This window comes from Chiloscyllium punctatum, chromosome 47, assembly GCF_047496795.1.
Source record: "Chiloscyllium punctatum isolate Juve2018m chromosome 47, sChiPun1.3, whole genome shotgun sequence".
NCBI lineage: Eukaryota > Metazoa > Chordata > Chondrichthyes > Orectolobiformes > Hemiscylliidae > Chiloscyllium > Chiloscyllium punctatum.
Window position 1 is genome coordinate 28,217,910 of NC_092785.1, and position 139,132 is coordinate 28,357,041.

Genomic DNA, 139,132 nt, shown 5'->3' on the forward strand with positions numbered 1-139,132 from the left:
GGGCGAGAGAGAGAGATAGAGAGAGAGAGAGAGGGGGCGAGAGAGAGGGCGAGAGAAGGGGAGAGAGGGGGGCGAGAGAGAGAGAGGGGGGGCGAGTGAGAGAGAGAGGGGGCGAGAGAGAGAGAGATAGAGGGGGCGAGAGAGAGAGGGGGGCGACAGAGGGCGAGTGAAAGAGAGAGAGAGGGAAAGGGCGAGGGAGGGCGAGAGAGAGAGAGAGAGGGGGCGAAGGGGGGGCGAGAGAGAGAGAGAGGGGGCGAGAGAGAGAGAGAGAGGGGGCGAGAGAGAGAAAGGCAGCGAGAGAGAGGAGAGAGTGAGAGAAAAAGAGGGAGAGAGAGAGGGCGAGAGAGAGAGAGGGCAAGAGAGAGAGAGGGCGAGAGAGAGAGAGGGGGGCGAGAGAGAGAGAGAGAGAGAGGGTGCGAGAGAGAGGGAGGGGGTGAGAAAGAGAGAGGGGGCGAGAGAGAGAGAGGGGGGGAAAGAGAGAGATCGAGAGGGGGCGAGAGAGAGAGAGGGGGTGCGAGAGAAAGAGAGGGGGCGAGAGTTAGAGAGAAGGGGCGAGAGAGAGAGAGAGAGAGAGAGAGAGGGCGAGAGAGAGAGGGTGATAGAGAGAAAGAGAGGGCGAGAGAGAGATGGGGCGAGAGAGAGAAAGGGGCGAGAGAGAGAAAGGGGGCGAGAGAGCGGTAGAGAGGACGAGAGAGAGAAAGAGAGAGAGAGAGAGAGGGGGCGAGAGAGAGAGTGGGCGAGAGAGAGAGAGAGAGAGAGAGAGGGGGCAAGTGGGAGAGAGAGCGAGGGGGGCGAGAGAGAGAGAGGGGGCGAGAGAGAGGGGGGGCGAGAGCGAGAGGGGGCGAGAGACAGAGAGAGGGGGGGCGAGTGGGAGAGGGGGCGAGAGAGAGAGAGAGGGGGGGGGGCGAGAGAGAGTGAGGGGGGAGAGAGAGAGAGAGGGCGAGAAAGAGTGAGAGGCGGCGAGAGAGAGAGAGCGAGAGAGAGAGAGAGAGGGGGGGCGAGAGAGAGTGAGGGGGGAGAGAGAGACAGGGGGCGAGAGAGAGTGAGAGCCGGCGAGAGAGAGAGAGGCGGAGAGAGAGAGAGCGAGAGAGAGGGGGGCGAGAGAGAGAGAGAGGGGGGGCGAGAGAGAGAGGGAAAGAGAGAGAGAGAGGGGTGTGAGTGAGAGAGACAGGGCGAGAGAGAGAGAGAGGGTGAGAGACAGAGAGAGAGAGAGATGGGGCGAGAGAGAGAGAGAGGGGGCGAGAGAGAGAGCGGGGGCGAGAGAGAGAGAGGGGGCGAGAGAGAGAGAGAAGGGGCGAGAGAGAGAGCGAGAGAGAGAGAGAGAGAGGGGGGGGCAAGAGAGAGAGAGCGAGAGGGGGCGAGAGAGAGAGAGAGAGGGCCGAGAGAGAGAGGGAGAGAGAGGGCGAGAGGGAGAGCGAGAGAGCGAGGGGGGCGAGAGAGAGAGAGGGTGCGAGGTTGGGTGAGAGAGAGAGAGAGGGGGGTGAGAGAAAGAGAGAGAGTGGGTGAAAGAGAGAGAGGGGGCGAGAGAGAGAGATGGGGCGATAGAGATAACGAGAGAGAGAGAGAGATGGGGCGAGAGGGAGAGAGCGAGAGGGGGCGAGATAGAGAGAGAGTGAGGGGGCGAGAGAGAGAGAGAGCGAGAGAGAGAGAGAGCGCGTGAAGAGAGAGAGAGCGAGAGAGAGAGAGAGCGCGTGAAAGAGAGAGTGCGAGAGAGATAGAGAGAGGGGGCGAGAGAGAGAGAGAGAGGGGGGCGTAGAGAGAGGGTGAGAGAGAGGGGGGGCGAGAGAGAGAGTGCGAGAGAGAGAGAGAGAGACAGAGGCGCCAGTGAGAGAGCGGGCGAGAGAGAGATAGCGAGAGGGGGCGAGAGAGAGAGGGGGCGAGAGAGAGAGAGTGGGGGCGAGAGAGGGAGTGAGAGAGAGAGCGAGAGAGAGAGAGAGGGGGCGACAGAAAGAGAGGGGGAGAGAGAGAGAGCGGGCGAGAGAGAGAGAGAGGGGGCGACAGAAAGAGAGGGGGAGAGAGAGAGAGCGGGCGAGAGAGAGAGAGCGAGAGAGAGAGGGCGAGAGAGAGAGTGTGAGTGAGAGAGAGATGGGCGGGACAGAGAGAGGGGGCGAGAAAGAGAGAGGGGGCGAGAGAGGGGGGGAGAGAGAGAGGGAGTGGGTGAGAGGGGGGTGAGAGAGAGAGAGTGGGGTGTGGGAGAGAGAGGGAGTGGGGTGGGACAGAGAGAGGGAGAGGCAAGAGAGAGAGAAGGAGGGGGTGAGAGAGAGGGAGGAGGTGAGAGAGAGGGGAATTGGGCGAAAGAGAGAGGGACGGGGCAACAGATAGAGAGGGAGCATGCCTAAGAGAGGAAGGGGGTGAGAGAGAGAGAGGGAGGGGGAGACAGAGAGGGAGAAAGGGCCGAGAGATAGAGAGAGAGAGAGAGAGAGAGAGAAAGGGTCGAAAGAGGGCCGAGAGAGAGCTGAGAGACGGCCAAAAGAGGGCCGAGAGAGGGCCGAGAGAGGGAGGGGAGAGGTGAGAGAGAGGAGGAGGGAGAGGGCTGAGGAAGAGAAGGAGGGAGGGGCTGAGAGAGAGAGAGAGACGTAAAAAGAGAGAGGGCGAGAGAGGCGAGAGAGAGAGAGAGGGTGAGAGAGAGAGAGAGAGCGCGAAAGAGAGAGGGGGTGAAAGATAGAGAAGGAGGGGGTGAGAGAGAAAGAGGGAGGGCGTCAAGAGAGAGAGAGGGGGCGAGAGAGAGGGAGGCGGTGAGAGTAGGGGTGAGAGAGAGAGAGAGGGGGGTGTGGGAAAGAGAGAGAGTGGGGCGGGAGAGAGAGAGGGAGAGTCAAGAGAGAGAAAAGGAGGGGGCGAGAGGGGGAGGGGGTGATCGAGAGAGAGGGGTGAGAGAGAGGGAAATGGGGCAAGAGAGAGAGGGAGGGGGCAAGAGATAGAGAGGGAGGGGGAGACAGAGAGGGAGAGAGGGCCGAGAGAGAGAGAGAGAGAGGGGGCCGAAAGAGGGCCGAGAGAGGGCTGAGAGAGGGCTGAGAGAGGGCCGAGAGAGGGGTGGAGGGAGGGGGCTGAGAGAGAGAAGAAGGGAGGGGGCTGAGAGAAAGAGAGAGAGAGAGAGGGCGAGAGAGAGAGAGAGAGAGCGAGGGCGAGAGAGAGAGAGAGGGCGAGAGAGAGAGAGAGGGTGAGAGAGAGAGAGGGGGAGGGCGAGAGAGAGAGGAGAGGGGGCGAGAGAGGGCGAGAGCGAGCGAGAGAGGGGGCGAGAGAGAGAGAGAGAGAGCAAGAGAGAGAGGGCGAGAGAGAGAGAGAGGGCAAGAGAGAGAGGGGGCGAGAGAGAGAGAGAGAGAGGGCAAGAGAGAGAGAGAGGGCGAGGGAAAGTGAGAGAGAGAGAAAGAGAGAGAATGAAAGAGAGAGAGAGAGGGGAAAAGAGTGACAGAGAGAGAGAGAGAGAGGGGGGGCGCGCGAGAGAAGGAGGGGGCGAGAGAGGACGAGAGAATGGGCGAGAGAGAGAGAGAGAGGGGGCGAGAGAGAGAGAGAGAGTGGGGGCGAGAGAGGATGAGAGGGGAGAGAGAGGGCGAGAGAGGGGGCGAGAGAGAGAGAGAGGGCAACAGAGAGAGAGAGGGGGCGAGAGAGAGAGAAAGAGAGAGAGAGGGGGGCGAGAGAGAGGGCGAGAGAGGGGGTGAGAGAGGGGGCGAGAGAGAGAGAGAGAAGGGGCGAGGGGGGCCGAGTGAGAGAGAGAGACGGGGCGAGAGAGGGCGAGAGAGAGAGAGAGAGGGAGCGAGAGAGGTCGAGAGAGGCAGAGAGGGGGCGAGAGAGGGCGAGAGAGAGGGCGAGAGAGAGAGAGAGAGACTTGGCGAGAGAGAGAGAGGGGGCGAGAGAGAGAGATAGAGAGAGAGAGAAAGGGGTGAGAGAGAGAGGGTGCGAGAGAGGGCGAGAGAGAGAGAGAGTGGGCGAGAGAGAGAGGGGGCGACAGAGGGCGAGTGAAAGAGAGAGAGAGAGAGAAAGGGCGAGGGAGGGCGAGAGAGAGAGAGAGGGGGGCGAGAGGGGGAGGCGAGAGAGATAGAGGGCGAGAGAGATAGAGGGCGAGAGAGAGAGAAGGGGCGAGAGAGGGGGGGCGAGAGAGATAGAGAGATGGTGCGAGGGAGAGAGGGGGTGAGACAGAGAGAGAGGGCGAGAGAGAGGGAGGGGCGAGAGAGAGAGGGTGAGAGAGAGAGAGGGGGCGAGAGAGAGAGAGAGAGAGAGCGCGAGAGAGAGAGGGGGCGAGAGAGTGAGTAGGCGAGAGAGAGAGAGAGAGGGGGCGAGAGAGAGCGATCGAGAGGGGGCGAGAGAGAGAGGGGGTGCGAGAGAAAGCGAGGGGGTGAGAGAGAGAGAGGGGCGAGAGAGAGAGAGTGAGAGAGAGAGAGGGCGAGAGAGAAAGAGAGTGAGCGAGAGAGAGATGGGGCGAGAGAGAGAGAGGGGACGAGAGAGAGAGGGCGATAGACAGAGAGAAAGAGAGGGCGAGAGAGAAAGGGGGCGAGAGAGCGGTAGAGGGGACGAGAGAGAGAAAGAGAGAGAGAGAGAGGGGGCGAGAGAGAGAGTGGGCGAGAGAGAGAGAGGGGCGAGAGCGAGAGGGGGAGAGAGACAGAGGGGGGGCAAGTGGGAGAGGGGGTGAGAGAGAGAGAGAGGGGCGAGTGAGAGAGAGAGGCGGCGAGTGAGAGAGAGAGGCGGCGAGAGAGAGAGAGCGAGAGAAAGAGAGAGCGAGAGAGGGGGGTCGAGAGAGAGAGAGAGGGGCGAGAGCGAGAGAGAGAGGGGGCGAGAGCGAGAGGGGGCGAGAGACAGAGAGAGAGAGACGGGGGGGCGAGACAGAGAGGGGGCGAGAGAGAAAGAGGGGGCGAGAGAGAGAGAGGGGCGAGAGAGAGAGAGGTGGCGAGAGAGAGAGAGGGGCGAGAGAGAGAGAGCGAGAGAGAGACAGAGAGAGACGGGGCGTGAGAGAGAGAGAGTGGGCGAGTGAGAGAGAGAGGCGGCGAGAGAGAGAGAGAGGGGCGAGAGAGAGAGAGGGGGCGAGAGAGAGAGAGAAAGAGAGAGAGGGGGGTGAGAGAGAGAGAGAGGCGGCGAGAGAGAGGGGGGGCGAGAGAGAGAGCGAGAGAGAGAGAGAGAGAGAGAGAGAGACGGGGCGAGAGAGAGAGAGGGGGCGAGTGAGAGAGAGAGGTGGCGAGAGAGAGAGAGGGGCGAGAGAGAGAGAGGGGGGCGAGAGAGAAAGAGAGAGAGAGGGGTGAGAGAAAGAGAGAGCGAGAGGGCGAGAGAGAGAGAGGGTGAGAGAGAGAGAGAGGGCGAGAGAGAGAGAGGGAGAGAGAGGGTGAGAGAGAGAGAGAGGGTGAGAGACAGAGAGAGAGAGAGATGGGGCGAGAGAGAGTGAGGGGGGGCTAGAGCGAGAGGGGGCGAGAGACAGAGGGGGGGCAAGTGGGAGAGGGGGTGAGAGAGAGAGAGAGGCGGCGAGTGAGAGAGAGAGGCGGCAAGTGAGAGAGAGGCGGCGAGAGAGAGAGCGAGAGAGGAGAGAGAGAGTGGGGGCGAGAGAGGATGAGAGGGGAGAGAGAGGGCGAGAGAGGGGCGAGAGAGAGAGAGAGGGCAACAGAGAGAGAGAGGGGGCGAGAGAGAGAGAAAGAGAGAGAGAGGGGGGCGAGAGAGAGGGCGAGAGAGGGGGTGAGAGAGGGGGCGAGAGAGAGAGAGAGAAGGGGCGAGGGGGGCCGAGTGAGAGAGAGAGACGGGGCGAGAGAGGGCGAGAGAGAGAGAGAGAGGGAGCGAGAGAGGTCGAGAGAGGCAGAGAGGGGGCGAGAGAGGGCGAGAGAGAGGGCGAGAGAGAGAGAGAGAGAGACTTGGCGAGAGAGAGAGAGGGGCGAGAGAGAGAGATAGAGAGAGAGAGAAAGGGGTGAGAGAGAGAGGGTGCGAGAGAGGGCGAGAGAGAGAGAGAGTGGGCGAGAGAGAGAGGGGGCGACAGAGGGCGAGTGAAAGAGAGAGACAGAGAGAAAGGGCGAGGGAGGGCGAGAGAGAGAGAGAGGGGGGCGAGAGGGGGAGGCGAGAGAGATAGAGGGCGAGAGAGATAGAGGGCGAGAGAGAGAGAAGGGGCGAGAGAGGGGGGGGCGAGAGAGATAGAGAGACGGTGCGAGGGAGAGAGGGGGTGAGACAGAGAGAGAGGGCGAGAGAGAGGGAGGGGCGAGAGAGAGAGAGGGGTGAGAGAGAGAGAGGGGGCGAGAGAGAGAGAGAGAGAGAGCGCGAGAGAGAGAGGGGGCGAGAGAGTGAGTAGGCGAGAGAGAGAGAGAGAGGGGCGAGAGAGAGCGATCGAGAGGGGGCGAGAGAGAGAGGGGGTGCGAGAGAAAGCGAGGGGGTGAGAGAGAGAGAGGGGCGAGAGAGAGAGAGTGAGAGAGAGAGAGGGCGAGAGAGAAAGAGAGTGAGCGAGAGAGAGATGGGCGAGAGAGAGAGAGGGGACGAGAGAGAGAGGGCGATAGACAGAGAGAAAGAGAGGCGAGAGAGAAAGGGGGCGAGAGAGCGGTAGAGGGGACGAGAGAGAGAAAGAGAGAGAGAGAGAGGGGGCGAGAGAGAGAGTGGGCGAGAGAGAGAGAGGGGGCGAGAGCGAGAGGGGGAGAGAGACAGAGGGGGGGCCAAGTGGGAGAGGGGGTGAGAGAGAGAGAGAGGGGCGAGTGAGAGAGAGAGGCGGCGAGTGAGAGAGAGAGCGGCGAGAGAGAGAGAGCGAGAGAAAGAGAGAGCGAGAGAGGGGGGTCGAGAGAGAGAGAGAGAGAGGGGCGAGAGCGAGAGAGAGAGGGGGCGAGAGCGAGAGGGGGCGAGAGACAGAGAGAGAGAGACGGGGGGGGCGAGACAGAGAGGGGGCGAGAGAGAAAGAGGGGGCGAGAGAGAGAGAGGGGCGAGAGAGAGAGAGGTGGCGAGAGAGAGAGAGGGGCGAGAGAGAGAGAGCGAGAGAGAGACAGAGAGAGACGGGGCGTGAGAGAGAGAGAGTGGGCGAGTGAGAGAGAGAGGCGGCGAGAGAGAGAGAGAGGGGCGAGAGAGAGAGAGGGGGCGAGAGAGAGAGAGAAAGAGAGAGAGGGGGGTGAGAGAGAGAGAGAGGCGGCGAGAGAGAGGGGGGGCGAGAGAGAGAGCGAGAGAGAGAGAGAGAGAGAGAGAGAGACGGGGCGAGAGAGAGAGAGGGGGCGAGTGAGAGAGAGAGGTGGCGAGAGAGAGAGAGGGGCGAGAGAGAGAGAGGGGGGCGAGAGAGAAAGAGAGAGAGAGGGGTGAGAGAAAGAGAGAGAGAGAGGGTGAGAGAGAGAGAGAGGGCGAGAGAGAGAGAGGGAGAGAGAGGGTGAGAGAGAGAGAGAGGGTGAGAGACAGAGAGAGAGAGAGATGGGGCGAGAGAGAGTGAGGGGGGGCTAGAGCGAGAGGGGGCGAGAGACAGAGGGGGGGCAAGTGGGAGAGGGGGTGAGAGAGAGAGAGAGGCGGCGAGTGAGAGAGAGAGGCGGCAAGTGAGAGAGAGGCGGCGAGAGAGAGAGCGAGAGAGAGAGAGAGCGAGAGAGGGGGGTCAAGAGAGAGAGAGAGAGAGGGGGGCGAGAGCGAGAGGGGGCGAGAGACAGAGAGAGAGAGACGGGGGGGCGAGACAGAGAGGGGGCGAGAGAGAGAGAGGGGGCGAGAGAGAGAGAGGGGGCGAGAGAGAGAGAGAGAGGTGGCGAGAGACAGAGAGAGGGGCGAGAGAGAGAGCAAGAGAGAGACAGAGAGAGACGGGGCATGAGAGAGAGAGAGAGTGGGCGAGTGAGAGAGAGAGGCGGCGAGAGAGAGAGAGGGGCGAGAGAGAGAGAGAGAGAGAGAGGTGGCAAGAGAGGGGGGGGGAGAGAGAGAGCGAGAGAGAGAGAGAGAGAGACGGGGCGAGAGAGAGAGAGGGGGCGAGTGAGAGAGATAGGTGGCGAGAGAGAGGGAGGGGCGAGAGAGAGAGGGGGAGCGAGAGAGAGCAGAAAGAGAGAGAGAGGGGTGAGAGAAAGAGAGAGCGAGAGGGCGAGAGAGAGAGAGGGTGAGAGAGAGAGAGGGCGAGAGAGAGAGAGAGGGTGAGAGAGAGTGAGAGGGGGAGAGATAGAGGGGTTGAGAGATAGAGAGAGAGAAGGATGGAGGGGGCTGAGAGAGAGAAGGAGGGAGGGGTCTGACAGACAGAGAGAGAGAGAGAGAGTGGGCGAGAGATGGCGAAGAGAGAGAGGGAGAGAGAGAGAGGGGTGAGAGAGAGAGAGAGGGGGAGAGAGAGAGAGAGAGAGGGAGAGGGGCGAGAGAGAGAGAGGGTGCGAGAGAGAGGGAGGGATGAGAGAGGTGGTGAGAGAGAGAGAGAGGGGGGTGTGGGAGAGAGAGAGAGTGGGGCGGGAGAGAGAGAGGGTGATGCAAGAGAGGGAGGAGGGGGGCGAGAGGGGTGAGGGGGTGAGAGAGAGAAGGTGGGGGCGAGAGAGAGAGCAAGAGAGTGAGGGGTGAGAGAGAGGGAGGGGTGGAGAGAGGGGGATGGGGCGAGGAGAGAGGGAGGGGGCAAGAGATAGAGAGGGAGGGGGAGAGAGAGAGGGAGAGAGGGCCGAGAGACAGGGAGAGGGGCCGAAAGAGGGCCGAGAGAGGTCCTGACAGAGGGCCGAGAGAGGGAGGGGAGAACAGAGGGCCTGAAACAGAGGGCGAGAAACAGAGGGGCTGAATCAGAGGGGCTAAATCAGAGTGGCTGAATCAGACGGGCGGAAACACAGGGGCTGAATCAGATGGGCTGAAACAGAGGGCGAGAAACAGAGGGGCTGAAACAGAGGCGAGAAACAGAGGGGCTGAAACAGAGGGCTGAAGCAGAGGGCTGAACAGAGGGGCTGAATCAGAGGTGCTGATTCAGATTGGCTGAAACAGAGGGGCTGAATGAAACAGAGGGCGAGAAACAGAGGGGCAGAAACAGAGGGCGAGAAACAGAGAGGCTGAAAAAGAGGGCAAAAAACAGAGGGGCTGAAACAGAGGGCGAGAAACAGAGGGGCTGAAACAGAGGGGCTGAAACAGAGGAGCTGAAACAGCGGGGCTGGAACAGAGGGGGAGAAACAGAGGGGCTGACACAGAGGGGCTGAATCAGAGGGGCTGAAACAGAGGGGCTGAAAAACAGGGCGAGAAACAGAGGGGCTAAAACAGAGGGCGAGAAACAGAGAGGCTGAAACAGAGGGCGAGAAACAGAGGGGCTGAAACAGAGGGCGAGAAACAGAGGGGGGGGGGCGAGAAACAGAGCGGCTGAATCAGAGGGGCTAAATCAGAGGGGCTGAATCAGAGGGGCTGAAACAGAGTGGCTGAATCAATGGAGCTGAAACAGAGGGCGAGAAACAGAGGGGCTGAAACAGAGTGCGAGAAACAGAGGGGCTGAAACAGAGGGCGAGAAACAGAGGGGCTGAAACAGAGGGGCTGAAACAGAGGGGCTGAAACAGAGGGCGAGAAACAGAGGGCGAGAAACAGAGCGGCTGAATCAGAGGGGCTAAATCAGAGGGGCTGAAACAGAGGGGCTGAATCAGAGGAGCTGAAACAGAGGGTGAGAAACAGAGGGGCTGAAACAGAGGGCGAGAAACAGAGGGGCTGAAACAGAGGGCGAGAAACAGAGGGGCTGAAACAGAGGGGCTGAAACAGAGGGGCTAAAACAGAGGGCGAGAAACAGAGAGGCTGAAACAGAGGGCGAGAAACAGAGGGGCTGAAACAGAGGGCGAGAAACAGAGGGGCGGAAACAGAGGGCGAGAAACAGAGGGTCTGAAACAGAGGGGCTGAAACAGAGGGGCTGAAACAGAGGGCGCGGAACAGAGGGGCTGGAACAGAGGTCAAGAAACAGAGGGGCTGAAACAGAGGGCGAGAAACAGTGGGCCAGAAACAGAGGGACTGAAACATAGGGGCTGAAACAGAGGGGCTGAAAGAGAGGGCGAGAAACAGAGGGGCTGAAACAGAGGGCGAGAAGCAGAGGGGCTGAAACAGAGGGCGAGAAACAGAGGGGCTGAAACAGAGGGGCTGAAACAGAGGGGCTGAAACAGAGGGCGAGAAATAGAGGGTCTGAAACAGAGGGCGAGAAACAGAGGGGCTGAAACAGTGGGCGAGAAATAGAGGGGCTGAAACAGAGGGCGAGAAACAGAGGGGCTGAAACAGAGGGCGAGAAACAGAGGGGCTGAAACAGAGGGGCTGAAACAGATGTCGAGAAACAGAGGGGCTGAAACAGAGGGGCTGAAACAGAGGGGCTGAAACAGTGGGCGAGAAACAGAGGGGCTGAAACAGAGGGCGAGAAACAGAGGGGCTGAAACAGAGAGCGAGAAACAGAGGGGCTGAAACAGAGGGGCTGAATGAGTGGGGCTGAATCAGAGGGGCTGAATCAGAGGGGCTGAAACAGAGGGTGAGAAACAGAGGGGCGGAAACAGAGGGCGAGAAACAGAGGGTCTGAAACAGAGGGCGAGAAACAGAGGGGCGGAAACAGAGGGCGAGAAACAGAGGGTCTGAAACAGAGGGGCTGAAACAGAGGGGCTGAAACAGAGGGGGCGGAACAGAGGGGCTGGAACAGAGGTCAAGAAACAGAGGGGCTGAAACAGAGGGCGAGAAACAGTGGGCCAGAAACAGAGGGACTGAAACATAGGGGCTGAAACAGAGGGGCTGAAAGAGAGGGCGAGAAACAGAGGGGCTGAAACAGAGGGCGAGAAGCAGAGGGGCTGAAACAGAGGGCGAGAAACAGAGGGGCTGAAACAGAGGGGCTGAAACAGAGGGGCTGAAACAGAGGGCGAGAAATAGAGGGTCTGAAACAGAGGGCGATAAACAGAGGGGCTGAAACAGTGGGCGAGAAATAGAGGGGCTGAAACAGAGGGCGAGAAACAGAGGGGCTGAAACAGAGGGCGAGAAACAGAGGGGCTGAAACAGAGGGGCTGAAACAGATGTCGAGAAACAGAGGGGCTGAAACAGAGGGGCTGAAACAGAGGGGCTGAAACAGAGGGCGAGAAACAGAGGGGCTGAAACAGAGGGCGAGAAACAGAGGGGCTGAAACAGAGAGCGAGAAACAGAGGGGCTGAAACAGAGGGCGAGAAACAGAGGGGCTGAAACAGATGGGCTGAAACAGATGGCGAGAAACAGAGGGGCTGAAACAGAGGGGCTGAAACAGAGGGCGAGAAACTGAGGGGCTGAAACAGAGGGCGAGAAACAGAGGGGCTGAAACAGAGGGGCTGAATGAGTGGGGCTGAATCAGAGGGGCTGAATCAGAGGGGCTTAAACAGAGGGTGAGAAACAGAGGGGCTGAAACAGAGGGTCTGAAACAGATGGGCTGAAACAGAGGGCGAGAAACAGAGGGGCTGAAACAGAGGGGCTGAAACAGAGGGCAAGAAACAGAGGGGCTGAAACAGAGGGCGAGAAACAGAGGGGCTGAAACAGAGAGCGAGAAACAGAGGGGCTGAAACAGAGGGGCTGAATGAGTGGGGTTGAATCAGAGGGGCTGAATCAGAGGGGCTGAAACAGAGGGTGAGAAACAGAGGGGCTGAAACAGAGGGGCTGAAACAGAGGGGCTGAAACAGAGGGCGAGAAACAGAGGGGCTGAATCAGAGGGGCTAAATCAGAGTGGCTGAATCAGAGGGGCGGAAACAGCGGGCTGAATCAGAGGGGCTGAAACAGAGAGTGAGAAATAGAGGGTCTGAAACAGAGGGCGAGAAACAGAGGGGCTGAAACAGTGGGCGAGAAATAGAGGGGCTGAAACAGAGGGCGATAAACAGAGGGGCTGAAACAGAGGGCGAGAAACAGAGGGGCTGAAACAGAGGGGCTGAAACAGATGGCGAGAAACAGAGGGGCTGAAACAGAGGGGCTGAAACAGAGGGGCTGAAACAGAGGGCGAGAAACAGAGGGGCTGAAACAGAGGGCGAGAAACAGAGGGGCTGAAACAGAGAGCGAGAAACAGAGGGGCTGAAACAGAGGGGCTGAATGAGTGGGGCTGAATCAGAGGGGCTGAATCAGAGGGGCTGAAACAGAGGGTGAGAAACAGAGGGGCTGAAACAGAGGGGCTGAAACAGATGGGCTGAAACAGAGGGCGAGAAACAGAGGGGCTGAATCAGAGGGGCTAAATCAGAGTGGCTGAATCAGAGGGGCGGAAACAGCGGGCTGAATCAGAGGGGCTGAAACAGAGGTCGAGAAACAGAGGGACTGAAACAGAGGGGCTGAAACAGAGGGGCTGAAACAGAGGGGCTGAAACAGAGGGGCTGAATCAGTGTGGCTGATTCAGAGTGGCTGAAACAGAGGGGCCGAATCAGCGGGGCTGAAACAGTGGGCGAGAAACAGAGCGGCTGAAACAGCGGGTGAGAAACAGAGGGGCAGAAACAGAGTGCGAGAAACAGAGGGTCTGAAACAGAGGGCGAGAAACAGAGGGGCTGAAACAGAGGACGAGAAACAGAGGGGCTGAAACAGAGGGGCTGAAACAGATGGCGAGAAACAGAGGGGCTGAAACAGAGGGGCTGAAACAGAGGGGCTGAAACAGAGGACGCGAAACAGAGGGACTGAAACAGAGGGCAAGAAACAGAGGGGCTGAAACAGAGGGCGAGAAACAGAGTGCGAGAAACAGAGGGACTGAAACATAGGGGCTGAAACAGAGGGGCTGAAAGAGAGGGCGAGAAACAGAGGGGCTGAAACAGTCGGGCTGAAACAGAGGGTCTGAAACAGAGGGCGAGAAATAGAGGGGGTGAAACAGTGGGCGAGAAACAGAGGGGCTGAAACAGTGGGCGAGAAATAGAGGGGCTGAAACAGAGGGCGAGAAACAGAGGGGCTGAAACAGAGGGCGAGAAACAGAGGGGCTGAAACAGATGGGCTGAAACAGATGGCGAGAAACAGAGGGGCTGAAACAGAGGGGCTGAAACAGAGGGGCTGAAACAGAGGGCGAGAAACAGAGGGGCTGAAACAGAGGGCAAGAAACAGAGGGGCTGAAACAGAGGGGCTGACTAAGTGGGGCTGAATCAGAGGGGCTGAATCAGAGTGGCTTAAACAGAGGGTGAGAAACAGAGGAGCTGAAACAGAGGGGCTGAAACAGATGGGCTGAAACAGAGGGCGAGAAACAGAGGGGCTCAAACAGAGGGGCTGAAACAGAGGGCGAGAAACAGAGGGGCTGAAACAGAGGGCGAGAAACAGAGGGGCTGAAACAGAGAGCGAGAAACAGAGGGGCTGAAACAGAGGGGCTGAATGAGTGGGGCTGAATCAGAGGGGCTGAATCAGAGGGGCTGAAACAGAGGGTGAGAAACAGTGGGGCTGAAACAGAGGGGCTGAAACAGAGGGGCTGAAACAGAGGGCGAGAAACAGAGGGGCTGAATCAGAGGGGCTAAATCAGAGTGGCTGAATCAGAGGGGCGGAAACAGCGGGCTGAATCAGAGGGGCTGAAACAGAGGGCGAGAAACAGAGGGTCTGAAACAGAGGACGAGAAACACAGGGGCTGAAACAGAGGGGCTGAAACAGAGGGGCTGAAACAGAGGGGCTGAATCAGTGTGGCTGATTCAGAGTGGCTGAAACAGAGGGGCTGAATCAGCGGGGCTGAAACAGTAGGCGAGAAACAGAGGGGCTGAAACAGAGGGTGAGAAACAGAGGGGCTGAAACAGAGGGGCTGTATCAGAGGGGCTAAAACAGAGGGCGAGAAAAAGAGAGGCTGAAACAGAGGGCGAGAAACAGAGGGGCTGGAACAGAGGGCGAGAAAAAGAGAGGCTGAAACAGAGGGCGAGAAACAGAGGGGCTGGAACAGAGGGCGAGAAACAGAGGGGCTGAAACAGAGGGCAAGAAAAAGAGGGGCTGAATCAGAGGGCGAGAAACAGAGGGTGAGAAACAGAGGGAATGAAACATAGCGGCTGAAACAGAGGGGCTGAAAGAGAGGGCGAGAAACAGAGGGGCTGAAACAGTCGGGCTGAAACAGAGGGGCTGAAACAGAGGGCGAGAAACAGAGGGGCTGAAACAGAAGGCGAGAAACAGAGGGGCTGAAACAGTGGGCGAGAAATAGAGGGGCTGAAACAGAGGGCGAGAAACAGAGGGGCTGAAACAGAGGGCGAGAAACAGAGGGGCTGAAACAGATGGGCTGAAACAGATGGCGAGAAACAGAGGGGCTGAAATAGAGGGGCTGAAACAGAGGGGCTGAAACAGAGGGCGAGAAACAGAAAGGCTGAAAAAGAGGGTGAAAAACAGAGGGGCTGCAACAGAGGGCGAGAAACAGAGGGGCTGAAACAGAGGGCGAGAAACAGAGGGGCTGAAACAGAGGGCGAGAAACAGAGGGGCTGAAACAGAGGGGCTGAAACAGAGGGGCTGAAACAGAGGACGCGAAACAGAGGGGCTGAAACAGAGTTCAAGAAACAGAGGGGCTGAAACAGAGGGCCAGAAACAGAGGGCGAGAAACAGAGGGACTGAAACATAGGGGCTGAAACAGAGGGGCTGAAAGAGAGGGCGAGAAACAGAGGGGCTGAAACAGTCGGGCTGAAACAGAGGGGCTGAAACAGAGGGCGAGAAATAGAGGGGGTGAAACAGAAGGCGAGAAACAGAGGGGCTGAAACAGTGGGCGAGAAATAGAGGGGCTGAAACAGAGGGCGAGAAACAGAGGGGCTGAAACAGAGGGCGAGAAACAGAGGGGCTGAAACAGATGGGCTGAAACAGATGGCGAGAAACAGAGGGGCTGAAACAGAGGGGCTGAAACAGAGGGGCGGAAACAGAGGGCGAGAAACAGAGGGGCTGAAACAGAGGGGCTGAATGAGTGGGGCTGAATCAGAGGGGCTGAATCAGAGGGGCTTAAACAGAGGGTGAGAAACAGAGGGGCTGAAACAGAGGGGCTGAAACAGATGGGCTGAAACAGAGGGCGAGAAACAGAGGGGCTGAATCAGAGGGGCTAAATCAGAGTGGCTGAATCAGAGGGGCGGAAACAGAGGGGCTGAATCAGAGGGGCTGAAACAGAGGGCGAGAAACAGAGGGGCTGAAACAGAGGGGCTGAAACAGAGGGGCTGAATCAGTGTGGCTGATTCAGAGTGGCTGAATCAGAGGGGCTGAATCAGCGGGGCTGAAACAGAGGGCGAGAAACAGAGCGGCTGAAACAGCGGGTGAGAAACAGAGGGGCAGAAACAGAGTGCGAGAAACAGAGGGTCTGAAACAGAGGGCGAGAAACAGAGGGGCTGAAACAGAGCGCGAGAAACAGAGGGGCTGAAACAGAGGGGCTGAAACAGAGGGGCTGAAACGGAGGGGCTGAAACAGAGGGGCTGAAACAGAGGGGCTGATATAGAGGGCGAGAAACAAAGGGGCTGAAACAGAGGGCGAGAAACAGAGGGGCTGAAACAGAGGGCCTGAAATAGAGGGGCTGAAACAGAGGGGCTGGAAGAGATGGCGAGAAACAGAGGGGCTGAAACAGAGGGCGAGAAAAAGTGGGGCTGAAACAGAGGGGCTGGAACAGAGGGGGAGAAACAGAGGGGCTGACACAGAGGGGCTGAATCAGAGGGGCTGAAACACAGGGCGAGAAACAGAGGGGCTGAAACAGAGGTCGAGAAACAGAGGGGCGGAAACAGAGGGCGAGAAACAGAGGGGCTGAAACAGAGGTGCTGAAACAGAGGGGCTGAATCAGAGGGGCTGAATCAGAGGGGCTGAAATAGATGGCGAGAAACAGAGGGGCTGAAACAGTGGGCGAGAAACAGAGGGGCTGAAACAGAGGGCGAGAAACAGAGGGGCCGAAACAGAGGGGCTGAAACAGAGGGGCTGAAACAGAGGGGCTGAAACAGAGGGGGAGAAACAGAGGGGCTGAAACAGAGGGGCTGAATGAGTGGGGCTGAAAAAGGGGGCGAGAATCAGAGGGGCTGAATCAGAGGCGCTAAATCAGAGGGGCTGAAACAGAGGGGCTGAAACAGAGGGGCTGAATCAGAGGAGCTGAAACAGAGGGCGAGAAACAGAGGGGCTGAAACAGAGGGCGAGAAACAGAGGGGCTGAAACAGAGGGTGAGAAACAGAGGGGCTGAAACAGAGGGGCTGAATCAGAGGGGCTAAAACAGAGGGCGAGAAACAGAGAGGCTGAAACAGAGGGCGAGAAACAGAGGGGCTGGAACAGAGGGCGAGAAACAGAGGGGCTGAAACAGAGGGGCTGAAACAGAGGGGCTGAAACAGAGGACGCGAAACAGAGGGGCTGAAACAGAGGGCAAGAAACAGAGGGGCTGAATCAGAGGGCGAGAAACAGAGGGCGAGAAACAGAGGGAATGAAACATAGCGGCTGAAACAGAGGGGCTGAAAGAGAGGGCGAGAAAAGAAGGGGCTGAAACAGTCGGGCTGAAACAGAGGGGCTGAAACAGAGGGCGAGAAACAGAGGGGCTGAAACAGAAGGCGATAAACAGAGGGGCTGAAACAGTGGGCGAGAAATAGAGGGGCTGAAACAGAGGGCGAGAAACAGAGGGGCTGAAACAGAGGGCGAGAAACAGAGGGGCTGAAACAGATGGGCTGAAACAGATGGCCAGAAACAGAGGGGCTGAAACAGAGGGGCTGAAACAGAGGGGCTGAAACAGAGGGCGAGAAACAGAGGGGCTGAAACAGAGGGCGAGAAACAGAGCGGCTGAAACAGAGGGGCTGAATGAGTGGGGCTGAATCAGAGGGGCTGAATCAGAGGGGCTTAAACAGAGGGTGAGAAACAGAGGGGCTGAAACAGAGGGTCTGAAACAGATGGGCTGAAACAGAGGGCGAGAAACAGAGGGGCTGAATCAGAGGGGCTAAATCAGAGTGGCTGAATCAGAGGGGCAGAAACAGAGGGGCTGAATCAGAGGGGCTGAAACAGAGGGCGAGAAACAGAGGGGCTGAAACAGAGGGGCTGAATCAGTGTGGCTGATTCAGAGTGGCTGAATCAGAGGGGCTGAATCAGCGGGGCTGAAACAGAGGGCGAGAAACAGAGCGGCTGAAACAGCGGGTGAGAAACAGAGGGGCAGAAACAGAGTGCGAGAAACAGAGGGTCTGAAACAGAGGGCGAGAAACAGAGGGGCTGAAACAGAGGGCGAGAAACAGAGGGGCTGAAACAGAGGGGCTGAAACAGATGGAGAGAAACAGTGGGACTGAAACAGAGGGCGAGAAACAGAGGGGCTGAAACAGAGGGGCTGAAACAGAGGGGCTGATATAGAGGGCGAGAAACAAAGGGGCTGAAACAGAGGGCGAGAAACAGAGGGGCTGAAACAGAGGGCGAGAAACAGAGGGGCTGAAACAGAGGGCCTGAAATAGAGGGGCTGAAACAGAGGGGCTGAAAGAGAGGGCGAGAAACAAAAAGGCTGAAAAAGAGGGCGAAAAACAGAGGGGCTGAAACAGAGGGCGAGAAAAAGAGGGGCTGAAACAGAGGGGCTGGAACAGAGGGGGAGAAACAGAGGGGCTGACACAGAGGGGCTGAATCAGAGGGGCTGAAACACAGGGCGAGAAACAGAGGGGCTGAAACAGAGGTCGAGAAACAGAGGGGCTGAAACAGAGGGCGAGAAACAGAGGGGCTGAAACAGAGGGGCTGTAACAGAGGGGCTGAATCAGAGGGGCTGAATCAGAGGGGCTGAAATAGAGGGCGAGAAACAGAGGGGCTGAAACAGTGGGCGAGAAACAGAGGGGCTGAAACAGAGGGCGAGAAACAGAGGGGCTGAAACAGAGGGGCTGAAACAGAGGGGCTAAAACAGAGGGGCTGAAACAGAGGGCGAGAAACAGAGGGGCTGAAACAGAGGGGCGGGAAACAGAGGGGCTGAATCAGAGGGGCTGAATGAGTGGGGCTGAATCAGAGGTGCTGAATAAGAGGGGCTGAAACAGAGGGTGGGAAACAGAGGGGCTGAAACAGAGGGGCTGAAAAAGGGGGCGAGAATCAGAGGGGCTGAATCAGAGGCGCTAAATCAGAGGGGCTGAATCAGAGGGGCTGAAACAGAGGGGCTGAATCAGAGGAGCTGAAACAGAGGGCGAGAAACAGAGGGGCTGAAACAGAGTGCGAGAAACAGAGGGGCTGAAACAGAGGGCGAGAAACAGAGGGGCTGAAACAGAGGGGCTGAATCAGAGGGGCTAAAACAGAGGGCGAGAAACAGAGAGGCTGAAACAGAGGGCGAGAAACAGAGGGGCTGAAACAGAGGGCGAGAAACAGAGGGGCTGAAACAGAGGGCGAGAAACAGAGGGGCTGAAACAGAGGGGCTGAAACAGAGGGGCTGAAACAGAGGGCGCGAAACAGAGGGGCTGAAACAGAGGGCAAGAAAGAGAGGGGCTGAAACATGGGTGAGAAACAGAGGGGCTGGAACAGAGGGCTAGAAACAGAGGGGCTGAAACAGAGGGGCTGAAACAGAAGGCGAGAAACAGAGTGGCTGAAACAGAGGGCGAGAAACAGAGGGGCTGAAACAGAGGGGCTGAAACAGAGGGGCTGAAACAGAGGGGCGGAAACAGAGGGCGAGAAACAGAGGGGCTGAAACAGAGGACGAGAAACAGAAAGGCTGAAACAGAGGGGCTGAATCAGAGGGGCTGAATCAGAGGGGCTGAAACAGAGGGGCTGAAACAGAGGGCGAGAAACAAAGGGGCTGAAACAGCGGGCGAGAAACAGAGGGCGAGAAACAGAGGGGCTGAAACAGAGGGGCTGAAACAGAAGGGCTGAAACAGAGGGCCTGAAACAGAGGGCGAGAAACAGAGGGGCTGAAACAGAGGGCGCAAAACAGAGGGGCTGAAACAGAGGGCGAGAAACAGAGGGTGAGAAACAGAGGGCGAGAAACAGAGGGGATGAAACAGAGGGGTTGAAACAGAGGGGCTGAAACAGAGGGGCTGAAACTGAGGGGCTGAATCCGGGGGGCTGAAACAGATGGGCTGAAACAGAGGGCGAGAAACAGAGGGGCTGAAACTGAGGGCGAGAAACAGAGGGGCTGTGACAGAGGGGCTGAAACAGAGGGGCTGATACAGAGGGCGAGAAAGAGTGGGGCTGAAACAGAGGGGCTGAAACAGAGGGGCTGAAACAGAGGGGCTGGTCAGAGGTGGAGAAACAGAGGTGCTGATACAGAGGGGCTGAATCAGAGGGGCTGAAACAGAGGGCGAGAAACAGAGGGGCTGAAACAGAGGGGCTGAAACAGAGGGGCTGAAACAGAGGGCGAGAAACAGAGGGGCTGAAACAGAGGGGCTGAAACAGAGGGGCTGAAACAGAGGGCGAGAAACAGAGCGGCTGAATCAGAGGGGCTAAATCAGAGGGGCTGAATCAGAGGGGCTGAAACAGAGGGGCTGAATCAGAGGAGCAGAAACAGAGGGCGAGAAACAGAGGGGCTGAAACAGAGGGCGAGAAACAGAGGGGCTGAAACAGAGGGCGAGAAACAGAGGGGCTGAAACAGAGGGGCTGACACAAGGGGCTGAAACAGAGGGCGCGAAACAGAGGGGCTGAAACAGAGGGCAAGAAACAGAGTGGCCGAAACAGAGGGCGAGAAACAGAGGGCGAGAAACAGAGGGACTGAAACATAGGGGCTGAAACAGAGGGGCTGAAACAGAGGGCGAGAAACAGAGGGGCTGAAACAGAGGGCTAAAAACAGAGGGGCTGAAACAGAGGGCGAGAAACAGAGGGGCTGAAACAGAGGGGCTGAAACAGAGGGGCTGAAACAGAGGGGGAGAAATAGAGGGGCTGAAACAGAGGGCGAGAAACAGAGGGGCTGAAACAGTGGGCGAGAAATAGAGGGGCTGAAACAGAGGGCGAGAAACAGAGGGGTTGAAACAGAGGGGCTGGAACAGAGGGGGAGAAACAGAGGGGCTGACACAGAGGGGCTGAATCAGAGCGGCTGAAACAGAGGGCGAGAAACAGCGGGGCTGAAACAGAGGGCGAGAAACAGAGGGGCTGAAACAGAGGGCGAGAAACAGAGGGGCTGAAACAGAGGGGCTGAAACAGAGGGGCTGGAACAGAGGTGGAGAAACAGAGGTGCTGATACAGAGGGGCTGAATCAGAGGGGCTGAAACAGAGGGCGAGAAACAGTGGGGCTGAAACAGAGGGGCTGAAACAGAGGGGCTGAAACAGAGGGCAAGAAACAGAGGGGCTGAAACAGAGGGTCTGAAACAGAGGGGCTGAAACAGAGGGCGAGAAACAGAGCGGCTGAATCAGAGGGGCTAAATCAGAGGGGCTGAATCAGAGGGGCTGAAACAGAGGGGCTGAATCAGAGGAGCTGAAACAGAGGGCGAGAAACAGATGGGCTGAAACAGAGGGCGAGAAACAGAGGGGCTGAAACAGAGGGCGAGAAACAGAGGGGCTGAAACAGAGGGGCTGAAACAGAGGGGCTGAAACAGAGGGCGCGAAACAGAGGGGCTGAAACAGAGGGCAAGAAACAGAGTGGCCGAAACAGAGGGCGAGAAACAGAGGGCGAGAAACAGAGGGACTGAAACAGAGGGGCTGAAACAGAGGGGCTGAAACAGAGGGCGAGAAACAGAGGGGCTGAAACAGAGGGCTAAAAACAAAGGGGCTGAAACAGAGAGCGAGAAACAGAGGGGCTGAAACAGAGGGGATGAAACAGAGGGCGAGAAACAGAGGGGCTGAAACAGAGGGGCTGAAACAGAGGGGCTGAAACAGAGGGGCTGAATCAGAGGGGCTGAATCAGAGGGGCTGAAATAGAGGGCGAGAACCAGAGGGGCTGAAATAGTGGGCGAGAAACAGAGGGGCTGAAACAGAGGGCGAGAAACAGAGGGGCTGAAACAGAGGGGCTGAAACAGAGGGGCTGAAACAGAGGGGCTGAAATAGAGGGCGAGAAACAGAGGGGCTGAAACAGAGGGGCGGGAAACAGAGGGGCTGAATCAGAGGGGCTGAATGAGTGGGGCTGAATCAGAGGTGCTGAATCAGATGGGCTGAAACAGAGGGTGGGAAACAGAGGGGCTGAAACAGAGGGGCTGAAACAGAGGGCGAGAAACAGAGGGGCTGAAACAGAGGGGCTGAAACAGAGGGGCTGAAACAGAGGGGCTGAATCAGAGGGGCTGAATCAGAGGGGCTGAAATAGAGGGCGAGAACCAGAGGGGCTGAAATAGTGGGCGAGAAACAGAGGGGCTGAAACAGAGGGCGAGAAACAGAGGGGCTGAAACAGAGGGGCTGAAACAGAGGGGCTGAAACAGAGGGGCTGAAACAGAGGGCGAGAAACAGAGGGGCTGAAACAGAGGGGCGGGAAACAGAGGGGCTGAATCAGAGGGGCTGAATGAGTGGGGCTGAATCAGAGGTGCTGAATCAGATGGGCTGAAACAGAGGGTGGGAAACAGAGGGGCTGAAACAGAGGGGCTGAAGCAGAGGGGCTGAAACAGAGGGCGAGAAACAGAGGGGCTGAATCAGAGGGGCTAAATCAGAGGGGCTGAATCAGAGGGGCTGAAACAGAGGGGCTGAATCAGAGGAGCTGAAACAGAGGGCGAGAAACAGAGGGGCTGAAACAGAGTGCGAGAAACAGAGGGGCTGAAACAGAGGGCGAGAACCAGAGGGGCTGAAACAGAGGGGCTGAAACAGAGGGGCTAAAACAGAGGGCGAGAAACAGAGAGGCTGAAACAGAGGGCGTGAAACAGAGGGGCTGAAACAGAGGGCGAGAAACAGAGGGGCTGAAACAGAGGGGCTGAAACAGAGGGGCTGAAACAGAGGGCGCGAAACAGAGGGGCTGAAACATAGGGCAAGAAACAGAGGGGCTGAGACAGTCGGGCTGAAACAGAGGGGCTGAAACAGAGGGCGAGAAATAGAGGGGGTGAAACAGAGGGCGAGAAACAGAGGGGCTGAAACAGTGGGCGAGAAACAGAGGGGCTGAAACAGTGGGCGAGAAATAGAGGGGCTGAAACAGAGGGGCTGAAACAGAGGGGCTGAAACAGAGGGGCTGGAACAGAGGTGGAGAAACAGAGGTGCTGATACAGAGGGGCTGAATCACAGGGGCTGAAACAGAGGGCGAGAAACAGTGGGGCTGAAACAGAGGGGCTGAAACAGAGGGGATGAAACAGAGAGTGAGAAACAGAGGGGCTGAAACAGAGGGGCTAAATCAGAGGGGCTGAATCAGAGGGGCTGAAACAGAGGGGCTGAATCAGAGGAGCTGAAACAGAGGGCGAGAAACAGAGGGGCTGAAACATAGGGCGAGAAACAGAGGGGCTGAAACAGAGGGCGAGAAACAGAGGGGCTGAAACAGAGGGGCTGACACAGAGGGGCTGAATCAGAGGGGCTGAAACAGAGGGGCTGAATCAGAGGAGCTGAAACAGAGGGCGAGAAACAGAGGGGCTGAAACATAGGGCGAGAAACAGAGGGGCTGAAACAGAGGGCGAGAAACAGAGGGGCTGAAACAGAGGGGCTGACACAGAGGGGCTGAAACAGAGGGCGCGAAACAGAGGGGCTGAAACAGAGGGCAAGAAACAGAGTGGCCGAAACAGAGGGCGAGAAACAGAGGGCGAGAAACAGAGGGACTGAAACAGAGGGGCTGAAACAGAGGGGCTGAAACAGAGGGCGAGAAACAGAGGGGCTGAAACAGAGGGCTAAAAACAGAGGGGCTGAAACAGAGGGCGAGAAACAGAGGGGCTGAAACAGAGGGGCTGAAACAGAGGGCGAGAAATAGAGGGGCTGAAACAGAGGGCGAGAATCAGAGGAGCTGAAACAGAGGGCGAGAAACAGAGGGGCTGAAACAGAGTGCGAGAAACAGAGGGGCTGAAACAGAGGGCGAGAACCAGAGGGGCTGAAACAGAGGGGCTGAAACAGAGGGGCTAAAACAGAGGGCGAGAAACAGAGAGGCTGAAACAGAGGGCGCGAAACAGAGGGGCTGAAACAGAGGGCGAGAAACAGAGGGGCTGAAACAGAGGGGCTGAAACAGAGGGGCTGAAACAGAGGGCGCGAAACAGAGGGGCTGAAACATAGGGCAAGAAACAGAGGGGCTGAGACAGTCGGGCTGAAACAGAGGGGCTGAAACAGAGGGCGAGAAATAGAGGGGGTGAAACAGAGGGCGAGAAACAGAGGGGCTGAAACAGTGGGCGAGAAACAGAGGGGCTGAAACAGTGGGCGAGAAATAGAGGGGCTGAAACAGAGGGGCTGAAACAGAGGGGCTGAAACAGAGGGGCTGGAACAGAGGTGGAGAAACAGAGGTGCTGATACAGCGGGGCTGAATCACAGGGGCTGAAACAGAGGGCGAGAAACAGTGGGGCTGAAACAGAGGGGCTGAAACAGAGGGGCTGAAACAGAGAGCGAGAAACAGAGGGGCTGAAACAGAGGGTCTGAAACAGAGGGGCTGAAACAGAGGGCGAGAAACAGAGCGGCTGAATCAGAGGGGCTAAATCAGAGGGGCTGAATCAGAGGGGCTGAAACAGAGGGGCTGAATCAGAGGAGCTGAAACAGAGGGCGAGAAACAGAGGGGCTGAAACATAGGGCGAGAAACAGAGGGGCTGAAACAGAGGGCGAGAAACAGAGGGGCTGAAACAGAGGGGCTGACACAGAGGGGCTGAAACAGAGGGCGCGAAACAGAGGGGCTGAAACAGAGGGCAAGAAACAGAGTGGCCGAAACAGAGGGCGAGAAACAGAGGGCGAGAAACAGAGGGACTGAAACAGAGGGGCTGAAACAGAGGGGCTGAAACAGAGGGCGAGAAACAGAGGGGCTGAAACAGAGGGCTAAAAACAGAGGGGCTGAAACAGAGGGCGAGAAACAGAGGGGCTGAAACAGAGGGGCTGAAACAGAGGGCGAGAAATAGAGGGGCTGAAACAGAGGGCGAGAATCAGAGGGGCTGAAACAGAGGGCGAGAAACAGAGGGGCTGAAACAGAGGGGCTGAAACAGAGGGGCTGAAAAAGAGGGGCTGAATCAGAGGGGCTGAATCACAGGGGCAAAAATAGAGGGCGAGAACCAGAGGGGCTGAAACAGTGGGCGAGAAACAGAGGGGCTGAAACAGAGGGCGAGAAACAGAGGGGCTGAAACAGAGGGGCTGAAACAGAGGGCGAGAAACAGAGGGGCTGAAACAGAGGGGCGGGAAACAGAGGGGCTGAATCAGAGGGGCTGAATGAGTGGGGCTGAATCAGAGGTGCTGAATCAGAGGGGCTGAAACAGAGGGTGGGAAACAGACGGGCTGAAACAGAGGGGCTGAAACAGAGGGGCTGAAACAGAGGGCGAGAAACAGAGGGGCTGAATCAGAGGGGCTAAATCAGAGGGGCTGAATCAGAGTGGCTGAAACAGAGTGGCTGAATCAATGGAGCTGAAACAGAGGGCGAGAAACAGAGGGGCTGAAACAGAGTGCGAGAAACAGAGGGGCTGAAACAGAGGGCGAGAAACAGAGGGGCTGAAACAGAGGGGCTGAAACAGAGGGGCTAAAACAGAGGGCGAGAAACAGAGAGGCTGAAACAGAGGGCGAGAAACAGAGGGGCTGAAACAGAGGGCGAGAAACAGAGGGGCTGAAAGAGAGGGGCTGAAACAGAGGGCGCGAAACAGAGGGGCTGAAACAGAGGGGCTGAAACAGAGGGGCTGAAACAGAGGGCGAGAAATAGAGGGGCTGAAACAGAGGGCGAGAAACAGAGGGGTTGAAACAGTGGGCGAGAAATAGAGGGGCTGAAACAGAGGGCGAGAAACAGTGGGGTTGAAACAGAGGGGCTGGAACAGAGGGGGAGAAACAGAGGGGCTGACACAGAGTGGCTGAATCAGAGGGGCTGAAACAGAGGGCAAGAAACAGCGGGGCTGAAACAGAGGGCGAGAAACAGAGGGGCTGAAACAGAGGGCGAGAAACAGAGGGGCTGAAACAGAGGGGCTGAAACAGAGGGGCTGAAACAGAGGGGCTGGAACAGAGGTGGAGAAACAGAGGTGCTGATACAGAGGGGCTGAATCAGAGGGGCTGAAACAGAGGGCGAGAAACAGTGGGGCTGAAACAGAGGGGCTGAAACAGAGGGGCTGAAACAGAGGGCAAGAAACAGAGGGGCTGAAACAGAGGGTCTGAAACAGAGGGGCTGAAACAGAGGGCGAGAAACAGAGCGGCTGAATCAGAGGGGCTAAATCAGAGGGGCTGAATCAGAGGGGCTGAAACAGAGGGGCTGAATCAGAGGAGCTGAAACAGAGGGCGAGAAACAGATGGGCTGAAACAGAGGGCGAGAAACAGAGGGGCTGAAACAGAGGGCGAGAAACAGAGGGGCTGAAACAGAGGGGCTGAAACAGAGGGGCTGAAACAGAGGGCGCGAAACAGAGGGGCTGAAACAGAGGGCAAGAAACAGAGTGGCCGAAACAGAGGGCGAGAAACAGAGGGCGAGAAACAGAGGGACTGAAACAGAGGGTCTGAAACAGAGAGGCTGAAACAGAGGGCGAGAAACAGAGGGGCTGAAACAGAGGGCTAAAAACAGAGGGGCTGAAACAGAGAGCGAGAAACAGAGGGGCTGAAACAGAGGGGATGAAACAGAGGGCGAGAAACAGAGGGGCTGAAACAGAGGGGCTGAAACAGAGGGGCTGAATCAGAGGGGCTGAATCAGAGGAGCTGAAATAGAGGGCGAGAACCAGAGGGGATGAAATAGTGGGCGAGAAACAGAAGGGCTGAAACAGAGGGCGAGAAACAGAGGGGCTGAAACAGAGGGGCTGAAACAGAGGGGCTGAAACAGAGGGGCTGAAACAGAGGGCGAGAAACAGAGGGGCTGAAACAGAGGGGCGGGAAACAGAGGGGCTGAATCAGAGGGGCTGAATGAGTGGGGCTGAATCAGAGGTGCTGAATCAGATGGGCTGAAACAGAGGGTGGGAAACAGAGGGGCTGAAACAGAGGGGCTGAAACAGAGGGCGAGAAACAGAGGGGCTGAAACAGAGGGGCTGAAACAGAGGGGCTGAAACAGAGGGGCTGAATCAGAGGGGCTGAATCAGAGGGGCTGAAATAGAGGGCGAGAACCAGAGGGGCTGAAATAGTGGGCGAGAAACAGAGGGGCTGAAACAGAGGGCGAGAAACAGAGGGGCTGAAACAGAGGGGCTGAAACAGAGGGGCTGAAACAGAGGGGCTGAAACAGAGGGCGAGAAACAGAGGGGCTGAAACAGAGGGGCGGGAAACAGAGGGGCTGAATCAGAGGGGCTGAATGAGTGGGGCTGAATCAGAGGTGCTGAATCAGATGGGCTGAAACAGAGGGTGGGAAACAGAGGGGCTGAAACAAAGGGGCTGAAACAGAGGGGCTGAAACAGAGGGCGAGAAACTGAGGGGCTGAATCAGAGGGGCTAAATCAGAGGGGCTGAATCAGAGGGGCTGAAACAGAGGGGCTGAATCAGAGGGCGAGAAACAGAGAGGCTGAAACAGAGGGCGAGAAACAGAGGGTCTGAAACAGAGGGTGAGAAACAGAGGGGCTGAAACAGAAGGCGAGAAACAGAGGGTCTGAAGCAGAGGGGCTAAAACAGAGGGGCTGAAACAGAGGGGCTGAATCAGAGAAGCTGATTCAGAGGGGCTGAAACAGAGGGGCTGAATCAGCGGGGCTGAAACAGTGGGCGAGAAACAGAGGGGCTGAAACAGAGGGCGAGAAACAGAGTGGCAGAAACAGAGGGCGAGAAACAGAGGGGCTGAAACAGAGGGGCTGAAACAGAGGGCGAGAAACAGAGGGGCTGAAACAGAGGGCGAGAAACAGAGGGGCTGAAACAGAGGGGATGACACAGAGGGGCTGAAACCAAGGGGCTGAAACAGAGGGCGAGAAACAGAGGGGCTGAAACAGAGGGGCTGAAACAGTGGGGCTGATACAGAGGGCGAGAAACAGAGGGGCTGAAACAGAGGGGCTGAAACAGAGGGGCTGAAACAGAGGGGCTGAAACAGAGGGCGAGAAGCAGAGGGGCTGAATCAGAGGGGCTGAATCAGAGGGAAAGAAACAGAGGGGCTGAAACAGAGGGCGAGAAACAAAGGGGCTGAAACAGCGTGCGAGAAACAGAGGGGCTGAAACAGAGGGGCTGAAACAGAGGGGCTGAAACAGAGGGCGAGAAACAGAGGGGTTAAATCAGAGGGGCTGAATCAGAGGGGCTAAAATAGAGGGGCTGAAACAGAGAGGCTGGAACAAGGGGGGAGAAACAGAGGGGCTGAAACAGATGGGCTGAATCAGAGGGGCTAAAACAGAGGGCGAGAAACAAAGGGGCTGAAACAGAGGGCGAGAAACAGAGGGGCTGAAACAGAGGGCGAGATACAGAGGGGCTGAAACAGAGGGGCTGAAACAGTGGGGCTGAAACAGAGGGCTAGAAACAGAGGGGCTGAAACAGAGGGCGAGAAACAGAGGGTCTGAAACAGAGGGCGAGAAACAGAGGGGCTGATACAGAGGGCGAGAAACAGAGGGGCTGAAACATAGGGCGAGAAACAGAGGGGCTGAAACAGAGGGGCTGAAACAGAGGGGCTGAAACAGAGGGCCTGAATCAGAGGGGCTGATTCAGAGGGGCTGAAACAGAGGGGCTGAATCAGCGGGGCTGAAACAGTGGGCGAGAAACAGAGGGGCTGAAACAGAGGGCGAGAAACAGAGGGGCTGAAACAGAGGGGCTGAAACAGAGGGCGAGAAACAGAGGGGCTGAAAGAGAGGGCGAGAAACAGAGGGGCTGAAACAGAGGGGCTGACACAGAGGGGCTGAAACAAAGGGGCTGAAACAGAGGGCGAGAAACAGAGGGGCTGAAACAGAGGGCGAGAAACAGAGTGGCTGAAACAGAGGGCGAGAAACAGAGGGGCTGAAATAGAGGGGTTGAAGCAGAGGGGCTGAAAGAGTGGGGCTGAAACAGAGGGCGAGAAACAGAGGGGCTGAAACAGAGGGCGAGAAACAGAGGGGCTGAAACACAGGGCGAGAAACAGAGGGGCTGAAACAGAGGGGCTGAAACAGAGGGGCTGAAACAGAAGGGCTGAAACAGAGGGGCTAAATCAGAGGGGATGAATCAGAGGGGCTGAAACAGAGGGGCTGAAACAGAGAGCGAGAAACAAAGGGGCTGAAAGAGCGGGCGAGAAACAGAGGGGCTGAAACAGAGGGGCTGAAACAGACGGGCTGAAACAGAGAGCCTGAAACAGAGGGCGAAAAACAGAGGGGCTGAAAAAGAGGGCGCAAAACAGAGGGGCTGAAACAGAGGGCGTGAAACAGAGGGTGACAAACAGAGGGCGAGAAACAGAGGGGATGAAACACAGGGGCTGAAACAGAGGGGCTGAAACAGAGGGGCTGAAACTGAGGGGCTGAATCAGAGGGGCTGAAACAGAGGGGCTGAATCAGAGGGGTTGAACCAGATGGCGAGAAACAGAGGGGCTGAAACAGAGGGCGAGAAACAGAGGGGCAGAAGCAGAGGGCGAGAAACAGAGGGCCTGAAACAGAGGGGCTGAAACAGAGGGCGAGAAACAGAGGGGCTGAAACAGAGGGCGAGAAACAGAGGGGCTGAAACAGAGGGGCTGAAACAGAGGGGCTGAAACAGAGGGCGAGAAACAGAGGGGCTGAAACAGAGGGCGAGAACCAGAGGGGCTGTAACAGAGGGCGAGAAACAGAGGGGCTGAAACAGAGGGGCTGAAACAGAGGGGCTGAAACAGAGGGCGAGAAACAGAGGGGCTGAAACAGAGGGGCTGAAACAGAGAGGCTGAAAAAGATGGTGAAAAACAGCGGGGCTGAAACAGAGGGCGAGAAACAGAGGGGCTGAAACAGAGGGGCTGAAACAGAGGGGCTGAAACAGAGGGGCTGAAACAGAGGGGCTGAAACAGAGGGGGAGAAACAGAGCGGCTGAAACAGAGGGGCTGAATCAGAGGGGCTAAAACAGAGGGGCTGAAACCGAGGGCGAGAAACAGAGGGGCTGAAACAGAGGGCGAGAAACAGAGGGCATGAAACAGTGGGGCTGAAACAGAGTTGCTGAAACAGAGGGCGAGAAACTGAGGGGCTGAAACAGAGGGCGAGAAACAGAGGGGCGGAAACAGAGGGGCTGAAACAGTGGGGCTGAAACAGAGGGGGAGAAACAGAGGGGCTGAAACAGAGGGCGAGAAACAGAGGGGCTGAAACAGAGGGGCTGAAACAGAGGGCGAGAAACAGAGGGGCTGAAACAGGGGCCGAGAAACAGAGGGGCTGAAACAGAGGGGCTAAATCAGTGGTGCTGAAACAGAGGGGCTAAATCAGAGGGGCTGATTCAGAGGGGCTGAAACAGAGGGCTGAATCAGAGGGGCTGAAACAGAGGGCGAGAAACAGAGGGTCTGAAACAGAGGGTGAGAAACAGAGGGGCTGAAACAGAAGGCGAGAAACAGAGGGTCTGAAGCAGATGGGCTAAAACAGAGGGGCTGAGACAGAGGGGCTGAATCAGAGAAGCTGATTCAGAGGGGCTGAAACAGAGGGGCTGAATCAGCGGGGCTGAAACAGTGGGCGAGAAACAGAGGGGCTGAAACAGAGGGCGAGAAACAGAGTGGCAGAAACAGAGGGCGAGAAACAGAGGGGCTGAAACAGATGGGCTGAAACAGATCGCGAGAAACAGAGGGGCTGAAACAGAGGGCGAGAAACAGAGGGGCTGAAACAGAGGGGACGACACAGAGCGGCTGAAACCTAGGGGCTGAAACAGAGGGCTAGAAACAGAGGGGCTGAAACAGAGGGGCTGAAACAGTGGGGCTGAAACAGAGGGCGAGAAACAGAGGGGCTGAAACAGAGGGGCTGAAACAGAGGGGCTCTAACAGAGGGGCTGAAACAGAGGGCGAGAAACAGAGGGGCTGAATCAGAGGGGCTGAATCAGAGGGGCTGAAACAGAGGTGCTGAAACAGAGGGCGAGAAAGAAAGGGGCTGAAACAGCGGGCGAGAAACAGAGGGGCTGAAACAGAGGGGCTGAAACAGAGGGGCTGAAACAGAGGGCGAGAAACAGAGGGGCTAAATCAGAGGGGCTGAATCAGAGGGGCTGAAACAGATGGGCTGAATCAGAGGGGCTAAAACAGAGGGCGAGAAACAAAGGGGCTGAAACAGAGGGCGAGAAACAGAGGGGCTGAAACAGAGGGCGAGATACAGAGGGGCTGAAACAGAGGGGCTGAAACAGTGGGGCTGAAACAGGGGGGTAGAAACAGAGGGGCTGAAACAGAGGGCGAGAAACAGAGGGTCTGAAACAGAGGGCGAGAAACAGAGGGGCTGATACAGAGGGCGAGAAACAGAGGTGCTGAAACATAGGGCGAGAAACAGAGGGGCTGAAACAGAGGGGCTGAAACAGAGGGGCTGAAACAGAGGGCCTGAATCAGAGGGGCTGATTCAGAGGGGCTGAAACAGAGGGGCTGAATCAGCGGGGCTGAAACAGTGGGCGAGAAACAGAGGGGCTGAAACAGAGGGCGAGAAACAGAGGGGCTGAAACAGAGGGGCTGAAACAGAGGGCGAGAAACAGAGGGGCTGAAACAGAGGGCGAGAAACAGAGGGGCTGAAACAGAGGGGCTGACACAGAGGGGCTGAAACAAAGGGGCTGAAACAGAGGGCGAGAAACATAGGGGCTGAAACAGAGGGCGAGAAACAGAGTGGCTGAAACAGAGGGCGAGAAACAGAGGGGCTGAAATAGAGGGGTTGAAGCAGAGGGGCTGAAAGAGTGGGGCTGAAACAGAGGGCGAGAAACAGAGGGGCTGAAACAGAGGGCGAGAAACAGAGGGGCTGAAACACAGGGCGAGAAACAGAGGGGCTGAAACAGAGGGGCTGAAACAGAGGGGCTGAAACAGAGGGGCTGAAACAGAGGGGCTAAATCAGAGGGGCTGAATCAGAGGGGCTGAAACAGAGGGGCTGAAACAGAGAGCGAGAAACAGAGGGCGAAAAACAGAGGGGCTGAAAAAGAGGGCGCAAAACAGAGGGGCTGAAACAGAGGGCGTGAAACAGAGGGTGACAAACAGAGGGCGAGAAACAGAGGGGATGAAACACAGGGGCTGAAACAGAGGGGCTGAAACAGAGGGGCTGAAACTGAGGGACTGAATCAGAGGGGCTGAAACAGAGGGGCTGAATCAGAGGGGCTGAACCAGATGGCGAGAAACAGAGGGGCTGAAACAGAGGGCGAGAAACAGAGGGGCAGAAGCAGAGGGCGAGAAACAGAGGGCCTGAAACAGAGGGGCTGAAACAGAGGGCGAGAAACAGAGGGGCTGAAACAGAGGGCGAGAAACAGAGGGGCTGTAACAGAGGGCGAGAAACAGAGGGGCTGAAACAGAGGGGCTGAAACAGAGGGGCTGAAACAGAGGGCGAGAAACAGAGGGGCTGAAACAGAGGGGCTGAAACAGAGAGGCTGAAAAAGATGGTGAAAAACAGCGGGGCTGAAACAGAGGGCGAGAAACAGTGGGGCTGAAACAGAGGGGCTGAAACAGAGGGGCTGAAACAGAGGGGCTGAAACAGAGGGGGAGAAACAGAGCGGCTGAAACAGAGGGGCTAAAACAGAGGGCGAGAAACAGAGGGGCTGAAACCGAGGGCGAGAAACAGAGGGGCTGAAACAGAGGGCGAGAAACAGAGGGGCTGAAACAGTGGGGCTGAAACAGAGTTGCTGAAACAGAGGGCGAGAAACAGAGGGGCTGAAACAGAGTGCGAGAAACAGAGGGGCGGAAACAGAGGGGCTGAAACAGTGGGGCTGAAACAGAGGGGGAGAAACAGAGGGGCTGAAACAGAGGGCGAGAAACAGAGGGGCTGAAACAGAGGGCGAGAAACAGAGATGCTGAAACAGATGGCGAGAAACAGAGGGGCTGAAACAGAGGGGCGGGAAACAGAGGGGCTGAATCAGAGGGGCTGACTGAGTGGGGCTGAATCAGAGGTGCTGAATCAGAGGCGCTGAAACAGAGGGTGAGAAACAGAGGGGCTGAAACAGAGGGGCTGAAACAGAGGGGCTGAAACAGAGGGCGAGAAACAGAGGGGCTGAAACCGAGTGCGAGAAACAGAGGGGCTGAAACATAGGGCGAGAAACAGAGGGGCTGAAACAGAGGGGCTGAAACAGAGGGGCTGAAACAGAGGGCCTGAATCAGAGGGGCTGATTCAGAGGGGCTGAAACAGAGGGGCTGAATCAGCGGGGCTGAAACAGTGGGCGAGAAACAGAGGGGCTGAAACAGAGGGCGAGAAACAGAGGGGCTGAAACAGAGGGGCTGAAACAGAGGGCGAGAAATAGAGGGGCTGAAACAGAGGGCGAGAAACAGAGGGGCTGAAACAGAGGGGCTGACACAGAGGGGCTGAAACAAAGGGGCTGAAACAGAGGGCGAGAAAAAGAGGGGCTGAAACAGAGGGCGAGAAACAGAGTGGCTGAAACACAGGGCGAGAAACAGAGGGGCTGAAATAGAGGGGTTGAAGCAGAGGGGCTGAAAGAGTGGGGCTGAAACAGAGGGCGAGAAACAGAGGGTCTGAAACAGAGGGTGAGAAACAGAGGGCGAAAAACAGAGGGGCTGAAAAAGAGGGCGCAAAACAGAGGGGCTGAAACAGAGGGCGTGAAACAGAGGGTGACAAACAGAGGGCGAGAAACAGAGGGGATGAAACACAGGGGCTGAAACAGAGGGGCTGAAACAGAGGGGCTGAAACTGAGGGGCTGAATCAGAGGGGCTGAAACAGAGGGGCTGAATCAGAGGGGCTGAACCAGATGGCGAGAAACAGAGGGGCTGAAACAGAGGGCGAGAAACAGAGGGGCAGAAGCAGAGGGCGAGAAACAGAGGGCCTGAAACAGAGGGGCTGAAACAGAGGGCGAGAAACAGAGGGGCTGAAACAGAGGGCGAGAAACAGAGGGGCTGAAACAGAGGGGCTGAAACAGAGGGGCTGAAACAGAGGGCGAGAAACAGAGGGGCTGAAACAGAGGGCGAGAAACAGAGGGGCTGTAACAGAGGGCGAGAAACAGAGGGGCTGAAACAGAGGGGCTGAAACAGAGGGGCTGAAACAGAGGGCGAGAAACAGAGGGGCTGAAACAGAGGGGCTGAAACAGAGAGGCTGAAAAAGATGGTGAAAAACAGCGGGGCTGAAACAGCGGGCGAGAAACAGTGGGGCTGAAACAGAGGGGATGAAACAGAGGGGCTCTAACAGAGGGGCTGAAACAGAGGGCGAGAAACAGAGGGGCTGAATCAGAGGGGCTGAATCAGAGGGGCTGAAACAGAGGGGCTGAAACAGAGGGCGAGAAAGAAAGGGGCTGAAACAGCGGGCGAGAAACAGAGGGGCTGAAACAGAGGGGCTGAAACAGAGGGGCTGAAACAGAGGGGCTGAAACAGAGGGCGAGAAACAGAGGGGCTAAATCAGAGGGGCTGAATCAGAGGGGCTGAAACAGATGGGCTGAATCAGAGGGGCTAAAACAGAGGGCGAGAAACAAAGGGGCTGAAACAGAGGGCGAGAAACAGAGGGGCTGAAACAGAGGGCGAGATACAGAGGGGCTGAAACAGAGGGGCTGAAACAGTGGGGCTGAAACAGGGGGGTAGAAACAGAGGGGCTGAAACAGAGGGCGAGAAACAGAGGGTCTGAAACAGAGGGCGAGAAACAGAGGGGCTGATACAGAGGGCGAGAAACAGAGGTGCTGAAACATAGGGCGAGAAACAGAGGGGCTGAAACAGAGGGGCTGAAACAGAGGGGCTGAAACAGAGGGCCTGAATCAGAGGGGCTGATTCAGAGGGGCTGAAACAGAGGGGCTGAATCAGCGGGGCTGAAACAGTGGGCGAGAAACAGAGGGGCTGAAACAGAGGGCGAGAAACAGAGGGGCTGAAACAGAGGGGCTGAAACAGAGGGCGAGAAACAGAGGGGCTGAAACAGAGGGCGAGAAACAGAGGGGCTGAAACAGAGGGGCTGACACAGAGGGGCTGAAACAAAGGGGCTGAAACAGAGGGCGAGAAACATAGGGGCTGAAACAGAGGGCGAGAAACAGAGTGGCTGAAACAGAGGGCGAGAAACAGAGGGGCTGAAATAGAGGGGTTGAAGCAGAGGGGCTGAAAGAGTGGGGCTGAAACAGAGGGCGAGAAACAGAGGGGCTGAAACAGAGGGCGAGAAACAGAGGGGCTGAAACACAGGGCGAGAAACAGAGGGGCTGAAACAGAGGGGCTGAAACAGAGGGGCTGAAACAGAGGGGCTGAAACAGAGGGGCTAAATCAGAGGGGCTGAATCAGAGGGGCTGAAACAGAGGGGCTGAAACAGAGAGCGAGAAACAGAGGGCGAAAAACAGAGGGGCTGAAAAAGAGGGCGCAAAACAGAGGGGCTGAAACAGAGGGCGTGAAACAGAGGGTGACAAACAGAGGGCGAGAAACAGAGGGGATGAAACACAGGGGCTGAAACAGAGGGGCTGAAACAGAGGGGCTGAAACTGAGGGACTGAATCAGAGGGGCTGAAACAGAGGGGCTGAATCAGAGGGGCTGAACCAGATGGCGAGAAACAGAGGGGCTGAAACAGAGGGCGAGAAACAGAGGGGCAGAAGCAGAGGGCGAGAAACAGAGGGCCTGAAACAGAGGGGCTGAAACAGAGGGCGAGAAACAGAGGGGCTGAAACAGAGGGCGAGAAACAGAGGGGCTGTAACAGAGGGCGAGAAACAGAGGGGCTGAAACAGAGGGGCTGAAACAGAGGGGCTGAAACAGAGGGCGAGAAACAGAGGGGCTGAAACAGAGGGGCTGAAACAGAGAGGCTGAAAAAGATGGTGAAAAACAGCGGGGCTGAAACAGAGGGCGAGAAACAGTGGGGCTGAAACAGAGGGGCTGAAACAGAGGGGCTGAAACAGAGGGGCTGAAACAGAGGGGGAGAAACAGAGCGGCTGAAACAGAGGGGCTAAAACAGAGGGCGAGAAACAGAGGGGCTGAAACCGAGGGCGAGAAACAGAGGGGCTGAAACAGAGGGCGAGAAACAGAGGGGCTGAAACAGTGGGGCTGAAACAGAGTTGCTGAAACAGAGGGCGAGAAACAGAGGGGCTGAAACAGAGGGCGAGAAACAGAGGGGCGGAAACAGAGGGGCTGAAACAGTGGGGCTGAAACAGAGGGGGAGAAACAGAGGGGCTGAAACAGAGGGCGAGAAACAGAGGGGCTGAAACAGAGGGCGAGAAACAGAGATGCTGAAACAGATGGCGAGAAACAGAGGGGCTGAAACAGAGGGGCGGGAAACAGAGGGGCTGAATCAGAGGGGCTGACTGAGTGGGGCTGAATCAGAGGTGCTGAATCAGAGGCGCTGAAACAGAGGGTGAGAAACAGAGGGGCTGAAACAGAGGGGCTGAAACAGAGGGGCTGAAACAGAGGGCGAGAAACAGAGGGGCTGAAACCGAGTGCGAGAAACAGAGGGGCTGAAACATAGGGCGAGAAACAGAGGGGCTGAAACAGAGGGGCTGAAACAGAGGGGCTGAAACAGAGGGCCTGAATCAGAGGGGCTGATTCAGAGGGGCTGAAACAGAGGGGCTGAATCAGCGGGGCTGAAACAGTGGGCGAGAAACAGAGGGGCTGAAACAGAGGGCGAGAAACAGAGGGGCTGAAACAGAGGGGCTGAAACAGAGGGCGAGAAATAGAGGGGCTGAAACAGAGGGCGAGAAACAGAGGGGCTGAAACAGAGGGGCTGACACAGAGGGGCTGAAACAAAGGGGCTGAAACAGAGGGCGAGAAAAAGAGGGGCTGAAACAGAGGGCGAGAAACAGTGTGGCTGAAACAGAGGGCGAGAAACAGAGGGGCTGAAATAGAGGGGTTGAAGCAGAGGGGCTGAAAGAGTGGGGCTGAAACAGAGGGCGAGAAACAGAGGGTCTGAAACAGAGGGTGAGAAACAGAGGGCGAAAAACAGATGGGCTGAAAAAGAGGGCGCAAAACAGAGGGGCTGAAACAGAGGGCGTGAAACAGAGGGTGACAAACAGAGGGCGAGAAACAGAGGGCATGAAACACAGGGGCTGAAACAGAGGGGCTGAAACAGAGGGGCTGAAACTGAGGGGCTGAATCAGAGGGGCTGAAACAGAGGGGCTGAATCAGAGGGGCTGAACCAGATGGCGAGAAACAGAGGGGCTGAAACAGAGGGCGAGAAACAGAGGGGCAGAAGCAGAGGGCGAGAAACAGAGGGCCTGAAACAGAGGGGCTGAAACAGAGGGCGAGAAACAGAGGGGCTGAAACAGAGGGCGAGAAACAGAGGGGCTGAAACAGAGGGGCTGAAACAGAGGGGCTGAAACAGAGGGCGAGAAACAGAGGGGCTGAAACAGAGGGCGAGAAACAGAGGGGCTGTAACAGAGGGCGAGAAACAGAGGGGCTGAAACAGAGGGGCTGAAACAGAGGGGCTGAAACAGAGGGCGAGAAACAGAGGGGCTGAAACAGAGGGGCTGAAACAGAGAGGCTGAAAAAGATGGTGAAAAACAGCGGGGCTGAAACAGAGGGCGAGAAACAGTGGGGCTGAAACAGAGGGGATGAAACAGAGGGGCTGAAACAGAGGGGCTGAAACAGAGGGGCTGAAACAGAGGGGGAGAAACAGAGCGGCTGAAACAGAGGGGCTGAAACAGAGGGCGAGAAACAGAGGGGCTGAAACAGAGGGGCTGAAACAGAGAGGCTGAAAAAGATGGTGAAAAACAGCGGGGCTGAAACAGAGGGCGAGAAACAGTGGGGCTGAAACAGAGGGGATGAAACAGAGGGGCTGAAACAGAGGGGCTGAAACAGAGGGGCTGAAACAGAGGGGGAGAAACAGAGCGGCTGAAACAGAGTTGCTGAAACAGAGGGCGAGAAACAGAGGGGCTGAAACAGAGGGCGAGAAACAGAGGGGCGGAAACAGAGGGGCTGAAACAGTGGGGCTGAAACAGAGGGGGAGAAACAGAGGGGCTGAAACAGAGGGCGAGAAACAGAGGGGCTGAAACAGAGGGCGAGAAACAGAGATGCTGAAACAGATGGCGAGAAACAGAGGGGCTGAATTAGAGGGGCTGACTGAGTGGGGCTGAATCAGAGGTGCTGAATCAGAGGCGCTGAAACAGAGGGTGAGAAACAGAGGGGCTGAAACAGAGGGGCTGAAACAGAGGGGCTGAAACAGAGGGGCTAAATCAGAGGGGCTGCATCAGAGAGGCTGAAACAGTGGGGCTGAATCAGAGGGGCTGAAACAGAGGGGCTGAAACAGAGGGCGAGAAATAGAGGGGCTGAAACAGGGGCCGAGAAACAGAGGGGCTGAAACAGAGGGGCTAAATCAGTGGGGCTGAAACAGAGGGGCTGAATCAGAGGAGCTGATTCAGAGGGGCTGAAACAGAGGGGCTGAAACAGAGGGCGGGAAACAGAGGGGCTGAATCAGAGGGGCTGAATCAGAGGGGCTGAAACAGAGGGGCTGAAACAGTGGGCGAGAAACAAAGGGGCTGAAACAGCAGGCGAGAAACAGAGGGGCTGAAACAGAGGGGCTGAAACAGAGATGCTGAAACAGAGGGGATGAAACAGAGGGCGAAAAACCGAGGGGCTAAATCAGAGGGGCTGAATCAGAGGGGCTAAAATAGAGGGGCTGAAACAGAGAGGCTGGAACAAAGGGGGAGAAACAGAGGGGCTGAAACAGATGGGGTGAATCAGAGGGGCTAAAACAGAGGGCGAGAAACAAAGGGGCTGAAACAGAGGGCGAGAAACAGAGGGGCTGAAACAGAGGGCGAGATACAGAGGGGCTGAAACAGAGGGGCTGGAACGGAGGGGCTGAAACAGAGGGCTAGAAACAGAGGGGCTGAAACAGAGGGGCTGGAACAGAGGGGCTGAAACAGAGGGCTAGAAACAGAGGGGCTGAAACAGAGGGCGAGATACAGAGGGGCTGAAACAGAGGGGCTGGAACAGAGGGGCTGAAACAGAGGGCTAGAAACAGAGGGGCTGAAACAGAGGGCGAAAAACAGAGGGACAGAAGCAGAGGGCGAGAAACAGAGGGCCTGAAACAGAGGGGCTGAAACAGAGGGCGAGAAACAGAGGGGCTGAAACAGAGGGCGAGAAACAGAGGGGCTGAAACAGAGGGGCTGAAACAGAGGGGCTGAAACAGAGGGCGAGAAACAGAGGGGCTGAAACAGAGGGCAAGAAACAGAGGGGCTGTAACAGAGGGCGAGAAACAGAGGGGCTGAACAGAGGGGCTGAAACAGAGGGGCTGAAACAGAGGGGCTGAAACACAGGGCGAGAAACAGAGGGGCTGAAACAGAGGGGCTGAAACAGAGGGGCTGAAACAGTGGGCATGAAACAGAGGGCGAGAAACAGAGGGGCTGAAACAGAGGGCGAGAAACATAGGACGAGAAACAGAGGGGTTGAATCAGAGGGGCTGAAACAAAGGTCGAGAAACAGAGGGGCTGAAACAGAGGGCGAGAAACAGAGGGGCTGAAACAGAGGGGCTGAAACAGAGGGGCTGAAACAGAGGGGCTGAAACAGAGGGCGAGAAACAGAGGGGCTGAAACAGAGGGCGAGAAACAGAGTGGCTGAAACAGAGGGGCGGGAAACAGAGGGGCTGAATCAGAGGGGCTGAATCAGAGGGGCTGAATCAGAGGGGCTGAAACAGAGGGTGCGAAACAGAGGGGCTGAAACAGAGGGGCTGAAACAGAGGGGCTGAAACAGAGGGCGAGAAACAGAGGGGCTGAAACAGAGGGCGAGAAACAGAGGGGCTGAAACAGGCGGCGAGAAACAGAGGGGCTGAATCAGAGGGGCTAAATCAGAGGGGCTGAAACAGAGGGGCTGAATCAGAGGGGCTGATTCAGAGGGGCTGAAACAGAGGGCTGAATCAGAGGGGCTGAAACAGAGGGCGAGAAACAGAGGGGCTGAAACAGAGGGCGAGAAACAGAGGGGCTGAAACATAGGGCGAGAAACAGAGGGGCTGAAACAGAGGGGCTGAAACAGAGGGGCTGAATCAGAGGGGCTGATTCAGAGTGGCTGAAACAGAGGGGCTGAATCAGCGGGGCTGAAACAGAGGGCGAGAAACTGAGGGTCTGAAACAGAGGGGCTAAAACAGAGGGGCTGAAACAGAGGGGCTGAATCAGAGGAGTTGATTCAGAGGGGCTGAAACAGAGGGGGTGAATCAGCGGGGCTGAAACAGTGGGCGAGAAACAGAGGGGCTGAAACAGAGGGCGAGAAACAGAGGGGCTGAAACAGAGGGCGAGAAACAGAGGGGCTGAAACAGAGGGGCTGACACAGAGGGGCTGAAACAAAGGGGCTGAAACAGAGTGCGAGAAACAGAGGGGCTGAAACAGAGGGCGAGAAACAGAGTGGCTGAAACAGTGGGCGAGAAACAGAGGGGCTGAAATAGAGTGGTTGAAACAGAGGGGCTGAAACAGTGGTCTGAAACAGAGGGCGAGAAACAGAGGGGCTGAAACAGAGGGCGAGAAACAGAGGGGCTGAAACAGAGGGCGAGAAACAGAGGGGATGAAACAGAGGGGCTGAAACAGAGGGGCTGAAACAGAGGGCGAGAAACAGAGGGGCTGAATCAGAGGGGGTGAATCAGAGGGGCTGAAACAGAGGGGCTGAAATAGAGGGCGAGAAACAAAGGAGCTGAAACAGCGGGCGAGAAACAGAGGGGCTGAAACAGAGGGGCTGAAACAGACGGGCTGAAACAGAGAGCCTGAAACAGAGGGCGAGAAACAGCGGGGCTGAAACAGAGGGCGCAAAACAGAGGGGCTGAAACAGAGGGCGTGAAACAGAGGTTGACAAACAGAGGGCGAGAAACAGAGGGGATGAAACAGAGGGGCTGAAACAGAGGGGCTGAAACAGAGGGGCTGAAACTGAGGGGCTGAATCAGAGGGGCTGAAACAGAGGGGCTGAATCAGAGGGGCTGAACCAGATGGCGAGAAGCAGAGGGACTGAAACAGAGGGCGAGAAACAGAGGGACAGAAGCAGAGTGCGAGAAACAGAGGGCCTGAAACAGAGGGGCTGAAACAGAGGGCGAGAAACAGAGGGGCTGAAACAGAGGGTGAGAAACAGAGGGGCTGAAACAGAGGGGCTGAAACAGAGGGGCTGAAACAGAGGGCGAGAAACAGAGTGGCTGAAACAGAGGGCAAGAAACAGAGGGGCTGTAACAGAGGGCGAGAAACAGAGGGGCTGAAACAGAGGGGCTGAAACAGAGGGGCTGAAACAGAGAGGCTGAAACACAGGGCGAGAAACAGAGGGGCTGAAACAGAGGGGCTGAAACAGAGGGGCTGAAACAGTGGGCATAAAACAGAGGGCGAGAAACAGAGGGGCTGAAACAGAGGGCGTGAAACATAGGGCGAGAAACAGAGGGGCTGAATCAGAGGGGCTGAAACAGAGGGCGAGAAACAGAGGGGCTGAAACAGAGGGCGAGAAACAGAGGGGCTGAAACAGAGGGCGAGAAACAGAGGGGCTGAAACAGAGGGGCTGACACAGAGGGGCTGAAACAAAGGGGCTGAAACAGAGTGCGAGAAACAGAGGGGCTGAAACAGAGGGCGAGAAACAGAGTGGCTGAAACAGAGGGCGAGAAACAGTGGGGCTGAAATAGAGGGGTTGAAACAGAGGGGCTGAAACAGTGGTCTGAAACAGAGGGCGAGAAACAGAGGGGCTGAAACAGAGGGCGAGAAACAGAGGTGATGAAACAGAGGGGCTGAAACAGAGGGGCTGAAACAGAGGGCGAGAAACAGAGGGGCTGAATCAGAGGGGGTGAATCAGAGGGGCTGAAACAGAGGGGCTGAAATAGAGGGCGAGAAACAAAGGGGCAGAAACAGCGGGCGAGAAACAGAGGGGCTGAAACAGAGGGGCTGAAACAGACGGGCTGAAACAGAGAGCCTGAAACAGAGGGCGAGAAACAGCGGGGCTGAAACAGAGGGCGCAAAACAGAGGGGCTGAAACAGAGGGGCTGAAACAGAGGGGCTGAAACAGAGGGGCTGAGACTGAGGGGCTGAATCAGAGGGGCTGAAACAGAGGGGCTGAATCAGAGGGGCTGAACCAGATGGCGAGAAGCAGAGGGGCTGAAACAGAGGGCGAGAAACAGAGGGGCTGAAACAGAGGGGCTGAAACAGAGGGGCTGAAACTGAGGGGCTGAATCAGAGGGGCTGAAACAGAGGGGCTGAATCAGAGGGGCTGAACCAGATGGCGAGAAGCAGAGGGGCTGAAACAGAGGGCGAGAAACAGAGGGACAGAAGCAGAGGGCGAGAAACAGAGGGCCTGAAACAGAGGGGCTGAAACAGAGGGCGAGAAACAGAGGGGCTGAAACAGAGGGCGAGAAACAGAGGGGCTGAAACAGAGGGGCTGAAACAGAGGGCGAGAAACAGAGGGGCTGAAACAGAGGGCAAGAAACAGAGGGGCTGAAACAGAGGGCGAGAAACAGAGGGGCTGAAACAGTGGGGCTGAAACAGAGTTGCTGAAACAGAGGGCGAGAAACAGAGGGGCTGAAACAGAGTGCGAGAAACAGAGGGGCGGAAACAGAGGGGCTGAAACAGTGGGGCTGAAACAGAGGGGGAGAAACAGAGGGGCTGAAACAGAGGGCGAGAAACAGAGGGGCTGAAACAGAGGGCGAGAAACAGAGATGCTGAAACAGATGGCGAGAAACAGAGGGGCTGAAACAGAGGGGCGGGAAACAGAGGGGCTGAATCAGAGGGGCTGACTGAGTGGGGCTGAATCAGAGGTGCTGAATCAGAGGCGCTGAAACAGAGGGTGAGAAACAGAGGGGCTGAAACAGAGGGGCTGAAACAGAGGGGCTGAAACAGAGGGCGAGAAACAGAGGGGCTGAAACCGAGTGCGAGAAACAGAGGGGCTGAAACATAGGGCGAGAAACAGAGGGGCTGAAACAGAGGGGCTGAAACAGAGGGGCTGAAACAGAGGGCCTGAATCAGAGGGGCTGATTCAGAGGGGCTGAAACAGAGGGGCTGAATCAGCGGGGCTGAAACAGTGGGCGAGAAACAGAGGGGCTGAAACAGAGGGCGAGAAACAGAGGGGCTGAAACAGAGGGGCTGAAACAGAGGGCGAGAAATAGAGGGGCTGAAACAGAGGGCGAGAAACAGAGGGGCTGAAACAGAGGGGCTGACACAGAGGGGCTGAAACAAAGGGGCTGAAACAGAGGGCGAGAAAAAGAGGGGCTGAAACAGAGGGCGAGAAACAGAGTGGCTGAAACACAGGGCGAGAAACAGAGGGGCTGAAATAGAGGGGTTGAAGCAGAGGGGCTGAAAGAGTGGGGCTGAAACAGAGGGCGAGAAACAGAGGGTCTGAAACAGAGGGTGAGAAACAGAGGGCGAAAAACAGAGGGGCTGAAAAAGAGGGCGCAAAACAGAGGGGCTAAAACAGAGGGCGTGAAACAGAGGGTGACAAACAGAGGGCGAGAAACAGAGGGGATGAAACACAGGGGCTGAAACAGAGGGGCTGAAACAGAGGGGCTGAAACTGAGGGGCTGAATCAGAGGGGCTGAAACAGAGGGGCTGAATCAGAGGGGCTGAACCAGATGGCGAGAAACAGAGGGGCTGAAACAGAGGGCGAGAAACAGAGGGGCAGAAGCAGAGGGCGAGAAACAGAGGGCCTGAAACAGAGGGGCTGAAACAGAGGGCGAGAAACAGAGGGGCTGAAACAGAGGGCGAGAAACAGAGGGGCTGAAACAGAGGGGCTGAAACAGAGGGGCTGAAACAGAGGGCGAGAAACAGAGGGGCTGAAACAGAGGGCGAGAAACAGAGGGGCTGTAACAGAGGGCGAGAAACAGAGGGGCTGAAACAGAGGGGCTGAAACAGAGGGGCTGAAACAGAGGGCGAGAAACAGAGGGGCTGAAACAGAGGGGCTGAAACAGAGAGGCTGAAAAAGATGGTGAAAAACAGCGGGGCTGAAACAGCGGGCGAGAAACAGTGGGGCTGAAACAGAGGGGATGAAACAGAGGGGCTCTAACAGAGGGGCTGAAACAGAGGGCGAGAAACAGAGGGGCTGAATCAGAGGGGCTGAATCAGAGGGGCTGAAACAGAGGGGCTGAAACAGAGGGCGAGAAAGAAAGGGGCTGAAACAGCGGGCGAGAAACAGAGGGGCTGAAACAGAGGGGCTGAAACAGAGGGGCTGAAACAGAGGGGCTGAAACAGAGGGCGAGAAACAGAGGGGCTAAATCAGAGGGGCTGAATCAGAGGGGCTGAAACAGATGGGCTGAATCAGAGGGGCTAAAACAGAGGGCGAGAAACAAAGGGGCTGAAACAGAGGGCGAGAAACAGAGGGGCTGAAACAGAGGGCGAGATACAGAGGGGCTGAAACAGAGGGGCTGAAACAGTGGGGCTGAAACAGGGGGGTAGAAACAGAGGGGCTGAAACAGAGGGCGAGAAACAGAGGGTCTGAAACAGAGGGCGAGAAACAGAGGGGCTGATACAGAGGGCGAGAAACAGAGGTGCTGAAACATAGGGCGAGAAACAGAGGGGCTGAAACAGAGGGGCTGAAACAGAGGGGCTGAAACAGAGGGCCTGAATCAGAGGGGCTGATTCAGAGGGGCTGAAACAGAGGGGCTGAATCAGCGGGGCTGAAACAGTGGGCGAGAAACAGAGGGGCTGAAACAGAGGGCGAGAAACAGAGGGGCTGAAACAGAGGGGCTGAAACAGAGGGCGAGAAACAGAGGGGCTGAAACAGAGGGCGAGAAACAGAGGGGCTGAAACAGAGGGGCTGACACAGAGGGGCTGAAACAAAGGGGCTGAAACAGAGGGCGAGAAACATAGGGGCTGAAACAGAGGGCGAGAAACAGAGTGGCTGAAACAGAGGGCGAGAAACAGAGGGGCTGAAATAGAGGGGTTGAAGCAGAGGGGCTGAAAGAGTGGGGCTGAAACAGAGGGCGAGAAACAGAGGGGCTGAAACAGAGGGCGAGAAACAGAGGGGCTGAAACACAGGGCGAGAAACAGAGGGGCTGAAACAGAGGGGCTGAAACAGAGGGGCTGAAACAGAGGGGCTGAAACAGAGGGGCTAAATCAGAGGGGCTGAATCAGAGGGGCTGAAACAGAGGGGCTGAAACAGAGAGCGAGAAACAGAGGGCGAAAAACAGAGGGGCTGAAAAAGAGGGCGCAAAACAGAGGGGCTGAAACAGAGGGCGTGAAACAGAGGGTGACAAACAGAGGGCGAGAAACAGAGGGGATGAAACACAGGGGCTGAAACAGAGGGGCTGAAACAGAGGGGCTGAAACTGAGGGACTGAATCAGAGGGGCTGAAACAGAGGGGCTGAATCAGAGGGGCTGAACCAGATGGCGAGAAACAGAGGGGCTGAAACAGAGGGCGAGAAACAGAGGGGCAGAAGCAGAGGGCGAGAAACAGAGGGCCTGAAACAGAGGGGCTGAAACAGAGGGCGAGAAACAGAGGGGCTGAAACAGAGGGCGAGAAACAGAGGGGCTGTAACAGAGGGCGAGAAACAGAGGGGCTGAAACAGAGGGGCTGAAACAGAGGGGCTGAAACAGAGGGCGAGAAACAGAGGGGCTGAAACAGAGGGGCTGAAACAGAGAGGCTGAAAAAGATGGTGAAAAACAGCGGGGCTGAAACAGAGGGCGAGAAACAGTGGGGCTGAAACAGAGGGGCTGAAACAGAGGGGCTGAAACAGAGGGGCTGAAACAGAGGGGGAGAAACAGAGCGGCTGAAACAGAGGGGCTAAAACAGAGGGCGAGAAACAGAGGGGCTGAAACCGAGGGCGAGAAACAGAGGGGCTGAAACAGAGGGCGAGAAACAGAGGGGCTGAAACAGTGGGGCTGAAACAGAGTTGCTGAAACAGAGGGCGAGAAACAGAGGGGCTGAAACAGAGGGCGAGAAACAGAGGGGCGGAAACAGAGGGGCTGAAACAGTGGGGCTGAAACAGAGGGGGAGAAACAGAGGGGCTGAAACAGAGGGCGAGAAACAGAGGGGCTGAAACAGAGGGCGAGAAACAGAGATGCTGAAACAGATGGCGAGAAACAGAGGGGCTGAAACAGAGGGGCGGGAAACAGAGGGGCTGAATCAGAGGGGCTGACTGAGTGGGGCTGAATCAGAGGTGCTGAATCAGAGGCGCTGAAACAGAGGGTGAGAAACAGAGGGGCTGAAACAGAGGGGCTGAAACAGAGGGGCTGAAACAGAGGGCGAGAAACAGAGGGGCTGAAACCGAGTGCGAGAAACAGAGGGGCTGAAACATAGGGCGAGAAACAGAGGGGCTGAAACAGAGGGGCTGAAACAGAGGGGCTGAAACAGAGGGCCTGAATCAGAGGGGCTGATTCAGAGGGGCTGAAACAGAGGGGCTGAATCAGCGGGGCTGAAACAGTGGGCGAGAAACAGAGGGGCTGAAACAGAGGGCGAGAAAGAGAGGGGCTGAAACAGAGGGGCTGAAACAGAGGGCGAGAAATAGAGGGGCTGAAACAGAGGGCGAGAAACAGAGGGGCTGAAACAGAGGGGCTGACACAGAGGGGCTGAAACAAAGGGGCTGAAACAGAGGGCGAGAAAAAGAGGGGCTGAAACAGAGGGCGAGAAACAGAGTGGCTGAAACAGAGGGCGAGAAACAGAGGGGCTGAAATAGAGGGGTTGAAGCAGAGGGGCTGAAAGAGTGGGGCTGAAACAGAGGGCGAGAAACAGAGGGTCTGAAACAGAGGGTGAGAAACAGAGGGCGAAAAACAGATGGGCTGAAAAAGAGGGCGCAAAACAGAGGGGCTGAAACAGAGGGCGTGAAACAGAGGGTGACAAACAGAGGGCGAGAAACAGAGGGCATGAAACACAGGGGCTGAAACAGAGGGGCTGAAACAGAGGGGCTGAAACTGAGGGGCTGAATCAGAGGGGCTGAAACAGAGGGGCTGAATCAGAGGGGCTGAACCAGATGGCGAGAAACAGAGGGGCTGAAACAGAGGGCGAGAAACAGAGGGGCAGAAGCAGAGGGCGAGAAACAGAGGGCCTGAAACAGAGGGGCTGAAACAGAGGGCGAGAAACAGAGGGGCTGAAACAGAGGGCGAGAAACAGAGGGGCTGAAACAGAGGGGCTGAAACAGAGGGGCTGAAACAGAGGGCGAGAAACAGAGGGGCTGAAACAGAGGGCGAGAAACAGAGGGGCTGTAACAGAGGGCGAGAAACAGAGGGGCTGAAACAGAGGGGCTGAAACAGAGGGGCTGAAACAGAGGGCGAGAAACAGAGGGGCTGAAACAGAGGGGCTGAAACAGAGAGGCTGAAAAAGATGGTGAAAAACAGCGGGGCTGAAACAGAGGGCGAGAAACAGTGGGGCTGAAACAGAGGGGATGAAACAGAGGGGCTGAAACAGAGGGGCTGAAACAGAGGGGCTGAAACAGAGGGGGAGAAACAGAGCGGCTGAAACAGAGGGGCTGAATCAGAGGGGCTAAAACAGAGGGCGAGAAACAGAGGGGCTGAGACCGAGGGCGAGAAACAGAGGGGCTGAAACAGAGGGCGAGAAACAGAGGGGCTGAAACAGTGGGGCTGAAACAGAGTTGCTGAAACAGAGGGCGAGAAACAGAGGGGCTGAAACAGAGGGCGAGAAACAGAGGGGCGGAAACAGAGGGGCTGAAACAGTGGGGCTGAAACAGAGGGGGAGAAACAGAGGGGCTGAAACAGAGGGCGAGAAACAGAGGGGCTGAAACAGAGGGCGAGAAACAGAGATGCTGAAACAGATGGCGAGAAACAGAGGGGCTGAATTAGAGGGGCTGACTGAGTGGGGCTGAATCAGAGGTGCTGAATCAGAGGCGCTGAAACAGAGGGTGAGAAACAGAGGGGCTGAAACAGAGGGGCTGAAACAGAGGGGCTGAAACAGAGGGGCTAAATCAGAGGGGCTGCATCAGAGAGGCTGAAACAGTGGGGCTGAATCAGAGGGGCTGAAACAGAGGGGCTGAAACAGAGGGCGAGAAATAGAGGGGCTGAAACAGGGGCCGAGAAACAGAGGGGCTGAAACAGAGGGGCTAAATCAGTGGGGCTGAAACAGAGGGGCTGAATCAGAGGGGCTGATTCAGAGGGGCTGAAACAGAGGTCGAGAAACAGAGGGTCTGAAACAGAGGGTGAGAAACAGAGGGGCTGAAACAGAGGGCGAGAAACAGAGGGGCTGAAGCAGAGGGGCTAAAACAGAGGGGCTGAAACAGAGGGGCTGAATCAGAGGAGCTGATTCAGAGGGGCTGAAACAGAGGGGCTGAAACAGAGGGCGGGAAACAGAGGGGCTGAATCAGAGGGGCTGAATCAGAGGGGCTGAAACAGAGGGGCTGAAACAGTGGGCGAGAAACAAAGGGGCTGAAACAGCAGGCGAGAAACAGAGGGGCTGAAACAGAGGGGCTGAAACAGAGATGCTGAAACAGAGGGGATGAAACAGAGGGCGAAAAACCGAGGGGCTAAATCAGAGGGGCTGAATCAGAGGGGCTAAAATAGAGGGGCTGAAACAGAGAGGCTGGAACAAAGGGGGAGAAACAGAGGGGCTGAAACAGATGGGGTGAATCAGAGGGGCTAAAACAGAGGGCGAGAAACAAAGGGGCTGAAACAGAGGGCGAGAAACAGAGGGGCTGAAACAGAGGGCGAGATACAGAGGGGCTGAAACAGAGGGGCTGGAACGGAGGGGCTGAAACAGAGGGCTAGAAACAGAGGGGCTGAAACAGAGGGGCTGGAACAGAGGGGCTGAAACAGAGGGCTAGAAACAGAGGGGCTGAAACAGAGGGCGAGATACAGAGGGGCTGAAACAGAGGGGCTGGAACAGAGGGGCTGAAACAGAGGGCTAGAAACAGAGGGGCTGAAACAGAGGGCGAAAAACAGAGGGACAGAAGCAGAGGGCGAGAAACAGAGGGCCTGAAACAGAGGGGCTGAAACAGAGGGCGAGAAACAGAGGGGCTGAAACAGAGGGCGAGAAACAGAGGGGCTGAAACAGAGGGGCTGAAACAGAGGGGCTGAAACAGAGGGCGAGAAACAGAGGGGCTGAAACAGAGGGCAAGAAACAGAGGGGCTGTAACAGAGGGCGAGAAACAGAGGGGCTGAAACAGAGGGGCTGAAACAGAGGGGCTGAAACAGAGGGGCTGAAACACAGGGCGAGAAACAGAGGGGCTGAAACAGAGGGGCTGAAACAGAGGGGCTGAAACAGTGGGCATGAAACAGAGGGCGAGAAACAGAGGGGCTGAAACAGAGGGCGAGAAACATAGGACGAGAAACAGAGGGGTTGAATCAGAGGGGCTGAAACAAAGGTCGAGAAACAGAGGGGCTGAAACAGAGGGCGAGAAACAGAGGGGCTGAAACAGAGGGGCTGAAACAGAGGGGCTGAAACAGAGGGGCTGAAACAGAGGGCGAGAAACAGAGGGGCTGAAACAGAGGGCGAGAAACAGAGTGGCTGAAACAGAGGGGCGGGAAACAGAGGGGCTGAATCAGAGGGGCTGAATCAGAGGGGCTGAATCAGAGGGGCTGAAACAGAGGGTGCGAAACAGAGGGGCTGAAACAGAGGGGCTGAAACAGAGGGGCTGAAACAGAGGGCGAGAAACAGAGGGGCTGAAACAGAGGGCGAGAAACAGAGGGGCTGAAACAGGCGGCGAGAAACAGAGGGGCTGAATCAGAGGGGCTAAATCAGAGGGGCTGAAACAGAGGGGCTGAATCAGAGGGGCTGATTCAGAGGGGCTGAAACAGAGGGCTGAATCAGAGGGGCTGAAACAGAGGGCGAGAAACAGAGGGGCTGAAACAGAGGGCGAGAAACAGAGGGGCTGAAACATAGGGCGAGAAACAGAGGGGCTGAAACAGAGGGGCTGAAACAGAGGGGCTGAATCAGAGGGGCTGATTCAGAGTGGCTGAAACAGAGGGGCTGAATCAGCGGGGCTGAAACAGAGGGCGAGAAACTGAGGGTCTGAAACAGAGGGGCTAAAACAGAGGGGCTGAAACAGAGGGGCTGAATCAGAGGAGTTGATTCAGAGGGGCTGAAACAGAGGGGGTGAATCAGCGGGGCTGAAACAGTGGGCGAGAAACAGAGGGGCTGAAACAGAGGGCGAGAAACAGAGGGGCTGAAACAGAGGGCGAGAAACAGAGGGGCTGAAACAGAGGGGCTGACACAGAGGGGCTGAAACAAAGGGGCTGAAACAGAGTGCGAGAAACAGAGGGGCTGAAACAGAGGGCGAGAAACAGAGTGGCTGAAACAGTGGGCGAGAAACAGAGGGGCTGAAATAGAGTGGTTGAAACAGAGGGGCTGAAACAGTGGTCTGAAACAGAGGGCGAGAAACAGAGGGGCTGAAACAGAGGGCGAGAAACAGAGGGGCTGAAACAGAGGGCGAGAAACAGAGGGGATGAAACAGAGGGGCTGAAACAGAGGGGCTGAAACAGAGGGCGAGAAACAGAGGGGCTGAATCAGAGGGGGTGAATCAGAGGGGCTGAAACAGAGGGGCTGAAATAGAGGGCGAGAAACAAAGGAGCTGAAACAGCGGGCGAGAAACAGAGGGGCTGAAACAGAGGGGCTGAAACAGACGGGCTGAAACAGAGAGCCTGAAACAGAGGGCGAGAAACAGAGGTTGACAAACAGAGGGCGAGAAACAGAGGGGATGAAACAGAGGGGCTGAAACAGAGGGGCTGAAACAGAGGGGCTGAAACTGAGGGGCTGAATCAGAGGGGCTGAAACAGAGGGGCTGAATCAGAGGGGCTGAACCAGATGGCGAGAAGCAGAGGGACTGAAACAGAGGGCGAGAAACAGAGGGACAGAAGCAGAGTGCGAGAAACAGAGGGCCTGAAACAGAGGGGCTGAAACAGAGGGCGAGAAACAGAGGGGCTGAAACAGAGGGTGAGAAACAGAGGGGCTGAAACAGAGGGGCTGAAACAGAGGGGCTGAAACAGAGGGCGAGAAACAGAGTGGCTGAAACAGAGGGCAAGAAACAGAGGGGCTGTAACAGAGGGCGAGAAACAGAGGGGCTGAAACAGAGGGGCTGAAACAGAGGGGCTGAAACAGAGAGGCTGAAACACAGGGCGAGAAACAGAGGGGCTGAAACAGAGGGGCTGAAACAGAGGGGCTGAAACAGTGGGCATAAAACAGAGGGCGAGAAACAGAGGGGCTGAAACAGAGGGCGTGAAACATAGGGCGAGAAACAGAGGGGCTGAATCAGAGGGGCTGAAACAGAGGGCGAGAAACAGAGGGGCTGAAACAGAGGGCGAGAAACAGAGGGGCTGAAACAGAGGGCGAGAAACAGAGGGGCTGAAACAGAGGGGCTGACACAGAGGGGCTGAAACAAAGGGGCTGAAACAGAGTGCGAGAAACAGAGGGGCTGAAACAGAGGGCGAGAAACAGAGTGGCTGAAACAGAGGGCGAGAAACAGTGGGGCTGAAATAGAGGGGTTGAAACAGAGGGGCTGAAACAGTGGTCTGAAACAGAGGGCGAGAAACAGAGGGGCTGAAACAGAGGGCGAGAAACAGAGGTGATGAAACAGAGGGGCTGAAACAGAGGGGCTGAAACAGAGGGCGAGAAACAGAGGGGCTGAATCAGAGGGGGTGAATCAGAGGGGCTGAAACAGAGGGGCTGAAATAGAGGGCGAGAAACAAAGGGGCAGAAACAGCGGGCGAGAAACAGAGGGGCTGAAACAGAGGGGCTGAAACAGACGGGCTGAAACAGAGAGCCTGAAACAGAGGGCGAGAAACAGCGGGGCTGAAACAGAGGGCGCAAAACAGAGGGGCTGAAACAGAGGGGCTGAAACAGAGGGGCTGAAACAGAGGGGCTGAGACTGAGGGGCTGAATCAGAGGGGCTGAAACAGAGGGGCTGAATCAGAGGGGCTGAACCAGATGGCGAGAAGCAGAGGGGCTGAAACAGAGGGCGAGAAACAGAGGGGCTGAAACAGAGGGGCTGAAACAGAGGGGCTGAAACTGAGGGGCTGAATCAGAGGGGCTGAAACAGAGGGGCTGAATCAGAGGGGCTGAACCAGATGGCGAGAAGCAGAGGGGCTGAAACAGAGGGCGAGAAACAGAGGGACAGAAGCAGAGGGCGAGAAACAGAGGGCCTGAAACAGAGGGGCTGAAACAGAGGGCGAGAAACAGAGGGGCTGAAACAGAGGGCGAGAAACAGAGGGGCTGAAACAGAGGGGCTGAAACAGAGGGCGAGAAACAGAGGGGCTGAAACAGAGGGCAAGAAACAGAGGGGCTGTAACAGAGGGCGAGAAACAGATGGCGAGAAGCAGAGGGGCTGAAACAGAGGGCGAGAAACAGAGGGACAGAAGCAGAGGGCGAGAAACAGAGGGCCTGAAACAGAGGGGCTGAAACAGAGGGCGAGAAACAGAGGGGCTGAAACAGAGGGCGAGAAACAGAGGGGCTGAAACAGAGGGGCTGAAACAGAGGGCGAGAAACAGAGGGGCTGAAACAGAGGGCAAGAAACAGAGGGGCTGTAACAGAGGGCGAGAAACAGAGGGGCTGAAACAGAGGGGCTGAAACAGAGGGGCTGAAACAGAGGGGCTGAAACACAGGGCGAGAAACAGAGGGGCTGAAACAGAGGGGCTGAAACAGAGGGGCTGAAACAGTGGGCATGAAACAGAGGGCGAGAAACAGAGGGGCTGAAACAGAGGGCGAGAAACATAGGGCGAGAAACAGAGGGGCTGAATCAGAGGGGCTGAAACAGAGGGCGAGAAACAGAGGGGCTGAAACAGAGGGCGAGAAACAGAGGGGCTGAAACAGAGGGGCTGAAACAGAAGGGCTGAAACAGAGCGGCTGAAACAGAGGGCGAGAAACAGAGGGGCTGAAACAGAGGGGGAGAAACAGAGTGGCTGAAACAGAGGGGCGGGAAACAGAGGGGCTGAATCAGAGGGGCTGAATCAGAGGGGCTGAATCAGAGGGGCTGAAACAGAGGGTGCGAAACAGAGGGGCTGAAACAGAGGGGCTGAAACAGAGGGCGAGAAACAGAGGGGCTGAAACAGAGGGCGAGAAACAGAGGGGCTGAAACAGGCGGCGAGTAACAGAGGGGCTGAAACAGAGGGGCTAAATCAGAGGGGCTGAAACAGAGGGGCTGAATCAGAGGGGCTGATTCAGAGGGGCTGAAACAGAGGGCTGAATCAGAGGGGCTGAAACAGAGGGCGAGAAACAGAGGGGCTGAAACAGAGGGCGAGAAACAGAGGGGCTGAAACATAGGGCGAGAAACAGAGGGGCTGAAACAGAGGGGCTGAAACAGAGGGGCTGAATCAGAGGGGCTGATTCAGAGTGGCTGAAACAGAGGGGCTGAAACAGAAGGGCTGAAACAGAGCGGCTGAAACAGAGGGCGAGAAACAGAGGGGCTGAAACAGAGGGGGAGAAACAGAGTGGCTGAAACAGAGGGGCGGGAAACAGAGGGGCTGAATCAGAGGGGCTGAATCAGAGGGGCTGAATCAGAGGGGCTGAAACAGAGGGTGCGAAACAGAGGGGCTGAAACAGAGGGGCTGAAACAGAGGGCGAGAAACAGAGGGGCTGAAACAGAGGGCGAGAAACAGAGGGGCTGAAACAGGCGGCGAGTAACAGAGGGGCTGAAACAGAGGGGCTAAATCAGAGGGGCTGAAACAGAGGGGCTGAATCAGAGGGGCTGATTCAGAGGGGCTGAAACAGAGGGCTGAATCAGAGGGGCTGAAACAGAGGGCGAGAAACAGAGGGGCTGAAACAGAGGGCGAGAAACAGAGGGGCTGAAACATAGGGCGAGAAACAGAGGGGCTGAAACAGAGGGGCTGAAACAGAGGGGCTGAATCAGAGGGGCTGATTCAGAGTGGCTGAAACAGAGGGGCTGAATCAGCGGGGCTGAAACAGAGGGCGAGAAACTGAGGGTCTGAAACAGAGGGGCTAAAACAGAGGGGCTGAAACAGAGGGGCTGAATCAGAGGAGCTGATTCAGAGGGGCTGAAACAGAGGGGCTGAATCAGCGGGGCTGAAACAGTGGGCGAGAAACAGAGGGGCTGAAACAGAGGGCGAGAAACAGAGGGGCAGAAACAGAGGGCGAGAAACAGAGGGGATGAAACAGAGGGGCTGAAACAGAGGGCGAGAAACAGAGGGGCTGAAACAGAGGGCGAGAAACAGAGGGGCTGAAACAGAGGGGCTGACACAGAGGGGCTGAAACAAATGGGCTGAAACAGAGTGCGAGAAACAGAGGGGCTGAAACAGAGGGCGAGAAACAGAGTGGCTGAAACAGAGGGCGAGAAACAGAGGGGCTGAAATAGAGGGGTTGAAACAGAGGGTCTGAAACAGTGGTCTGAAACAGAGGGCGAGAAACAGAGGGGCTGAAACAGAGGGCGAGAAACAGAGGGGCTGAAACAGAGGGCGAGAAACAGAGGGGATGAAACAGAGGGGCTGAAACAGAGGGGCTGAAACAGAGGGCGAGAAACAGAGGGGCTGAATCAGAGGGGGTGAATCAGAGGGGCTGAAACAGAGGGGCTGAAATAGAGGGCGAGAAACAAAGTGGCTGAAGCAGCGGGCGAGAAACAGAGGGGCTGAAACAGAGGGGCTGAAACAGACGGGCTGAAACCGAGAGCCTGAAACAGAGGGCGAGAAACAGCGGGGCTGAAACAGAGGGCGCAAAACAGAGGGGCTGAAACAGAGGGCGTGAAACAGAGGTTGACAAACAGAGGGCGAGAAACAGAGGGGATGAAACAGAGGGGCTGAAACAGAGGGGCTGAAACAGAGGGGCTGAAACTGAGGGGCTGAATCAGAGGGGCTGAAACAGATGGGCTGAATCAGAGGGGCTGAACCAGATGGCGAGAAGCAGAGGGGCTGAAACAGAGGGCGAGAAACAGAGGGACAGAAGCAGAGGGCGAGAAACAGAGGGCCTGAAACAGAGGGGCTGAAACAGAGGGCGAGAAACAGAGGGGCTGAAACAGAGGGCGAGAAACAGAGGGGCTGAAACAGAGGGGCTGAAACAGAGGGCGAGAAACAGAGGGGCTGAAACAGAGGGCAAGAAACAGAGGGGCTGTAACAGAGGGCGAGAAACAGAGGGGCTGAAACAGAGGGGCTGAAACAGAGGGGCTGAAACAGAGGGGCTGAAACTCAGGGCGAGAAACAGAGGGGCTGAAACAGAGGGGCTGAAATAGAGGGGCTGAAACAGTGGGCATGAAACAGAGGGCGAGAAACAGAGGGGCTGAAACAGAGGGCGAGAAACATAGGGCGAGAAACAGAGGGGCTGAATCAGAGGGGCTGAAACAGAGGGCGAGAAACAGAGGGGCTGAAACAGAGGGCGAGAAACAGAGGGGCTGAAACAGAGGGGCTGAAACAGAGGGGCTGAAATAGAGGGGCTGAAACAGAGGGCGAGAAACAGAGGGGCTGAAACAGAGGGCGAGAAACAGAGCGGATGAAACAGAGGGGCGGGAAACAGAGGGGCTGAATCAGAGGGGCTGAATCAGAGGGGCTGAATCAGAGGGGCTGAAACAGAGGGTGCGAAACAGAGGGGCTGGAACAGAGGGGCTGAAACAGAGGGGCTGAAACAGAGGGCGAGAAACAGAGGGGCTGAAACAGAGGGCGAGAAACAGAGGGGCTGAAACAGGCGGCGAGAAACAGAGGGGCTGAAACAGAGGGGCTAAATCAGAGGGGCTGAAACAGAGGGGCTGAATCAGAGGGGCTGATTCAGAGGGGCTGAAACAGAGGGCTGAATCAGAGGGGCTGAAACAGAGGGCGAGAAACAGAGGGTCTGAAACAGAGTGTGAGAAACTGAGGGGCTGAAACAGAGGGCGAGAAACAGAGGGGCTGAAACAGAGGGGCTGGCACAGAGGGGCTGAAACAAAGGGGTTAAACAGAGGGCGAGAAACAGAGGGGCTGAAACAGAGGGCGAGAAACAGAGGGGCTGAAACAGAGGGGCTGAAACAGAGGGGCTGAAACAGAGGGGTTGAAACAGAGGGGCTGAAACAGTGGGGCTGAAACAGAGGGCGAGAAACAGAGGGGCTGAAACAGAGGGCGAGAAACAGAGGGGCTGAAACAGAGGGCGAGAAACAGAGGGGCTGAAACAGAGGGGCTGAAACAGAGGGGCTTAAACAGAGGGGGTGAAACAGAGGGCGAGAAAAAGAGGGGCTAAATCAGAGGAGCTGAATCAGAGTGGCTGAAACAGAGGGGCTGAAACAGAGGGCGAGAAACAAAGGGGCTGAAACAGCGGCCGAGAAGCAGATGGGCTGAAACAGAGTGGCTAAATCAGAGGGGCTGATTCAGAGCGGCTGAAACAGAGGGCTGTTTCAGAGGGGCTGAAACAGAGGGCGAGAAACAGAGGGTCTGAAACAGAGTGTGAGAAACAGAGGGGCTGAAACAGAGGGCGAGAAACAGAGGGGCTGAAACAGAGGGGCTAAAACAGAGGGGCTGAAACAGAGGGGCTGAATCAGAGGGGCTGATTCAGAGGGGCTGAAACAGAGGGGCTGAATCAGCGGGGCTGAAACAGTGGGCGAGAAACAGAGGGGCTGAAACAGAGGGCGAGAAACAGAGGGGCTGAAACAGAGGGGCCGAAACAGAGGGCGAGAAACAGAGGGGCTGAAACAGATGGCGAGAAACAGAGTGGCTGAAACAGAGGGGCTGACACAGAGGGGCTGAAACAAAGGGGCTGAAACAGAGGGCGAGAAACAGAGGGGCTGAAATAGAGGGGTTGAAACAGAGGGGCTGAAACAGTGGGGCTGAAACAGAGGGCGAGAAACAGAGGGGCTGAAACAGAGGGCGAGAAACAGAGGGGCTGAAACAGAGGGCAAGAAACAGAGGGGCTGAAACAGAGGGGCTGAAACAGAGGGGCTGAAACAGAGGGTGAGAAACAGAGGGGCTAAATCAGAGGGGCTGAATCAGAGGGGCTGAAACAGAGGGTCTGAAACAGAGAGCGAGAAACAAAGGGGCTGAAAGAGCGGGCGAGAAACAGAGGGGCTGAAACAGAGGGGCTGAAACAGACGGGCTGAAACAGAGAGCCTGAAACAGAGGGCGAGAAACAGAGGGGCTGAAACAGAGGGCGCAAAACAGAGGGGCTGAAACAGAGGGCGTGAAACAGAGGGCGAGAAACAGAGGGCGAGAAACAGAGGGGATGAAACACAGGGGCTGAAACAGAGGGGCAGAAACAGAGGGGCTGAAACTGAGGGGCTGAATCAGAGGGGCTGAAACAGAGGGGCTGAATCAGAGGGGCTGAACCAGATGGCGAGAAACAGAGGCGCTGAAACAGAGGGCGAGAAACACAGGGGCAGAAGCAGAGGGCGATAAACAGAGGGCCTGAAACAGAGGGGCTGAAACAGAGGGCGAGAAACAGAGGGGCTGAAACAGAGGGCGAGAAACAGAGGGGCTGAAACAGAGGGGCTGAAACAGAGGGGCTGAAACAGAGGGCGAGAAACAGAGGGGCTGAAACAGAGGGCGAGAAACAGAGCGGCTGTAACAGAGGGCGAGAAACAGAGGGGCTGAAACAGAGGGGCTGAAACAGTGGGGCTGAAACAGAGGGGCTGAAACGGAGGGGCTGAAAAAGATGGTGAAAAACAGCGGGGATGAAACAGAGGGCGAGAAACAGTGGGGCTGAAACAGAGGGGCTGAAACAGTGGGGCTGAAACAGAGGGGCTGAAACAGAGGGGCTGGAACAGAGGGGGAGAAACAGAGGGGCTGAAACAGAGGGGCTGAATCAGAGGGGCTAAAACAGAGGGCGAGAAACAGAGGGGCTGAAACCGAGGGCGAGAAACAGAGGGGCTGAAACAGAGGGCGAGAAACAGAGGGGCTAAAACAGAGGGGCTGACTGAGTGGGGCTGAATCAGAGGGGCTGAATCAGAGGCGCTGAAACAGAGGGTGAGAAACAGAGGGGCTGAAACAGAGGGGCTGAAACAGAGGGGCTCAAACAGAGGGCGAGAAACAGAGGGGCTGAATCAGAGGGGCTAAATCAGAGGGGCTGCATCAGAGGGGCTGAAACAGTGGGGCTGAATCAGAGGTGCTGAAACAGAGGGCGAGAAACAGCGGGGCTGAAACAGAGGGCGAGAAACAGAGGGGCTGAAACATAGGGCGAGAAACAGAGGGGCTGAAACAGAGGGGCTGAAACAGAGGGGCTGAAACAGAGGGCGAGAAACAGAGGGGCTGAAACAGGGGCCGAGAAACAGAGGGTCTGAAACAGAGGGGCTAAATCAGAGGGGCTGAAACAGAGGGGCTGAATCAGAGGGGCTGATTCAGAGGGGCTGAAAGAGAGGGCTGAATCAGAGGGGCTGAAACAGAGGGCGAGAAACAGAGGGTCTGAAACAGAGGGTGAGAAACAGAGGGGCTGAAACAGAGGGCGAGAAACAGAGGGGCTGAAACAGAGGGGCTAAAAAAAAAGGGGCTGAAACAGAGGGGCTGAATCAGAGGAGCTGATTCAGAGGGGCTGAAACAGAGGGGCTGAATCAGCGGGGCTGAAACAGTGGGCGAGAAACAGAGGGGCAGAAATAGAGGGCGAGAAACAGAGGGGCTGAAACAGAGGGGCTAAATCAGAGGGGCTGAAACAGAGGGGCTGAATCAGAGGGGCTGATTCAGAGGGGCTGAAACAGAGGGCTGAATCAGAGGGGCTGAAACAGAGGGCGAGAAACAGAGGGGCTGAAACAGAGGGCGAGAAACAGAGGGGCTGAAACATAGGGCGAGAAACAGAGGGGCTGAAACAGAGGGGCTGAAACAGAGGGGCTGAATCAGAGGGGCTGATTCAGAGTGGCTGAAACAGAGGGGCTGAATCAGCGGGGCTGAAACAGAGGGCGAGAAACTGAGGGTCTGAAACAGAGGGGCTAAAACAGAGGGGCTGAAACAGAGGGGCTGAATCAGAGGAGTTGATTCAGAGGGGCTGAAACAGAGGGGGTGAATCAGCGGGGCTGAAACAGTGGGCGAGAAACAGAGGGGCTGAAACAGAGGGCGAGAAACAGAGGGGCTGAAACAGAGGGCGAGAAACAGAGGGGCTGAAACAGAGGGGCTGACACAGAGGGGCTGAAACAAAGGGGCTGAAACAGAGTGCGAGAAACAGAGGGGCTGAAACAGAGGGCGAGAAACAGAGTGGCTGAAACAGTGGGCGAGAAACAGAGGGGCTGAAATAGAGTGGTTGAAACAGAGGGGCTGAAACAGTGGTCTGAAACAGAGGGCGAGAAACAGAGGGGCTGAAACAGAGGGCGAGAAACAGAGGGGCTGAAACAGAGGGCGAGAAACAGAGGGGATGAAACAGAGGGGCTGAAACAGAGGGGCTGAAACAGAGGGCGAGAAACAGAGGGGCTGAATCAGAGGGGGTGAATCAGAGGGGCTGAAACAGAGGGGCTGAAATAGAGGGCGAGAAACAAAGGGGCTGAAACAGCGGGCGAGAAACAGAGGGGCTGAAACAGAGGGGCTGAAACAGACGGGCTGAAACAGAGAGCCTGAAACAGAGGGCGAGAAACAGCGGGGCTGAAACAGAGGGCGCAAAACAGAGGGGCTGAAACAGAGGGCGTGAAACAGAGGTTGACAAACAGAGGGCGAGAAACAGAGGGGATGAAACAGAGGGGCTGAAACAGAGGGGCTGAAACAGAGGGGCTGAAACTGAGGGGCTGAATCAGAGGGGCTGAAACAGAGGGGCTGAATCAGAGGGGCTGAACCAGATGGCGAGAAGCAGAGGGACTGAAACAGAGGGCGAGAAACAGAGGGACAGAAGCAGAGTGCGAGAAACAGAGGGCATGAAACAGAGGGGCTGAAACAGAGGGCGAGAAACAGAGGGGCTGAAACAGAGGGTGAGAAACAGAGGGGCTGAAACAGAGGGGCTGAAACAGAGGGGCTGAAACAGAGGGCGAGAAACAGAGTGGCTGAAACAGAGGGCAAGAAACAGAGGGGCTGTAACAGAGGGCGAGAAACAGAGGGGCTGAAACAGAGGGGCTGAAACAGAGGGGCTGAAACAGAGAGGCTGAAACACAGGGCGAGAAACAGAGGGGCTGAAACAGAGGGGCTGAAACAGAGGGGCTGAAACAGTGGGCATGAAACAGAGGGCGAGAAACAGAGGGGCTGAAACAGAGGGCGTGAAACATAGGGCGAGAAACAGAGGGGCTGAATCAGAGGGGCTGAAACAGAGGGCGAGAAACAGAGGGGCTGAAACAGAGGGCGAGAAACAGAGGGGCTGAAACAGAGGGCGAGAAACAGAGGGGCTGAAACAGAGGGGCTGACACAGAGGGGCTGAAACAAAGGGGCTGAAACAGAGTGCGAGAAACAGAGGGGCTGAAACAGAGGGCGAGAAACAGAGTGGCTGAAACAGAGGGCGAGAAACAGTGGGGCTGAAATAGAGGGGTTGAAACAGAGGGGCTGAAACAGTGGTCTGAAACAGAGGGCGAGAAACAGAGGGGCTGAAACAGAGGGCGAGAAACAGAGGTGATGAAACAGAGGGGCTGAAACAGAGGGGCTGAAACAGAGGGCGAGAAACAGAGGGGCTGAATCAGAGGGGGTGAATCAGAGGGGCTGAAACAGAGGGGCTGAAATAGAGGGCGAGAAACAAAGGGGCAGAAACAGCGGGCGAGAAACAGAGGGGCTGAAACAGAGGGGCTGAAACAGACGGGCTGAAACAGAGAGCCTGAAACAGAGGGCGAGAAACAGCGGGGCTGAAACAGAGGGCGCAAAACAGAGGGGCTGAAACAGAGGGGCTGAAACAGAGGGGCTGAAACAGAGGGGCTGAGACTGAGGGGCTGAATCAGAGGGGCTGAAACAGAGGGGCTGAATCAGAGGGGCTGAACCAGATGGCGAGAAGCAGAGGGGCTGAAACAGAGGGCGAGAAACAGAGGGGCTGAAACAGAGGGGCTGAAACAGAGGGGCTGAAACTGAGGGGCTGAATCAGAGGGGCTGAAACAGAGGGGCTGAAACAGAGGGGCTGAAACTGAGGGGCTGAATCAGAGGGGCTGAAACAGAGGGGCTGAATCAGAGGGGCTGAACCAGATGGCGAGAAGCAGAGGGGCTGAAACAGAGGGCGAGAAACAGAGGGACAGAAACAGAGGGCGAGAAACAGAGGGCCTGAAACAGAGGGGCTGAAACAGAGGGCGAGAAACAGAGGGGCTGAAACAGAGGGCGAGAAACAGAGGGGCTGAAACAGAGGGGCTGAAACAGAGGGCGAGAAACAGAGGGGCTGAAACAGAGGGCAAGAAACAGAGGGGCTGTAACAGAGGGCGAGAAACAGATGGCGAGAAGCAGAGGGGCTGAAACAGAGGGCGAGAAACAGAGGGACAGAAGCAGAGGGCGAGAAACAGAGGGCCTGAAACAGAGGGGCTGAAACAGAGGGCGAGAAACAGAGGGGCTGAAACAGAGGGCGAGAAACAGAGGGGCTGAAACAGAGGGGCTGAAACAGAGGGCGAGAAACAGAGGGGCTGAAACAGAGGGCAAGAAACAGAGGGGCTGTAACAGAGGGCGAGAAACAGAGGGGCTGAAACAGAGGGGCTGAAACAGAGGGGCTGAAACAGAGGGGCTGAAACACAGGGCGAGAAACAGAGGGGCTGAAACAGAGGGGCTGAAACAGAGGGGCTGAAACAGTGGGCATGAAACATAGGGCGAGAAACAGAGGGGCTGAATCAGAGGGGCTGAAACAGAGGGCGAGAAACAGAGGGGCTGAAACAGAGGGCGAGAAACAGAGGGGCTGAAACAGAGGGGCTGAAACAGAAGGGCTGAAACAGAGCGGCTGAAACAGAGGGGCTGAAACAGAGGGCGAGAAACAGAGGGGCTGAAACAGAGGGGCTGAAACAGAAGGGCTGAAACAGAGCGGCTGAAACAGAGGGCGAGAAACAGAGGGGCTGAAACAGAGGGGGAGAAACAGAGTGGCTGAAACAGAGGGGCGGGAAACAGAGGGGCTGAATCAGAGGGGCTGAATCAGAGGGGCTGAATCAGAGGGGCTGAAACAGAGGGTGCGAAACAGAGGGGCTGAAACAGAGGGGCTGAAACAGTGGGCGAGAAACAGAGGGGCTGAAACAGAGGGCGAGAAACAGAGGGGCTGAAACAGGCGGCGAGTAACAGAGGGGCTGAAACAGAGGGGCTAAATCAGAGGGGCTGAAACAGAGGGGCTGAATCAGAGGGGCTGATTCAGAGGGGCTGAAACAGACGGCTGAATCAGAGGGGCTGAAACAGAGGGCGAGAAACAGAGGGGCTGAAACAGAGGGCGAGAAACAGAGGGGCTGAAACATAGGGCGAGAAACAGAGGGGCTGAAACAGAGGGGCTGAAACAGAGGGGCTGAATCAGAGGGGCTGATTCAGAGTGGCTGAAACAGAGGGGCTGAAACAGAAGGGCTGAAACAGAGCGGCTGAAACAGAGGGCGAGAAACAGAGGGGCTGAAACAGAGGGGGAGAAACAGAGTGGCTGAAACAGAGGGGCGGGAAACAGAGGGGCTGAATCAGAGGGGCTGAATCAGAGGGGCTGAATCAGAGGGGCTGAAACAGAGGGTGCGAAACAGAGGGGCTGAAACAGAGGGGCTGAAACAGAGGGCGAGAAACAGAGGGGCTGAAACAGAGGGCGAGAAACAGAGGGGCTGAAACAGGCGGCGAGTAACAGAGGGGCTGAAACAGAGGGGCTAAATCAGAGGGGCTGAAACAGAGGGGCTGAATCAGAGGGGCTGATTCAGAGGGGCTGAAACAGAGGGCTGAATCAGAGGGGCTGAAACAGAGGGCGAGAAACAGAGGGGCTGAAACAGAGGGCGAGAAACAGAGGGGCTGAAACATAGGGCGAGAAACAGAGGGGCTGAAACAGAGGGGCTGAAACAGAGGGGCTGAATCAGAGGGGCTGATTCAGAGTGGCTGAAACAGAGGGGCTGAATCAGCGGGGCTGAAACAGAGGGCGAGAAACTGAGGGTCTGAAACAGAGGGGCTAAAACAGAGGGGCTGAAACAGAGGGGCTGAATCAGAGGAGCTGATTCAGAGGGGCTGAAACAGAGGGGCTGAATCAGCGGGGCTGAAACAGTGGGCGAGAAACAGAGGGGCTGAAACAGAGGGCGAGAAACAGAGGGGCAGAAACAGAGGGCGAGAAACAGAGGGGCTGAAACAGAGGGGCTGAAACAGAGGGCGAGAAACAGAGGGGCTGAAACAGAGGGCGAGAAACAGAGGGGCTGAAACAGAGGGGCTGACACAGAGGGGCTGAAACAAATGGGCTGAAACAGAGTGCGAGAAACAGAGGGGCTGAAACAGAGGGCGAAAAACAGAGTGGCTGAAACAGAGGGCGAGAAACAGAGGGGCTGAAATAGAGGGGTTGAAACAGAGGGTCTGAAACAGTGGGGCTGAAACAGAGGGCGAGAAACAGAGGGGCTGAAACAGAGGGCGAGAAACAGAGGGGCTGAAACAGAGGGCGAGAAACAGAGGGGATGAAACAGAGGGGCTGAAACAGAGGGGCTGAAACAGAGGGCGAGAAACAGAGGGGCTGAATCAGAGGGGGTGAATCAGAGGGGCTGAAACAGAGGGGCTGAAATAGAGGGCGAGAAACAAAGTGGCTGAAGCAGCGGGCGAGAAACAGAGGGGCTGAAACAGAGGGGCTGAAACAGACGGGCTGAAACCGAGAGCCTGAAACAGAGGGCGAGAAACAGCGGGGCTGAAACAGAGGGCGCAAAACAGAGGGGCTGAAACAGAGGGCGTGAAACAGAGGTTGACAAACAGAGGGCGAGAAACAGAGGGGATGAAACAGAGGGGCTGAAACAGAGGGGCTGAAACAGAGGGGCTGAAACTGAGGGGCTGAATCAGAGGGGCTGAAACAGAGGGGCTGAATCAGAGGGGCTGAACCAGATGGCGAGAAGCAGAGGGGCTGAAACAGAGGGCGAGAAACAGAGGGACAGAAGCAGAGGGCGAGAAACAGAGGGCCTGAAACAGAGGGGCTGAAACAGAGGGCGAGAAACAGAGGGGCTGAAACAGAGGGCGAGAAACAGAGGGGCTGAAACAGAGGGGCTGAAACAGAGGGCGAGAAACAGAGGGGCTGAAACAGAGGGCAAGAAACAGAGGGGCTGTAACAGAGGGCGAGAAACAGAGGGGCTGAAACAGAGGGGCTGAAACAGAGGGGCTGAAACAGAGGGGCTGAAACTCAGGGCGAGAAACAGAGGGGCTGAAACAGAGGGGCTGAAACAGAGGGGCTGAAACAGTGGGCATGAAACAGAGGGCGAGAAACAGAGGGGCTGAAACAGAGGGCGAGAAACATAGGGCGAGAAACAGAGGGGCTGAATCAGAGGGGCTGAAACAGAGGGCGAGAAACAGAGGGGCTGAAACAGAGGGCGAGAAACAGAGGGGCTGAAACAGAGGGGCTGAAACAGAGGGGCTGAAATAGAGGGGCTGAAACAGAGGGCGAGAAACAGAGGGGCTGAAACAGAGGGCGAGAAACAGAGCGGATGAAACAGAGGGGCGGGAAACAGAGGGGCTGAATCAGAGGGGCTGAATCAGAGGGGCTGAATCAGAGGGGCTGAAACAGAGGGTGCGAAACAGAGGGGCTGAAACAGAGGGGCTGAAACAGAGGGGCTGAAACAGAGGGCGAGAAACAGAGGGGCTGAAACAGAGGGCGAGAAACAGAGGGGCTGAAACAGGCGGCGAGAAACAGAGGGGCTGAAACAGAGGGGCTAAATCAGAGGGGCTGAAACAGAGGGGCTGAATCAGAGGGGCTGATTCAGAGGGGCTGAAACAGAGGGCTGAATCAGAGGGGCTGAAACAGAGGGCGAGAAACAGAGGGTCTGAAACAGAGTGTGAGAAACAGAGGGGCTGAAACAGAGGGCGAGAAACAGAGGGGCTGAAACAGAGGGGCTGGCACAGAGGGGCTGAAACAAAGGGGCTGAAACAGAGGGCGAGAAACAGAGGGGCTGAAACAGAGGGCGAGAAACAGAGGGGCTGAAATAGAGGGGCTGAAACAGAGGGGCTGAAACAGAGGGGTTGAAACAGAGGGGCTGAAACAGTGGGGCTGAAACAGAGGGCGAGAAACAGAGGGGCTGAAACAGAGGGCGAGAAACAGAGGGGCTGAAACAGAGGGCGAGAAACAGAGGGGCTGAAACAGAGGGGCTGAAACAGAGGGGCTTAAACAGAGGGGGTGAAACAGAGGGCGAGAAAAAGAGGGGCTAAATCAGAGGAGCTGAATCAGAGTGGCTGAAACAGAGGGGCTGAAACAGAGGGCGAGAAACAAAGGGGCTGAAACAGCGGCCGAGAAGCAGATGGGCTGAAACAGAGTGGCTAAATCAGAGGGGCTGATTCAGAGCGGCTGAAACAGAGGGCTGAATCAGAGGGGCTGAAACAGAGGGCGAGAAACAGAGGGTCTGAAACAGAGTGTGAGAAACAGAGGGGCTGAAACAGAGGGCGAGAAACAGAGGGGCTGAAACAGAGGGGCTAAAACAGAGGGGCTGAAACAGAGGGGCTGAATCAGAGGGGCTGATTCAGAGGGGCTGAAACAGAGGGGCTGAATCAGCGGGGCTGAAACAGTGGGCGAGAAACAGAGGGGCTGAAACAGAGGGCGAGAAACAGAGGGGCTGAAACAGAGGGGCCGAAACAGAGGGCGGGAAACAGAGGGGCTGAAACAGATGGCGAGAAACAGAGTGGCTGAAACAGAGGGGCTGACACAGAGGGGCTGAAACAAAGGGGCTGAAACAGAGGGCGAGAAACAGAGGGGCTGAAATAGAGGGGTTGAAACAGAGGGGCTGAAACAGTGGGGCTGAAACAGAGGGCGAGAAACAGAGGGGCTGAAACAGAGGGCGAGAAACAGAGGGGCTGAAACAGAGGGCAAGAAACAGAGGGGCTGAAACAGAGGGGCTGAAACAGAGGGGCTGAAACAGAGGGTGAGAAACAGAGGGGCTAAATCAGAGGGGCTGAATCAGAGGGGCTGAAACAGAGGGTCTGAAACAGAGAGCGAGAAACAAAGGGGCTGAAAGAGCGGGCGAGAAACAGAGGGGCTGAAACAGAGGGGCTGAAACAGACGGGCTGAAACAGAGAGCCTGAAACAGAGGGCGAGAAACAGAGGGGCTGAAACAGAGGGCGCAAAACAGAGGGGCTGAAACAGAGGGCGTGAAACAGAGGGCGAGAAACAGAGGGCGAGAAACAGAGGGGATGAAACACAGGGGCTGAAACAGAGGGGCAGAAACAGAGGGGCTGAAACTGAGGGGCTGAATCAGAGGGGCTGAAACAGAGGGGCTGAATCAGAGGGGCTGAACCAGATGGCGAGAAACAGAGGCGCTGAAACAGAGGGCGAGAAACAGAGGGGCAGAAGCAGAGGGCGATAAACAGAGGGCCTGAAACAGAGGGGCTGAAACAGAGGGCGAGAAACAGAGGGGCTGAAACAGAGGGCGAGAAACAGAGGGGCTGAAACAGAGGGGCTGAAACAGAGGGGCTGAAACAGAGGGCGAGAAACAGAGGGGCTGAAACAGAGGGCGAGAAACAGAGCGGCTGTAACAGAGGGCGAGAAACAGAGGGGCTGAAACAGAGGGGCTGAAACAGTGGGGCTGAAACAGAGGGGCTGAAACAGAGGGGCTGGAACAGAGGGGGAGAAACAGAGGGGCTGAAACAGAGGGGCTGAATCAGAGGGGCTAAAACAGAGGGCGAGAAACAGAGGGGCTGAAACCGAGGGCGAGAAACAGAGGGGCTGAAACAGAGGGCGAGAAACAGAGGGGCTGAAACAGAGGGGCTGACTGAGTGGGGCTGAATCAGAGGGGCTGAATCAGAGGCGCTGAAACAGAGGGTGAGAAACAGAGGGGCTGAAACAGAGGGGCTGAAACAGAGGGGCTCAAACAGAGGGCGAGAAACAGAGGGGCTGAATCAGAGGGGCTAAATCAGAGGGGCTGCATCAGAGGGGCTGAAACAGTGGGGCTGAATCAGAGGTGCTGAAACAGAGGGCGAGAAACAGCGGGGCTGAAACAGAGGGCGAGAAACAGAGGGGCTGAAACATAGGGCGAGAAACAGAGGGGCTGAAACAGAGGGGCTGAAACAGAGGGGCTGAAACAGAGGGCGAGAAACAGAGGGGCTGAAACAGGGGCCGAGAAACAGAGGGTCTGAAACAGAGGGGCTAAATCAGAGGGTCTGAAACAGAGGGGCTGAATCAGAGGGGCTGATTCAGAGGGTCTGAAACAGAGGGCTGAATCAGAGGGGCTGAAACAGAGGGCGAGAAACAGAGGGTCTGAAACAGAGGGTGAGAAACAGAGGGGCTGAAACAGAGGGCGAGAAACAGAGGGGCTGAAACAGAGGGGCTAAAAAAAAAGGGGCTGAAACAGAGGGGCTGAATCAGAGGAGCTGATTCAGAGGGGCTGAAACAGAGGGGCTGAATCAGCGGGGCTGAAACAGTGGGCGAGAAACAGAGGGGCAGAAATAGAGGGCGAGAAACAGAGGGGCTGAAACAGAGGGCGAGAAACAGAGGGGCTGAAACAGAGGGGCTGACACAGAGGGGCTGAAACAAAGCGGCTGAAACAGAGGGCGAGAAACAGAGGGGCTGAAACAGAGGGGCTGAAACAGTGGGGCTGAAACAGAGGGCGAGAAACAGAGGGGCTGAAACAGAGGGGCTAAAACAGAGGGGCTGAAACAGAGGGGCTGTAACAGAGGGCGAGAAACAGAGGGGCTGAATCAGAGGGGCTGAATCAGAGGGGCTGAAACAGAGGGGCTGAAACAGAGGGCGAGAAACAAAGGGGCTGAAACAGAGTGCGAGAAACAGAGGGGCTGAAACAGAGGGGCTGAAACAGAGGGGCTGAAACAGAGGGGCTGAAACAGAGGGGGAGAAACAGAGGGGCTGAAACAGAGGGGCTGAATCAGAGGGGCTAAAACAGAGGGCGAGAAACAGAGGGGCTGAAACAGAGGGCGAGAAACAGAGGGGCTGAAACAGAGGGCGAGAAACAGAGGGGCTGAAACAGAGGGGCTGAAACAGAGGGGCTAAAACAGAGGGGCTGAAACAGAGGGTGAGAAACAGAGGGGCTAAATCAGAGGGGCTGAATCAGAGGGGCTGAAACAGAGGGTCTGAAACAGAGAGCGAGAAACAAAGGGGCTGAGAGAGCGGGCGAGAAACAGAGGGGCTGAAACAGAGGGGCTGAAACAGACGGGCTGAAACAGAGAGCCTGAAACAGAGGGCGAGAAACAGAGGGGCTGAAACAGAGGGCGCAAAACAGAGGGGCTGAAACAGAGGGCGTGAAACAGAGGGCGAGAAACAGAGGGCGAGAAACAGAGGGGATGAAACACAGGGGCTGAAACAGAGGGGCAGAAACAGAGGGGCTGAAACTGAGGGGCTGAATCAGAGGGGCTGAAACAGAGGGGCTGAATCAGAGGGGCTGAACCAGATGGCGAGAAACAGAGGCGCTGAAACAGAGGGCGAGAGACAGAGGGGCAGAAGCAGAGGGCGATAAACAGAGGGCCTGAAACAGAGGGGCTGAAACAGAGGGCGAGAAACAGAGGGGCTGAAACAGAGGGCGAGAAACAGAGGGGCTGAAACAGAGGGGCTGAAACAGAGGGGCTGAAACAGAGGGCGAGAAACAGAGGGGCTGAAACAGAGGGTGAGAAACAGAGCGGCTGTAACAGAGGGCGAGAAACAGAGGGGCTGAAACAGAGGGGCTGAAACAGAGGGGCTGAAACAGAGGGGCTGAAACAGAGGGGCTGAAAAAGATGGTGAAAAACAGCGGGGATGAAACAGAGGGCGAGAAACAGTGGGGCTGAAACAGAGGGGCTGAAACAGTGGGGCTGAAACAGAGGGGCTGAAACAGAGGGGCTGGAACAGAGGGGGAGAAACAGAAGGGCTGAAACAGAGGGGCTGAATCAGAGGGCTAAAACAGAGGGCGAGAAACAGAGGGGCTGAAACCGAGTGCGAGAAACAGAGGGGCTGAAACAGAGGGCGAGAAACAGAGGGGCTGAAACAGAGGGGCTGAAACAGAGGGGCTGAAACAGAGGGCGAGAAACAGAGGGGCTGAAACAGAGGGCGAGAAACAGAGGGGCGGAAACAGAGGGGCTGAAACAGTGGGGCTGAAACAGAGGGGGAAAAACAGAGGGGCTGAAACAGAGGGCGAGAAACAGAGGGGCTGAAACAGAGGGCGAGAAACAGAGATGCTGAAACAGATGGCGAGAAACAGAGGGGCTGAAACAGAGGGGCGGGAAACAGAGGGGCTGAATCAGAGGGGCTGACTGAGTGGGGCTGAATCAGAGGGGCTGAATCAGAGGCGCTGAAACAGAGGGTGAGAAACAGAGGGGCTGAAACAGAGGGGCTGAAACAGAGGGGCTCAAACAGAGGGCGAGAAACAGAGGGGCTGAATCAGAGGGGCTAAATCAGAGGGGCTGCATCAGAGGGGCTGAAACAGTGGGGCTGAATCAGAGGTGCTGAAACAGAGGGCGAGAAACAGCGGGGCTGAAACAGAGGGCGAGAAACAGAGGGGCTGAAACATAGGGCGAGAAACAGAGGGGCTGAAACAGAGGGGCTGAAACAGAGAGGCTGAAAGAGAGGGCGAGAAACAGAGGGGCTGAAACAGGGGCCGAGAAACAGAGGGTCTGAAACAGAGGGGCTAAATCAGAGGGGCTGAAACAGAGGGGGCTGAATCAGAGGGGCTGATTCAGAGGGGCTGAAACAGAGGGCTGAATCAGAGGGGCTGAAACAGAGGGCGAGAAACAGAGGGTCTGAAACAGAGGGTGAGAAACAGAGGGGCTGAAACAGAGGGCGAGAAACAGAGGGGCTGAAACAGAGGGGCTAAAAAAAAAGGGTCTGAAACAGAGGGGCTGAATCAGAGGAGCTGATTCAGAGGGGCTGAAACAGAGGGGCTGAATCAGCGGGGCTGAAACAGTGGGCGAGAAACAGAGGGGCTGAAACAGAGGGCGAGAAACAGAGGGGCAGAAACAGAGGGCGAGAAACAGAGAGGCTGAAACAGAGGGGCTGAAACAGAGGGCGAGAAACAGAGGGGCTGAAACAGAGAGCGAGAAACAGAGGGGCTGAAACAGAGGGGCTGACACAGAGGGGCTGAAACAAAGGGGCTGAAACAGAGGGCGAGAAACAGAGGGGCTGAAACAGAGGGGCTGAAACAGTGGGGCTGAAACAGAGGGCGAGAAACAGAGGGGCTGAAACAGAGGGGCTGAAACAGAGGGGCTGAAACAGAGGGGCTGAAACAGAGGGCGAGAAACAGAGGGGCTGAATCAGAGGGTCTGAATCAGAGGGGTTGAAACAGAGGGGCTGAAACAGAGGGGCTGAAACAGAGGGCGAGAAACAGAGGGGCTAAATCAGAGGGGCTGAATCAGAGAGGCTAAAATAGAGGGGCTGAAACAGAGGGGCTGAAACAGAGGGGCTGAAACAGAGGGCGAGAAACAGAGGGGCTAAATCAGAGGGGCTGAATCAGAGAGGCTAAAATAGAGGGGCTGAAACAGAGGGGCTGAAACAGAGGGCGAGAAACAGAGGGGCTGAAACAGAGGGCGAGAAACAGAGCGGCTGTAACAGAGGGCGAGAAACAGAGGGGCTGAAACAGAGGGGCTGAAACAGAGGGGCTGAAACAGAGGGGCTGAAAAAGATGGTGAAAAACAGCGGGGATGAAACAGAGGGCGAGAAACAGTGGGGCTGAAACAGAGGGGCTGAAACAGTGGGGCTGAAACAGAGGGGCTGAAACAGAGGGGCTGGAACAGAGGGGGAGAAACAGAGGGGCTGAAACAGAGGGGCTGAATCAGAGGGGCTAAAACAGAGGGCGAGAAACAGAGGGGCTGAAAGCGAGGGCGAGAAACAGAGGGGCTGAAACAGAGGGCGAGAAACAGAGGGGCTGAAACAGAGGGGCTGAAACAGAGGGGCTGAAACAGAGGGCGAGAAACAGAGGGGCTGAAACAGAGGGCGAGAAACAGAGGGGCGGAAACAGAGGGGATGAAACAGTGGGGCTGAAACAGAGGGCGAAAAACAGAGGGACTGAAACAGAGGGCGAGAAACAGAGGGGCTGAAACAGAGGGCGAGAAACAGAGATGCTGAAACAATTGGCGAGAAACAGAGGGGCTGAAACAGAGGGGCGGGAAACAGAGGGGCTGAATCAGAGGGGCTGACTGAGTGGGGTTAATCAGAGGGGCTGAATCAGAGGCGCTGAAACAGAGGGCGAGAAACAGAGGGGCTGAAACAGAGGGGCTGAAACAGAGGGGCTCAAACAGAGGGCGAGAAACAGAGGGGCTGAATCAGAGGGGCTAAATCAGAGGGGCTGCATCAGAGGGGCTGAAACAGTGGGGCTGAATCAGAGGTGCTGAAACAGAGGGCGAGAAACAGCGGGGCTGAAACAGAGGGCGAGAAACAGAGGGGCTGAAACATAGGGCGAGAAACAGAGGGGCTGAAACAGAGGGGCTTAAACAGAGGGGCTGAAACAGAGGGCGAGAAACAGAGGGGCTGAAACAGGGGCCGAGAAACAGAGGGTCTGAAACAGAGGGGCTAAATCAGAGGAGCTGAAACAGAGGGGCTGAATCAGAGGGGCTGATTCAGAGGGGCTGAAACAGAGGGCTGAATCAGAGGGGCTGAAACAGAGGGCGAGAAACAGAGGGTCTGAAACAGAGGGTGAGAAACAGAGGGGCTGAAACAGAGGGCGAGAAACAGAGGGGCTGAAACAGAGGGGCTAAAAAAAAAGGGGCTGAAACAGAGGGGCTGAATCAGAGGAGCTGATTCAGAGGGGCTGAAACAGAGGGGCTGAATCAGCGGGGCTGAAACAGTGGGCGAGAAACAGAGGGGCTGAAATAGAGGGCGAGAAACAGAGGGGCAGAAACAGAGGGCGAGAAACAGAGGGGCTGAAACAGAGGTGCTAAAACAGAGGGCGAGAAACAGAGGGGCTGAAACAGTGGGCGAGAAACAGAGGGGCTGAAACAGAGGGGCTGACACAGAGGGGCTGAAACAAAGCGGCTGAAACAGAGGGCGAGAAACAGAGGGGCTGAAACAGAGGGGCTGAAACAGTGGGGCTGAAACAGAGGGCGAGAAACAGAGGGGCTGAAACAGAGGGGCTGAAACAGAGGGGCTGAAACAGAGGGGCTGAAACAGAGGGCGAGAAACAGAGGGGCTGAATCAGAGGGGCTGAATCAGAGGGGCTGAAACAGAGGGGCTGAAACAGAGGGCGAGAAACAAAGGGGCTGAAACAGAGTGCGAGAAACAGAGGGGCTGAAACAGAGGGGCTGAAACAGAGGGGCTGAAACAGAGGGGGAGAAACAGAGGGGCTGAAACAGAGGGGCTGAATCAGAGGGGCTAAAACAGAGGGCGAGAAACAGAGGGGCTGAAAGCGAGGGCGAGAAACAGAGGGGCCGAAACAGAGGGCGAGAAACAGAGGGGCTGAAACAGAGGGGCTGAAACAGAGGGGCTGAAACAGAGGGCGAGAAACAGAGGGGCTGAAACAGAGGGCGAGAAACAGAGGGGCGGAAACAGAGGGGATGAAACAGTGGGGCTGAAACAGAGGGCGAAAAACAGAGGGACTGAAACAGAGGGCGAGAAACAGAGGGGCTGAAACAGAGGGCGAGAAACAGAGATGCTGAAACAATTGGCGAGAAACAGAGGGGCTGAAACAGAGGGGCGGGAAACAGAGGGGCTGAATCAGAGGGGCTGACTGAGTGGGGTTAATCAGAGGGGCTGAATCAGAGGCGCTGAAACAGAGGGCGAGAAACAGAGGGGCTGAAACAGAGGGGCTGAAACAGAGGGGCTCAAACAGAGGGCGAGAAACAGAGGGGCTGAATCAGAGGGGCTAAATCAGAGGGGCTGCATCAGAGGGGCTGAAACAGTGGGGCTGAATCAGAGGTGCTGAAACAGAGGGCGAGAAACAGCGGGGCTGAAACAGAGGGCGAGAAACAGAGGGGCTGAAACATAGGGCGAGAAACAGAGGGGCTGAAACAGAGGGGCTTAAACAGAGGGGCTGAAACAGAGGGCGAGAAACAGAGGGGCTGAAACAGGGGCCGAGAAACAGAGGGTCTGAAACAGAGGGGCTAAATCAGAGGAGCTGAAACAGAGGGGCTGAATCAGAGGGGCTGATTCAGAGGGGCTGAAACAGAGGGCTGAATCAGAGGGGCTGAAACAGAGGGCGAGAAACAGAGGGTCTGAAACAGAGGGTGAGAAACAGAGGGGCTGAAACAGAGGGCGAGAAACAGAGGGGCTGAAACAGAGGGGCTAAAAAAAAAGGGGCTGAAACAGAGGGGCTGAATCAGAGGAGCTGATTCAGAGGGGCTGAAACAGAGGGGCTGAATCAGCGGGGCTGAAACAGTGGGCGAGAAACAGAGGGGCTGAAATAGAGGGCGAGAAACAGAGGGGCAGAAACAGAGGGCGAGAAACAGAGGGGCTGAAACAGAGGTGCTAAAACAGAGGGCGAGAAACAGAGGGGCTGAAACAGTGGGCGAGAAACAGAGGGGCTGAAACAGAGGGGCTGACACAGAGGGGCTGAAACAAAGCGGCTGAAACAGAGGGCGAGAAACAGAGGGGCTGAAACAGAGGGGCTGAAACAGTGGGGCTGAAACAGAGGGCGAGAAACAGAGGGGCTGAAACAGAGGGGCTGAAACAGAGGGGCTGAAACAGAGGGGCTGAAACAGAGGGCGAGAAACAGAGGGGCTGAATCAGAGGGGCTGAATCAGAGGGGCTGAAACAGAGGGGCTGAAACAGAGGGCGAGAAACAAAGGGGCTGAAACAGAGTGCGAGAAACAGAGGGGCTGAAACAGAGGGGCTGAAACAGAGGGGCTGAAACAGAGGGGCTGAAACAGAGGGGGAGAAACAGAGGGGCTGAAACAGAGGGGCTGAATCAGAGGGGCTAAAACAGAGGGCGAGAAACAGAGGGGCTGAAACAGAGGGCGAGAAACAGAGAAGCTGAAACAGAGGGCGAGAAACAGAGGGGCTGAAACAGAGGGGCTGAAACAGAGGGGCTAAAACAGAGGGGCTGAAACAGAGGGTGAAAAACAGAGGGGCTAAATCAGAGGGGCTGAATCAGAGGGGCTGAAACAGAGGGTCTGAAACAGAGAGCGAGAAACAAAGGGGCTGAAAGAGCGGGCGAGAAACAGAGGGGCTGAAACAGAGGGGCTGAAACAGACGGGCTGAAACAGAGAGCCTGAAACAGAGGGCGAGAAACAGAGGGGCTGAAACAGAGGGCGCAAAACAGAGGGACTGAAACAGAGGGCGTGAAACAGAGGGGCTGAAACAGAGGGTGAGAAACAGAGCGGCTGTAACAGAGGGCGAGAAACAGAGGGGCTGAAACAGAGGGGCTGAAACAGAGGGGCTGAAACAGAGGGGCTGAAACAGAGGGGCTGAAAAAGATGGTGAAAAACAGCGGGGATGAAACAGAGGGCGAGAAACAGTGGGGCTGAAACAGAGGGGCTGAAACAGTGGGGCTGAAACAGAGGGGCTGAAACAGAGGGGCTGGAACAGAGGGGGAGAAACAGAGGGGCTGAAACAGAGGGGCTGAATCAGAGGGCTAAAACAGAGGGCGAGAAACAGAGGGGCTGAAACCGAGGGCGAGAAACAGAGGGGCTGAAACAGAGGGCGAGAAACAGAGGGGCTGAAACAGAGGGGCTGAAACAGAGGGGCTGAAACAGAGGGCGAGAAACAGAGGGGCTGAAACAGAGGGCGAGAAACAGAGGGGCGGAAACAGAGGGGCTGAAACAGTGGGGCTGAAACAGAGGGGGAAAAACAGAGGGGCTGAAACAGAGGGCGAGAAACAGAGGGGCTGAAACAGAGGGCGAGAAACAGAGATGCTGAAACAGATGGCGAGAAACAGAGGGGCTGAAACAGAGGGGCGGGAAACAGAGGGGCTGAATCAGAGGGGCTGACTGAGTGGGGCTGAATCAGAGGGGCTGAATCAGAGGCGCTGAAACAGAGGGTGAGAAACAGAGGGGCTGAAACAGAGGGGCTGAAACAGAGGGGCTCAAACAGAGGGCGAGAAACAGAGGGGCTGAATCAGAGGGGCTAAATCAGAGGGGCTGCATCAGAGGGGCTGAAACAGTGGGGCTGAATCAGAGGTGCTGAAACAGAGGGCGAGAAACAGCGGGGCTGAAACAGAGGGCGAGAAACAGAGGGGCTGAAACATAGGGCGAGAAACAGAGGGGCTGAAACAGAGGGGCTGAAACAGAGGGGCTGAAACAGAGGGCGAGAAACAGAGGGGCTGAAACAGGGGCCGAGAAACAGAGGGTCTGAAACAGAGGGGCTAAATCAGAGGGGCTGAAACAGAGGGGGCTGAATCAGAGGGGCTGATTCAGAGGGGCTGAAACAGAGGGCTGAATCAGAGGGGCTGAAACAGAGGGCGAGAAACAGAGGGTCTGAAACAGAGGGTGAGAAACAGAGGGGCTGAAACAGAGGGCGAGAAACAGAGGGGCTGAAACAGAGGGGCTAAAAAAAAAGGGTCTGAAACAGAGGGGCTGAATCAGAGGAGCTGATTCAGAGGGGCTGAAACAGAGGGGCTGAATCAGCGGGGCTGAAACAGTGGGCGAGAAACAGAGGGGCTGAAACAGAGGGCGAGAAACAGAGGGGCAGAAACAGAGGGCGAGAAACAGAGGGGCTGAAACAGAGGGGCTGAAACAGAGGGCGAGAAACAGAGGGGCTGAAACAGAGAGCGAGAAACAGAGGGGCTGAAACAGAGGGGCTGACACAGAGGGGCTGAAACAAAGGGGCTGAAACAGAGGGCGAGAAACAGAGGGGCTGAAACAGAGGGGCTGAAACAGTGGGGCTGAAACAGAGGGCGAGAAACAGAGGGGCTGAAACAGAGGGGCTGAAACAGAGGGGCTGAAACAGAGGGGCTGAAACAGAGGGCGAGAAACAGAGGGGCTGAATCAGAGGGTCTGAATCAGAGGGGTTGAAACAGAGGGGCTGAAACAGAGGGGCTGAAACAGAGGGCGAGAAACAGAGGGGTTAAATCAGAGGGGCTGAATCAGAGAGGCTAAAATAGAGGGGCTGAAACAGAGGGGCTGAAACAGAGGGGCTGAAACAGAGGGCGAGAAACAGAGGGGCTAAATCAGAGGGACTGAATCAGAGAGGCTAAAATAGAGGGGCTGAAACAGAGGGGCTGAAACAGAGGGCGAGAAACAGAGGGGCTGAAACAGAGGGCGAGAAACAGAGCGGCTGTAACAGAGGGCGAGAAACAGAGGGGCTGAAACAGAGGGGCTGAAACAGAGGGGCTGAAACAGAGGGGCTGAAACAGAGGGGCTGAAAAAGATGGTGAAAAACAGCGGGGATGAAACAGAGGGCGAGAAACAGTGGGGCTGAAACAGAGGGGCTGAAACAGTGGGGCTGAAACAGAGGGGCTGAAACAGAGGGGCTGGAACAGAGGGGGAGAAACAGAGGGGCTGAAACAGAGGGGCTGAATCAGAGGGGCTAAAACAGAGGGCGAGAAACAGAGGGGCTGAAACCGAGGGCGAGAAACAGAGGGGCTGAAACAGAGGGCGAGAAACAGAGGGGCTGAAACAGAGGGGCTGAAACAGAGGGGCTGAAACAGAGGGCGAGAAACAGAGGGGCTGAAACAGAGGGCGAGAAACAGAGGGGCGGAAACAGAGGGGATGAAACAGTGGGGCTGAAACAGAGGGGGAAAAACAGAGGGACTGAAACAGAGGGCGAGAAACAGAGGGGCTGAAACAGAGGGCGAGAAACAGAGATGCTGAAACAATTGGCGAGAAACAGAGGGGCTGAAACAGAGGGGCGGGAAACAGAGGGGCTGAATCAGAGGGGCTGACTGAGTGGGGTGAATCAGAGGGGCTGAATCAGAGGCGCTGAAACAGAGGGTGAGAAACAGAGGGGCTGAAACAGAGGGGCTGAAACAGAGGGGCTCAAACAGAGGGCGAGAAACAGAGGGGCTGAATCAGAGGGGCTAAATCAGAGGGGCTGCATCAGAGGGGCTGAAACAGTGGGGCTGAATCAGAGGTGCTGAAACAGAGGGCGAGAAACAGCGGGGCTGAAACAGAGGGCGAGAAACAGAGGGGCTGAAACATAGGGCGAGAAACAGAGGGGCTGAAACAGAGGGGCTGAAACAGAGGGGCTGAAACAGAGGGCGAGAAACAGAGGGGCTGAAACAGGGGCCGAGAAACAGAGGGTCTGAAACAGAGGGGCTAAATCAGAGGGGCTGAAACAGAGGGGCTGAATCAGAGGGGCTGATTCAGAGGGGCTGAAACAGAGGGCTGAATCAGAGGGGCTGAAACAGAGGGCGAGAAACAGAGGGTCTGAAACAGAGGGTGAGAAACAGAGGGGCTGAAACAGAGGGCGAGAAACAGAGGGGCTGAAACAGAGGGGCTAAAAAAAAAGGGGCTGAAACAGAGGTGCTAAAACAGAGGGCGAGAAACAGAGGGGCTGAAACAGTGGGCGAGAAACAGAGGGGCTGAAACAGAGGGGCTGACACAGAGGGGCTGAAACAAAGCGGCTGAAACAGAGGGCGAGAAACAGAGGGGCTGAAACAGAGGGGCTGAAACAGTGGGGCTGAAACAGAGGGCGAGAAACAGAGGGGCTGAAACAGAGGGGCTGAAACAGAGGGGCTGAAACAGAGGGGCTGAAACAGAGGGCGAGAAACAGAGGGGCTGAATCAGAGGGGCTGAATCAGAGGGGCTGAAACAGAGGGGCTGAAACAGAGGGCGAGAAACAAAGGGGCTGAAACAGAGTGCGAGAAACAGAGGGGCTGAAACAGAGGGGCTGAAACAGAGGGGCTGAAACAGAGGGGGAGAAACAGAGGGGCTGAAACAGAGGGGCTGAATCAGAGGGGCTAAAACAGAGGGCGAGAAACAGAGGGGCTGAAACAGAGGGCGAGAAACAGAGAAGCTGAAACAGAGGGCGAGAAACAGAGGGGCTGAAACAGAGGGGCTGAAACAGAGGGGCTAAAACAGAGGGGCTGAAACAGAGGGTGAGAAACAGAGGGGCTAAATCAGAGGGGCTGAATCAGAGGGGCTGAAACAGAGGGTCTGAAACAGAGAGCGAGAAACAAAGGGGCTGAAAGAGCGGGCGAGAAACAGAGGGGCTGAAACAGAGGGGCTGAAACAGACGGGCTGAAACAGAGAGCCTGAAACAGAGGGCGAGAAACAGAGGGGCTGAAACAGAGGGCGCAAAACAGAGGGACTGAAACAGAGGGCGTGAAACAGAGGGCGAGAAACAGAGGGCGAGAAACAGAGGGGATGAAACACAGGGGCTGAAACAGAGGGGCAGAAACAGAGGGGCTGAAACTGAGGGGCTGAATCAGAGGGGCTGAAACAGAGGGGCTGAATCAGAGGGGCTGAACCAGATGGCGAGAAACAGAGGCGCTGAAACAGAGGGCGAGAAACAGAGGGGCAGAAGCAGAGGGCGATAAACAGAGGGCCTGAAACAGAGGGGCTGAAACAGAGGGCGAGAAACAGAGGGGCTGAAACAGAGGGCGAGAAACAGAGGGGCTGAAACAGAGGGGCTGAAACAGAGGGGCTGAAACAGAGTGCGAGAAACAGAGGGGCTGAAACAGAGGGCGAGAAACAGAGGGGCTGTAACAGAGGGCGAGAAACAGAGGGGCTGAAACAGAGGGGCTGAAACAGAGGGGCTGAAACAGAGGGGCTGAAAAAGATGGTGAAAAACAGCGGGGATGAAACAGAGGGGCTGAAACAGTGGGGCTGAAACAGAGGGGCTGAAACAGAGGGGCTGGAACAGAGGGGGAGAAACAGAGGGGCTGAAACAGAGGGGCTGAATCAGAGGGGCTAAAACAGAGGGCGAGAAACAGAGGGGCTGAAACCGAGGGCGAGAAACAGAGGGGCTGAAACAGAGGGCGAGAAACAGAGGGGCTGAAACAGAGGGGCTGAAACAGAGGGGCTGAAACAGAGGGCGAGAAACAGAGGGGCTGAAACAGAGGGCGAGAAACAGAGGGGCGGAAACAGAGGGGCTGAAACAGTGGGGCTGAAACAGAGGGGGAAAAACAGAGGGGCTGAAACAGAGGGCGAGAAACAGAGGGGCTGAAACAGAGGGCGAGAAACAGAGATGCTGAAACAGATGGCGAGAAACAGAGGGGCTGAAACAGAGGGGCGGGAAACAGAGGGGCTGAATCAGAGGGGCTGACTGAGTGGGGCTGAATCAGAGGGGCTGAATCAGAGGCGCTGAAACAGAGGGTGAGAAACAGAGGGGCTGAAACAGAGGGGCTGAAACAGAGGGGCTCAAACAGAGGGCGAGAAACAGAGGGGCTGAATCAGAGGGGCTAAATCAGAGGGGCTGCATCAGAGGGGCTGAAACAGTGGGGCTGAATCAGAGGTGCTGAAACAGAGGGCGAGAATCAGCGGGGCTGAAACAGAGGGCGAGAAACAGAGGGGCTGAAACATAGGGCGAGAAACAGAGGGGCTGAAACAGAGGGGCTGAAACAGAGGGGCTGAAACAGAGGGCGAGAAACAGAGGGGCTGAAACAGGGGCCGAGAAACAGAGGGTCTGAAACAGAGGGGCTAAATCAGAGGGGCTGAAACAGAGGGGGCTGAATCAGAGGGGCTGATTCAGAGGGGCTGAAACAGAGGGCTGAATCAGAGGGGCTGAAACAGAGGGCGAGAAACAGAGGGGCTGAAACAGAGGGGCTAAAAAAAAAGGGGCTGAAACAGAGGGGCTGAATCAGAGGAGCTGATTCAGAGGGGCTGAAACAGAGGGGCTGAATCAGCGGGGCTGAAACAGTGGGCGAGAAACAGAGGGGCTGAAACAGAGGGCGAGAAACAGAGGGGCAGAAACAGAGGGCGAGAAACAGAGGGGCTGAAACAGAGGGGCTGAAACAGAGGGCGAGAAACAGAGGGGCTGAAACAGAGAGCGAGAAACAGAGGGGCTGAAACAGAGGGGCTGACACAGAGGGGCTGAAACAAAGGGGCTGAAACAGAGGGCGAGAAACAGAGGGGCTGAAACAGAGGGGCTGAAACAGTGGGGCTGAAACAGAGGGCGAGAAACAGAGGGGCTGAAACAGAGGGGCTGAAACAGAGGGGCTGAAACAGAGGGGCTGAAACAGAGGGCGAGAAACAGAGGGGCTGAATCAGAGGGTCTGAATCAGAGGGGTTGAAACAGAGGGGCTGAAACAGAGGGCGAGAAACAAAGTGGCTGAAACAGCGTGCGAGAAACAGAGGGGCTGAAACAGAGGGGCTGAAACAGAGGGGCTGAAACAGAGGGCGAGAAACAGAGAGGCTAAATCAGAGGGGCTGAATCAGAGAGGCTAAAATAGAGGGGCTGAAACAGAGAGGCTGGTACAAAGGGGGAGAAACAGAGGGGCCGAAACAGAGGGGCTGAATCAGAGGTGCTAAAACAGAGGGCGAGAAACAAAGGGGCTGAAACAGAGGGCGAGAAGCAGAGGGGCTGAAACAGAGGGCGAGAAACAGAGGGGCTGAAACAGAGGGCGAGGATCAGAGGGGCTGAAACAGAGGGCTAGAAACAGAGGGGCTGAAACAGAGGGCGAGAAACAGAGGGTCTGAAACAGAGGGCGAGAAACAGAGGGCTGAAACAGAGGGCGAGAAACAGAGGGGCTGAAACATAGGGCGAGAAACAGAGGGGCTGAAACAGAGGGGCTGAAACAGAGGGGCTGAAACAGAGGGGCTGAATCAGAGGGGCTGATTCAGAGTGGCTGAAACAGAGGGGCTGAATCAGCGGGGCTGAAACAGAGGGCGAGAAACAGAGGGGCTGAAACAGAGGGGCTAAAACAGAGGGGCTGAAACAGAGGGGCTGAATCAGAGGAGCTGATTCAGAGGGGCTGAAACAGAGGGGCTGAATCAGCTGGGCTGAAACAGTGGGCGAGAAACAGAGGGGCAGAAACAGAGGTAGAGAAACACAGGGGCTGAAACAGAGGGCAAGAAACAGAGGGGCTGAATCAGAGGGGCTGACACAGAGGGGCTGAAACAAAGGGGCTGAAACAGAGGGCGAGAAACAGAGGGGCTGAAACAGAGGGCGAGAAACAGAGTGGCTGAAACAGAGGGCGAGAAACAGAGGGGCTGAAATAGAGGGGTTGAAACAGAGGGGCTGAAACAGTGGGTCTGAAACAGAGGGCGAGAAACAGAGGGGCTGAAACAGAGGGCGAGAAATAGAGGGGCTGGATCAGAGGGGCTGAATCAGAGGGGCTGAAACAGAGGGGCTGAAATAGAGGGCGAGAAACAAAGGTGCTGAAACAGCGGGCGAGAAACAGAGGGGCTGAAACAGACGGGCTGAAACAGAGAGCCTGAAACAGAGGGCGAGAAACAGAGGGGCTGAAACAGAGGGCGCAAAACAGAGGGGCTGAAACAGAGGGCGTGAAACAGAGGGGCTAAATCAGAGGGGCTGAATCAGAGGGGCTAAAATAGATGGCGAGAAACAAAGGGGCTGAAACAGAGGGCGAGAAACAGAGGGGCTGAAACAGAGGGCGAGAAACAGAGGGGCTGAAACAGAGGGGCTGAAACAGAGGGGCTGAAACAGAGGGCTAGAAACAGAGGGGCTGAAACAGAGGGCGAGAAAGAGAGGGTCTGAAACAGAGGCCGAGAAACAGAGTGGCTGAAACAGAGGTCGAGACACAGAGGGGCTAAAACATAGGGCGAGAAACAGTGGGGCTGAAACAGAGGGGTGAAAGAGAGGGGCTGAAACAGAGGGGCTGAATCAGAGGGGCTGATTCAGAGTGGCTGAAACAGAGGGGCTGAATCAGCGGGGCTGAAACAGAGGGCGAGAAAATGAGGGTCTGAAACAGAGGGGCTAAAACAGAGGGGCTGAAACAGAGGGGCTGAATCAGAGGAGCTGATTCAGAGGGGCTGAAACAGAGGGGCTGAATCAGCGGGGCTGAAACAGTGGGCGAGAAACAGAGGGGCTGAAACAGAGGGCGAGAAACAGAGGGGCAGAAACAGAGGGCGAGAAACAGAGGGGCTGAAACAGAGGGGCTGAAACAGAGGGCGAGAAACAGAGGGGCTGAAACAGAGGGCGAGAAACAGAGGGGCTGAAACAGAGGGGCTGACACAGAGGGGCTGAAACAAAGGGGCTGAAACAGAGGGCGAGAAACAGAGGGGCTGAAACAGAGGGCGAGAAACAGAGTGGCTGAAACAGAGGGCGAGAAACAGAGGGGCTGAAATAGAGGGGTTGAAACAGAGGGGCTGAAACAGTGGGTCGGAAACAGAGGGCGAGAAACAGAGGGGCTGAAACAGAGGGCGAGAAACAGAGGGGATGAAACAGAGGGGCTGAAACAGATGTGCTGTAACAGAGGGGCTGATACAGCGGGCGAGAAACAGAGGGGCTGAATCAGAGGGGCTGAATCAGAGGGGCTGAAACAGAGGGGCTGAAATAGAGGGCGAGAAGCAAAGGGGCTGAAACAGCGGGCGAGAAACAGAGGGGCTGAAACAGAGGGGCTGAAACAGACGGGCTGAAACAGAGAGCCTGAAACAGAGGGCGAGAAACAGAGGGGCTGAAACAGAGGGCGCAAAACAGAGGGGCTGAAACAGAGGGCGTGAAACAGAGGGTGACAAACAGAGGGCGAGAAACAGTGGGGATGAAACAGAGGGGCTGAAACAGAGGGGCTGAAACAGAGGGGCTGAAACTGAGGGGCTGAATCAGAGGGGCTGAAACAGAGGGGCTGAATCAGAGGGGCTGAACCAGATGGCGAGAAACAGAGGGGCTGAAACAGAGGGCGAGAAACAGAGGGGCAGAAGCAGAGGGCGAGAAACAGAGGGCCTGAAACAGAGGGGCTGAAACAGAGGGCGAGAAACAGAGCGGCTGAAACAGAGGGCGAGAAACAGAGGGGCTGAAACAGAGGGGCTGAAACAGAGGGTCTGAAACAGAGTGCGAGAAACAGAGGGGCTGTAACAGAGGGCGAGAAAAAGAGGGGCTGAAACAGAGGGGCTGAAACAGAGGGGCTGAAACAGAGGGCGAGAAACAGAGGGGCTGAAACAGAGGGGCTGAAACAGAGGGACTGAAACAGTGGGCATGAAACAGAGGGAGAGAAACAGAGGGGCTGAAACAGAGGGCGAGAAACAGAGGGACTGAAACAGAGGGCGAGAAACAGAGGGGCTGAAACAGAGGGGCTGAAACAGAGGGCGAGAAACAGAGTGGCTGAAACAGAGGGGCGGGAAACAGAGGGGCAGAATCAGAGGGGCTGAATCAGAGGGGCTGAATCAGAGGGGCTGAAATCGAGTGTGCGAAACAGAGGTGCTGAAACAGAGGGGCTGAAACAGAGGGGCTGAAACAGAGGGCGAGAAACAGAGGGGCTGAAACAGAGGGCGAGAAACAGAGGGGCTGAAACAGGGGGCGAGAAACAGAGGGGCTGAAACAGAGGGGCTAAATCAGAGGGGCTGAAACAGAGGGGCTGAATCAGAGGGGCTGATTCAGAGGGGCTGAAACAGAGGGGCTGAATCAGAGGGGCTGAAACAGAGGGCGAGAAACAGAGGGTCTGAAACAGAGGTTTAGAAACAGAGGGGCTGAAACAGAGGGCGAGAAACAGAGGGGCTGAAACAGAGGGGCTAAAACAGATGGGCTGAAACAGAGGGGTTGAATCAGAGGAGCTGATTCAGAGGGGCTGAAACAGAGGGGCTGAATCAGCGGGGCTGAAACAGTGGGCGAGATACAGAGGGGCTGAAACAGAGGGCGAGAAACAGAGGGGCTGAAACAGAGGGGCTGAAACAGAGGGCGAGAAACAGAGGGGCTGAAACAGAGGGCGAGAAACAGAGGGGCTGAAACAGAGGGGCTGACACAGAGGGGCTGAAACAAAGGGGCTGAAACAGAGTGCGAGAAACAGAGGGGCTGAAACAGAGGGCGAGTAACAGAGTGGCTGAAACAGAGGTCGAGAAACAGAGGGGCTGAAATAGAGGGGTCGAAACAGAGATGCTGAAACAGATGGCGAGAAACAGAGGGGCTGAAACAGAGGGGCGGGAAACAGAGGGGCTGAATCAGAGGGGCTGAATCAGAGGGGCTGAAACAGAGGGGCTGAAACAGAGGGTGAGAAACAAAGGGGCTGAAACAGCGGGCGAGAAACAGAGGGACTGAAACAGAGGGGCTGAAACAGAGGGCGAGAAACAGAGGGGCTAAATCAGAGGGGCTGAATCAGAGGGGCTAAAATAGAGGGCGAGAAACAAAGGGGCTGAAACAGAGGGCGAGAAACAGAGGGGCTGAAACAGAGGGCGAGAAACAGAGGGGCTGAAACAGAGGGGCTGAAACAGAGGGGCTGAAACAGAGGGCTAGAAACAGAGGGGCTGAAACAGAGGGCGAGAAAGAGAGGGTCTGAAACAGAGGCCGAGAAACAGAGTGGCTGAAACAGAGGGCGAGACACAGAGGGGCTGAAACATAGGGCGAGAAACAGTGGGGCTGAAACAGAGGGGCTGAAACAGAGGGGCTGAAACAGAGGGGCTGAATCAGAGGGGCTGATTCAGAGTGGCTGAAACAGAGGGGCTGAATCAGCGGGGCTGAAACAGAGGGCGAGAAACTGAGGGTCTGAAACAGAGGGGCTAAAACAGAGGGGCTGAAACAGAGGGGCTGAATCAGAGGAGCTGATTCAGAGGGGCTGAAACAGAGGGGCTGAATCAGCGGGGCTGAAACAGTGGGCGAGAAACAGAGGGGCTGAAACAGAGGGCGAGAAACAGAGGGGCAGAAACAGAGGGCGAGAAACAGAGGGGCTGAAACAGAGGGGCAGAAACAGAGGGCGAGAAACAGAGGGGCTGAAACAGAGGGCGAGAAACAGAGGGGCTGAAACAGAGGGGCTGACACAGAGGGGCTGAAACAAAGGGGCTGAAACAGAGGGCGAGAAACAGAGGGGCTGAAACAGAGGGCGAGAAACAGAGTGGCTGAAACAGAGGGCGAGAAACAGAGGGGCTGAAATAGAGGGGTTGAAACAGAGGGGCTGAAACAGTGGGTTGGAAACAGAGGGCGAGAAACAGAGGGGCTGAAACAGAGGGCGAGAAACAGAGGGGCTGAAACAGAGGGCGAGAAACAGAGGGGATGAAACAGAGGGGCTGAAACAGAGGTGCTGTAACAGAGGGGCTGAAACAGCGGGCGAGAAACAGAGGGGCTGAATCAGAGGGGCTGAATCAGAGGGGCTGAAACAGAGGGGCTGAAATAGAGGGCGAGAAGCAAAGGTACTAAAACAGCGGGCGAGAAACAGAGGGGCTGAAACAGAGGGGCTGAAACAGACGGGCTGAAACAGAGAGCCTGAAACAGAGGGCGAAAAACAGAGGGGCTGAAACAGAGGGCGCAAAACAGAGGGGCTGAAACAGAGGGCGTGAAACAGAGGGTGACAAACAGAGGGCGAGAAACAGATGGGATGAAACAGAGGGGCTGAAACAGAGGGGCTGAAACAGAGGGGCTGAAACTGAGGGGCTGAATCAGAGGGGCTGAAACAGAGGGGCTGAATCAGAGGGGCTGAACCAGATGGCGAGAAACAGAGGGGCTGAAACAGAGGGCGAGAGACAGAGGGGCAGAAGCAGAGGGCGAGAAACAGAGGGCCTGAAACAGAGGGGCTGAAACAGAGGGGCTGAAACAGAGGGTCTGAAACAGAGTGCGAGAAACAGAGGGGCTGAAACAGAGGGCGAGAAACAGAGGGGCTGTAACAGAGGGCGAGAAACAGAGGGGTTGAAACAGAGGGGCTGAAACAGAGGGGCTGAAACAGAGGGGCTGAAACAGAGGGCGAGAAACAGAGGGGCTGAAACAGACGGGCTGAAACAGAGGGGCTGAAACAGTGGGCATGAAACAGAGGGCGAGAAACAGAGGGGCTGAAACAGAGGGCGAGAAACAGAGGGCGAGAAACAGAGGGGCTGAATTAGAGGGGCTGAAACAGAGGGCGAGAAACAGAGGGGCTGAAACAGAGGGGCTGAAACAGAGGGGCTGAAACATAGGGGCTGAAACAGAGCGCGAGAAACAGAGGGGCTGAAACAGAGGGCGAGAAACAGAGTGGCTGAAACAGAGGGGCGGGAAACAGAGGGGCTGAATCAGAGGGGCTGAATCAGAGGGGCTGAAACAAGGGGCTGAAACAGAGGGGCTGAAACAGAGGGCGAGAAACAGAGGGGCTGAAACAGGGGGCGAGAAACAGAGGGGCTGAACCAGATGGCGAGAAACAGAGGGGCTGAAACAGAGGGGCTGAAACAGAGGGCGAGAGACAGAGGGGCAGAAGCAGAGGGCGAGAAACAGAGGGCCTGAAACAGAGGGGCTGAAACAGAGGGCGAGAAACAGAGCGGCTGAAACAGAGGGCGAGAAACAGAGGGGCTGAAACAGAGGGGCTGAAACAGAGGGTCTGAAACAGAGTGCGAGAAACAGAGGGGCTGAAACAGAGTGCGAGAAACAGAGGGGCTGTAACAGAGGGCGAGAAACAGAGGGGTTGAAACAGAGGGGCTGAAACAGAGGGGCTGAAACAGAGGGGCTGAAACAGAGGGCGAGAAACAGAGGGGCTGAAACAGACGGGCTGAAACAGAGGGGCTGAAACAGTGGGCATGAAACAGAGGGCGAGAAACAGAGGGGCTGAAACAGAGGGCGAGAAACAGAGGGCGAGAAACAGAGGGGCTGAATTAGAGGGGCTGAAACAGAGGGCGAGAAACAGAGGGGCTGAAACAGAGGGCGAGAAACAGAGGGGCTGAAACAGAGGGGCTGAAACAGAGGGGCTGAAACATAGGGGCTGAAACAGAGCGCGAGAAACAGAGGGGCTGAAACAGAGGGCGAGAAACAGAGTGGCTGAAACAGAGGGGCGGGAAACAGAGGGGCTGAATCAGAGGGGCTGAATCAGGGGGCTGAAACAAGGGGCTGAAACAGAGGGGCTGAAACAGAGGGCGAGAAACAGAGGGGCAGAAGCAGAGGGCGAGAAACAGAGGGCCTGAAACAGAGGGGCTGAAACAGAGGGCGAGAAACAGAGCGGCTGAAACAGAGGGCGAGAAACAGAGGGGCTGAAACAGAGGGGCTGAAACAGAGGGTCTGAAACAGAGTGCGAGAAACAGAGGGGCTGTAACAGAGGGCGAGAAAAAGAGGGTCTGAAACAGAGGGTGAGAAACAGAGGGGCTGAAACAGAGGGCGAGAAACAGAGGGGCTGAAACAGAGGGGCTGAAACAGAGGGACTGAAACAGTGGGCATGAAACAGAGGGCGAGAAACAGAGGGGCTGAAACAGAGGGCGAGAAACAGAGGGACTGAAACAGAGGGCGAGAAACAGAGGGGCTGAAACAGAGGGGCTGAAACAGAGGGCGAGAAACAGAGTGGCTGAAACAGAGGGGCGGGAAACAGAGGGGCAGAATCAGAGGGGCTGAATCAGAGGGGCTGAATCAGAGGGGCTGAAATCGAGTGTGCGAAACAGAGGGGCTGAAACAGAGGGGCTGAAACAGAGGGGCTGAAACAGAGGGCGAGAAACAGAGGGGCTGAAACAGAGGGCGAGAAACAGAGGGGCTGAAACAGGGGGCGAGAAACAGAGGGGCTGAAACAGAGGGGCTAAATCAGAGGGGCTGAAACAGAGGGGCTGAATCAGAGGGGCTGATTCAGAGGGGCTGAAACAGAGGGGCTGAATCAGAGGGGCTGAAACAGAGGGCGAGAAACAGAGGGTCTGAAACAGAGGTTTAGAAACAGAGGGGCTGAAACAGAGGGCGAGAAACAGAGGGGCTGAAACAGAGGGGCTAAAACAGATGGGCTGAAACAGAGGGGTTGAATCAGAGGAGCTGATTCAGAGGGGCTGAAACAGAGGGGCTGAATCAGCGGGGCTGAAACAGTGGGCGAGATACAGAGGGGCTGAAACAGAGGGCGAGAAACAGAGGGGCTGAAACAGAGGGGCTGAAACAGAGGGCGAGAAACAGAGGGGCTGAAACAGAGGGCGAGAAACAGAGGGGCTGAAACAGAGGGGCTGACACAGAGGGGCTGAAACAAAGGGGCTGAAACAGAGTGCGAGAAACAGAGGGGCTGAAACAGAGGGCGAGTAACAGAGTGGCTGAAACAGAGGTCGAGAAACAGAGGGGCTGAAATAGAGGGGTCGAAACAGAGATGCTGAAACAGATGGCGAGAAACAGAGGGGCTGAAACAGAGGGGCGGGAAACAGAGGGGCTGAATCAGAGGGGCTGAATCAGAGGGGCTGAAACAGAGGGGCTGAAACAGAGGGTGAGAAACAAAGGGGCTGAAACAGAGGGGCTGAAACAGAGGGCGAGAAACAGAGGGGCTAAATCAGAGGGGCTGAATCAGAGGGGCTAAAATAGAGGGCGAGAAACAAAGGGGCTGAAACAGAGGGCGAGAAACAGAGGGGCTGAAACAGAGGGCGAGAAACAGAGGGGCTAAATCAGAGGGGCTGAATCAGAGGGGCTAAAATAGAGGGCGAGAAACAAAGGGGCTTAAACAGAGGGCGAGAAACAGAGGGGCTGAAACAGAGGGCTAGAAACAGAGGGGCTGAAACAGAGGGCGAGAAAGAGAGGGTCTGAAACAGAGGCCGAGAAACACAGTGGCTGAAACAGAGGGCGAGACACAGAGGGGCTGAAACATAGGGCGAGAAACAGTGGGGCTGAAACAGAGGGGCTGAAACAGATGGGCTGAAACAGAGGGGCTGAATCAGAGGGGCTGATTCAGAGTGGCTGAAACAGAGGGGCTGAATCAGCGGGGCTGAAACAGAGGGCGAGAAACTGAGGGTCTGAAACAGAGGGGCTAAAACAGAGGGGCTGAAACAGAGGGGCTGAATCAGAGGAGCTGATTCAGAGGGGCTGAAACAGAGGGGCTGAATCAAAGGGGCTGAAACAGTGGGCGAGAAACAGAGGGGCTGAAACAGAGGGCGAGAAACAGAGGGGCAGAAACAGAGGGCGAGAAACAGAGGGGCTGAAACAGAGGGGCAGAAACAGAGGGCGAGAAACAGAGGGGCAGAAACAGAGGGCGAGAAACAGAGGGGCTGAAACAGAGGGGCTGACACAGAGGGGCTGAAACAAAGGGGCTGAAACAGAGGGCGAGAAACAGAGGGGCTGAAACAGAGGGCGAGAAACACAGTGGCTGAAACAGAGGGCGAGAAACAGAGGGGCTGAAATAGAGGGGTTGAAACAGAGGGGCTGAAACAGTGGGTTGGAAACAGAGGGCGAGAAACAGAGGGGCTGAAACAGAGGGCGAGAAACAGAGGGGCTGAAACAGAGGGCGAGAAACAGAGGGGATGAAACAGAGGGGCTGAAACAGAGGTGCTGTAACAGAGGGGCTGAAACAGCGGGCGAGAAACAGAGGGGCTGAATCAGAGGGGCTGAATCAGAGGGGCTGAAACAGAGGGGCTGAAATAGAGGGCGAGAAGCAAAGGGGCTGAAACAGCGGGCGAGAAACAGAGGGGCTGAAACAGAGGGGCTGAAACAGACGGGCTGAAACAGAGAGCCTGAAACAGAGGGCGAGAAACAGAGGGGCTGAAACAGAGGGCGCAAAACAGAGGGGCTGAAACAGAGGGCGTGAAACAGAGGGTGACAACAGAGGGCGAGAAACAGATGGGATGAAACAGAGGGGCTGAAACAGAGGGGCTGAAACAGAGGGGCTGAAACTGAGGGGCTGAATCAGAGGGGCTGAAACAGAGGGGCTGAATCAGAGGGGCTGAAACAGAGGGTCTGAAACAGAGTGCGAGAAACAGAGGGGCTGAAACAGAGGGCGAGAAACAGAGGGGCTGAAACAGAGGGCGAGAGACAGAGGGGCAGAAGCAGAGGGCGAGAAACAGAGGGCCTGAAACAGAGGGGCTGAAACAGAGGGTATGAAACAGAGTGCGAGAAACAGAGGGGCTGAAACAGAGGGCGAGAAACAGAGGGGCTGTAACAGAGGGCGAGAAACAGAGGGGTTGAAACAGAGGGGCTGAAACAGAGGGGCTGAAACAGAGGGGCTGAAACAGAGGGCGAGAAACAGAGGGGCTGAAACAGACGGGCTGAAACAGAGGGGCTGAAACAGTGGGCATGAAACAGAGGGCGAGAAACAGAGGGGCTGAAACAGAGAGCGAGAAATAGAGGGCGAGAAACAGAGGGGCTGAATTAGAGGGGCTGAAACAGAGGGCGAGAAACAGAGGGGCTGAAACAGAGGGGCTGAAACAGAGGGGCTGAAACATAGGGGCTGAAACAGAGAGCGAGAAACAGAGGGGCTGAAACAGAGGGCGAGAAACAGAGTGGCTGAAACAGAGGGGCGGGAAACAGAGGGGCTGAATCAGAGGGGCTGAATCAGAGGGGCTGAAACAAGGGGCTGAAACAGAGGGGCTGAAACAGAGGGCGAGAAACAGAGGGGCTGAAACAGAGGGCGAGAAACAGAGGGGCTGAAACAGGGGGCGAGAAACAGAGGGGCTGAACCAGATGGCGAGAAACAGAGGGGCTGAAACAGAGGGGCTGAAACAGAGGGCGAGAGACAGAGGGGCAGAAGCAGAGGGCGAGAAACAGAGGGCCTGAAACAGAGGGGCTGAAACAGAGGGCGAGAAACAGAGCGGCTGAAACAGAGGGCGAGAAACAGAGGGGCTGAAACAGAGGGGCTGAAACAGAGGGTCTGAAACAGAGTGCGAGAAACAGAGGGGCTGAAACAGAGGGCGAGAAACAGAGGGGCTGTAACAGAGGGCGAGAAACAGAGGGGTTGAAACAGAGGGGCTGAAACAGAGGGGCTGAAACAGAGGGGCTGAAACAGAGGGCGAGAAACAGAGGGGCTGAAACAGACGGGCTGAAACAGAGGGGCTGAAACAGTGGGCATGAAACAGAGGGCGAGAAACAGAGGGCGAGAAACAGAGGGGCTGAATTAGAGGGGCTGAAACAGAGGGCGAGAAACAGAGGGGCTGAAACAGAGGGCGAGAAACAGAGGGGCTGAAACAGAGGGGCTGAAACAGAGGGGCTGAAACATAGGGGCTGAAACAGAGCGCGAGAAACAGAGGGGCTGAAACAGAGGGCGAGAAACAGAGTGGCTGAAACAGAGGGGCGGGAAACAGAGGGGCTGAATCAGAGGGGCTGAATCAGGGGGCTGAAACAAGGGGCTGAAACAGAGGGGCTGAAACAGAGGGCGAGAAACAGAGGGGCAGAAGCAGAGGGCGAGAAACAGAGGGCCTGAAACAGAGGGGCTGAAACAGAGGGCGAGAAACAGAGCGGCTGAAACAGAGGGCGAGAAACAGAGGGGCTGAAACAGAGGCGCTGAAACAGAGGGTCTGAAACAGAGTGCGAGAAACAGAGGGGCTGTAACAGAGGGCGAGAAAAAGAGGGTCTGAAACAGAGGGTGAGAAACAGAGGGGCTGAAACAGAGGGCGAGAAACAGAGGGGCTGAAACAGAGGGGCTGAAACAGAGGGACTGAAACAGTGGGCATGAAACAGAGGGCGAGAAACAGAGGGGCTGAAACAGAGGGCGAGAAACAGAGGGACTGAAACAGAGGGCGAGAAACAGAGGGGCTGAAACAGAGGGGCTGAAACAGAGGGCGAGAAACAGAGTGGCTGAAACAGAGGGGCGGGAAACAGAGGGGCAGAATCAGAGGGGCTGAATCAGAGGGGCTGAATCAGAGGGGCTGAAATCGAGTGTGCGAAACAGAGGGGCTGAAACAGAGGGGCTGAAACAGAGGGGCTGAAACAGAGGGCGAGAAACAGAGGGGCTGAAACAGAGGGCGAGAAACAGAGGGGCTGAAACAGGGGGCGAGAAACAGAGGGGCTGAAACAGAGGGGCTAAATCAGAGGGGCTGAAACAGAGGGGCTGAATCAGAGGGGCTGATTCAGAGGGGCTGAAACAGAGGGGCTGAATCAGAGGGGCTGAAACAGAGGGCGAGAAACAGAGGGTCTGAAACAGAGGTTTAGAAACAGAGGGGCTGAAACAGAGGGCGAGAAACAGAGGGGCTGAAACAGAGGGGCTAAAACAGATGGGCTGAAACAGAGGGGTTGAATCAGAGGAGCTGATTCAGAGGGGCTGAAACAGAGGGGCTGAATCAGCGGGGCTGAAACAGTGGGCGAGATACAGAGGGGCTGAAACAGAGGGCGAGAAACAGAGGGGCTGAAACAGAGGGGCTGAAACAGAGGGCGAGAAACAGAGGGGCTGAAACAGAGGGCGAGAAACAGAGGGGCTGAAACAGAGGGGCTGACACAGAGGGGCTGAAACAAAGGGGCTGAAACAGAGTGCGAGAAACAGAGGGGCTGAAACAGAGGGCGAGTAACAGAGTGGCTGAAACAGAGGTCGAGAAACAGAGGGGCTGAAATAGAGGGGTCGAAACAGAGATGCTGAAACAGATGGCGAGAAACAGAGGGGCTGAAACAGAGGGGCGGGAAACAGAGGGGCTGAATCAGAGGGGCTGAATCAGAGGGGCTGAAACAGAGGGGCTGAAACAGAGGGTGAGAAACAAAGGGGCTGAAACAGAGGGGCTGAAACAGAGGGCGAGAAACAGAGGGGCTAAATCAGAGGGGCTGAATCAGAGGGGCTAAAATAGAGGGCGAGAAACAAAGGGGCTGAAACAGAGGGCGAGAAACAGAGGGGCTGAAACAGAGGGCGAGAAACAGAGGGGCTAAATCAGAGGGGCTGAATCAGAGGGGCTAAAATAGAGGGCGAGAAACAAAGGGGCTTAAACAGAGGGCGAGAAACAGAGGGGCTGAAACAGAGGGCTAGAAACAGAGGGGCTGAAACAGAGGGCGAGAAAGAGAGGGTCTGAAACAGAGGCCGAGAAACACAGTGGCTGAAACAGAGGGCGAGACACAGAGGGGCTGAAACATAGGGCGAGAAACAGTGGGGCTGAAACAGAGGGGCTGAAACAGATGGGCTGAAACAGAGGGGCTGAATCAGAGGGGCTGATTCAGAGTGGCTGAAACAGAGGGGCTGAATCAGCGGGGCTGAAACAGAGGGCGAGAAACTGAGGGTCTGAAACAGAGGGGCTAAAACAGAGGGGCTGAAACAGAGGGGCTGAATCAGAGGAGCTGATTCAGAGGGGCTGAAACAGAGGGGCTGAATCAAAGGGGCTGAAACAGTGGGCGAGAAACAGAGGGGCTGAAACAGAGGGCGAGAAACAGAGGGGCAGAAACAGAGGGCGAGAAACAGAGGGGCTGAAACAGAGGGGCAGAAACAGAGGGCGAGAAACAGAGGGGCAGAAACAGAGGGCGAGAAACAGAGGGGCTGAAACAGAGGGGCTGACACAGAGGGGCTGAAACAAAGGGGCTGAAACAGAGGGCGAGAAACAGAGGGGCTGAAACAGAGGGCGAGAAACACAGTGGCTGAAACAGAGGGCGAGAAACAGAGGGGCTGAAATAGAGGGGTTGAAACAGAGGGGCTGAAACAGTGGGTTGGAAACAGAGGGCGAGAAACAGAGGGGCTGAAACAGAGGGCGAGAAACAGAGGGGCTGAAACAGAGGGCGAGAAACAGAGGGGATGAAACAGAGGGGCTGAAACAGAGGTGCTGTAACAGAGGGGCTGAAACAGCGGGCGAGAAACAGAGGGGCTGAATCAGAGGGGCTGAATCAGAGGGGCTGAAACAGAGGGGCTGAAATAGAGGGCGAGAAGCAAAGGGGCTGAAACAGCGGGCGAGAAACAGAGGGGCTGAAACAGAGGGGCTGAAACAGACGGGCTGAAACAGAGAGCCTGAAACAGAGGGCGAGAAACAGAGGGGCTGAAACAGAGGGCGCAAAACAGAGGGGCTGAAACAGAGGGCGTGAAACAGAGGGTGACAACAGAGGGCGAGAAACAGATGGGATGAAACAGAGGGGCTGAAACAGAGGGGCTGAAACAGAGGGGCTGAAACTGAGGGGCTGAATCAGAGGGGCTGAAACAGAGGGGCTGAATCAGAGGGGCTGAAACAGAGGGTCTGAAACAGAGTGCGAGAAACAGAGGGGCTGAAACAGAGGGCGAGAAACAGAGGGGCTGAAACAGAGGGCGAGAGACAGAGGGGCAGAAGCAGAGGGCGAGAAACAGAGGGCCTGAAACAGAGGGGATGAAACAGAGGGTATGAAACAGAGTGCGAGAAACAGAGGGGCTGAAACAGAGGGCGAGAAACAGAGGGGCTGTAACAGAGGGCGAGAAACAGAGGGGTTGAAACAGAGGGGCTGAAACAGAGGGGCTGAAACAGAGGGGCTGAAACAGAGGGCGAGAAACAGAGGGGCTGAAACAGACGGGCTGAAACAGAGGGGCTGAAACAGTGGGCATGAAACAGAGGGCGAGAAACAGAGGGGCTGAAACAGAGAGCGAGAAATAGAGGGCGAGAAACAGAGGGGCTGAATTAGAGGGGCTGAAACAGAGGGCGAGAAACAGAGGGGCTGAAACAGAGGGGCTGAAACAGAGGGGCTGAAACATAGGGGCTGAAACAGAGAGCGAGAAACAGAGGGGCTGAAACAGAGGGCGAGAAACAGAGTGGCTGAAACAGAGGGGCGGGAAACAGAGGGGCTGAATCAGAGGGGCTGAATCAGAGGGGCTGAAACAAGGGGCTGAAACAGAGGGGCTGAAACAGAGGGCGAGAAACAGAGGGGCTGAAACAGAGGGCGAGAAACAGAGGGGCTGAAACAGGGGGCGAGAAACAGAGGGGCTGAACCAGATGGCGAGAAACAGAGGGGCTGAAACAGAGGGGCTGAAACAGAGGGCGAGAGACAGAGGGGCAGAAGCAGAGGGCGAGAAACAGAGGGCCTGAAACAGAGGGGCTGAAACAGAGGGCGAGAAACAGAGCGGCTGAAACAGAGGGCGAGAAACAGAGGGGCTGAAACAGAGGGGCTGAAACAGAGGGTCTGAAACAGAGTGCGAGAAACAGAGGGGCTGAAACAGAGGGCGAGAAACAGAGGGGCTGTAACAGAGGGCGAGAAACAGAGGGGTTGAAACAGAGGGGCTGAAACAGAGGGGCTGAAACAGAGGGGCTGAAACAGAGGGCGAGAAACAGAGGGGCTGAAACAGACGGGCTGAAACAGAGGGGCTGAAACAGTGGGCATGAAACAGAGGGCGAGAAACAGAGGGGCTGAAACAGAGGGCGAGAAACAGAGGGCGAGAAACAGAGGGGCTGAATTAGAGGGGCTGAAACAGAGGGCGAGAAACAGAGGGGCTGAAACAGAGGGCGAGAAACAGAGGGGCTGAAACAGAGGGGCTGAAACAGAGGGGCTGAAACATAGGGGCTGAAACAGAGCGCGAGAAACAGAGGGGCTGAAACAGAGGGCGAGAAACAGAGTGGCTGAAACAGAGGGGCGGGAAACAGAGGGGCTGAATCAGAGGGGCTGAATCAGAGGGGCTGAAACAAGGGGCTGAAACAGAGGGGCTGAAACAGAGGGCGAGAAACAGAGGGGCTGAAACAGAGGGCGAGAAACAGAGGGGCTGAAACAGGGGGCGAGAAACAGAGGGGCTGAAACAGAGGGGCTAAATCAGAGGGTCTGAAACAGAGGGGCTGAATCAGAGGGGCTGATTCAGAGGGTCTGAAACAGAGGGCTGAATCAGAGGGGCTGAAACAGAGGGCGAGAAACAGAGGGTCTGAAACAGAGGGTGAGAAACAGAGGGGCTGAAACAGAGGGCGAGAAACAGAGGGGCTGAAACAGAGGGGCTGAAACAGAGGGCGAGAAACAGAGCGGCTGAAACAGAGGGCGAGAAACAGAGGGGCTGAAACAGAGGGTCTGAAACAGAGGGTCTGAAACAGAGTGCGAGAAACAGAGGGGCTGAAACAGAGGGCGAGAAACAGAGTGGCTGTAACAGAGGGCGAGAAACAGAGGGGTTGAAACAGAGGGGCTGAAACAGAGGGGCTGAAACAGAGGGGCTGAAACAGAGGGCGAGACACAGAGGGGCTGAAACAGACGGGCTGAAACAGAGGGGCTGAAACAGTGGGCATGAAACAGAGGGCGAGAAACAGAGGGGCTGAAACAGAGGGCGAGAAACAGAGGGCGAGAAACAGAGGGGCTGAATCAGAGGGGCTGAAACAGAGGGCGAGTAACAGTGGGGCTGAAACAGAGGGCGAGAAACAGAGGGGCTGAAACAGAGGGGCTGAAACAGAGGGGCTGAAACAGAGGGCGAGAAACAGAGTGGCTGAAACAGAGGGGCGGGAAACAGAGGGGCTGAATCAGAGGGGCTGAATCAGAGGGGCTGAATCAGAGGGGCTGACCAGAGGGTGCGAAACAGAGGGGCTGAAACAGAGGGGCTGAAACAGAGGGGCTGAAACAGAGGGCGAGAAACAGAGGGGCTGAAACAGAGGGCGAGAAACAGAGGGGCTGAAACAGGGGGCGAGAAACAGAGGGGCTGAAACAGAGGGGCTAAATCAGAGGGGCTGAAACAGAGGGGCTGAATCAGAGGGGCTGATTCAGAGGGTCTGAAACAGAGGGCTGAATCAGAGGGGCTGAAACAGAGGGCGAGAAACAGAGGGTCTGAAACAGAGGGTGAGAAACAGAGGGGCTGAAACAGAGGGCGAGAAACAGAGGGGCTGAAACAGAGGGTGAGAAACAGAGGGGCTGAAACAGAGGGCGAGAAACAGAGGGGCTGAAACAGAGGGGCTAAAAAAAAAGGGGCTGAAACAGAGGGGCTGAATCAGAGGAGCTGATTCAGAGGGGCTGAAACAGAGGGGCTGAATCAGCGGGGCTGAAACAGTGGGCGAGAAACAGAGGGGCTGAAATAGAGGGCGAGAAACAGAGGGGCAGAAACAGAGGGCGAGAAACAGAGGGGCTGAAACAGAGGTGCTAAAACAGAGGGCGAGAAACAGAGGGGCTGAAACAGTGGGCGAGAAACAGAGGGGCTGAAACAGAGGGGCTGACACAGAGGGGCTGAAACAAAGCGGCTGAAACAGAGGGCGAGAAACAGAGGGGCTGAAACAGAGGGGCTGAAACAGTGGGGCTGAAACAGAGGGCGAGAAACAGAGGGGCTGAAACAGAGGGGCTGAAACAGAGGGGCGGAAACAGAGGGGCTGAAACAGAGGGCGAGAAACAGAGGGGCTGAATCAGAGGGGCTGAATCAGAGGGGCTGAAACAGAGGGGCTGAAACAGAGGGCGAGAAACAAAGGGGCTGAAACAGAGTGCGAGAAACAGAGGGGCTGAAACAGAGGGGCTGAAACAGAGGGGCTGAAACAGAGGGGCTGAAACAGAGGGGGAGAAACAGAGGGGCTGAAACAGAGGGGCTGAATCAGAGGGGCTAAAACAGAGGGCGAGAAACAGAGGGGCTGAAACAGAGGGCGAGAAACAGAGAAGCTGAAACAGAGGGCGAGAAACAGAGGGGCTGAAACAGAGGGGCTGAAACAGAGGGGCTAAAACAGAGGGGCTGAAACAGAGGGTGAGAAACAGAGGGGCTAAATCAGAGGGGCTGAATCAGAGGGGCTGAAACAGAGGGTCTGAAACAGAGAGCGAGCAACAAAGGGGCTGAAAGAGCGGGCGAGAAACAGAGGGGCTGAAACAGAGGGGCTGAAACAGACGGGCTGAAACAGAGAGCCTGAAACAGAGGGCGAGAAACAGAGGGGCTGAAACAGAGGGCGCAAAACAGAGGGACTGAAACAGAGGGCGTGAAACAGAGGGCGAGAAACAGAGGGCGAGAAACAGAGGGGATGAAACACAGGGGCTGAAACAGAGGGGCAGAAACAGAGGGGCTGAAACTGAGGGGCTGAATCAGAGGGGCTGAAACAGAGGGGCTGAATCAGAGGGGCTGAACCAGATGGCGAGAAACAGAGGCGCTGAAACAGAGGGCGAGAAACAGAGGGCCTGAAACAGAGGGGCTGAAACAGAGGGCGAGAAACAGAGGGGCTGAAACAGAGGGCGAGAAACAGAGGGGCTGAAACAGAGGGGCTGAAACAGAGGGGCTGAAACAGAGTGCGAGAAACAGAGGGGCTGAAACAGAGGGCGAGAAACAGAGGGGCTGTAACAGAGGGCGAGAAACAGAGGGGCTGAAACAGAGGGGCTGAAACAGAGGGGCTGAAACAGAGGGGCTGAAAAAGATGGTGAAAAACAGCGGGGATGAAACAGAGGGGCTGAAACAGTGGGGCTGAAACAGAGGGGCTGAAACAGAGGGGCTGGAACAGAGGGGGAGAAACAGAGGGGCTGAAACAGAGGGGCTGAATCAGAGGGGCTAAAACAGAGGGCGAGAAACAGAGGGGCTGAAACCGAGGGCGAGAAACAGAGCGGCTGAAACAGAGGGCGAGAAACAGAGGGGCTGAAACAGAGGGCGAGAAACAGAGGGGCTGAAACAGAGGGCGAGAAACAGAGGGGCGGAAACAGAGGGGCTGAAACAGTGGGGCTGAAACAGAGGGGGAAAAACAGAGGGGCTGAAACAGAGGGCGAGAAACAGAGTGGCTGAAACAGAGGGCGAGAAACAGAGATGCTGAAACAGATGGCGAGAAACAGAGGGGCTGAAACAGAGGGGCGGGAAACAGAGGGGCTGAATCAGAGGGGCTGACTGAGTGGGGCTGAATCAGAGGGGCTGAATCAGAGGCGCTGAAACAGAGGGTGAGAAACAGAGGGGCTGAAACAGAGGGGCTGAAACAGAGGGGCTCAAACAGAGGGCGAGAAACAGAGGGGCTGAATCAGAGGGGCTAAATCAGAGGGGCTGTATCAGAGGGGCTGAAACAGTGGGGCTGAATCAGAGGTGCTGAAACAGAGGGCGAGAATCAGCGGGGCTGAAACAGAGGGCAGGAAACAGAGGGGCTGAAACATAGGGCGAGAAACAGAGGGGCTGAAACAGAGGGGCTGAAACAGAGGGGCTGAAACAGAGGGCGAGAAACAGAGGGGCTGAAACAGGGGCCGAGAAACAGAGGGTCTGAAACAGAGGGGCTAAATCAGAGGGGCTGAAACAGAGGGGGCTGAATCAGAGGGGCTGATTCAGAGGGGCTGAAACAGAGGGCTGAATCAGAGGGGCTGAAAAAGAGGGCGAGAAACAGAGGGTCTGAAACAGAGGGTGAGAAACAGAGGGGCTGAAACAGAGGGCGAGAAACAGAGGGGCTGAAACAGAGGGGCTAAAAAAAAAGGGGCTGAAACAGAGGGGCTGAATCAGAGGAGCTGATTCAGAGGGGCTGAAACAGAGGGGCTGAATCAGCGGGGCTGAAACAGTGGGCGAGAAACAGAGGGGCTGAAACAGAGGGCGAGAAACAGAGGGGCAGAAACAGAGGGCGAGAAACAGAGGGGCTGAAACAGAGGGGCTGCAACAGAGGGCGAGAAACAGAGGGGCTGAAACAGAGAGCGAGAAACAGAGGGGCTGAAACAGAGGGGCTGACACAGAGGGGCTGAAACAAAGCGGCTGAAACAGAGGGCGAGAAACAGAGGGGCTGAAACAGAGGGGCTGAAACAGTGGGGCTGAAACAGAGGGCGAGAAACAGAGGGGCTGAAACAGAGGGGCTGAAACAGAGGGGCTGAAACAGAGGGGCTGAATCAGAGGGTCTGAATCAGAGGGGTTGAAACAGAGGGGCTGAAACAGAGGGCGAGAAACAAAGTGGCTGAAACAGCGTGCGAGAAACAGAGGGGCTGAAACAGAGGGGCTGAAACAGTGGGGCTGAAACAGAGGGCGAGAAACAGAGGGGCTGAAACAGAGGGGCTGAAACAGAGGGGCTGAAACAGAGGGGCTGAATCAGAGGGTCTGAATCAGAGGGGTTGAAACAGAGGGGCTGAAACAGAGGGCGAGAAACAAAGTGGCTGAAACAGCGTGCGAGAAACAGAGGGGCTGAAACAGAGGGGCTGAAACAGAGGGGCTGAAACAGAGGGCGAGAAACAGAGGGGCTAAATCAGAGGGGCTGAATCAGAGAGGCTAAAATAGAGGGGCTGAAACAGAGAGGCTGGTACAAAGGGGGAGAAACAGAGGGGCCGAAACAGAGGGGCTGAATCAGAGGTGCTAAAACAGAGGGCGAGAAACAAGGGGCTGAAACAGAGGGCGAGAAACAGAGGGGCTGAAACAGAGGGCGAGAAGCAAAGGGGCTGAAACAGCGGGCGAGAAACAGAGGGGCTGAAACAGAGGGGCTGAAACAGACGGGCTGAAACAGAGAGCCTGAAACAGAGGGCGAGAAACAGAGGGGCTGAAACAGAGGGCGCAAAACAGAGGGGCTGAACCAGAGGGCATGAAACAGAGGGTGACAAACAGAGGGCGAGAAACAGATGGGATGAAACAGAGGGGCTGAAACAGAGGGGCTGAAACAGAGGGGCTGAAACTGAGGGGCTGAATCAGAGGGGCTGAAACAGAGGGGCTGAATCAGAGGGGCTGAACCAGATGGCGAGAAACAGAGGGGCTGAAACAGAGGGCGAGAGACAGAGGGGCAGAAGCAGAGGGCGAGAAACAGAGGGCCTGAAACAGAGGGGCTGAAACAGAGGGCGAGAAACAGAGCGGCTGAAACAGAGGGCGAGAAACAGAGGGGCTGAAACAGAGGGGCTGAAACAGAGGGTCTGAAACAGAGTGCGAGAAACAGAGGGGCTGAAACAGAGGGCGAGAAACAGAGGGGCTGTAACAGAGGGCGAGAAACAGAGGGGTTGAAACAGAGGGGCTGAAACAGAGGGGCTGAAACAGAGGGGCTGAAACAGAGGGTGAGAAACAGAGGGGCTGAAACAGACGGGCTGAAACAGAGGGGCTGAAACAGTGGGCATGAAACAGAGGGCGAGAAACAGAGGGGCTGAAACAGAGGGCGAGAAACAGAGGGCGAGAAACAGAGGGGCTGAATTAGAGGGGCTGAAACAGAGGGCGAGAAACAGAGGGGCTGAAACAGAGGGGCTGAAACAGAGGGGCTGAAACATAGGGGCTGAAACAGAGCGCGAGAAACAGAGGGGCTGAAACAGAGGGCGAGAAACAGAGTGGCTGAAACAGAGGGGCGGGAAACAGAGGGGCTGAATCAGAGGGGCTGAATCAGAGGGGCTGAAACAAGGGGCTGAAACAGAGGGGCTGAAACAGAGGGCGAGAAACAGAGGGGCTGAAACAGAGGGCGAGAAACAGAGGGGCTGAAACAGGGGGCGAGAAACAGAGGGGCTGAACCAGATGGCGAGAAACAGAGGGGCTGAAACAGAGGGGCTGAAACAGAGGGCGAGAGACAGAGGGGCAGAAGCAGAGGGCGAGAAACAGAGGGCCTGAAACAGAGGGGCTGAAACAGAGGGCGAGAAACAGAGCGGCTGAAACAGAGGGCGAGAAACAGAGGGGCTGAAACAGAGGGGCTGAAACAGAGGGTCTGAAACAGAGTGCGAGAAACAGAGGGGCTGAAACAGAGGGCGAGAAACAGAGGGGCTGTAACAGAGGGCGAGAAACAGAGGGGTTGAAACAGAGGGGCTGAAACAGAGGGGCTGAAACAGAGGGGCTGAAACAGAGGGCGAGAAACAGAGGGGCTGAAACAGACGGGCTGAAACAGAGGGGCTGAAACAGTGGGCATTAAACAGAGGGCGAGAAACAGAGGGGCTGAAACAGAGGGCGAGAAACAGAGGGCGAGAAACAGAGGGGCTGAATTAGAGGGGCTGAAACAGAGGGCGAGAAACAGAGGGGCTGAAACAGAGGGCGAGAAACAGAGGGGCTGAAACAGAGGGGCTGAAACAGAGGGGCTGAAACATAGGGGCTGAAACAGAGCGCGAGAAACAGAGGGGCTGAAACAGAGGGCGAGAAACAGAGTGGCTGAAACAGAGGGGCGGGAAACAGAGGGGCTGAATCAGAGGGGCTGAATCAGAGGGGCTGAAACAAGGGGCTGAAACAGAGGGGCTGAAACAGAGGGCGAGAAACAGAGGGGCAGAAGCAGAGGGCGAGAAACAGAGGGCCTGAAACAGAGGGGCTGAAACAGAGGGCGAGAAACAGAGCGGCTGAAACAGAGGGCGAGAAACAGAGGGGCTGAAACAGAGGGGCTGAAACAGAGGGTCTGAAACAGAGTGCGAGAAACAGAGGGGCTGTAACAGAGGGCGAGAAAAAGAGGGGCTGAAACAGAGGGGCTGAAACAGAGGGGCTGAAACAGAGGGCGAGAAACAGAGGGGCTGAAACAGAGGGGCTGAAACAGAGGGACTGAAACAGTGGGCATGAAACAGAGGGCGAGAAACAGAGGGGCTGAAACAGAGGGCGAGAAACAGAGGGACTGAAACAGAGGGCGAGAAACAGAGGGGCTGAAACAGAGGGGCTGAAACAGAGGGCGAGAAACAGAGTGGCTGAAACAGAGGGGCGGGAAACAGAGGGGCAGAATCAGAGGGGCTGAATCAGAGGGGCTGAATCAGAGGGGCTGAAATCGAGTGTGCGAAACAGAGGGGCTGAAACAGAGGGGCTGAAACAGAGGGGCTGAAACAGAGGGCGAGAAACAGAGGGGCTGAAACAGAGGGCGAGAAACAGAGGGGCTGAAACAGGGGGCGAGAAACAGAGGGGCTGAAACAGAGGGGCTAAATCAGAGGGGCTGAAACAGAGGGGCTGAATCAGAGGGGCTGATTCAGAGGGGCTGAAACAGAGGGGCTGAATCAGAGGGGCTGAAACAGAGGGCGAGAAACAGAGGGTCTGAAACAGAGGTTTAGAAACAGAGGGGCTGAAACAGAGGGCGAGAAACAGAGGGGCTGAAACAGAGGGGCTAAAACAGATGGGCTGAAACAGAGGGGTTGAATCAGAGGAGCTGATTCAGAGGGGCTGAAACAGAGGGGCTGAATCAGCGGGGCTGAAACAGTGGGCGAGATACAGAGGGGCTGAAACAGAGGGCGAGAAACAGAGGGGCTGAAACAGAGGGGCTGAAACAGAGGGCGAGAAACAGAGGGGCTGAAACAGAGGGCGAGAAACAGAGGGGCTGAAACAGAGGGGCTGACACAGAGGGGCTGAAACAAAGGGGCTGAAACAGAGTGCGAGAAACAGAGGGGCTGAAACAGAGGGCGAGTAACAGAGTGGCTGAAACAGAGGTCGAGAAACAGAGGGGCTGAAATAGAGGGGTCGAAACAGAGATGCTGAAACAGATGGCGAGAAACAGAGGGGCTGAAACAGAGGGGCGGGAAACAGAGGGGCTGAATCAGAGGGGCTGAATCAGAGGGGCTGAAACAGAGGGGCTGAAACAGAGGGTGAGAAACAAAGGGGCTGAAACAGCGGGCGAGAAACAGAGGGGCTGAAACAGAGGGGCTGAAACAGAGGGCGAGAAACAGAGGGGCTAAATCAGAGGGGCTGAATCAGAGGGGCTAAAATAGAGGGCGAGAAACAAAGGGGCTGAAACAGAGGGCGAGAAACAGAGGGGCTGAAACAGAGGGCGAGAAACAGAGGGGCTGAAACAGAGGGGCTGAAACAGAGGGGCTGAAACAGAGGGCTAGAAACAGAGGGGCTGAAACAGAGGGCGAGAAAGAGAGGGTCTGAAACAGAGGCCGAGAAACACAGTGGCTGAAACAGAGGGCGAGACACAGAGGGGCTGAAACATAGGGCGAGAAACAGTGGGGCTGAAACAGAGGGGCTGAAACAGAGGGGCTGAAACAGAGGGGCTGAATCAGAGGGGCTGATTCAGAGTGGCTGAAACAGAGGGGCTGAATCAGCGGGGCTGAAACAGAGGGCGAGAAACTGAGGGTCTGAAACAGAGGGGCTAAAACAGAGGGGCTGAAACAGAGGGGCAGAATCAGAGGAGCTGATTCAGAGGGGCTGAAACAGAGGGGCTGAATCAAAGGGGCTGAAACAGTGGGCGAGAAACAGAGGGGCTGAAACAGAGGGCGAGAAACAGAGGGGCAGAAACAGAGGGCGAGAAACAGAGGGGCTGAAACAGAGGGGCAGAAACAGAGGGCGAGAAACAGTGGGGCAGAAACAGAGGGCGAGAAACAGAGGGGCTGAAACAGAGGGGCTGACACAGAGGGGCTGAAACAAAGGGGCTGAAACAGAGGGCGAGAAACAGAGGGGCTGAAACAGAGGGCGAGAAACAGAGTGGCTGAAACAGAGGGCGAGAAGCAGAGGGGCTGAAATAGAGGGGTTGAAACAGAGGGGCTGAAACAGTGGGTTGGAAACAGAGGGCGAGAAACAGAGGGGCTGAAACAGAGGGCGAGAAACAGAGGGGCTGAAACAGAGGGCGAGAAACAGAGGGGATGAAACAGAGGGGCTGAAACAGAGGTGCTGTAACAGAGGGGCTGAAACAGCGGGCGAGAAACAGAGGGGCTGAATCAGAGGGGCTGAATCAGAGGGGCTGAAACAGAGGGGCTGAAATAGAGGGCGAGAAGCAAAGGGGCTGAAACAGCGGGCGAGAAACAGAGGGGCTGAAACAGAGGGGCTGAAACAGACGGGCTGAAACAGAGAGCCTGAAACAGAGGGCGAGAAACAGAGGGGCTGAAACAGAGGGCGCAAAACAGAGGGGCTGAAACAGAGGGCGTGAAACAGAGGGTGACAAACAGAGGGCGAGAAACAGATGGGATGAAACAGAGGGGCTGAAACAGAGGGGCTGAAACAGAGGGGCTGAAACTGAGGGGCTGAATCAGAGGGGCTGAAACAGAGGGGCTGAATCAGAGGGGCTGAAACAGAGGGTCTGAAACAGAGTGCGAGAAACAGAGGGGCTGAAACAGAGGGCGAGAAACAGAGGGGCTGAAACAGAGGGCGAGAGACAGAGGGGCAGAAGCAGAGGGCGAGAAACAGAGGGCCTGAAACAGAGGGGCTGAAACAGAGGGCGAGAAACAGAGCGGCTGAAACAGAGGGCGAGAAACAGAGGGGCTGAAACAGAGGGGCTGAAACAGAGGGTCTGAAACAGAGTGCGAGAAACAGAGGGGCTGAAACAGAGGGCGAGAAACAGAGGGGCTGTAACAGAGGGCGAGAAACAGAGGGGTTGAATCAGAGGGGCTGAAACAGAGGGGCTGAAACAGAGGGGCTGAAACAGAGGGCGAGAAACAGAGGGGCTGAAACAGACGGGCTGAAACAGAGGGGCTGAAACAGTGGGCATGAAACAGAGGGCGAGAAACAGAGGGGCTGAAACAGAGGGCGAGAAATAGAGGGCGAGAAACAGAGGGGCTGAATTAGAGGGGCTGAAACAGAGGGCGAGAAACAGAGGGGCTGAAACAGAGGGGCTGAAACAGAGGGGCTGAAACATAGGGGCTGAAACAGAGAGCGAGAAACAGAGGGGCTGAAACAGAGGGCGAGAAACAGAGTGGCTGAAACAGAGGGGCGGGAAACAGAGGGGCTGAATCAGAGGGGCTGAATCAGAGGGGCTGAAACAAGGGGCTGAAACAGAGGGGCTGAAACAGAGGGCGAGAAACAGAGGGGCTGAAACAGAGGGCGAGAAACAGAGGGGCTGAAACAGGGGGCGAGAAACAGAGGGGCTGAACCAGATGGCGAGAAACAGAGGGGCTGAAACAGAGGGGCTGAAACAGAGGGCGAGAGACAGAGGGGCAGAAGCAGAGGGCGAGAAACAGAGGGCCTGAAACAGAGGGGCTGAAACAGAGGGCGAGAAACAGAGCGGCTGAAACAGAGGGCGAGAAACAGAGGGGCTGAAACAGAGGGGCTGAAACAGAGGGTCTGAAACAGAGTGCGAGAAACAGAGGGGCTGAAACAGAGGGCGAGAAACAGAGGGGCTGTAACAGAGGGCGAGAAACAGAGGGGTTGAAACAGAGGGGCTGAAACAGAGGGGCTGAAACAGAGGGGCTGAAACAGAGGGCGAGAAACAGAGGGGCTGAAACAGACGGGCTGAAACAGAGGGGCTGAAACAGTGGGCATGAAACAGAGGGCGAGAAACAGAGGGGCTGAAACAGAGGGCGAGAAACAGAGGGCGAGAAACAGAGGGGCTGAATTAGAGGGGCTGAAACAGAGGGCGAGAAACAGAGGGGCTGAAACAGAGGGCGAGAAACAGAGGGGCTGAAACAGAGGGGCTGAAACAGAGGGGCTGAAACATAGGGGCTGAAACAGAGCGCGAGAAACAGAGGGGCTGAAACAGAGGGCGAGAAACAGAGTGGCTGAAACAGAGGGGCGGGAAACAGAGGGGCTGAATCAGAGGGGCTGAATCAGAGGGGCTGAAACAAGGGGCTGAAACAGAGGGGCTGAAACAGAGGGCGAGAAACAGAGGGGCTGAAACAGAGGGCGAGAAACAGAGGGGCTGAAACAGGGGGCGAGAAACAGAGGGGCTGAAACAGAGGGGCTAAATCAGAGGGTCTGAAACAGAGGGGCTGAATCAGAGGGGCTGATTCAGAGGGTCTGAAACAGAGGGCTGAATCAGAGGGGCTGAAACAGAGGGCGAGAAACAGAGGGTCTGAAACAGAGGGTGAGAAACAGAGGGGCTGAAACAGAGGGCGAGAAACAGAGGGGCTGAAACAGAGGGGCTGAAACAGAGGGCGAGAAACAGAGCGGCTGAAACAGAGGGCGAGAAACAGAGGGGCTGAAACAGAGGGTCTGAAACAGAGGGTCTGAAACAGAGTGCGAGAAACAGAGGGGCTGAAACAGAGGGCGAGAAACAGAGTGGCTGTAACAGAGGGCGAGAAACAGAGGGGTTGAAACAGAGGGGCTGAAACAGAGGGGCTGAAACAGAGGGGCTGAAACAGAGGGCGAGACACAGAGGGGCTGAAACAGACGGGCTGAAACAGAGGGGCTGAAACAGTGGGCATGAAACAGAGGGCGAGAAACAGAGGGGCTGAAACAGAGGGCGAGAAACAGAGGGCGAGAAACAGAGGGGCTGAATCAGAGGGGCTGAAACAGAGGGCGAGTAACAGTGGGGCTGAAACAGAGGGCGAGAAACAGAGGGGCTGAAACAGAGGGGCTGAAACAGAGGGGCTGAAACAGAGGGCGAGAAACAGAGTGGCTGAAACAGAGGGGCGGGAAACAGAGGGGCTGAATCAGAGGGGCTGAATCAGAGGGGCTGAATCAGAGGGGCTGACCAGAGGGTGCGAAACAGAGGGGCTGAAACAGAGGGGCTGAAACAGAGGGGCTGAAACAGAGGGCGAGAAACAGAGGGGCTGAAACAGAGGGCGAGAAACAGAGGGGCTGAAACAGGGGGCGAGAAACAGAGGGGCTGAAACAGAGGGGCTAAATCAGAGGGGCTGAAACAGAGGGGCTGAATCAGAGGGGCTGATTCAGAGGGTCTGAAACAGAGGGCTGAATCAGAGGGGCTGAAACAGAGGGCGAGAAACAGAGGGTCTGAAACAGAGGGTGAGAAACAGAGGGGCTGAAACAGAGGGCGAGAAACAGAGGGGCTGAAACAGAGGGTGAGAAACAGAGGGGCTGAAACAGAGGGCGAGAAACAGAGGGGCTGAAACAGAGGGGCTAAAAAAAAAGGGGCTGAAACAGAGGGGCTGAATCAGAGGAGCTGATTCAGAGGGGCTGAAACAGAGGGGCTGAATCAGCGGGGCTGAAACAGTGGGCGAGAAACAGAGGGGCTGAAATAGAGGGCGAGAAACAGAGGGGCAGAAACAGAGGGCGAGAAACAGAGGGGCTGAAACAGAGGTGCTAAAACAGAGGGCGAGAAACAGAGGGGCTGAAACAGTGGGCGAGAAACAGAGGGGCTGAAACAGAGGGGCTGACACAGAGGGGCTGAAACAAAGCGGCTGAAACAGAGGGCGAGAAACAGAGGGGCTGAAACAGAGGGGCTGAAACAGTGGGGCTGAAACAGAGGGCGAGAAACAGAGGGGCTGAAACAGAGGGGCTGAAACAGAGGGGCTGAAACAGAGGGGCTGAAACAGAGGGCGAGAAACAGAGGGGCTGAATCAGAGGGGCTGAATCAGAGGGGCTGAAACAGAGGGGCTGAAACAGAGGGCGAGAAACAAAGGGGCTGAAACAGAGTGCGAGAAACAGAGGGGCTGAAACAGAGGGGCTGAAACAGAGGGGCTGAAACAGAGGGGCTGAAACAGAGGGGGAGAAACAGAGGGGCTGAAACAGAGGGGCTGAATCAGAGGGGCTAAAACAGAGGGCGAGAAACAGAGGGGCTGAAACAGAGGGCGAGAAACAGAGAAGCTGAAACAGAGGGCGAGAAACAGAGGGGCTGAAACAGAGGGGCTGAAACAGAGGGGCTAAAACAGAGGGGCTGAAACAGAGGGTGAGAAACAGAGGGGCTAAATCAGAGGGGCTGAATCAGAGGGGCTGAAACAGAGGGTCTGAAACAGAGAGCGAGAAACAAAGGGGCTGAAAGAGCGGGCGAGAAACAGAGGGGCTGAAACAGAGGGGCTGAAACAGACGGGCTGAAACAGAGAGCCTGAAACAGAGGGCGAGAAACAGAGGGGCTGAAACAGAGGGCGCAAAACAGAGGGACTGAAACAGAGGGCGTGAAACAGAGGGCGAGAAACAGAGGGCGAGAAACAGAGGGGATGAAACACAGGGGCTGAAACAGAGGGGCAGAAACAGAGGGGCTGAAACTGAGGGGCTGAATCAGAGGGGCTGAAACAGAGGGGCTGAATCAGAGGGGCTGAACCAGATGGCGAGAAACAGAGGCGCTGAAACAGAGGGCGAGAAACAGAGGGCCTGAAACAGAGGGGCTGAAACAGAGGGCGAGAAACAGAGGGGCTGAAACAGAGGGCGAGAAACAGAGGGGCTGAAACAGAGGGGCTGAAACAGAGGGGCTGAAACAGAGTGCGAGAAACAGAGGGGCTGTAACAGAGGGCGAGAAACAGAGGGGCTGAAACAGAGGGGCTGAAACAGAGGGGCTGAAACAGAGGGGCTGAAAAAGATGGTGAAAAACAGCGGGGATGAAACAGAGGGGCTGAAACAGTGGGGCTGAAACAGAGGGGCTGAAACAGAGGGGCTGGAACAGAGGGGGAGAAACAGAGGGGCTGAAACAGAGGGGCTGAATCAGAGGGGCTAAAACAGAGGGCGAGAAACAGAGGGGCTGAAACCGAGGGCGAGAAACAGAGGGGCTGAAACAGAGGGGCTGAAACAGAGGGGCTGAAACAGAGGGCGAGAAACAGAGGGGCTGAAACAGAGGGCGAGAAACAGAGGGGCGGAAACAGAGGGGCTGAAACAGTGGGGCTGACACAGAGGGGGAAAAACAGAGGGGCTGAAACAGAGGGCGAGAAACAGAGTGGCTGAAACAGAGGGCGAGAAACAGAGATGCTGAAACAGATGGCGAGAAACAGAGGGGCTGAAACAGAGGGGCGGGAAACAGAGGGGCTGAATCAGAGGGGCTGAAACAGAGGCGCTGAAACAGAGGGTGAGAAACAGAGGGGCTGAAACAGAGGGGCTGAAACAGAGGGGCTCAAACAGAGGGCGAGAAACAGAGGGGCTGAATCAGAGGGGCTAAATCAGAGGGGCTGCATCAGAGGGGCTGAAACAGTGGGGCTGAATCAGAGGTGCTGAAACAGAGGGCGAGAATCAGCGGGGCTGAAACAGAGGGCGAGAAACAGAGGGGCTGAAACATAGGGCGAGAAACAGAGGGGCTGAAACAGAGGGGCTGAAACAGAGGGGCTGAAACAGAGGGCGAGAAACAGAGGGGCTGAAACAGGGGCCGAGAAACAGAGGGTCTGAAACAGAGGGGCTAAATCAGAGGGGCTGAAACAGAGGGGGCTGAATCAGAGGGGCTGATTCAGAGGGGCTGAAACAGAGGGCTGAATCAGAGGGGCTGAAACAGAGGGCGAGAAACAGAGGGTCTGAAACAGAGGGTGAGAAACAGAGGGGCTGAAACAGAGGGCGAGAAACAGAGGGGCTGAAACAGAGGGGCTAAAAAAAAAGGGGCTGAAACAGAGGGGCTGAATCAGAGGAGCTGATTCAGAGGGGCTGAAACAGAGGGGCTGAATCAGCGGGGCTGAAACAGTGGGCGAGAAACAGAGGGGCTGAAACAGAGGGCGAGAAACAGAGGGGCAGAAACAGAGGGCGAGAAACAGAGGGGCTGAAACAGAGGGGCTGAAACAGAGGGCGAGAAACAGAGGGGCTGAAACAGAGAGCGAGAAACAGAGGGGCTGAAACAGAGGGGCTGACACAGAGGGGCTGAAACAAAGGGGCTGAAACAGAGGGCGAGAAACAGAGGGGCTGAAACAGAGGGGCTGAAACAGTGGGGCTGAAACAGAGGGCGAGAAACAGAGGGGCTGAAACAGAGGGGCTGAAACAGAGGGGCTGAAACAGAGGGGCTGAAACAGAGGGCGAGAAACAGAGGGGCTGAATCAGAGGGTCTGAATCAGAGGGGTTGAAACAGAGGGGCTGAAACAGAGGGCGAGAAACAAAGTGGCTGAAACAGCGTGCGAGAAACAGAGGGGCTGAAACAGAGGGGCTGAAACAGAGGGGCTGAAACAGAGGGCGAGAAACAGAGGGGCTAAATCAGAGGGGCTGAATCAGAGAGGCTAAAATAGAGGGGCTGAAACAGAGAGGCTGGTACAAAGGGGGAGAAACAGAGGGGCCGAAACAGAGGGGCTGAATCAGAGGTGCTAAAACAGAGGGCGAGAAACAAGGGGCTGAAACAGAGGGCGAGAAGCAGAGGGGCTGAAACAGAGGGCGAGAAACAGAGGGGCTGAAACAGAGGGCGAGGATCAGAGGGGCTGAAACAGAGGGCTAGAAACAGAGGGGCTGAAACAGAGGGCGAGAAACAGAGGGTCTGAAACAGAGGGCGAGAAACAGAGGGCTGAAACAGAGGGCGAGAAACAGAGGGGCTGAAACATAGGGCGAGAAACAGAGGGGCTGAAACAGAGGGGCTGAAACAGAGGGGCTGAAACAGAGGGGCTGAATCAGAGGGGCTGATTCAGAGTGGCTGAAACAGAGGGGCTGAATCAGCGGGGCTGAAACAGAGGGCGAGAAACTGAGGGTCTGAAACAGAGGGGCTAAAACAGAGGGGCTGAAACAGAGGGGCTGAATCAGAGGAGCTGATTCAGAGGGGCTGAAACAGAGGGGCTGAATCAGCTGGGCTGAAACAGTGGGCGAGAAACAGAGGGGCAGAAACAGAGGTAGAGAAACACAGGGGCTGAAACAGAGGGGCTGAAACAGAGGGCGAGAAACAGAGGGGCTGAAACAGAGGGCAAGAAACAGAGGGGCTGAATCAGAGGGGCTGACACAGAGGGGCTGAAACAAAGGGGCTGAAACAGAGGGCGAGAAACAGAGGGGCTGAAACAGAGGGCGAGAAACAGAGTGGCTGAAACAGAGGGCGAGAAACAGAGGGGCTGAAATAGAGGGGTTGAAACAGAGGGGCTGAAACAGTGGGTCTGAAACAGAGGGCGAGAAACAGAGGGGCTGAAACAGAGGGCGAGAAATAGAGGGGCTGGATCAGAGGGGCTGAATCAGAGGGGCTGAAACAGAGGGGCTGAAATAGAGGGCGAGAAACAAAGGTGCTGAAACAGCGGGCGAGAAACAGAGGGGCTGAAACAGACGGGCTGAAACAGAGAGCCTGAAACAGAGGGCGAGAAACAGAGGGGCTGAAACAGAGGGCGCAAAACAGACGGGCTGAAACAGAGGGCGTGAAACAGAGGGGCTAAATCAGAGGGGCTGAATCAGAGGGGCTAAAATAGATGGCGAGAAAAAAAGGGGCAGAAACAGAGGGCGAGAAACAGAGGGGCTGAAACAGAGGGGCTGAAACAGAGGGCGAGAAACAGAGGGGCTGAAACAGAGAGCGAGAAACAGAGGGGCTGAAACAGAGGGGCTGACACAGAGGGGCTGAAACAAAGTGGCTGAAACAGAGGGCGAGAAACAGAGGGGCTGAAACAGAGGGGCTGAAACAGTGGGGCTGAAACAGAGGGCGAGAAACAGAGGGGCGGAAACAGAGGGGCTGAAACAGTGGGGCTGAAACAGAGGGGGAAAAACAGAGGGGCTGAAACAGAGGGCGAGAAACAGAGTGGCTGAAACAGAGGGCGAGAAACAGAGATGCTGAAACAGATGGCGAGAAACAGAGGGGCTGAAACAGAGGGGCGGGAAACAGAGGGGCTGAATCAGAGGGGCTGAAACAGAGGCGCTGAAACAGAGGGTGAGAAACAGAGGGGCTGAAACAGAGGGGCTGAAACAGAGGGGCTCAAACAGAGGGCGAGAAACAGAGGGGCTGAATCAGAGGGGCTAAATCAGAGGGGCTGCATCAGAGGGGCTGAAACAGTGGGGCTGAATCAGAGGTGCTGAAACAGAGGGCGAGAATCAGCGGGGCTGAAACAGAGGGCGAGAAACAGAGGGGCTGAAACATAGGGCGAGAAACAGAGGGGCTGAAACAGAGGGGCTGAAACAGAGGGGCTGAAACAGAGGGCGAGAAACAGAGGGGCTGATACAGGGGCCGAGAAACAGAGGGTCTGAAACAGAGGGGCTAAATCAGAGGGGCTGAAACAGAGGGGGCTGAATCAGAGGGGCTGATTCAGAGGGGCTGAAACAGAGGGCTGAATCAGAGGGGCTGAAACAGAGGGCGAGAAACAGAGGGTCTGAAACAGAGGGTGAGAAACAGAGGGGCTGAAACAGAGGGCGAGAAACAGAGGGGCTGAAACAGAGGGGCTAAAAAAAAAGGGGCTGAAACAGAGGGGCTGAATCAGAGGAGCTGATTCAGAGGGGCTGAAACAGAGGGGCTGAATCAGCGGGGCTGAAACAGTGGGCGAGAAACAGAGGGGCTGAAACAGAGGGCGAGAAACAGAGGGGCAGAAACAGAGGGCGAGAAACAGAGGGGCTGAAACAGAGGGGCTGAAACAGAGGGCGAGAAACAGAGGGGCTGAAACAGAGAGCGAGAAACAGAGGGGCTGAAACAGAGGGGCTGACACAGAGGGGCTGAAACAAAGGGGCTGAAACAGAGGGCGAGAAACAGAGGGGCTGAAACAGAGGGGCTGAAACAGTGGGGCTGAAACAGAGGGCGAGAAACAGAGGGGCTGAAACAGAGGGGCTGAAACAGAGGGGCTGAAACAGAGGGGCTGAAACAGAGGGCGAGAAACAGAGGGGCTGAATCAGAGGGTCTGAATCAGAGGGGTTGAAACAGAGGGGCTGAAACAGAGGGCGAGAAACAAAGTGGCTGAAACAGCGTGCGAGAAACAGAGGGGCTGAAACAGAGGGGCTGAAACAGAGGGGCTGAAACAGAGGGCGAGAAACAGAGGGGCTAAATCAGAGGGGCTGAATCAGAGAGGCTAAAATAGAGGGGCTGAAACAGAGAGGCTGGTACAAAGGGGGAGAAACAGAGGGGCCGAAACAGAGGGGCTGAATCAGAGGTGCTAAAACAGAGGGCGAGAAACAAGGGGCTGAAACAGAGGGCGAGAAGCAGAGGGGCTGAAACAGAGGGCGAGAAACAGAGGGGCTGAAACAGAGGGCGAGGATCAGAGGGGCTGAAACAGAGGGCTAGAAACAGAGGGGCTGAAACAGAGGGCGAGAAACAGAGGGTCTGAAACAGAGGGCGAGAAACAGAGGGCTGAAACAGAGGGCGAGAAACAGAGGGGCTGAAACATAGGGCGAGAAACTGAGGGTCTGAAACAGAGGGGCTAAAACAGAGGGGCTGAAACAGAGGGGCTGAATCAGAGGAGCTGATTCAGAGGGGCTGAAACAGAGGGGCTGAATCAGCTGGGCTGAAACAGTGGGCGAGAAACAGAGGGGCAGAAACAGAGGTAGAGAAACACAGGGGCTGAAACAGAGGGGCTGAAACAGAGGGCGAGAAACAGAGGGGCTAAAACAGAGGGCAAGAAACAGAGGGGCTGAATCAGAGGGGCTGACACAGAGGGGCTGAAACAAAGGGGCTGAAACAGAGGGCGAGAAACAGAGGGGCTGAAACAGAGGGCGAGAAACAGAGTGGCTGAAACAGAGGGCGAGAAACAGAGGGGCTGAAATAGAGGGGTTGAAACAGAGGGGCTGAAACAGTGGGTCTGAAACAGAGGGCGAGAAACAGAGGGGCTGAAACAGAGGGCGAGAAATAGAGGGGCTGGATCAGAGGGGCTGAAACAGAGGGGCTGAAATAGAGGGCGAGATACAAAGGTGCTGAAACAGCGGGCGAGAAACAGAAGGGCTGAAACAGACGGGCTGAAACAGAGAGCCTGAAACAGAGGGCGAGAAACAGAGGGGCTGAAACAGAGGGCGCAAAACAGACGGGCTGAAACAGAGGGCGTGAAACAGAGGGGCTAAATCAGAGGGGCTGAATCAGAGGGGCTAAAATAGATGGCGAGAAACAAAGGGGCTGAAACAGAGGGCGAGAAACAGAGGGGCTGAAACAGAGGGCGAGAAACAGAGGGGCTGAAACAGAGGGGCTGAAACAGAGGGGCTGAAACAGAGGGCTAGAAACAGAGGGGCTGAAACAGAGGGCGAGAAAGAGAGGGTCTGAAACAGAGGCCGAGAAACAGAGTGGCTGAAACAGAGGTCGAGACACAGAGGGGCTAAAACATAGGGCGAGAAACAGTGGGGCTGAAACAGAGGGGTGAAACAGAGGGGCTGAAACAGAGGGGCTGAATCAGAGGGGCTGATTCAGAGTGGCTGAAACAGAGGGGCTGAATCAGCGGGGCTGAAACAGAGGGCGAGAAACTGAGGGTCTGAAACAGAGGGGCTAAAACAGAGGGGCTGAAACAGAGGGGCTGAATCAGAGGAGCTGATTCAGAGGGGCTGAAACAGAGGGGCTGAATCAGCGGGGCTGAAACAGTGGGCGAGAAACAGAGGGGCTGAAACAGAGGGCGAGAAACAGAGGGGCAGAAACAGAGGGCGAGAAACAGAGGGGCTGAAACAGAGGGGCTGAAACAGAGGGCGAGAAATAGAGGGGCTGAAACAGAGGGCGAGAAACAGAGGGGCTGAAACAGAGGGGCTGACACAGAGGGGCTGAAACAAAGGGGCTGAAACAGAGGGCGAGAAACAGAGGGGCTGAAACAGAGGGCGAGAAACAGAGTGGCTGAAACAGAGGGCGAGAAACAGAGGGGCTGAAATAGAGGGGTTGAAACAGAGGGGCTGAAACAGTGGGTCGGAAACAGAGGGCGAGAAACAGAGGGGCTGAAACAGAGGGCGAGAAACAGAGGGGCTGAAACAGAGGGCGAGAAACAGAGGGGATGAAACAGAGGGGCTGAAACAGATGTGCTGTAACAGAGGGGCTGATACAGCGGGCGAGAAACAGAGGGGCTGAATCAGAGGGGCTGAATCAGAGGGGCTGAAACAGAGGGGCTGAAATAGAGGGCGAGAAGCAAAGGGGCTGAAACAGTGGGCGAGAAACAGAGGGGCTGAAACAGAGGGGCTGAAACAGACGGGCTGAAACAGAGAGCCTGAAACAGAGGGCGAGAAACAGAGGGGCTGAAACAGAGGGCGCAAAACAGAGGGGCTGAAACAGAGGGCGTGAAACAGAGGGTGACAAACAGAGGGCGAGAAACAGTGGGGATGAAACAGAGGGGCTGAAACAGAGGGGCTGAAACAGAGGGGCTGAAACTGAGGGGCTGAATCAGAGGGGCTGAAACAGAGGGGCTGAATCAGAGGGGCTGAACCAGATGGCGAGAAACAGAGGGGCTGAAACAGAGGGCGAGAAAAAGAGGGGCAGAAGCAGAGGGCGAGAAACAGAGGGCCTGAAACAGAGGGGCTGAAACAGAGGGCGAGAAACAGAGCGGCTGAAACAGAGGGCGAGAAACAGAGGGGCTGAAACAGAGGGGCTGAAACAGAGGGTCTGAAACAGAGTGCGAGAAACAGAGGGGCTGAAACAGAGGGCGAGAAAAAGAGGGGCTGAAACAGAGGGGCTGAAACAGAGGGGCTGAAACAGAGGGCGAGAAACAGAGGGGCTGAAACAGAGGGGCTGAAACAGAGGGACTGAAACAGTGGGCATGAAACAGAGGGAGAGAAACAGAGGGGCTGAAACAGAGGGCGAGAAACAGAGGGACTGAAACAGAGGGCGAGAAACAGAGGGGCTGAAACAGAGGGGCTGAAACAGAGGGCGAGAAACAGAGTGGCTGAAACAGAGGGGCGGGAAACAGAGGGGCAGAATCAGAGGGGCTGAATCAGAGGGGCTGAATCAGAGGGGCTGAAATCGAGTGTGCGAAACAGAGGGGCTGAAACAGAGGGGCTGAAACAGAGGGGCTGAAACAGAGGGCGAGAAACAGAGGGGCTGAAACAGAGGGCGAGAAACAGAGGGGCTGAAACAGGGGGCGAGAAACAGAGGGGCTGAAACAGAGGGGCTAAATCAGAGGGGCTGAAACAGAGGGGCTGAATCAGAGGGGCTGATTCAGAGGGGCTGAAACAGAGGGGCTGAATCAGAGGGGCTGAAACAGAGGGCGAGAAACAGAGGGTCTGAAACAGAGGTTTAGAAACAGAGGGGCTGAAACAGAGGGCGAGAAACAGAGGGGCTGAAACAGAGGGGCTAAAACAGATGGGCTGAAACAGAGGGGTTGAATCAGAGGAGCTGATTCAGAGGGGCTGAAACAGAGGGGCTGAATCAGCGGGGCTGAAACAGTGGGCGAGAAACAGAGGGGCTGAAACAGAGGGCGAGAAACAGAGGGGCTGAAACAGAGGGGCTGAAACAGAGGGCGAGAAACAGAGGGGCTGAAACAGAGGGCGAGAAACAGAGGGGCTGAAACAGAGGGGCTGACACAGAGGGGCTGAAACAAAGGGGCTGAAACAGAGTGCGAGAAACAGAGGGGCTGAAACAGAGGGCGAGTAACAGAGTGGCTGAAACAGAGGTCGAGAAACAAAGGGGCTGAAATAGAGGGGTCGAAACAGAGATGCTGAAACAGATGGCGAGAAACAGAGGGGCTGAAACAGAGGGGCGGGAAACAGAGGGGCTGAATCAGAGGGGCTGAATCAGAGGGGCTGAAACAGAGGGGCTGAAACAGAGGGTGAGAAACAAAGGGGCTGAAACAGCGGGCGAGAAACAGAGGGGCTGAAACAGAGGGGCTGAAACAGAGGGCGAGAAACAGAGGGGCTAAATCAGAGGGGCTGAATCAGAGGGGCTAAAATAGAGGGCGAGAAACAAAGGGGCTGAAACAGAGGGCGAGAAACAGAGGGGCTGAAACAGAGGGCGAGAAACAGAGGGGCTGAAACAGAGGGGCTGAAACAGAGGGGCTGAAACAGAGGGCTAGAAACAGAGGGGCTGAAACAGAGGGCGAGAAAGAGAGGGTCTGAAACAGAGGCCGAGAAACAGAGTGGCTGAAACAGAGGGCGAGACACAGAGGGGCTGAAACATAGGGCGAGAAACAGTGGGGCTGAAACAGAGGGGCTGAAACAGAGGGGCTGAAACAGAGGGGCTGAATCAGAGGGGCTGATTCAGAGTGGCTGAAACAGAGGGGCTGAATCAGCGGGGCTGAAACAGAGGGCGAGAAACTGAGGGTCTGAAACAGAGGGGCTAAAACAGAGGGGCTGAAACAGAGGGGCTGAATCAGAGGAGCTGATTCAGAGGGGCTGAAACAGAGGGGCTGAATCAGCGGGGCTGAAACAGTGGGCGAGAAACAGAGGGGCTGAAACAGAGGGCGAGAAACAGAGGGGCAGAAACAGAGGGCGAGAAACAGAGGGGCTGAAACAGAGGGGCAGAAACAGAGGGCGAGAAACAGAGGGGCTGAAACAGAGGGCGAGAAACAGAGGGGCTGAAACAGAGGGGCTGACACAGAGGGGCTGAAACAAAGGGGCTGAAACAGAGGGCGAGAAACAGAGGGGCTGAAACAGAGGGCGAGAAACAGAGTGGCTGAAACAGAGGGCGAGAAACAGAGGGGCTGAAATAGAGGGGTTGAAACAGAGGGGCTGAAACAGTGGGTTGGAAACAGAGGGCGAGAAACAGAGGGGCTGAAACAGAGGGCGAGAAACAGAGGGGCTGAAACAGAGGGCGAGAAACAGAGGGGATGAAACAGAGGGGCTGAAACAGAGGTGCTGTAACAGAGGGGCTGAAACAGCGGGCGAGAAACAGAGGGGCTGAATCAGAGGGGCTGAATCAGAGGGGCTGAAACAGAGGGGCTGAAATAGAGGGCGAGAAGCAAAGGGGCTGAAACAGCGGGCGAGAAACAGAGGGGCTGAAACAGAGGGGCTGAAACAGACGGGCTGAAACAGAGAGCCTGAAACAGAGGGCGAGAAACAGAGGGGCTGAAACAGAGGGCGCAAAACAGAGGGGCTGAAACAGAGGGCGTGAAACAGAGGGTGACAAACAGAGGGCGAGAAACAGATGGGATGAAACAGAGGGGCTGAAACAGAGGGGCTGAAACAGAGGGGCTGAAACTGAGGGGCTGAATCAGAGGGGCTGAAACAGAGGGGCTGAATCAGAGGGGCTGAACCAGATGGCGAGAAACAGAGGGGCTGAAACAGAGGGCGAGAGACAGAGGGGCAGAAGCAGAGGGCGAGAAACAGAGGGCCTGAAACAGAGGGGCTGAAACAGAGGGCGAGAAACAGAGCGGCTGAAACAGAGGGCGAGAAACAGAGGGGCTGAAACAGAGGGGCTGAAACAGAGGGTCTGAAACAGAGTGCGAGAAACAGAGGGGCTGAAACAGAGGGCGAGAAACAGAGGGGCTGTAACAGAGGGCGAGAAACAGAGGGGTTGAAACAGAGGGGCTGAAACAGAGGGGCTGAAACAGAGGGGCTGAAACAGAGGGCGAGAAACAGAGGGGCTGAAACAGACGGGCTGAAACAGAGGGGCTGAAACAGTGGGCATGAAACAGAGGGCGAGAAACAGAGGGGCTGAAACAGAGGGCGAGAAACAGAGGGCGAGAAACAGAGGGGCTGAATTAGAGGGGCTGAAACAGAGGGCGAGAAACAGAGGGGCTGAAACAGAGGGGCTGAAACAGAGGGGCTGAAACATAGGGGCTGAAACAGAGCGCGAGAAACAGAGGGGCTGAAACAGAGGGCGAGAAACAGAGTGGCTGAAACAGAGGGGCGGGAAACAGAGGGGCTGAATCAGAGGGGCTGAATCAGAGGGGCTGAAACAAGGGGCTGAAACAGAGGGGCTGAAACAGAGGGCGAGAAACAGAGGGGCTGAAACAGAGGGCGAGAAACAGAGGGGCTGAAACTGTTGGCGAGAAACAGAGGGGCTGAACCAGATGGCGAGAAACAGAGGGGCTGAAACAGAGGGGCTGAAACAGAGGGCGAGAGACAGAGGGGCAGAAGCAGAGGGCGAGAAACAGAGGGCCTGAAACAGAGGGGATGAAACAGAGGGCGAGAAACAGAGCGGCTGAAACAGAGGGCGAGAAACAGAGGGGCTGAAACAGAGGGGCTGAAACAGAGGGTCTGAAACAGAGTGCGAGAAACAGAGGGGCTGAAACAGAGGGCGAGAAACAGAGGGGCTGTAACAGAGGGCGAGAAACAGAGGGGTTGAAACAGAGGGGCTGAAACAGAGGGGCTGAAACAGAGGGCGAGAAACAGAGGGGCTGAAACAGACGGGCTGAAACAGAGGGGCTGAAACAGTGGGCATGAAACAGAGGGCGAGAAACAGAGGGGCTGAAACAGAGGGCGAGAAACAGAGGGCGAGAAACAGAGGGGCTGAATTAGAGGGGCTGAAACAGAGGGCGAGAAACAGAGGGGCTGAAACAGAGGGCGAGAAACAGAGGGGCTAAAACAGAGGGGCTGAAACAGAGGGGCTGAAACATAGGGGCTGAAACAGAGCGCGAGAAACAGAGGGGCTGAAACAGAGGGCGAGAAACAGAGTGGCTGAAACAGAGGGGCGGGAAACAGAGGGGCTGAATCAGAGGGGCTGAATCAGAGGGGCTGAAACAAGGGGCTGAAACAGAGGGGCTGAAACAGAGGGCGAGAAACAGAGGGGCAGAAGCAGAGGGCGAGAAACAGAGGGCCTGAAACAGAGGGGCTGAAACAGAGGGTCTGAAACAGAGTGCGAGAAACAGAGGGGCTGTAACAGAGGGCGAGAAAAAGAGGGGCTGAAACAGAGGGGCTGAAACAGAGGGGCTGAAACAGAGGGCGAGAAACAGAGGGGCTGAAACAGAGGGGCTGAAACAGAGGGACTGAAACAGTGGGCATGAAACAGAGGGAGAGAAACAGAGGGGCTGAAACAGAGGGCGAGAAACAGAGGGACTGAAACAGAGGGCGAGAAACAGAGGGGCTGAAACAGAGGGGCTGAAACAGAGGGCGAGAAACAGAGTGGCTGAAACAGAGGGGCGGGAAACAGAGGGGCAGAATCAGAGGGGCTGAATCAGAGGGGCTGAATCAGAGGGGCTGAAATCGAGTGTGCGAAACAGAGGGGCTGAAACAGAGGGGCTGAAACAGAGGGGCTGAAACAGAGGGCGAGAAACAGAGGGGCTGAAACAGAGGGCGAGAAACAGAGGGGCTGAAACAGGGGGCGAGAAACAGAGGGGCTGAAACAGAGGGGCTAAATCAGAGGGGCTGAAACAGAGGGGCTGAATCAGAGGGGCTGATTCAGAGGGGCTGAAACAGAGGGGCTGAATCAGAGGGGCTGAAACAGAGGGCGAGAAACAGAGGGTCTGAAACAGAGGTTTAGAAACAGAGGGGCTGAAACAGAGGGCGAGAAACAGAGGGGCTGAAACAGAGGGGCTAAAACAGATGGGCTGAAACAGAGGGGTTGAATCAGAGGAGCTGATTCAGAGGGGCTGAAACAGAGGGGCTGAATCAGCGGGGCTGAAACAGTGGGCGAGATACAGAGGGGCTGAAACAGAGGGCGAGAAACAGAGGGGCTGAAACAGAGGGGCTGAAACAGAGGGCGAGAAACAGAGGGGCTGAAACAGAGGGCGAGAAACAGAGGGGCTGAAACAGAGGGGCTGACACAGAGGGGCTGAAACAAAGGGGCTGAAACAGAGTGCGAGAAACAGAGGGGCTGAAACAGAGGGCGAGTAACAGAGTGGCTGAAACAGAGGTCGAGAAACAGAGGGGCTGAAATAGAGGGGTCGAAACAGAGATGCTGAAACAGATGGCGAGAAACAGAGGGGCTGAAACAGAGGGGCGGGAAACAGAGGGGCTGAATCAGAGGGGCTGAATCAGAGGGGCTGAAACAGAGGGGCTGAAACAGAGGGTGAGAAACAAAGGGGCTGAAACAGCGGGCGAGAAACAGAGGGGCTGAAACAGAGGGGCTGAAACAGAGGGCGAGAAACAGAGGGGCTAAATCAGAGGGGCTGAATCAGAGGGGCTAAAATAGAGGGCGAGAAACAAAGGGGCTGAAACAGAGGGCGAGAAACAGAGGGGCTGAAACAGAGGGCGAGAAACAGAGGGGCTGAAACAGAGGGGCTGAAACAGAGGGGCTGAAACAGAGGGCTAGAAACAGAGGGGCTGAAACAGAGGGCGAGAAAGAGAGGGTCTGAAACAGAGGCCGAGAAACACAGTGGCTGAAACAGAGGGCGAGACACAGAGGGGCTGAAACATAGGGCGAGAAACAGTGGGGCTGAAACAGAGGGGCTGAAACAGAGGGGCTGAAACAGAGGGGCTGAATCAGAGGGGCTGATTCAGAGTGGCTGAAACAGAGGGGCTGAATCAGCGGGGCTGAAACAGAGGGCGAGAAACTGAGGGTCTGAAACAGAGGGGCTAAAACAGAGGGGCTGAAACAGAGGGGCTGAATCAGAGGAGCTGATTCAGAGGGGCTGAAACAGAGGGGCTGAATCAGAGGGGCTGAAACAGTGGGCGAGAAACAGAGGGGCTGAAACAGAGGGCGAGAAACAGAGGGGCAGAAACAGAGGGCGAGAAACAGAGGGGCTGAAACAGAGGGGCAGAAACAGAGGGCGAGAAACAGAGGGGCTGAAACAGAGGGCGAGAAACAGAGGGGCTGAAACAGAGGGGCTGACACAGAGGGGCTGAAACAAAGGGGCTGAAACAGAGGGCGAGAAACAGAGGGGCTGAAACAGAGGGCGAGAAACAGAGTGGCTGAAACAGAGGGCGAGAAACAGAGGGGCTGAAATAGAGGGGTTGAAACAGAGGGGCTGAAATAGAGGGCGAGAAACAGAGGGGCTGAAACAGAGGGCGAGAAACAGAGGGGATGAAACAGAGGGGCTGAAACAGAGGTGCTGTAACAGAGGGGCTGAAACAGCGGGCGAGAAACAGAGGGGCTGAATCAGAGGGGCTGAATCAGAGGGGCTGAAACAGAGGGGCTGAAACAGAGGGCGAGAAGCAAAGGGGCTGAAACAGCGGGCGAGAAACAGAGGGGCTGAAACAGAGGGGCTGAAACAGACGGGCTGAAACAGAGAGCCTGAAACAGAGGGCGAGAAACAGAGGGGCTGAAACAGAGGGCGCAAAACAGAGGGGCTGAAACAGAGGGCGTGAAACAGAGGGTGACAAACAGAGGGCGAGAAACAGATGGGATGAAACAGAGGGGCTGAAACAGAGGGGCTGAAACAGAGGGGCTGAAACTGAGGGGCTGAATCAGAGGGGCTGAAACAGAGGGGCTGAATCAGAGGGGCTGAAACAGAGGGTCTGAAACAGAGTGCGAGAAACAGAGGGGCTGAAACAGAGGGCGAGAAACAGAGGGGCTGAAACAGAGGGCGAGAGACAGAGGGGCAGAAGCAGAGGGCGAGAAACAGAGGGCCTGAAACAGAGGGGCTGAAACAGAGGGCGAGAAACAGAGCGGCTGAAACAGAGGGCGAGAAACAGAGGGGCTGAAACAGAGGGGCTGAAACAGAGGGTCTGAAACAGAGTGCGAGAAACAGAGGGGCTGAAACAGAGGGCGAGAAACAGAGGGGCTGTAACAGAGGGCGAGAAACAGAGGGGTTGAAACAGAGGGGCTGAAACAGAGGGGCTGAAACAGAGGGGCTGAAACAGAGGGCGAGAAACAGAGGGGCTGAAACAGACGGGCTGAAACAGAGGGGCTGAAACAGTGGGCATGAAACAGAGGGCGAGAAACAGAGGGGCTGAAACAGAGGGCGAGAAATAGAGGGCGAGAAACAGAGGGGCTGAATTAGAGGGGCTGAAACAGAGGGCGAGAAACAGAGGGGCTGAAACAGAGGGGCTGAAACAGAGGGGCTGAAACATAGGGGCTGAAACAGAGAGCGAGAAACAGAGGGGCTGAAACAGAGGGCGAGAAACAGAGTGGCTGAAACAGAGGGGCGGGAAACAGAGAGGCTGAATCAGAGGGGCTGAATCAGAGGGGCTGAAACAAGGGGCTGAAACAGAGGGGCTGAAACAGAGGGCGAGAAACAGAGGGGCTGAAACAGAGGGCGAGAAACAGAGGGGCTGAAACAGGGGGCGAGAAACAGAGGGGCTGAACCAGATGGCGAGAAACAGAGGGGCTGAAACAGAGGGCGAGAGACAGAGGGGCAGAAGCAGAGGGCGAGAAACAGAGGGCCTGAAACAGAGGGGCTGAAACAGAGGGCGAGAAACAGAGCGGCTGAAACAGAGGGCGAGAAACAGAGGGGCTGAAACAGAGGGGCTGAAACAGAGGGTCTGAAACAGAGTGCGAGAAACAGAGGGGCTGAAACAGAGGGCGAGAAACAGAGGGGCTGTAACAGAGGGCGAGAAACAGAGGGGTTGAAACAGAGGGGCTGAAACAGAGGGGCTGAAACAGAGGGGCTGAAACAGAGGGCGAGAAACAGAGGGGCTGAAACAGACGGGCTGAAACAGAGGGGCTGAAACAGTGGGCATGAAACAGAGGGCGAGAAACAGAGGGGCTGAAACAGAGGGCGAGAAACAGAGGGCGAGAAACAGAGGGGCTGAATTAGAGGGGCTGAAACAGAGGGCGAGAAACAGAGGGGCTGAAACAGAGGGGCTGAAACAGAGGGGCTGAAACATAGGGGCTGAAACAGAGCGCGAGAAACAGAGGGGCTGAAACAGAGGGCGAGAAACAGAGTGGCTGAAACAGAGGGGCGGGAAACAGAGGGGCTGAATCAGAGGGGCTGAATCAGAGGGGCTGAAACAAGGGGCTGAAACAGAGGGGCTGAAACAGAGGGCGAGAAACAGAGGGGCTGAAACAGAGGGCGAGAAACAGAGGGGCTGAAACAGGGGGCGAGAAACAGAGGGGCTGAAACAGAGGGGCTAAATCAGAGGGTCTGAAACAGAGGGGCTGAATCAGAGGGGCTGATTCAGAGGGTCTGAAACAGAGGGCTGAATCAGAGGGGCTGAAACAGAGGGCGAGAAACAGAGGGTCTGAAACAGAGGGTGAGAAACAGAGGGGCTGAAACAGAGGGCGAGAAACAGAGGGGCTGAAACAGAGGGGCTGAAACAGAGGGCGAGAAACAGAGCGGCTGAAACAGAGGGCGAGAAACAGAGGGGCTGAAACAGAGGGTCTGAAACAGAGGGTCTGAAACAGAGTGCGAGAAACAGAGGGGCTGAAACAGAGGGCGAGAAACAGAGTGGCTGTAACAGAGGGCGAGAAACAGAGGGGTTGAAACAGAGGGGCTGAAACAGAGGGGCTGAAACAGAGGGGCTGAAACAGAGGGCGAGACACAGAGGGGCTGAAACAGACGGGCTGAAACAGAGGGGCTGAAACAGTGGGCATGAAACAGAGGGCGAGAAACAGAGGGGCTGAAACAGAGGGCGAGAAACAAAGGGCGAGAAACAGAGGGGCTGAATCAGAGGGGCTGAAACAGAGGGCGAGTAACAGTGGGGCTGAAACAGAGGGCGAGAAACAGAGGGTCTGAAACAGAGGGGCTGAAACAGAGGGGCTGAAACAGAGGGCGAGAAACAGAGTGGCTGAAACAGAGGGGCGGGAAACAGAGGGGCTGAATCAGAGGGGCTGAATCAGAGGGGCTGAATCAGAGGGGCTGACCAGAGGGTGCGAAACAGAGGGGCTGAAACAGAGGGGCTGAAACAGAGGGGCTGAAACAGAGGGCGAGAAACAGAGGGGCTGAAACAGAGGGCGAGAAACAGAGGGGCTGAAACAGGGGGCGAGAAACAGAGGGGCTGAAACAGAGGGGCTAAATCAGAGGGGCTGAAACAGAGGGGCTGAATCAGAGGGGCTGATTCAGAGGGTCTGAAACAGAGGGCTGAATCAGAGGGGCTGAAACAGAGGGCGAGAAACAGAGGGTCTGAAACAGAGGGTGAGAAACAGAGGGGCTGAAACAGAGGGCGAGAAACAGAGGGGCTGAAACAGAGGGGCTAAAACAGAGGGGCTGAAACAGAGGGGTTGAATCAGAGGAGCTGATTCAGAGGGGCTGAAACAGAGGGGCTGAATCAGCGGGGCTGAAACAGTGGGCGAGAAACAGAGGGGCTGAAACAGAGGGCGAGAAACAGAGGGGCTGAATCAGAGGGGCTGAATCAGAGGGGCTGAATCAGAGGGGCTGACCAGAGGGTGCGAAACAGAGGGGCTGAAACAGAGGGGCTGAAACAGAGGGGCTGAAACAGAGGGCGAGAAACAGAGGGGCTGAAACAGAGGGCGAGAAAAGGAGGGGCTGAAACAGGGGGCGAGAAACAGAGGGGCTGAAACAGAGGGGCTAAATCAGAGGGGCTGAAACAGAGAGGCTGAATCAGAGGGGCTGATTCAGAGGGGCTGAAAGAGAGGGCTGATTCAGAGGGGCTGAAACAGAGGGCGAGAAACAGAGGGTCTGAAACAGAGGGTGAGAAACAGAGGGGCTGAAACAGAGGGCGAGAAACAGAGGGGCTGAAACAGAGGGGCTAAAACAGAGGGGCTGAAACAGAGGGGTTGAATCAGAGGAGCTGATTCAGAGGGGCTGAAACAGAGGGGCTGAATCAGCGGGGCTGAAACAGTGGGCGAGAAACAGAGGGGCTGAAACAGAGGGCGAGAAACAGAGGGGCTGAAACAGAGGGGCTGAAACAGACGGCGAGAAACAGAGGGGCTGAAACAGAGGGCGAGAAACAGAGGGGCTGAAACAGAGGGGCTGACACAGAGGGGCTGAAACAAAGGGGCTGAAACAGAGGGCGAGAAACTGAGTGGCTGAAACAGAGGGCGAGAAACAGAGGGGCTGAAACAGAGGGGCTGAAACAGAGTGCGAGAAACAGAGGGGCTGAAACAGGGGGCGAGAAACAGAGGGGCTGAAATAGAGGTGTTGAAACAGAAGGGCTGAAACAGAGGGGCTGAAACAGAGGGCGAGAAACAGAGGGGCTGAAACAGAGGGCGAGAAACAGAGGGGTTGAAACAGAGGGCGAGAAACAGAGGGGCTGAAACAGAGGGGCTGAATCAGCGGGGCTGAAACAGTGGGCGAGAAACAGAGGGGCTGAAACAGAGGGCGAGAAACAGAGGGGCTGAAACAGAGGGGCTGAAACAGAGGGCGAGAAACAGAGGGGCTGAAACAGAGGGCGAGAAACAGAGGGGCTGAAATAGAGGGGTTGAAACAGAGGGGCTGAAACAGTGGGGCTGAAACAGAGTGCGAGAAACAGAGGGGCTGAAACAGAGGGCGAGAAACAGAGGGGCTGAAACAGAGGGGCTGAAACAGAGGGGCTGAAACAGAGGGGCTAAAACAGAGGGGCTGAAACAGAGGGGTTGAATCAGAGGAGCTGATTCAGAGGGGCTGAAACAGAGGGGATGAATCAGCGGGGCTGAAACAGTGGGCGAGAAACAGATGGGCTGAAACAGAGGGCGAGAAACAAAGGGGCTGAAACAGAGTGTGAGAAACAGAGGGGCTGAAACAGAGGGCGAGAAACAGAGGGGCTGAAACAGAGGGGCTAAAACAGAAGGGCTGAAACAGAGGGGCTGAAACAGAGGGGCTGAAACAGAGGGCGAGAACAAAGGAACTGAAACAGCGGGCGAGAAACAGAGGGGCTGAAACAGAGGGGCTAAATCAGAGGGGCTGAAACAGAGGGGCAGAAATAGAGGGGTCGAAACAGAGATGCTGAAACAAATGGCGAGAAACAGAGGGGCTGAAACAGAGGGCGAGAAACAGAGGGGCTGAATCAGAGGGGCTGAATCAGAGGGGCTGAAACAGAGGGGCTGAAACAGAGGGTGAGAAACAAAGGGGCTGAAACAGCGGGCGAGAAACAGAGGGGCTGAAACAGAGGGCGAGAAACAGAGGGGCTAAATCAGAGGGGCTGAATCAGAGGGGCTAAAATAGAGGGCGAGAAACAAAGGGGCTGAAACAGAGGGCGAGAAACAGAGGGGCTGAAACAGAGGGCGAGAAACAGAGGGGCTGAAACAGAGGGGCTGAAACAGAGGGGCTGAAACAGAGGGCTAGAAACAGAGGGGCTGAAACAGAGGGCGAGAAAGAGAGGGTCTGAAACAGAGGCCGAGAAACAGAGTGGCTGAAACAGAGGTCGAGACACAGAGGGGCTGAAACATAGGGCGAGAAACAGTGGGGCTGAAACAGAGGGGCTGAAACAGAGGGGCTGAAACAGAGGGGCTGAATCAGAGGGGCTGATTCAGAGTGGCTGAAACAGAGGGGCTGAATCAGCGGGGCTGAAACAGAGGGCGAGAAACTGAGGGTCTGAAACAGAGGGGCTGAAACAGAGGGGCTGAAACAGAGGGCGAGAAACAGAGGGGCTGAAACAGAGGGCGAGAAACAGAGGGGCTGAAACAGAGGGGCTGACACAGAGGGCCTGAAACAAAGGGGCTGAAACAGAGGGCGAGAAACAGAGGGGCTGAAACAGAGGGCGAGAAACAGAGTGGCTGAAACAGAGGGCGAGAAACAGAGGGGCTGAAATAGAGGGGTTGAAACAGAGGGGCTGAAACAGTGGGTCGGAAACAGAGGGGGAGAAACAGAGGGTCTGAAACAGAGGGCGAGAAACAGAGGGGCTGAAACAGAGGGCGAGAAACAGAGGGGATGAAACAGAGGGGCTGAAACAGAGGTGCTGTAACAGAGGGGCTGAAACAGCGGGCGAGAAACAGAGGGGCTGAATCAGAGGGGCTGAATCAGATGGGCTGAAACAGAGGGGCTGAAATAGAGGGCGAGAAGCAAAGGGGCTGAAACAGCGGGCGAGAAACAGAGGGGCTGAAACAGAGGGGCTGAAACAGACGGGCTGAAACAGAGAGCCTGAAACAGAGGGCGAGAAACAGAGGGGCTGAAACAGAGGGCGCAAAACAGAGGGGCTGAAACAGAGGGGATGAAACAGAGGGGCTGAAACAGAGGGGCTGAAACAGAGGGGCTGAAACTGAGGGGCTGAATCAGAGGGGCTGAAACAGAGGGGCTGAATCAGAGGGGCTGAACCAGATGGCGAGAAACAGAGGGGCTGAAACAGAGGGCGAGAAACAGAGGGGCAGAAGCAGAGGGCGAGAAACAGAGGGGCTGAAACAGAGGGCGAGAAACAGAGGGCGAGAAACAGAGGGGCTGAATTAGAGGGGCTGAAACAGAGGGCGAGAAACAGAGGGGCTGAAACAGAGGGCGAGAAACAGAGGGGCTGAAACAGAGGGGCTGAAACAGAGGGGCTGAAACATAGGGGCTGAAACAGAGCGCGAGAAACAGAGGGGTTGAAACAGAGGGCGAGAAACAGAGTGGCTGAAACAGAGGGGCGGGAAACAGAGGGGCTGAATCAGAGGGGCTGAATCAGAGGGGCTGAAACAAGGGGCTGAAACAGAGGGGCTGAAACAGAGGGCGAGAAACAGAGGGGCAGAAGCAGAGGGCGAGAAACAGAGGGCCTGAAACAGAGGGGCTGAAACAGAGGGCGAGAAACAGAGCGGCTGAAACAGAGGGCGAGAAACAGAGGGGCTGAAACAGAGGGGCTGAAACAGAGGGTCTGAAACAGAGTGCGAGAAACAGAGGGGCTGTAACAGAGGGCGAGAAAAAGAGGGGCTGAAACAGAGGGGCTGAAACAGAGGGGCTGAAACAGAGGGCGAGAAACAGAGGGGCTGAAACAGAGGGGCTGAAACAGAGGGACTGAAACAGTGGGCATGAAACAGAGGGCGAGAAACAGAGGGGCTGAAACAGAGGGCGAGAAACAGAGGGACTGAAACAGAGGGCGAGAAACAGAGGGGCTGAAACAGAGGGGCTGAAACAGAGGGCGAGAAACAGAGTGGCTGAAACAGAGGGGCGGGAAACAGAGGGGCAGAATCAGAGGGGCTGAATCAGAGGGGCTGAATCAGAGGGGCTGAAATCGAGTGTGCGAAACAGAGGGGCTGAAACAGAGGGGCTGAAACAGAGGGGCTGAAACAGAGGGCGAGAAACAGAGGGGCTGAAACAGAGGGCGAGAAACAGAGGGGCTGAAACAGGGGGCGAGAAACAGAGGGGCTGAAACAGAGGGGCTAAATCAGAGGGGCTGAAACAGAGGGGCTGAATCAGAGGGGCTGATTCAGAGGGGCTGAAACAGAGGGGCTGAATCAGAGGGGCTGAAACAGAGGGCGAGAAACAGAGGGTCTGAAACAGAGGTTTAGAAACAGAGGGGCTGAAACAGAGGGCGAGAAACAGAGGGGCTGAAACAGAGGGGCTAAAACAGATGGGCTGAAACAGAGGGGTTGAATCAGAGGAGCTGATTCAGAGGGGCTGAAACAGAGGGGCTGAATCAGCGGGGCTGAAACAGTGGGCGAGATACAGAGGGGCTGAAACAGAGGGCGAGAAACAGAGGGGCTGAAACAGAGGGGCTGAAACAGAGGGCGAGAAACAGAGGGGCTGAAACAGAGGGGCTGACACAGAGGGGCTGAAACAAAGGGGCTGAAACAGAGTGCGAGAAACAGAGGGGCTGAAACAGAGGGCGAGTAACAGAGTGGCTGAAACAGAGGTCGAGAAACAGAGGGGCTGAAATAGAGGGGTCGAAACAGAGATGCTGAAACAGATGGCGAGAAACAGAGGGGCTGAAACAGAGGGGCGGGAAACAGAGGGGCTGAATCAGAGGGGCTGAATCAGAGGGGCTGAAACAGAGGGGCTGAAACAGAGGGTGAGAAACAAAGGGGCTGAAACAGCGGGCGAGAAACAGAGGGGCTGAAACAGAGGGGCTGAAACAGAGGGCGAGAAACAGAGGGGCTAAATCAGAGGGGCTGAATCAGAGGGGCTAAAATAGAGGGCGAGAAACAAAGGGGCTGAAACAGAGGGCGAGAAACAGAGGGGCTGAAACAGAGGGCGAGAAACAGAGGGGCTGAAACAGAGGGGCTGAAACAGAGGGGCTGAAACAGAGGGCTAGAAACAGAGGGGCTGAAACAGAGGGCGAGAAAGAGAGGGTCTGAAACAGAGGCCGAGAAACACAGTGGCTGAAACAGAGGGCGAGACACAGAGGGGCTGAAACATAGGGCGAGAAACAGTGGGGCTGAAACAGAGGGGCTGAAACAGAGGGGCTGAAACAGAGGGGCTGAATCAGAGGGGCTGATTCAGAGTGGCTGAAACAGAGGGGCTGAATCAGCGGGGCTGAAACAGAGGGCGAGAAACTGAGGGTCTGAAACAGAGGGGCTAAAACAGAGGGGCTGAAACAGAGGGGCTGAATCAGAGGAGCTGATTCAGAGGGGCTGAAACAGAGGGGCTGAATCAAAGGGGCTGAAACAGTGGGCGAGAAACAGAGGGGCTGAAACAGAGGGCGAGAAACAGAGGGGCAGAAACAGAGGGCGAGAAACAGAGGGGCTGAAACAGAGGGGCAGAAACAGAGGGCGAGAAACAGAGGGGCAGAAACAGAGGGCGAGAAACAGAGGGGCTGAAACAGAGGGGCTGACACAGAGGGGCTGAAACAAAGGGGCTGAAACAGAGGGCGAGAAACAGAGGGGCTGAAACAGAGGGCGAGAAACAGAGTGGCTGAAACAGAGGGCGAGAAACAGAGGGGCTGAAATAGAGGGGTTGAAACAGAGGGGCTGAAACAGTGGGTTGGAAACAGAGGGCGAGAAACAGAGGGGCTGAAACAGAGGGCGAGAAACAGAGGGGCTGAAACAGAGGGCGAGAAACAGAGGGGATGAAACAGAGGGGCTGAAACAGAGGTGCTGTAACAGAGGGGCTGAAACAGCGGGCGAGAAACAGAGGGGCTGAATCAGAGGGGCTGAATCAGAGGGGCTGAAACAGAGGGGCTGAAATAGAGGGCGAGAAGCAAAGGGGCTGAAACAGCGGGCGAGAAACAGAGGGGCTGAAACAGAGGGGCTGAAACAGACGGGCTGAAACAGAGAGCCTGAAACAGAGGGCGAGAAACAGAGGGGCTGAAACAGAGGGCGCAAAACAGAGGGGCTGAAACAGAGGGCGTGAAACAGAGGGTGACAAACAGAGGGCGAGAAACAGATGGGATGAAACAGAGGGGCTGAAACAGAGGGGCTGAAACAGAGGGGCTGAAACTGAGGGGCTGAATCAGAGGGGCTGAAACAGAGGGGCTGAATCAGAGGGGCTGAAACAGAGGGTCTGAAACAGAGTGCGAGAAACAGAGGGGCTGAAACAGAGGGCGAGAAACAGAGGGGCTGAAACAGAGGGCGAGAGACAGAGGGGCAGAAGCAGAGGGCGAGAAACAGAGGGCCTGAAACAGAGGGGCTGAAACAGAGGGCGAGAAACAGAGCGGCTGAAACAGAGGGCGAGAAACAGAGGGGCTGAAACAGAGGGGCTGAAACAGAGGGTCTGAAACAGAGTGCGAGAAACAGAGGGGCTGAAACAGAGGGCGAGAAACAGAGGGGCTGTAACAGAGGGCGAGAAACAGAGGGGTTGAAACAGAGGGGCTGAAACAGAGGGGCTGAAACAGAGGGGCTGAAACAGAGGGCGAGAAACAGAGGGGCTGAAACAGACGGGCTGAAACAGAGGGGCTGAAACAGTGGGCATGAAACAGAGGGCGAGAAACAGAGGGGCTGAAACAGAGGGCGAGAAATAGAGGGCGAGAAACAGAGGGGCTGAATTAGAGGGGCTGAAACAGAGGGCGAGAAACAGAGGGGCTGAAACAGAGGGGCTGAAACAGAGGGGCTGAAACATAGGGGCTGAAACAGAGAGCGAGAAACAGAGGGGCTGAAACAGAGGGCGAGAAACAGAGTGGCTGAAACAGAGGGGCGGGAAACAGAGGGCGAGAAACAGAGGGGCTGAAACAGAGGGCGAGAAACAGAGGGGCTGAAACAGGGGGCGAGAAACAGAGGGGCTGAAACAGAGGGGCTGAATCAGAGGGGCTGAAACAAGGGGCTGAAACAGAGGGGCTGAAACAGAGGGCGAGAAACAGAGGGGCTGAAACAGAGGGCGAGAAACAGAGGGGCTGAAACAGGGGGCGAGAAACAGAGGGGCTGAACCAGATGGCGAGAAACAGAGGGGCTGAAACAGAGGGCGAGAGACAGAGGGGCAGAAGCAGAGGGGCTGAATCAGAGGGGCTGAAACAAGGGGCTGAAACAGAGGGGCTGAAACAGAGGGCGAGAAACAGAGGGGCTGAAACAGAGGGCGAGAAACAGAGGGGCTGTAACAGAGGGCGAGAAACAGAGGGGTTGAAACAGAGGGGCTGAAACAGAGGGGCTGAAACAGAGGGGCTGAAACAGAGGGCGAGAAACAGAGGGGCTGAAACAGACGGGCTGAAACAGAGGGGCTGAAACAGTGGGCATGAAACAGAGGGCGAGAAACAGAGGGGCTGAAACAGAGGGCGAGAAACAGAGGGCGAGAAACAGAGGGGCTGAATTAGAGGGGCTGAAACAGAGGGCGAGAAACAGAGGGGCTGAAACAGAGGGCGAGAAACAGAGGGGCTGAAACAGAGGGGCTGAAACAGAGGGGCTGAAACATAGGGGCTGAAACAGAGCGCGAGAAACAGAGGGGCTGAAACAGAGGGCGAGAAACAGAGTGGCTGAAACAGAGGGGCGGGAAACAGAGGGGCTGAATCAGAGGGGCTGAATCAGAGGGGCTGAAACAAGGGGCTGAAACAGAGGGGCTGAAACAGAGGGCGAGAAACAGAGGGGCTGAAACAGAGGGCGAGAAACAGAGGGGCTGAAACAGGGGGCGAGAAACAGAGGGGCTGAAACAGAGGGGCTAAATCAGAGGGTCTGAAACAGAGGGGCTGAATCAGAGGGGCTGATTCAGAGGGTCTGAAACAGAGGGCTGAATCAGAGGGGCTGAAACAGAGGGCGAGAAACAGAGGGTCTGAAACAGAGGGTGAGAAACAGAGGGGCTGAAACAGAGGGCGAGAAACAGAGGGGCTGAAACAGAGGGGCTGAAACAGAGGGCGAGAAACAGAGCGGCTGAAACAGAGGGCGAGAAACAGAGGGGCTGAAACAGAGGGTCTGAAACAGAGGGTCTGAAACAGAGTGCGAGAAACAGAGGGGCTGAAACAGAGGGCGAGAAACAGAGTGGCTGTAACAGAGGGCGAGAAACAGAGGGGTTGAAACAGAGGGGCTGAAACAGAGGGGCTGAAACAGAGGGGCTGAAACAGAGGGCGAGACACAGAGGGGCTGAAACAGACGGGCTGAAACAGAGGGGCTGAAACAGTGGGCATGAAACAGAGGGCGAGAAACAGAGGGGCTGAAACAGAGGGCGAGAAACAGAGGGCGAGAAACAGAGGGGCTGAATCAGAGGGGCTGAAACAGAGGGCGAGTAACAGTGGGGCTGAAACAGAGGGCGAGAAACAGAGGGGCTGAAACAGAGGGGCTGAAACAGAGGGGCTGAAACAGAGGGCGAGAAACAGAGTGGCTGAAACAGAGGGGCGGGAAACAGAGGGGCTGAATCAGAGGGGCTGAATCAGAGGGGCTGAATCAGAGGGGCTGACCAGAGGGTGCGAAACAGAGGGGCTGAAACAGAGGGGCTGAAACAGAGGGGCTGAAACAGAGGGCGAGAAACAGAGGGGCTGAAACAGGGGGCGAGAAACAGAGGGGCTGAAACAGAGGGGCTAAATCAGAGGGGCTGAAACAGAGGGGCTGAATCAGAGGGGCTGATTCAGAGGGTCTGAAACAGAGGGCTGAATCAGAGGGGCTGAAACAGAGGGCGAGAAACAGAGGGTCTGAAACAGAGGGTGAGAAACAGAGGGGCTGAAACAGAGGGCGAGAAACAGAGGGGCTGAAACAGAGGGTGAGAAACAGAGGGGCTGAAACAGAGGGGCTAAAAAAAAGGGGCTGAAACAGAGGGGCTGAATCAGAGGAGCTGATTCAGAGGGGCTGAAACAGAGGGGCTGAATCAGCGGGGCTGAAACAGTGGGCGAGAAACAGAGGGGCTGAAATAGAGGGCGAGAAACAGAGGGGCAGAAACAGAGGGCGAGAAACAGAGGGGCTGAAACAGAGGTGCTAAAACAGAGGGCGAGAAACAGAGGGGCTGAAACAGTGGGCGAGAAACAGAGGGGCTGAAACAGAGGGGCTGACACAGAGGGGCTGAAACAAAGCGGCTGAAACAGAGGGCGAGAAACAGAGGGGCTGAAACAGAGGGGCTGAAACAGTGGGGCTGAAACAGAGGGCGAGAAACAGAGGGGCTGAAACAGAGGGGCTGAAACAGAGGGGCTGAAACAGAGGGGCTGAAACAGAGGGCGAGAAACAGAGGGGCTGAATCAGAGGGGCTGAATCAGAGGGGCTGAAACAGAGGGGCTGAAACAGAGGGCGAGAAACAAAGGGGCTGAAACAGAGTGCGAGAAACAGAGGGGCTGAAACAGAGGGGCTGAAACAGAGGGGCTGAAACAGAGGGGCTGAAACAGAGGGGGAGAAACAGAGGGGCTGAAACAGAGGGGCTGAATCAGAGGGGCTAAAACAGAGGGCGAGAAACAGAGCTGCTGAAACAGAGGGCGAGAAACAGAGAAGCTGAAACAGAGGGCGAGAAACAGAGGGGCTGAAACAGAGGGGCTGAAACAGAGGGGCTAAAACAGAGGGGCTGAAACAGAGGGTGAGAAACAGAGGGGCTAAATCAGAGGGGCTGAATCAGAGGGGCTGAAACAGAGGGTCTGAAACAGAGAGCGAGAAACAAAGGGGCTGAAAGAGCGGGCGAGAAACAGAGGGGCTGAAACAGAGGGGCTGAAACAGACGGGCTGAAACAGAGAGCCTGAAACAGAGGGCGAGAAACAGAGGGGCTGAAACAGAGGGCGCAAAACAGAGGGACTGAAACAGAGGGCGTGAAACAGAGGGCGAGAAACAGAGGGCGAGAAACAGAGGGGATGAAACACAGGGGCTGAAACAGAGGGGCAGAAACAGAGGGGCTGAAACTGAGGGGCTGAATCAGAGGGGCTGAAACAGAGGGGCTGAATCAGAGGGGCTGAACCAGATGGCGAGAAACAGAGGCGCTGAAACAGAGGGCGAGAAACAGAGGGCCTGAAACAGAGGGGCTGAAACAGAGGGCGAGAAACAGAGGGGCTGAAACAGAGGGCGAGAAACAGAGGGGCTGAAACAGAGGGGCTGAAACAGAGGGGCTGAAACAGAGTGCGAGAAACAGAGGGGCTGAAACAGAGGGCGAGAAACAGAGGGGCTGTAACAGAGGGCGAGAAACAGAGGGGCTGAAACAGAGGGGCTGAAACAGAGGGGCTGAAACAGAGGGGCTGAAAAAGATGGTGAAAAACAGCGGGGATGAAACAGAGGGGCTGAAACAGTGGGGCTGAAACAGAGGGGCTGAAACAGAGGGGCTGGAACAGAGGGGGAGAAACAGAGGGGCTGAAACAGAGGGGCTGAATCAGAGGGGCTAAAACAGAGGGCGAGAAACAGAGGGGCTGAAACCGAGGGCGAGAAACAGAGGGGCTGAAACAGAGGGGCTGAAACAGAGGGGCTGAAACAGAGGGCGAGAAACAGAGGGGCTGAAACAGAGGGCGAGAAACAGAGGGGCGGAAACAGAGGGGCTGAAACAGTGGGGCTGAAACAGAGGGCGAGAAACAGAGTGGCTGAAACAGAGGGCGAGAAACAGAGATGCTGAAACAGATGGCGAGAAACAGAGGGGCTGAAACAGAGGGGCGGGAAACAGAGGGGCTGAATCAGAGGGGCTGACTGAGTGGGGCTGAATCAGAGGGGCTGAATCAGAGGCGCTGAAACAGAGGGTGAGAAACAGAGGGGCTGAAACAGAGGGGCTGAAACAGAGGGGCTCAAACAGAGGGCGAGAAACAGAGGGGCTGAATCAGAGGGGCTAAATCAGAGGGGCTGCATCAGAGGGGCTGAAACAGTGGGGCTGAATCAGAGGTGCTGAAACAGAGGGCGAGAATCAGCGGGGCTGAAACAGAGGGCGAGAAACAGAGGGGCTGAAACATAGGGCGAGAAACAGAGGGGCTGAAACAGAGGGGCTGAAACAGAGGGGCTGAAACAGAGGGCGAGAAACAGAGGGGCTGAAACAGGGGCCGAGAAACAGAGGGTCTGAAACAGAGGGGCTAAATCAGAGGGGCTGAAACAGAGGGGGCTGAATCAGAGGGGCTGATTCAGAGGGGCTGAAACAGAGGGCTGAATCAGAGGGGCTGAAACAGAGGGCGAGAAACAGAGGGTCTGAAACAGAGGGTGAGAAACAGAGGGGCTGAAACAGAGGGCGAGAAACAGAGGGGCTGAAACAGAGGGGCTAAAAAAAAAGGGGCTGAAACAGAGGGGCTGAATCAGAGGAGCTGATTCAGAGGGGCTGAAACAGAGGGGCTGAATCAGCGGGGCTGAAACAGTGGGCGAGAAACAGAGGGGCTGAAACAGAGGGCGAGAAACAGAGGGGCAGAAACAGAGGGCGAGAAACAGAGGGGCTGAAACAGAGGGGCTGAAACAGAGGGCGAGAAACAGAGGGGCTGAAACAGAGAGCGAGAAACAGAGGGGCTGAAACAGAGGGGCTGACACAGAGGGGCTGAAACAAAGGGGCTGAAACAGAGGGCGAGAAACAGAGGGGCTGAAACAGAGGGGCTGAAACAGTGGGGCTGAAACAGAGGGCGAGAAACAGAGGGGCTGAAACAGAGGGGCTGAAACAGAGGGGCTGAAACAGAGGGGCTGAAACAGAGGGCGAGAAACAGAGGGGCTGAATCAGAGGGTCTGAATCAGAGGGGTTGAAACAGAGGGGCTGAAACAGAGGGCGAGAAACAAAGTGGCTGAAACAGCGTGCGAGAAACAGAGGGGCTGAAACAGAGGGGCTGAAACAGAGGGGCTGAAACAGAGGGCGAGAAACAGAGGGGCTAAATCAGAGGGGCTGAATCAGAGAGGCTTAAATAGAGGGGCTGAAACAGAGAGGCTGGTACAAAGGGGGAGAAACAGAGGGGCCGAAACAGAGGGGCTGAATCAGAGGTGCTAAAACAGAGGGCGAGAAACAAGGGGCTGAAACAGAGGGCGAGAAGCAGAGGGGCTGAAACAGAGGGCGAGAAACAGAGGGGCTGAAACAGAGGGCGAGGATCAGAGGGGCTGAAACAGAGGGCTAGAAACAGAGGGGCTGAAACAGAGGGCGAGAAACAGAGGGTCTGAAACAGAGGGCGAGAAACAGAGGGCTGAAACAGAAGGCGAGAAACAGAGGGGCTGAAACATAGGGCGAGAAACAGAGGGGCTGAAACAGAGGGGCTGAATCAGAGGGGCTGAAACAGAGGGGCTGAATCAGAGGGGCTGAACCAGATGGCGAGAAACAGAGGCGCTGAAACAGAGGGCGAGAAACAGAGGGCCTGAAACAGAGGGGCTGAAACAGAGGGCGAGAAACAGAGGGGCTGAAACAGAGGGCGAGAAACAGAGGGGCTGAAACAGAGGGGCTGAAACAGAGGGTCTGAAACAGAGTGCGAGAAACAGAGGGGCTGAAACAGAGGGCGAGAAACAGAGGGGCTGTAACAGAGGGCGAGAAACAGAGGGGCTGAAACAGAGGGGCTGAAACAGAGGGGCTGAAAAAGATGGTGAAAAACAGCGGGGATGAAACAGAGGGGCTGAAACAGTGGGGCTGAAACAGAGGGGCTGAAACAGAGGGGCTGGAACAGAGGGGGAGAAACAGAGGGGCTGAAACAGAGGGGCTGAATCAGAGGGGCTAAAACAGAGGGCGAGAAACAGAGGGGCTGAAACCGAGGGCGAGAAACAGAGGGGCTGAAACAGAGGGCGAGAAACAGAGGGGCTGAAACAGAGGGGCTGAAACAGAGGGGCTGAAACAGAGGGCGAGAAACAGAGGGGCTGAAACAGAGGGCGAGAAACAGAGGGGCGGAAACAGAGGGGCTGAAACAGTGGGGCTGAAACAGAGGGGGAAAAACAGAGGGGCTGAAACAGAGGGCGAGAAACAGAGTGGCTGAAACAGAGGGCGAGAAACAGAGATGCTGAAACAGATGGCGAGAAACAGAGGGGCTGAAACAGAGGGGCGGGAAACAGAGGGGCTGAATCAGAGGGGCTGACTGAGTGGGGCTGAATCAGAGGGGCTGAATCAGAGGCGCTGAAACAGAGGGTGAGAAACAGAGGGGCTGAAACAGAGGGGCTGAAACAGAGGGGCTCAAACAGAGGGCGAGAAACAGAGATGCTGAAACAGATGGCGAGAAACAGAGGGGCTGAAACAGAGGGGCGGGAAACAGAGGGGCTGAATCAGAGGGGCTGACTGAGTGGGGCTGAATCAGAGGGGCTGAATCAGAGGGGCTGCATCAGAGGGGCTGAAACAGTGGGGCTGAATCAGAGGTGCTGAAACAGAGGGCGAGAATCAGCGGGGCTGAAACAGAGGGCGAGAAACAGAGGGGCTGAAACATAGGGCGAGAAACAGAGGGGCTGAAACAGAGGGGCTGAAACAGAGGGGCTGAAACAGAGGGCGAGAAACAGAGGGGCTGAAACAGGGGCCGAGAAACAGAGGGTCTGAAACAGAGGGGCTAAATCAGAGGGGCTGAAACAGAGGGGGCTGAATCAGAGGGGCTGATTCAGAGGGGCTGAAACAGAGGGCTGAATCAGAGGGGCTGAAACAGAGGGCGAGAAACAGAGGGGTTGAAACAGAGGGGCTGAAACAGAGGGGCTGAAACAGAGGGGCTGAAACAGAGGGCGAGAAACAGAGGGGCTGAAACAGACGGGCTGAAACAGAGGGGCTGAAACAGTGGGCATGAAACAGAGGGCGAGAAACAGAGGGGCTGAAACAGAGGGCGAGAAACAGAGGCCGAGAAACAGAGGGGCTGAATTAGAGGGGCTGAAACAGAGGGCGAGAAACAGAGGGGCTGAAACAGAGGGCGAGAAACAGAGGGGCTGAAACAGAGGGGCTGAAACAGAGGGGCTGAAACATAGGGGCTGAAACAGAGCGCGAGAAACAGAGGGGCTGAAACAGAGGGCGAGAAACAGAGTGGCTGAAACAGAGGGGCGGGAAACAGAGGGGCTGAATCAGAGGGGCTGAATCAGAGGGGCTGAAACAAGGGGCTGAAACAGAGGGGCTGAAACAGAGGGCGAGAAACAGAGGGGCTGAAACAGAGGGCGAGAAACAGAGGGGCTGAAACAGGGGGCGAGAAACAGAGGGGCTGAAACAGAGGGGCTAAATCAGAGGGTCTGAAACAGAGGGGCTCAAACAGGGGGCGAGAAACAGAGGGGCTGAAACAGGGGGCGAGAAACAGAGGGGCTGAAACAGAGGGGCTGATTCAGAGGGTCTGAAACAGAGGGCTGAATCAGAGGGGCTGAAACAGAGGGCGAGAAACAGAGGGTCTGAAACAGAGGGTGAGAAACAGAGGGGCTGAAACAGAGGGCGAGAAACAGAGGGGCTGAAACAGAGGGGCTGAAACAGAGGGCGAGAAACAGAGCGGCTGAAACAGAGGGCGAGAAACAGAGGGGCTGAAACAGAGGGTCTGAAACAGAGGGTCTGAAACAGAGTGCGAGAAACAGAGGGGCTGAAACAGAGGGCGAGAAACAGAGTGGCTGTAACAGAGGGCGAGAAACAGAGGGGTTGAAACAGAGGGGCTGAAACAGAGGGGCTGAAACAGAGGGGCTGAAACAGAGGGCGAGACACAGAGGGGCTGAAACAGACGGGCTGAAACAGAGGGGCTGAAACAGTGGGCATGAAACAGAGGGCGAGAAACAGAGGGGCTGAAACAGAGGGCGAGAAACAGAGGGCGAGAAACAGAGGGGCTGAATCAGAGGGGCTGAAACAGAGGGCGAGTAACAGTGGGGCTGAAACAGAGGGCGAGAAACAGAGGGGCTGAAACAGAGGGGCGGGAAACAGAGGGGCTGAATCAGAGGGGCTGAATCAGAGGGGCTGAATCAGAGGGGCTGACCAGAGGGTGCGAAACAGAGGGGCTGAAACAGAGGGGCTGAAACAGAGGGGCTGAAACAGAGGGCGAGAAACAGAGGGGCTGAAACAGGGGGCGAGAAACAGAGGGGCTGAAACAGAGGGGCTAAATCAGAGGGGCTGAAACAGAGGGGCTGAATCAGAGGGGCTGATTCAGAGGGTCTGAAACAGAGGGCTGAATCAGAGGGGCTGAAACAGAGGGCGAGAAACAGAGGGTCTGAAACAGAGGGTGAGAAACAGAGGGGCTGAAACAGAGGGCGAGAAACAGAGGGGCTGAAACAGAGGGTGAGAAACAGAGGGGCTGAAACAGAGGGCGAGAAACAGAGGGGCTGAAACAGAGGGGCTAAAAAAAAGGGGCTGAAACAGAGGGGCTGAATCAGAGGAGCTGATTCAGAGGGGCTGAAACAGAGGGGCTGAATCAGCGGGGCTGAAACAGTGGGCGAGAAACAGAGGGGCTGAAATAGAGGGCGAGAAACAGAGGGGCAGAAACAGAGGGCGAGAAACAGAGGGGCTGAAACAGAGGTGCTAAAACAGAGGGCGAGAAACAGAGGGGCTGAAACAGTGGGCGAGAAACAGAGGGGCTGAAACAGAGGGGCTGACACAGAGGGGCTGAAACAAAGCGGCTGAAACAGAGGGCGAGAAACAGAGGGGCTGAAACAGAGGGGCTGAAACAGTGGGGCTGAAACAGAGGGCGAGAAACAGAGGGGCTGAAACAGAGGGGCTGAAACAGAGGGGCTGAAACAGAGGGGCTGAAACAGAGGGCGAGAAACAGAGGGGCTGAATCAGAGGGGCTGAATCAGAGGGGCTGAAACAGAGGGGCTGAAACAGAGGGCGAGAAACAAAGGGGCTGAAACAGAGTGCGAGAAACAGAGGGGCTGAAACAGAGGGGCTGAAACAGAGGGGCTGAAACAGAGGGGCTGAAACAGAGGGGGAGAAACAGAGGGGCTGAAACAGAGGGGCTGAATCAGAGGGGCTAAAACAGAGGGCGAGAAACAGAGGGGCTGAAACAGAGGGCGAGAAACAGAGAAGCTGAAACAGAGGGCGAGAAACAGAGGGGCTGAAACAGAGGGGCTGAAACAGAGGGGCTAAAACAGAGGGGCTGAAACAGAGGGTGAGAAACAGAGGGGCTAAATCAGAGGGGCTGAATCAGAGGGGCTGAAACAGAGGGTCTGAAACAGAGAGCGAGAAACAAAGGGGCTGAAAGAGCGGGCGAGAAACAGAGGGGCTGAAACAGAGGGGCTGAAACAGACGGGCTGAAACAGAGAGCCTGAAACAGAGGGCGAGAAACAGAGGGGCTGAAACAGAGGGCGCAAAACAGAGGGACTGAAACAGAGGGCGTGAAACAGAGGGCGAGAAACAGAGGGCGAGAAACAGAGGGGATGAAACACAGGGGCTGAAACAGAGGGGCAGAAACAGAGGGGCTGAAACTGAGGGGCTGAATCAGAGGGGCTGAAACAGAGGGGCTGAATCAGAGGGGCTGAACCAGATGGCGAGAAACAGAGGCGCTGAAACAGAGGGCGAGAAACAGAGGGCCTGAAACAGAGGGGCTGAAACAGAGGGCGAGAAACAGAGGGGCTGAAACAGAGGGCGAGAAACAGAGGGGCTGAAACAGAGGGGCTTAAACAGAGGGGCTGAAACAGAGGGCGAGAAACAGAGGGGCTGAAACAGAGGGCGAGGATCAGAGGGGCTGAAACAGAGGGCGAGAAACAGAGGGGCTGAATCAGAGGTGCTAAAA